The sequence below is a fragment of the Micropterus salmoides genome, unplaced genomic scaffold (assembly GCF_014851395.1).
Source record: "Micropterus salmoides isolate LMB-PRFRI ecotype aquatic unplaced genomic scaffold, ASM1485139v1 Ms_hic_scaffold_3, whole genome shotgun sequence".
NCBI lineage: Eukaryota > Metazoa > Chordata > Actinopteri > Centrarchiformes > Centrarchidae > Micropterus > Micropterus salmoides.
This window is the reverse complement of record NW_024042261.1, coordinates 22,126,909-22,248,007: the sequence shown is the minus strand read 5'-3', so window position 1 is coordinate 22,248,007 and position 121,099 is coordinate 22,126,909. Positions and strand designations below refer to the sequence as shown.

The 121,099-nt window shown below is 40.6% G+C and overlaps 3 protein-coding genes across 10 annotated transcripts; 2 read left to right on the top strand and 1 right to left on the bottom strand.

Moving 5' to 3' along the window:
- Nucleotides 1–1,166: 1,166 nt before the first annotated feature.
- Nucleotides 1,167–55,023, top strand: limk1a (LIM domain kinase 1a). Of its 4 annotated transcripts, XM_038693264.1 has the most exons (16): nucleotides 1,167–1,392; nucleotides 4,797–4,896; nucleotides 25,051–25,189; nucleotides 43,572–43,681; nucleotides 44,959–45,174; nucleotides 45,511–45,616; nucleotides 46,174–46,385; nucleotides 46,582–46,768; nucleotides 47,079–47,165; nucleotides 48,749–48,880; nucleotides 49,045–49,104; nucleotides 49,571–49,636; nucleotides 50,037–50,205; nucleotides 50,371–50,426; nucleotides 51,256–51,413; nucleotides 51,682–55,023. In XM_038693264.1, the coding sequence occupies exons 1-16, from the start codon at nucleotides 1,335–1,337 to the stop codon at nucleotides 51,848–51,850; spliced, it is 2,025 nt and encodes a 674-aa protein (XP_038549192.1). In that variant the 5' UTR covers nucleotides 1,167–1,334; the 3' UTR covers nucleotides 51,851–55,023. The 4 variants fall into 4 exon arrangements, with proteins under 4 accessions (XP_038549192.1, XP_038549193.1, XP_038549194.1 ...); XM_038693265.1 differs by lacking the exons at nucleotides 1,167–1,392; nucleotides 4,797–4,896 and adding an exon at nucleotides 12,765–12,924; XM_038693266.1 differs by lacking the exons at nucleotides 1,167–1,392; nucleotides 4,797–4,896 and adding an exon at nucleotides 23,712–24,032.
- A 2,704-nt stretch (nucleotides 55,024–57,727) lies between these two features.
- On the top strand, nucleotides 57,728–100,823 carry sept4b (septin 4b). 4 transcript variants are annotated; one of them, XM_038694049.1, is made up of 12 exons: nucleotides 57,728–57,944; nucleotides 62,149–62,156; nucleotides 93,319–93,415; nucleotides 93,539–93,625; nucleotides 93,744–93,867; nucleotides 94,042–94,176; nucleotides 95,010–95,127; nucleotides 95,319–95,420; nucleotides 96,376–96,472; nucleotides 96,589–96,751; nucleotides 97,267–97,366; nucleotides 99,089–100,823. In XM_038694049.1, the coding sequence occupies exons 1-12, from the start codon at nucleotides 57,893–57,895 to the stop codon at nucleotides 99,155–99,157; spliced, it is 1,152 nt and encodes a 383-aa protein (XP_038549977.1). In that variant the 5' UTR covers nucleotides 57,728–57,892; the 3' UTR covers nucleotides 99,158–100,823. The 4 variants fall into 4 exon arrangements, with proteins under 4 accessions (XP_038549977.1, XP_038549979.1, XP_038549978.1 ...); XM_038694052.1 differs by lacking the exons at nucleotides 57,728–57,944; nucleotides 62,149–62,156 and adding exons at nucleotides 88,769–90,589; nucleotides 92,665–92,979; XM_038694051.1 differs by lacking the exons at nucleotides 57,728–57,944; nucleotides 62,149–62,156 and adding an exon at nucleotides 76,948–76,970.
- Nucleotides 100,824–101,549: 726 nt separating this feature from the next.
- Nucleotides 101,550–120,822, bottom strand: mnta (MAX network transcriptional repressor a). 2 transcript variants are annotated; one of them, XM_038694045.1, is made up of 6 exons: nucleotides 120,264–120,814; nucleotides 113,304–113,877; nucleotides 112,967–113,008; nucleotides 112,531–112,642; nucleotides 104,792–104,984; nucleotides 101,550–104,596 (listed from the first exon to the last, which is right to left on the bottom strand). In XM_038694045.1, exons 1-6 carry the CDS (start codon nucleotides 120,334–120,336, stop codon nucleotides 103,788–103,790), a joined length of 1,803 nt encoding a protein of 600 aa, XP_038549973.1. In that variant the 5' UTR covers nucleotides 120,337–120,814; the 3' UTR covers nucleotides 101,550–103,787. The 2 variants fall into 2 exon arrangements, with proteins under 2 accessions (XP_038549973.1, XP_038549974.1); XM_038694046.1 differs by lacking the exon at nucleotides 112,967–113,008 and having other exon boundaries at nucleotides 120,264–120,822.
- Between the last annotated feature and the right edge of the window lie 277 nt (nucleotides 120,823–121,099).

The window sequence follows — 121,099 nt, the reverse complement described above, 5'->3', positions numbered from 1 at the left end:
TTACTGTCTCTCCCTCTGGGCAAAAGGGATAGTGTATTTTAAAATCTCATATGTCTGATTTGGCAGAGTTCTTTATTGTAATTACAACAAACCCCATATTAAGGGCAAACATTTTGTCTCAGTGGTGACTATAAACTGTTCTTGTTGTGCCAGCTGGAAATAATGAACTCCTGCTGCCGTTCTCTGAAGATCTCCTGGGAGAACCATTGACCCATGATCATGTAAAAGTAACTTATACACTGTTGTTCCATCACCTTTAGTCGTATAATGTTGCCCCACTTCATAAATACTACAGTGTGTCTATTGATCTGCAGTATACGTTTCTGTGCTGGTATGCATACAGTATATTTCAACAAAACTACAAACCCTTTTGGCTTCATCACTTAATATTTCAACTTATACCAAAGGAGATGTTTGTCATGTCCTCATAATTTCTTGAAGCTGCCACCATTATGTAACTGTAAATGTCACTGATTTCTTAAAGAACTGCTCAATTTAAACCCAAAGAAATATTTATCAATAACTTTTTACTTGGTCCTATTTGTTGTGCGCTTGCCCGTAGACTTTCAAAGGACTCACACTGAAAGATTCAACTACTTTCAGATTTTACAATTTCAATTGCTTCCACTTGCACCACTTCCACTTTAGCTGATTTCAATTTGTTTTACTGCTTACACAACACATCAACTGCTTTTATCTGTTACCCTTCAATTGACATTTCTATTGCTTTTATCCCTTACCCCTACTGAAACAGTTTCCAGCGCCTCCACTTTGTCATATTGCTTCAGCTGACACTTCAGCTCCTTTGTGCTTCAACTTCAGCTGTAATTTTCACACATTTCATAAATGTAAAACATGTTTACATTTTCAAAGACTCAGCCTTGTTAAACATTTTAATTTGTGAACGATTCAACCATTTTAAGCGCATTTATTTTCTTCAGAAAATTCAATTCAATTCAAGTTGAAATTGCAAAAGAAGCAAGGCTCAATTATCATATCATTATTTAGCAATTACTGAACCCTCCGTAGTGTTTACTGCACTGCCTTCCTCCTGACCCCTCCTCCCCGCCCTAATGCATTAATTAACCGGGGAGTGTTCCTGGTTGGCCGGCCCCTATCCCCTCTCCCGGGCTCAGCGGCTTCATTGGTCAGCAGCTCTCTTGAATGAAGCGCCGCAGAAACGTGCAGGCAGGAAGAAGCTGTGTGTGCCGCCGCAGGGAGCGACCGACGCACAGTAACACGACCGCCGGGCGGGCTGCGGTGGTGGTCGCACACCGGTTATCTGTCGACCAAAGGCGGCTGGCTCTCTCCCGGAGCTCGGTGTCGGTGAGTGAATGAGATTGATGCTGCTCTGCTGCACCTGGAAGGACGAACGCATGGGAGAGGAGGAAGGTAAGGAGTTGCTGGGTGCATGCGGCGGCGGGGCGGGAGATGCGGGGACAGCGGTGTGTTCTCTGCTGCTCAAAACACAGAGGATGCTCCACCGAAACTGGCAGTAAACATTCAGCTATGCACTGTCTTTTCTACCTGGGTTGTCGTTGTAGTGTCTGTCACACACAGACAACAGTGTTGCATTGGTGTATCTGCAGGGAGCGTCAGGCTGCACGTCCATATCGTGCTGCAATTGAAGCCATGTTTTCTCTCCGAGTTGATGCACCCGTCATGTTTGGGTGCAGTGTTCAACCTCAGGCCATGCACAGTATTCTTTTGCAAGCAATCTTCTAAGACAAGCAGCCAAATAGATTCTGCTTATTAATAAGTTGTTACATTAATAAATGTAAAATGAGGTGTAATCAATGCTGCAAAATTGCACAATTGTAAATGGTGCAGCTTGAAGTTATGGGCTTGCCTAATCTAAAGCTCTTACACAAAGTTGAACTGAAATTAAAAGCAAATTAGGGGCTATTTCCGGATGTGAAGCTAATACATCAACAGATAAAATCCTCCCAACTTTCCTCATCTATTTCCTTGTTTGTAACTGGCAAAACTTTAATAATGACAATCAGTAGGTGATAACAGCCTTTTTGCCTCATTCTAATTACATTCTAAGTAGTATTAATAGAGAAATCACTCTAGATCAACCTGGGACCACTACCACTGCCTGTAAAATGAATATTGAGAGGTTGTGAGATGATGAGGGAGGGAAACCGAATAGATTTTTATCTCCAATGTTTGCTGTTTGTTTTGCCGTGACACTGTACTGTGATAACCCTGCTTCTGATCTGTGGCAGTGAACTTTAACTGTCAGTCAGGTTCACTGACTCTTCATAATAGATCTTTTATGGGATTACTCACTTTGCATTAGAGTGAAAGCTCATTTGCAGGACAAACTGCAAGCACCAGGTCCCATACCCGCATAGGTTCTACACTGTGTGTGTGTGTGTTTGTGTGGCTTTACTGAGGTATCTGTGTCCTGTCTGAGACCTTCGCAGACAGCAGAGGTCAAGAGGGCGCAATTATCAGGGAGAGAACGCGCCATAATGAAGAGATGAGGTGAAAAAAATTTATTAGTAAAGAAGTGAGGTGAAGGGAGAGGAGAGAAAAGCCATTAGCAGGAACCAGACCTGCCTACGATCAATAAAACTACTACAGCACGGTGGCTCACTCAGACATTACAGTAATAAGCCGACCGCACAAAACCTCTGCCAACACAACTTTCGCGTTGAGGGATGGACGGATAATAAAAGCAGCAGCATTACCTTTTCTTTTGGTACAACTTTGATGCACTTTGATACCGATATCCAGATGCTGTGTTGCAGAGGCTGAGTTGTCTGAACTGATGTTTAAGTTTACAGCTGTTTTGCATTTGAGTGATGTTGCTGTCTCACTTGTTTTAGTTTGTTTTTGCCAGTAATAACGATCCCATCTTATTATGGGTAATGGGTTGACATAATTACATTATTTAGGATTCCCACACATGGCGACATCAAATCTCATGTTAGAAGTTTTAATGTAAAAAACTGTTTTCATGTTAAAGTAATATCTGCTTTTATGAAGAAAAGGTGACAACATGCACTTCCTGTTACACGTGACAAAGTGGCTTGTGGATGATGCAGGATCAGGATCGCATACTTGCCAACATTTCAGGGCTTCAGGAGTGAAAGAACAAGAACAAAACGCTAATGGTGCACAAAGTTACCATATTCTTCCTCTCAAGGATTATAGTTCTGCCAATATTAGACACGCACACACAGAGTATGCCCTGTGATGTGTTCTCAGGCAAATGAACTGCAGCAAAAATATTATTGTCTGTGTGTCCTGTCCCATGAACAGATTTGCATCAGCAGAAAACTCACACACACACACTGCTTCTCTCTCTCCAGTGCATTACAGAATTAGTTGTTCTAACTCTGTGAAATAGCTTTTTCCTGAAGCTCTAATCAGAATTAACATTTTCCTCATTACAGAGAGGGAGGATCATTTCATGGAAACATTTCTTATCAAACTTTTAAAAAACGTAAAAACCATATCTTTGTTTTTTAATGTCAGTTATTCTAATGTTTGTGTTGTTGGCACTTTTGAGCATAATTGTTGAAAGTGTGTATGCATGTTAAATTTACAGGTGTATAGCACATCACGCGTATCCCCTATCAGCTCTACACAGGCTTCTTCCCAAATCCTTTTATTTACCTTCAGGTAATTGCACAGATGCTACATCTAATTTCAGTGTGGTTCAGTCATGTAGTAGATAAAAAAACAACTATTACATGTTATTGTGACGAGAATATTCTGGATTAGTTTTAAACAGTTTGAATCGCTGGCTTAATAGCTGTTCTACTTAAATTATAATGTTTCCTTTCTTGATTTTGATTTAACTTGATTTGAGAATTATTTTAATTCAGTAGCAGTTAGACAAAACTTTATTACATAATACAGTAAATTCATTAAGTAAAGTGCAATAAGGTTTAATCTACCTGTTTTGGTAGCTCATAACCTAACCAAATCAGACTGCACCTGCATAGATCTGCACAAGGGCAAGATGTTAAAAGTAAATTTGATGCCTTCTAATGATGTGGCCTAAGAACTTTGCAGGAGTGTGATTATGCAAAAACCCTGGAATCTATTCCAAGTAGCTACATGCAGATCAATAACTAGACAAAACACCTACAGCCCCCAGGCTTCCCACAAAATACACACATCCCACAAAACACCAGTCCTCAACTAGGGTTGGGCCATGCGATGGTAGAAATTCTGTAATACCGGTTCCACCGCACAAGCTATCCCTTAGTTTCTCTGCTATATATTTTGGGGGCCGGCTATGTAGCTAATCAGAGTTGGATTGTGGATTCTTGCACAATATCGCAAATACAGCTGCTTCACAAGTCAACGTGATTTGGCCAGCAACTGTCCTCATCGGACAACAATAACATGTTTAAATGTTCAAAACTTTGAGGCAAAAAGTCTTTACTTCACTAAATATTATGATTTTAAACCAAACACTGAAGACTTCACATCAAACGGATCAATCGTTACACTGCTGCTGAGTAATACTCATTAAAATTGCCTGTCGGCCAACTGCAGACACCAACAAACACGGAGCGGTTCACTGCTGCTGATATTCATGTTGCCGGTCTGTCAGTAATGATGAAGGATTCTCAGATGTGTGTTTGATATCTCGAGCTTTAGTGAGGATCATTAACCAGTGCCGGTGATTTGCATTAAAGGCGATATAAGGACAGAGATAACAAGCAAACATCAGCAATTATTACATGTCGTTATTGATTTTATGCACAGTGAGCTGTAAAATGGTGGACATCAGAGCATCCTTTGACCTTGTGTGTTATTGTCTGTTACAGCTGGAGGAAGTTTGCCCGTCTGTGCGGGATGCAAACAGGGGATCTACGATGAACAGTACCTCCAGGCGCTAAACGCTGACTGGCACACAGTCTGCTTCAGGTACTTTCGACACAAACTCACTGCCCACCAGCCTCAACATGTTAACACAAGGGCAGTGATGGAGCGGCCGAATGAACGGATCGAGTGTAGAGTTGGAACAGTTGGTTGATGAATGGATTAGTCGTTTGTCCTTTGTTGCATTTCGTTCCCCTTCTCATCTCATCTTTCTACTGTCAGCTGTCCAATAAAGGCATAAAATCACCTTTCACTACTAATAAAAAAATAGAAATTGAATTTGAAACTATTTTAGTAATCTATGAGTCGTTCCAGTTGTTTTTCCAAGTAAAAAATACCAGCACACACAACATTTGCTAGTTTCAGCTTCTCAAATGTGAGGATTTGACACTTTCATTTGTCAGTAAAAGGAATAACTTGGTTTTGGTGTGTAGCCAGAACGATTAGTATATAACTCGAAGATTAATCAATAAAGAAAGTTAACAGGTTAATAGTGTTGTCTTAATGGACCTGGATATTGTTTCCGCTGCTGCATCCAGTCCTTTTATCTTTCTGCATGACATCAGGAAAGTTTGCACCTGCTAACTTGTCTGAGAGCGGAAGTGTTATCATATTTTACTCTGCTGGTAACACGAGAAGATGCTCTGCCACCATCTTTTCTTTTTTTTTAAATGAGAAAAGTTTTCTTTAGGCCTTATCGAGCATCAACTTTGATTTTGAAGAATCAGACCGCAGACTGTTTCATCACATCGGGCCTTTTCTCCTAATCAACTAATGCAAACTGTAGTTTATGTTGTTTCCCACTCTAGCTTTTGACCTGCAGCTGCCACCATGATTAACATTTCCACAGCAGTCGATGTGTGTGGTTTTACTTTCCATGGGTTTTGTTTGGGGAGAAGAATAGGCAGGTTTGTGTTTCAGTCTCATGCAGGTTTCTCTCTACATTGAAGTCTGGCTGCAGTCCGACTCGTTCAAACTGAAGACAATAGGTGGAAAGGCTTATTTCCAGAGTGACTGTGTGAATATGGAGACTGTGCACAAAATGTCTTCAGTTTCTTCTCAGTTTGATCTTTGATAAATTGTGCTGCGGCACGTTGTGTGTGTGTGTGTGTGGGCAGAGAGATTTCATGTGAGTCTCTGTGTGTGAAGGAAATCTATTTGCATTTTCATTCTTATTTTGACCAGTATTTGGATCTTTGAGATTGAGCACAAATCTGTTGAACTTGTCTGATCTTAGCGGACAAAAACACAGGAGTTCCCAACATTTTGGCGACTGAGGAGCCTCAAAAACCATAAATTAGATTTATTATTACTGAATAATTATTGAATTATTAGGCCATGCTATTGTACCACCCCGGCCCTTCAAGAATGAATTTTAGTTGAAAAAACAATCTCACCACAAGGTCCACTTAGTCACTCTTCCTAAACAGAATTGTAGATAATCATATTTCCACTTTAAGGACTTATCCATATCTAATATTGACTGAAGAGTAGAGCGAGCAGATTTGACTACATCTAAACCTGTCAAAAAACATGCTCCCACAGGTTCGGGCATTTAACCACACAGATTAAAATCTAGTTTATCCAGTTGCTTTACATTCTCTCTGTTAGCGTTGTATGAAGAGCCTTCCACGGAGCTCTTACCTTACTTGTATCTGTGACTGTTTGTGCTACATGTATGTTGTCTTGAATGGACTGGAAAGTTCAGGCGTCACTAAATGTTCAGATCAACACAGTCGCCTCAGGTCACCTCAGATCGTATAACACGGTGCATCCGAGCACGTGAATAAAAAAAGACACACAGATGGTCGAGACAAACTAATGGCCATCGATTCTTTCAGCACGCCAAACTGCAATCTGAGACTTCCGCCAACAGCTTGTGTGGAGCTGGAAGGAGCTCTTCATCGTTTGTCTTTATGACATTTTAGATTCATTGATTGTCTTTCGAAGTACAAAGAATCAAACAAACTGTTTTTATGGTGGAATTTCCCTTTATTAAATGACAACAAATATTTATTTTGACATTATGAAGCCTACCGAATAACGGAAATAACATTAAATAACCTGTCTTGTTTGTTTTTGATGCCTCTTCATCATCATGCTAGCACCTTTCAGTGTGTTGTTTTTCTGATGAAAGCATGACACTGCGGCAAAAACATTACCGAGCTCTTTGACTGATAATTCCCATTAGTGCTGATAATCTCATTATGTTGAGCCAGGAGAAGTTATTTACTTTGGAAGTGGGGCAGTTTTTACAAGGCTGCTCTATGTATTATTAATAGGACACAGTTGTTGTTGATGTTGCTGCAGATTTTGTTACTGAGGGTCTTATGTAATATCTCCACCTCTTTCTCTCTGCTCTCTCATCTTTCATCCAGCTAACCTTGTTTCTGACGAGCTCAAACAACGGGAAACATTTAGTTTGTAGTTGTTTTCCATTTCAACTCCTCACAGTATTCTGAAATCATCAATCAACCTGTCAGTAATATTTCGCTGGCATGTAAATGTTGCTGCTGCTCACAGCCTCTCTTCCCTCTGTAAACCTCAATGGCGTCAGACATGTCAAGCTGTCTTAAGAGTACTTTACAGTTTAGCTGGACTCTTAATGGACAGTTTTTTAAAAAAAGGCTCAAAATCGATGCAGCAGAACCACACACTTTTTCCTTGTCAAAGTCTGGCACCTACATTGCGCACAATGCAACTCAACTGCTGTGGTTAGGTCACAGATTCGGGAGTGCGCTACAGAGGTCCAGTTACTCACTTCTGTCTAACTCCACACCCCCAGACTTGTTTCATCCTCAGAGTTGTAGTAAGACTCAACCGACGCAATTTATCAGATTTCATGCAGCTCCCTCTGGAGCCACAAAAGGCTTTATGCAACTTTTGTCACATTCGCTGTGTTACTCCCCGAGACCTGTGAACAGGCTTTGATGCATCATCGGCCTCACTCCTCTCCAGTCGGCAGATTTGCCGTCACTGTATGGAAAACTCACCGCTTAGTGTGTCATCAATGATTTCCCCTGGCCGAATGTCTCAATGGGAAATCTGAGGAGGTGTATCTGGTCCACAATGGTTTTGTGGTGTCTGTGTGTGTGATGAGAGAGTACAAGTACAGAGTTACCTCAGTGGGGTGTCTTTTTTTTTTTTTTTTTTTTTTTTAGTGGTTGCATTTTTTCATTTCCCTCTTTTGAGTTTATTTATGTGTGTGAACTCATTTCACCTTTTGTTTGTTTGCATATTTATGCACTTTTGCTGAAAATAAAAGCCCTTTGCATTTCTTTGTAACTATGCGAGCATTAGCTGTGACGTCTGTGCAGCCGACAGTGTTAAGCCAGCTCCCTCACACTCCTTTTGAGGTGTCGGATATCGGCCTACAGCTTTAAGCCCTTCTGCCCACCATGTACTGACATGACACACACCAGAACTGCTGAATTAATAGGAGTGAAGCCATGTGAGCAAACTGTAAAAATAGTGTTGATTCGTCTTCGAAATTATCCTGCGTTTCCCAGTGTATCATAACATGTCTAGAAATTAGTGAGAATCTTTTTTTGACCCAGATCCAAATCCTCAGGGAGAGCATGATTGTCATAGAGAAGGAGGATTTAAAATGGCCTCGCTTTTCAATACAAAACATTTGTGGAAAATTGACTGGTGGGGCTGGAGCTTAAATACAAACAAAAAGAAAAAGTCCAGCTGCAGGGCCCAGTGCTGCGACAAAGCATTACTCCAGTGAAAGGGAAGTGGAAATGATAAGAGAAGAGGAGGATGCAAAATTAAAGTGCCCAGAGTGTTGTTTGAAGACAGCAGGAAGTCCCTTGGGTGCATAGAAAAAAAACATCTCAGAAAATAGCAACGGCCCGCTGTGTATATACTGTAGCCTTCGTGGGAAAATGCAGCCATGTTCTCACTGAGACTTCTGTTTGTCCCACAGCTCAATTGTACACACCGCAAAACACCAGAGACTGTGTTAACTTTATGAGGAAGAATCCACACCATTTATTGATTGCGAATACTTACTACTAAATGACCAGCTTGGCTTTTGATGAACTTTATGACTGTGGCAGTTACTTCACATCTTTCACCAGAAATTATTGATCTTTGCGATGTAGTTTAACAGTTTTGTGGTGTTTGTCTCAGAGAGATGTGTGAGAATGTGTAGTTTTTCTTTGACTGCAACAGTAGTTTCTTCATAATAAACAAGAAGAATAGAGCAGTAAACATGACCAGAAAATATACCACAGTGGTTCTGAGCTACTCTGTGAAGTGTAGTTAAAAACATCACACAAATTGGAGAAACACCACAGATGGTGGCAAAACATTGTAGCAAGAAAAAGCCAGAGAAAGGAGAATTACATTTGTTTACAGTTATTTTCGTAGGTCCTTGTTTTTATGATAACATTGATATATTGTAGTTGATTGTATGCTGTCTCCTGACATCTGGGACAAAAACATCAACAGTAAAAAACACTGGTTAGACAAACTTATCTGGAAGAAAACAAAGGCGAGCTGTAAAATTATCACCCAAACTGTCTGTCGTAAACATCCATCACAATTTACAGACCGACTTCCTACACCGTTTTCCTTTTAACTTTTGGTTTAACTTCCAAATACTGTGGTTTAGATAATCTGGCCAAACTGCTGAGTACGATGTAATCATAACCAATAAAAATGGGGGAAAAAAACAAAAAACTATGAAAACAATTTAAGTTATAATAAATAGTAATATAAAAATATTGTATAATTAGTCATTTCATTTTTACACTATAATAAAGTGTAATTATCTTTTAACACTTTAATCAACCTAATACAAATAGACTTTTTTCACAGCAGACAGGTGTTACTAACATTAATGTGACAGTGAACCAGCATGCAAAACACCAGGACCCTGAAACTGAATGAGCTAAATGGTATTCAGCCATTATTAGTTTTATTATAGTATATACCTGTGCCTTTCCTACTGTGACAGGTCAAAATATCTGCTGTGAAAAGGGCCAATCTTAATAAAAGCTGTTGGTAATTTCTGCTGTCCTGTTGCTTTTTGTAAGTGCAAAGCAACGCTCTGCTCAACTTACGCAAGTCTTCATTTGGATACAAGTCAATTTCATCACGTCCCCTCTTATTGTTTCTTCTTGACATTTCTGCAATATCACTAAAATGTGTGCTTCCTCTGTACACAGTGTTTCATTATTTTAAATCGTTTAATCATTCATTTCATTTCTGAAAATGCCTCGGACTAAAGGCTCTCAAGATGCTTCTCAGTATGTGTTGTATTTTCTTCACTGTGGATCTGAGGGGATTAAGTTAAAGTAGCTCTTGACATCTGTGAAAAGAAAGGACACCAGATGCAGAAGGTGTGTAGCATCGTTATGATATGACTCTTGGAGTCAGTCCCAACTTCTTGTTGCGTTGTGGGAATGAGGAACAAGAGGATTTGTAGTCTATTAGCGTCCTCTGTGATCCTTTCAGTTTCATGTTTTTTATTCACCATATGGAATTTGCATTTTATTTTCTTGCCCTGTCGATGTATGTAGTCTGAATCACCAGATTATTGCAAATGAATTTCTTCCCCTTTTCTGTAGCTACATGAATAAAACAGCTTTAGAAATGTGCATTAAACTTGGTAAAGCAGTCTTCATTTTATCAATATGTGTATATATGTTATTCCAGCTCTGAAAACTCGTCCGTGCTGCAGTCTCTCTGCAGTACAGTGCAGCACTGTCCTGCTCCCAATAAAACTATTTCTGCTCGACACTCACTGCCCCAGCACTCGTCCCAAAGGACTATAAAGGTTTGTGCTTTGTTAGCACTTCAGCTAACAACCTATTTTTGTTAGGTTCAGTGTGTATCTGCTGATAACGTGCAGACTGAAGAATTTGGTCACACAGTGTTTTTGTGTAACGTTGGTGATGGATTCACTTGGATACACTTATGTGCTCGCATATTCTGTAGTAACATCAACAAATGCACAGCTGTTATGAAACATTTAGTTACAATTGTTCAGTCAGTGCTGCCCTTTCTCAAGGACGAGCTGACACGAACCCTTAAGCTCCTCCACTGCCTCCCTCTGCTGCAGGACACGTTGAAACATTGAATGAGTGGAATACAGAAACAATGAGAAAAGACAAAAGATAGAAGCAAATGTGGAAGGTGATGATTTTTTAGCGAAATCTCATCTTCACCACGTCTTTCCTTCCAGCTCTGTGATACAGCAAAGTTTGGCTCAGAAAGAGACAACATAAAGGGCTGCAGTGACTCAGCTATTTCTTCCTGCAGATGAACTCTGCCTGGTGACAGAAGCTGCAGGACACGATGGATGATTCATTGTGTGTTGGACTGTTTACTGACTGCTGAGTCAGAAAACACATTTTAATGCAAAACCTCAACATTGAACTCTGACAGTGTTGATGGCTCAGTGACGTTAATGAAGCGAGACTGTTAAGTTATTATGAAGTTATTATGGATGCTAATTAGCACTGGGGTTTTTATAAATCACAACAAAGGAGCTTTGATAAACAAACAAAGCTGGGTAGTTTGAGTGATGTTTTACTCCTTTTTCAAGCAGTAACACCAAATATTCGCTGGTTCCAGCTTCTCAAAGGTGACGATTTAATGCTTTTCTTTGTCATATATGAAAATAAATTTTGACATCTTATAGGCATAGCTATTAATCGATTTAAAAAATCAGCTGAGTACTTGAAAGTGAAAATAATCATCATTTGCAGACCTAATGTTTAGTTTCATGTATCAAACATGACAATAAGAGTCACAGATATAAAATTGATATCAAATTATGTAACAGTGTTGAGTTTTAAAATGTTAACTTTAGCTCCTAAAGAAAAAACATTTTAACATAACAGAAATGTAAGCATGTTGAATGTTATTGCCTAAAGTTTGATTATCTCATCTTAACTGTGTCCAGGCACTGAGAGGGGAAACGCAAATATAATAGTTTTACAGATTTTACAGCAGCTGTGTCAGTTGACTGTGTTTGTGCAGGCTGATGCTACCTGTATATAATGATCTACTTTTACTATAGAGATTGTTGTTATGGTGACGCGCGGCTAAGACGTCCATCTGGGAATCAACCTACACTCTGTGACATTATTAGATTGTTAATAGGCAACATTTTACTGTCTTCACTTTACAGCCTGACTGATAAGATTTTAGGCGTCTAAATCGATAGTGATATTTGAGCAAAAAAAAAATTAATATATCAGTACATCGCCCGATATGTTTGTATTTAAACAAGTTACATCAAGAAAAAAAATGAATCAGGTTTTAATACGGAAAATATGTGATGGTGACACCTTACCTTTTATTTATTTGCAGACGCTTACAGCGATGGCGACATACTGTGTATAAGCAAAAAGCTAATATCGGCCTATATACTGTACTGGCTCTGCTAATTTATCAGCAAGGCTCTACTGTGTGTCTGGGCATAGAAGTCTGAGGATGTGTGGATCAATCCGAGCAGCCGGTTGATGACACCAGCAAACGTGTAGACCATATCTGACTCAGCTGGTTTGTCTGAGGCTGCTGGAACAGACTGTTTCTGAGACTTCTTTGGGTATCTGTGAGTGAGGTTACACTCAGAAAACAAAGCACCCCAGGGCTCCTATGAGGAGGCTGGTAAATCAAATGTGTTGTGAGGATGTGGATTTAATCAATGACGAATAATAGGAAATTTGATTTGCGCTACCAGAATCTTTAAATGTATTGAACAGTACAGGAAATGGGCAGTTCACGTTACAAGGGCAAAGTCTAAGTAGAGTTTTCATGAGGTTAAAAAGAAGAAAAAAGCAGCCACAAGGTGGGTGGGGCAGAGGACAGGAAATAGTTGATGAAGAAGCGTGACCCCTCTTTGCAGCTGTATGAGAGAGGAAGTAGAGGAAGGGAGAGACAGCGTACAGAGAGAGAGTCACTGATGGTTGTGACAGCGAGGCTGGTGGAGCTGTACGAGTTAAACATCAGAGCTGCTGACATGAGTCTGTCTTCTCACTGTCAAAACAAGAGCGTCGCTCCCCCGGGTGATGTGTCAGCAAACTACCAACCCAGCAAGAAGCAACACAGAAAGTAAGTGGACCAGAGAAATTATGTGGCTGGATGTTTGGCACATTAGAGTGAAACTTCTTAACAAATCAATCTTAATTTAAGGTCAGCCTGCTTGCTTCGCTCACATGGTCTTCCTCTGTAGACGGAGCCCGCTTGTCATGTAGTTATAGTTGTTCAAACTTTCCATTATTCTGAGCACTTTTAAAACTTTTTGTTCATTTGTTGTTTTAATTTATTCAACTTTTGATGTCTGCTAGAAAGGGCTGCAACTAACGATTACTTTCATTATCGCATAAATCTGCATGAATCTATTTTTTTGATTAATTGAGTAATCGTCCCCGCGACCCTGTGCGCAGGATAAGCGGTTGATGATGGATGGATGGATGGATGGATAGATGGATGGAGTAATCGTTTGGTCTGTAAAACATAAGAAAGCTGAAAAATGGCAGTCTCATCCTAGGGGCACAAGATGACGTCCCCAAATGTCTTGTGTTTCTGACTAGCGGAGAACTTGGAACCGTCAGTTGTTCTGTCTTTTTGCTTACATAATAACTTTGACAATGAATTGATGATTGAAATACTGTGACTTTTGATCAACTAACTGCAAAATCAACTAATAGTTGAATCTCGTCTGTTGAACTTAATACAGATGAAAGTTATTTTAATGTACATCATTTGTGTCAAATTGACGAAATAAAGCAACAACAGATTTTTTTATATAAACAAATTGAACTGAACTAGACAGTTTTAGGTATTTTCACTTGCAACAAATCATTACTTTCATTTTATTAATGAGTTAACAAACCATTTGGTCTATAAAATGTCAGAAACTTGTGAAAAATGGCCATCACAATTTTGAAGTTGACGTCTTCAAATAGCTTTTTATTTATTTTTGTCTGACCAACAACTCCAAAAAAAATTCAATATATAATCACACAAGACAAAGAAAAGCATTAAACCTTTACATTAGAGGAACTGGAACCAGGTTATGATTGTTTGCTGATATTGTTTCAGCCCATAGCCAAAGTTAATAGGTATGTTTCATTCCCCTCATATTTTCAAGCAGAAGCACCTTCATCATTCAGTTTTAATACTGCATTGATTACTCTCAACGTTTTCTTCAAATCTACACTATCTTCAGTATAAATAAACAGACTCTGAAATGTGTCACTCTGTGGGGTCTTTAAGTTGTCTCCCACTTCTGTAATGACACAGCACATACATCAGTCACACTTCTGTCTGTGGGTTACCGACTTCCCCCTATTTTTCAAAGTGAGACAATGAATCAAACCCTGCTGTCCTACATGTGACTGACACTGTCTGTGTGGTGTGGACTTATTATTACTATTAATATTGAATATTTCCACCCTGTTAATATTAGCCGACGTATACTTGCTCACATCATCAGCTTTAACAAAACGTGTTTTTATGAGTCAAAACAATGAAGGATGTGTGTGTGGAAAAGCAGATAAGCATGTTATCAAGCACAACCAGGCTGTTAAAGGGGAAAACACATTGTCAATTTAGCCTGCCCAGAAATTACATTGTACTTGTATTTATTTATAAAAGGGAAAAATATATATAAAGGAAATTTGGCCATGCATACTGACAGACTGCACACACATGTTGTTATGATTTTTTTTATTTACAGTGTGATCACTCAGTCATTGATCCAACTGAAGACAGATGATGCACATCATGTAAAACTGTGCAACAAAATATCCCTGTGTTAAACAGCTTTACAGTCTGTTTTTAGGCTCTGTTTGTCTGCAGTAAGGATCAAAAAGGTTTTGAAGAAGAATTTTATTTGGATTTTAGAGTACTAAATAGACTCATTTTTACAAACCTGAAACTCTCCTATTATACACACATCTATATTGTCCTATGAGGTATAATTATGATATTTCAGCAGGATCTGAAATAATTTGACACAAATATGTTGTTTTAGAGCTACATGAATAGAGAAGTGTCTTGTATTTTAATCAAATATACATACATTGAGTCAGTAAAGACCAAACTTAATGAGAGAAAGAGACTTTTATTGTTTTGCCACCTCAAGTCCATCACATACATTTTAAAATGATAAAAGATTTATCTCTTCTTTGGCATTTTTCCACTCTAATTCTCTTTTTTTAAGTGGTTACACTTTAGATTGAAGCTCGTCATTTTTATATTGATTAATATTCCTCTTTTACATTCACCCAGTGACACTTTGCTCTGTGTCTGCACCAGAAAGGCATCCTCCTCCTCGCCGTAACGTCCCAGGGTTAAAACCTGCTGATAACATTTGTAGAGAGGAGAAAGGAGTCGTCCTGTGTGTTGGGGTGCCTTTGATTAATCACCTGTTCCCAAGCTGCAACCTTTGGCTCTCACTATAATACTTTAATCACACTCTGAAAATTAAATTCTGTCGTGTTTGAGTTCCAGACTTAAACCCTGCATGTGATGAAAAGAAGAAGGATTACCGCCCTCATTGTTCTGAATTTTGTGAATCCTGTGACTTTTTTGACCTTGATCATTTCATAAAAAGACTACAGCATTCGGACACTTAAAATAAAATACTGTATCATACATACCTGCACTTCCATCCATCCATCGTTAACCGCTTATCCTGTGTATAGGGTTGTGGGGGGCTGGAGCCAATCCCAGCTGACATAGGGCGAAAGGCGGGGTACACAATGGACAGGTTGCCAGTCCATCGCCGGGCCACACATAGACAAACAACCATTCACACACACACACACACCGAAGGACAGTTTAGAGCCACCAAACAACCTAGTCCACATGTCTTTGGACAGTGGGAGGAAGCCGGAGCGCCAGAACCCACGCAGACACGTTGAGAACATGCAAACTCCATACCTGCACTCATTTTATTGAATATTAAATAACTAAAGTATGGAGGCTGATCTTGATCACTAACTTTTCATAATCAGGTGGCAGTTGGATGAGAATGACAAAGCTAGCTCTGAAAACGTATTGTGTGTTGACTTTATTTGTATCAAACCAGTGCATTTAAATTTCACATTATTGATTACTGATGTTGTCTTCTGTTCCACCTGCTAACCTGGTCAAACTGTAATTAGTTTGCCAAAGATCATGTGACATTCATATTGCACAAACTCAAGGTCCACTTACTCGCTGTAAGAATGTCAGAAACATACTAGCGCACAGCAAACATTGTATTACTACTGATGATCTCCACTGTAAACACTAGACATCTTTGTGTACAGTTGTGTTGAAGCATGTGTACTGTAGACTGAAGCACAGTACTTCCAAACTTCGTTTTCCGGAACTAATAAGCTTAATCAAAAAGCCTGTTTGTTTTGATTGTTATTATTTTTATTTAAATCTTTAGTTATTTAAGCCTCACAGGTTCTGCCACCTGAACTGACTCACTGGGCTGTTTTCAGTTTCACTTCCTGTATCAGTACCCTCTGTTTGTGTCTAAGCTGTTAGAGAAACAGACTTAAGTCTAAACTGGTTTGTAAAAGAGACCTAATAATGAACAGGAGGTCTGCTGTCTCTCCTCCAACTCATCATGGTTCCCAGAGCTCTCTGAACTCTTTTATCACTTCCCCGCAGTGGAACAAGTGAGACTATGCTGACAGTCAGTCAGTCAGTCAGGGCAGCTTAACACTCACAAAGGAAACTGCTTTTTGTGCACATCATTTACTCACAGTCTGCCAGAGCTCCCATTAAGCAGCTGAATAGACCACCAGGTCACAAATAAAAGAGATTGTCTCCCACAGTCTGAAACATTTCTTCAGCAGCCAGTGCATAGCCAAGGCTACAGAGGGCGCAATAATAGCTACTGTTTAAAATGCACCACCTGCTCTTCTCTGCTGTGTTTTAGTTCTTTAAAGTCTTGCTAAAAACACATTCTCAAAGGGTTAAAGTCAGTATAAATGCTGCTGAGCTTGTGTTTGTCAAAGTGAAGGGAGTTTAAAATGGCCCAATAGAGAGAGAAATGGACGGGGGGAGGTGATGAGCTAATGCCTCTTTCTTTATGGGAGGGTGACATCATCGCCATGGCATTCTGTGTTGCCATGGAGGGGGTAGGCGATGATAAAATAGGGGGAACAAAAAGGGTTGCGTGGGAATGGCATGAATGTGTCCTTGAACGTGTGTGTTAATGTATAAGCGTTAAATGTATCAAACCAAACTAGCTCAGCCAAATCTGTGTAATAGGTGAATGTGTCTGTTAGTGTCCTGAACGCTTGGTCCTGGCTCCCAGTCCTTTTAGTTTTAAGGAAAATGTCAGTGGTGGAAATCTTGGCACCGGACCAGGAATCTCTGTCTATTTATGTCTCCTCTGAGGGGGAAGAGAGAGGGGTCTCCCCCAGACATGTCTGCCATTTCCTCAGCTTGACTTTCACTCGTGTGTGTGTGTGTGTGTGTACTTCCCTCTAACCCACAACCCCCTCATGTCTCTCCCAGAGGTTGTATTTTCTCTTTGTCTGTGAGGATTTCTGCAGGTACAGTAACAACAGCTGAGCACCTTTTCATGCAGTTGACACATTTGTTTCAGACACAAGACATTTTGACGTTTTATTGTCTAATTTTCCTGATTTCACTTTAAGGCTTGGCAGAGCAGTGTATTGGAAAGAAAAGGGATGTCCTTTGTTGATACAAGATTTAATGAGGAGATGTACACATGTGCATCTGTGTGTGTGCTGGAGTTTGAGAGGTGTGGCTCCTCGCAAATCTTTCATCTATCTGTCAGTTAGTATTGAACCTGCTCACACCTCTACCAGAACACACACACCGTTTCCTTTTGACTGCTCCTGCTTCCTGTAACGGTGTCAGCCCATGCGTCATTTAATGACCTGTGACTACATGCACACACACACACACACACACACATACAACATGAAAATACTGACCATGGCCGGTTGGTCAGCGAGGTTTGTCTGGGTGTGGTTTTATTTCACTGTGAGGCATTCAAGGGCTCGTCTTAAAAGGAGTCACATAGAGATCAGATAATAAATAATATACGAGAGCTGCATGTTTGCAAAAAGGCTTTGTTCAGATTAATTGATTAGTGTATTAACAGAAAAATCAAAAATCAAGCGAAATAGTAAAAAATGTCAAATATTCTTCAGCTTGAAGTCCCCAAATGTGAGGATTTGCTGCTTTCTTTTGTCATAAATCATTTGAATTGAATATCTTGGGTTTTAGACAGTTGGTGAACAAAACCAGACATTTTAAGATGTCACTTTGGGATCTGGGCTGTTTTGCCATTTTATAGACAAACAATTTATCAATTAATCTGAAAAACAAAGATTATTTGATACTGAAAATAATGGTTTATTGCAGCCCTAGTTCAAATGAGTACTTTACTTTAGATGCATGTGGCAGAAAATAAAGATAAAGTGCATCATCTTAGTGTCATTTTTGCTGAGCAGCTGCAGGACAGATTCATATTGTTAAACCACAACGCTCTGCATGTCAGTTCAGCTTCAAGACAGCATGTCAAATAATGGCAACATTTAGTCAATTAGTCTATCTGCATGTATGCAATTTCTGTGTGTGTGTGTGTGTGTGTGTGTGTGTGTGTGTGTGTGTGTGTGTGTGTGTGTGTTTCTGTGCGACCTTAACCTCATTCATTTTGATTTTGCTTTTAGACTGTAACTAAAGATTATTTTTATTTTTAAATAATCTGCCGATTAATTTCTATTTTTATCTGTTAATCGTTTGGTCTATAAAACACTAGAGAATAGAGGAAATGCCTTTAAATGTTTCAAATGTTTTGTTTTGTCTGACCAAAAGTCCAAAACCCAAAGAGATTAGTTTTCTGGTTGATTGACTAATTGATCAATTGAATACTTGATTAAGTGACTAAAACTAAAACGCTAATAATAACAGTAGGAATACTACTGATATTATATCTTGTTGTTTTTATTTTACTTCCAATAAAAGTAAAATTGTATTGTGTAAACTTTGGAGTTTATCTTTTCAAATTTGAAGTAGGGTAACAACTAACAAGTATTTTCATTATTCCTATAACTTTCTAGCTTAATAGATTAATTGTTTAGTCTATGTCATAAGTAAGGAAAATGCTTTGAGCTATTGATATTGATATTTAATTCATTGTTATATAAGTATATAAATCCTCACATTGTAGAAGAAAGTGTTTGGCATGTTTGCTTTAAATATGACTAGAACTATGAATCGAGACTTTTTTCTCATTTGTTCAGGCACCTGTGAGTCATCATTTCTCATACAGTATATTTACATTTTCATCCTCTTCAGCAGTTCAGTCCCTCTGGGAATTTAATTCCATTCATTCATTCAGACCTGATGTTTTTCTCATTAGACTTCAGCTCATTCATATCAGCTGGGACAGATTAATCATGTTAGGTATTGACCCAGGTCAGACTGCCAGCATGATAAATAGGAAGCACAGTCATTCAAAAACATATTACATCATGAAACTGTCCAGTGAGATAATCTCACTGGGAATAATGAATATAAAACATGGCAGACTAATACAGGCAGCACATGGATAATTCATCTGGTGTACCATAATTTAAATAAATTATTTCAGTCCTTCATACACACTTACACATACATTTGTTTGTGCATATGTTCTAAAAATTTAAATATGTCATCATATTCTTTGGGGCTGCACGGTGGTGCAGTAGTTAGCACTGTCGCCTCACAGCAAGAAAGTCGTGGATTCAAACCCCAGATGCCCCGGCCTTTCTGTGTGGAGTTCGTTTATGTGTAGCCCTGCAATGGACTGGCAACCTGTCCAGGGTGTATTTGCCCGATATCAGCCCCCCATGACCCTGTATGCAGGATAAGCGGTTGATGATGGATCATGTTGTTTGGGAAATTTAAATTATTTATTTATTTATAATATATATTTATTTATTTATTTATTAGATAGATAAATAATAGATCCTATCACTTTTCATATAGCGCCATCATCACGTCAGAAGCATCATTTGTCCAATTCTTCCATTTACATTAGCCTTTATCAACTTTTGCTAAAATGTTAAGTGTTAATTGGTGCTGAACTTCTGCATGTTAGCATCGTCATTGTGAGCATGTTAGCATGCTGATGTTTGAGGTCATTTAGCTCAAAACACAGCCTCACAGAGTTGCTCGCATAGCTGTTGACTCTAATTTTTTTAGATTACCAAAGTATCAAAACTATCCTTTGCGGATGAGACATAGGGAAAAATTACTGTGACAGAACTCAGCTGGAGTCAAATGTTCATGAACACAGACAGAGGAAGGTGAGAGTCCAAGGAAAAGGCTGTCTCCCTTTGACCTCAAAAAAGAATTTATTACTCTCCCAGACACGTTTTTAGCTTATTCCATCAGGGATTTAAACAGGAGGGGGGACAATGGCAGATTTACTAACTCCACTCCATCGTTCTTGTCTTCTCTTTCATTGGTTGTTTCCTGACCCTCAGGGGATCCAGCTAGGTTTTTTGGTATCTGAAATTTGCTCTGCTTCCTCTCACTTCATGGGAGTTATTTATGTCTGAGCACATAGTGCAGCTTTTTCTTTGTCATTGACTTTTCACTAAGTCTACTGTTACTAATCTAACACCTATGTTATTTAGTCTACATTGTCTTTATGTCTGATATTAGCCTTCTCAAATACTCTTAAAGATTTTCTGAAACTCATGTCTTTCTCTCACCTTAAATCTCATTATTGATTGCATTGCTAAAGGGCATGTAATATTACGTTTGCCTGTATTTTTTTCTATTTTTGCACATCATAGCAGAGTGGGCAAAGACTCTCTTGGAGTCCTTCACACTGATAATCCTCTTACTCGTCCTTGCTGATGCACACACAAAGACAGTCACACAAAAACGCCCAAATGTGAGCACAAAAACCCACATTAAGACGCTTGCTTGTCTTGCACCACTGAGATAAGATTTTTGTCCTGAAGGCAGCAAATTCCATCTGGGAGTCACTAATGTATTCACTCATATCTTAAATACTCTGCTGCCACTCCCAGAACCAAGAGGTTGTACTAGGAAGGAATTGAACCTCAGAGCATTAAGATTACGCCTATGTGTATCCTCTCCAGGTATGACTTTGCTCCAGCAGGGGTTTGCAGGATGTGTGTGTGTGTGTGTGTGTGTGTGTGTGTGTGTGTATGTGTGTAGTGAAAGGCAGTTATTGAATGGCAGAGAGCTAAGACAGCTGAGTAGTTCCTGACTCGGTGCTGCGAACATCTTCTGAAAGCCTTGACCCACTTCCAAAGTCTCGTCCTCCCCCCGCGCACCCAAACACGCTGCATACCGAAGCAGCTCTGCCACAATCTGCTGAGCTGCAGTAGAGCACTGCATGCAAGATGCTGGAGAGAGGGTGTGTCTGTCTAATAAATAAATTGAATGTGTGTCTGCATGTGCTGCAGGGTTATGTGCATGTGTAGTTGTGTGTACGTACAGGCTTACAGTAGGTGCAAGACCTTGGGCAAAGACGTAGAGAGTTGCTGCTTCTGCTAAATATATTGAGTTGTTTATTAGTTGTTACTTTACCAAGCAGCCACAAACATGTTTAACAGCAAAGTGTCTTCTTGTCTTTGTGTGATAAAGAGCAGGAGGAAAGGAAGGGGAGGCAGATAACTGCACAGATTAGGGTCAGATTTAAGCCCTCGCAGAACAACTCTACTAGAGTGGTGTCTGTGAAGCTGCAACTAACAATTATTTCATTATTTCCTTGATTAATTGACCAAAATCAAAATTGGGTTATCCACACATTTTCAAGCTTCTTAGCAGGACAGCAAACTTCAGTGGGAAAAACAGACTTTTGACTGATGAAGACACAATACTGTCGAAACTTTAGTATGTTTGCACAGTTAAATGCTGCCAATCGTGAGTGTGCTATAGTCTCTTTCCCCTTGGAAGTTAATTGATCAATTGTTTAGTCCATTCAATGTCAGAAAATAGTGAAAAATGTGCTCACAATTCCCATAAGCCCAAGGCGACAACTCTAATGTCTTGTTTTGTCCGACCAGCAGACTGAAACCCAAAAATATTAATTTAGCGTCAAAGCTCAAACCAGAAAATGTTTGTCATTTTGCTTGAAAAGTAAACAATTAAATACTTGGTGTTTGTATAAAATGAATTAAAATAAAATAAATTTCGTATATTGACGAAGATGCTAACCTGATATCTTTGGTTTCTTCAGGAAGACAAACCCTCAAGACAGCATAGTAGGTTTTTGCCAGAAAATGCAGCCAGCAGTGCATTTATAATTGTCACATCATGGCCAAACACTAAGGACTCAACACACTTTCACTAAAATGAATTAATTTGAATCATATGTAAATTGGGATGAGACGAGGAACAAAGTGAATAATTCTGTGCCAGCCCTTGAAACCGTGCTCACTTTTTAATATTTTCAGAGCAAAGAGAACTGGTTTTAAGCCACCCTGAGCAGGGACGAGGCCAGACGGCTGGCTGATGGGAGGGAAGCTCCACTGGGAAGGAGTGCAGACACTCACTTAGTCATGGCCGTTAGACACAGAGATTTATACAGATTACAAACAAGCACATACAAGCCTGCAAGCACGCAGATGCAAGGGGCACTAATTCACATGTACAGAAATGCTTTTACCATGAGCAAAGGGATTAGCACACATTTTGATTTATGGCCCAATGCAGAGGAAATCTGCCTACTTGCCCACATCAACAAATACGTGAAAATATAATGTTAACAAACAAGTTACAATAAAAATACACAGCTAGTCACATTTTCTAATCTCTAGGCTGATCAGTAAGGTGCCACCTGGTGTGGACAGATGAGTAACATCAGATTGTTAACACCCTCATTCCTCTGAAATCAGTCTTCTCACCACTTACCAGGAAATAACCTTTACTCACCTGTTTATCCTTATTTTGAATTTCAAACCAGCATGTGCAGCAGTCCGGGTTTTGTTATTTGCATTATAGGTGAACTAAAAGTGTGTTTACACAAGCTCTTTGTCACCATGTTATCACTCTCTGTCTGTCTCCGACTCTTTATCATCCGCCCATCACTGTCAGCATCTGATGTCTGTCAGGCTGACGTCACTCTGGACTTTTAGAGCAGCTTGCTATTGAACTCATGGTGACAGATGGACAGACCAGGCAGAGCTTTACAGATGACAATGTCTGATGGTGCTCAGTAGCCTATCAGACTGTCTGTACAAAAAGTAGATTGACCTGGGTGATCAGCCAAGTCAGCACAATGTGGTATTGATAAATACAATCTGGAAAATCACAGAGTCAACAACACAAGTTAATTTCCAGAGAAGCAAAACACATCATGCTGCTCCTGGAAACATGTTTTCATTTCTTCCTTCTTCTTTTTTTTTTTTTTTTTTTTTTTACATCAATTCATTTTGCTGAAGCTTTTATCTACAGCGATTTAAAATTGATATATATGTCACTAGGGGTTAAGCGTCTTGCTCAGGGACACAATGGTGACTGTGTTACAGTGGGGAATTGAACCCAGGTCTCTCACCAAAGGCATACGTCTTATCCACTGCGCCATCACCACCCTACTTTTAAAGTTGAATTGAAAAATTTGAAAAAGGAGAAAACACACTTCTTGTGTAAGGAACCGTTACTGATACTGTGGATATGGTTTACATTGTTTTAAAAGTGATTAAAATAATTTTTCGAATACATTTGTGGAAACTATCGGGCCTGAGAAGGCGTTTCCCATGGCAACAACTGAGAGCCGTTGTTGTTAGGAGACGCGCTGTCAGCTGTGGTGGTGGCTGCTACCGTTGATAGAAGACGTGTTGATGTAGTATAATTAACGATTTAAGACGCCTGGCCCTTTACAACAATCAACATGTGATAGGACTCACCGTGCTGTTAAGTTTGTATTCCCAGCCTTAAAGTGACTAACAAGTTATGCTAACTATTCCTCATTCGGAAAGTAGAAGATAGATAGATAGCCTAGCTTGCTCGCGCGTATACCCACAAGCGATAACGTACTTGTTTGAATGATATTTCAGCTCCTGCTGAGTCGTTGGCAGCTTCTGCAGTCCTGTGTTTGTGCCACATTAATGAAAGGAGGTTGGCTAGCAAGGCTTAGCTTGCTGTCTCTGTTTCATGGGTTCAGTTGCGATAAAGGAAAATAACCAGACTGTCGAATCTCACAGCAACAGGTAACAAACTCAGCAGTTTATAACGCTGCGTTTCACTATGTCAGGTCAAATCAAAGTGAAACCAAACACCATGATTTCTTAGCTAAAATTACTTACATTAAGTTCAGCTTTAAAGTTTGATTCTGATTGATGTTGGTTGATGACATGTTTATATGTTTTGTATCCATGTGGTGAATAAGTGTTTATGCAGATGTTGTTGTAGTTGACTGCAATGCAATGACAATGTTTCTGTCTCTGTTTTCTACCCTTTAGTCATTACTATGTTTTTCTAAGGCCCAGTCATACAGTAGTTATGTGTTTTGGTGTGATCTCAGTGGTCTGTTGGGGTGGTGAGTGATAGATCCACAAAGGGACTTACTATCACCATGAAAACTATAATTTAGGGCCCTGCAGGGTGTCATTAGGAGGGTTACAGTACGATTCACAGAGAGGAGAACAACATAATGTTCTGTCAGCAACTTAATTTGGTGTGCACTTTCCTGTTTCTGGGGGTCTGACCTGCTGATTAATCTGCCAACTTAAATGTAGAAATATGTTACAAATGGTGCTGAACTAATTCTGGATTAATCAGTTGTCTTTATTGAAAGACAAATTATCAAGCAAAAATGCTAAATGTTTTCTGGTTCCAGCTTTTCAAATGTGAAGATGTGGAGATTGTTTAGATTATTGTGTTTGTCTTTGGGTTTTGTACTGGTAGTTGTGTAATTTAGATAACATTGGGCTGTGGGACCTTATGATAGGTTACTGTTCTTGACATTCAGAAGAATCAATGACTAATGGACTAATCAGAATATAATAATCAGTTAGAAACCTAATCAAAGTTACAATATGACGTGAGGATTGTGTCGTATCATGCATCATTTGCGTATTTCTGACTTTCTCTCTTGTTTCAGGTGGCATGTCTGGACTTGTTTATGTCCCTGATGTTCACTGTTGAACTAAAGAAGTAATGAATAGAAGTAATGTTAATTAATTGCTCAACTGCTCATGTATCACTTTCCGTCTCTACTTCTGTCAGGTGTTGTGAGTGCAGTGCGTCGCTGTCCCACTGGTATTATGAAAAAGATGGACGGCTCTTCTGCAAGAAGGACTACTGGGCCAAATTCGGGGAGCTGTGCCACGGCTGCAACGACCCAATCACCACCGGCCTCATCATGGTAAGAGGATCCATCCGCTGACTGTTATCTCTCCTCGCCTCCCTGGTTCTTTGTTTGCTGATTAACCTCGAGTTACAGCTTGGAGCTGTGTCACTCACAGCATACGCATACATGCAAGAAGACAAACACACACCTGAGTCCATACATTTACACCCTCACTGGTTGGTGTGTGCCAACATACGTACATGCACATAGGATCTGTGCCAGCTGCGAAACTGACCCTGATCCATTTGGCTGCTTTGTCAGATTGTTTTACAGGCCACCAGTGAAAGTCAGAGCTGTTGTTGTGACACAGGAGAGGATCATGTGCAGAATAGATGTGGTCACAGCACCGGAAAGTTGATAGACAATAGACTGAGCCTCTGCTGATAAATGCTGCTGCATTATAGAAAAGACAAGATACCAGCGTCAAAGGAGAGTTGTGTCTATTTGATGATTAGTGATGGAATCACACACATTCAAAGCTTGAAGAAACGGATTAATACTGGATGTCGGTGTAATAAAATATGTTGTCCTTTGTATCTCAGGGACCTATTTTCCTGCCTATGCAAAGCCTGTGGCTTTTATCCACCGTCTCTGCTTTTTGTAATGTAATAGATAACAACTCTCTGTGTGTTTTTCTACTGAATGCTGAAATGAGCCGCCAATTACCTGTTTGGTAATCTCCTGGTTCCAAATGAACTCACCTCTGCTGAGGTGCAGCTGAATCTGTGTTAATGTTGATTAGGCAGTGGAGTGATATTTTGGTGATTTTTTTTCGACACAAAAAATAGACGCAAGGCCATTTTTAGAATTTGCAATGGCTAGTAGCTATCCATACAACTTACAAGCTTGTCCTCCTCAGTTATTTCTGCTCTTCCTCCTGTGACCTCTGTCCTCTTCCTCTTCCAATACTGTAGGATGCTCATATGTGCCAATCTTGGCTACTTTTAAACTGTTTATGGACACGTAACAGGTTTTTAAGGCCAAGGATAGTCACAGATAGGGACAAACAAATGGTCCAGGAGTTTGTCCCTGGTCAGCCCACTCTGCAGACAAAGCATTTGTCAGAGCCTCTGGGTCTTTAAGAGACCTTTATTCCTGTATTCTTGAGAAAAGTACAGTACATAACTAGATGAGCCTTTAAAATATTAAAACCAGAAACACCTCTTTAACTCTCCTAAAGTAAAGAAATCAACTCAGCTCAGTCCTTGAATACAATAAATAAATAAATAATCCATATCATCATTAATCTTAACATAAACTGGTGCTTTGGACTCTGCGGGCTTTGACTTTGTTTTGCTATTGCCCTCATCTATTGCCCTATTGTTGCCTGTCTCATGTTCACCATGTCAGAGCTATTACTGGTGCCGCTGCACAGTGGCAGGTAGAGTACTCAAAATCTTTACTCAAGAAAAGTTAAAATTACTCTATCTACTATATATTTAATAATATATTTCATCTACTGTGCAACAGGTCATTTCTAGAGAATGCAATTTGCTTTGCTTGTTGATTATCTGTAATTTAGCTTTTTCTGTTTAAAATTATTTTCCTTTTTATATCTCCATGAATGTGTTGATCACTTTAAAATATCAACTTGCTGCCTAGCCACTATTTTTGCTTGTCTCTATTATTATGGACATGTAGCCTATACTAAACCACTTGTTTTGAAATAACACAGGCAGCCCATACAATCTGATTATTCCTAAAGCATCTATATAATCTTACAATGCAAAGAATCATTGACACTAACACGGGAGCAGCTCGTTGTTGAAGCAGGTAAACCTACATTCAGAGGTAGCTGTGCGTCATGCGTAAAGGCTAACAGGACTGTTTTATCCACCATATTTTCTCTCTCTCTCTCTGTGCATATCAAAAATTATTGTTTGGTGAATAAATAACATCTGGTAGTCAAAGCCAAGATTAGTTTTGTATTTTATGGACTCACCGTCAGACATCGCTATAAAACAAATAGTAACCAATGTCAAAGAACAAAAGAAAGTGATACTCTTTTCAACAACAGGATAGGCCTACTGTTAATATATCAGAGTCAATCCAGTGATCATCAGACTTAGATGTTACAGTGTGAAGTCTACATTTGCTCTGCAGAGCCAAAATACGCTTTTAACACGCCGTTAATGGAAAGTAAAAGTATTTACTTGCCGGTGTTAAAGAGCAACGCAGGCTGATTTCCAACAGGCCACCAGTGCCATGGTGTGCGCTCACTGCATTTCTGTTGTATTAGTAGAACAATAAAGCTTTAAACTGAAAAGATATTTGCCTGATTCTCCAAATGTTTGCATCTGCCCAACTCTGTGCTGTGAGAAGCGCCAGAGACCAGGGCTGATCTGCGTAACTGCGCACAGCCTTGATGACAGCTCATTTCGGTTAATGAAGAAAAATGCAGATTACAGATTGGTGAAGTTTTGAGGGTATGAATGAAATTGGTAGCAAAATTAAAAGTAGATTACTGGCCCAAAGAAAATACCAAGTAAAGAGTAAAAGTAGGCTACAGTTTTAAAAAGGAACGTGAAAAGGTGCCATTGACTTATTTTATATTATTTATTTAGCAAATTTGCGTTAGGCTACTTGTAACAAGTTACGACCCACCCTTGCTGCTGGCCTCCCCAGTGCTGTCTTCAAGTAGGGTATAAGTAACAGCAGCACAAAAGAAAAGTCTGTAGCCTAATATTGACGCACTTTGCTGCACCTGCCTGCAGCAAACTTTTTTTTCTCCCTTAACTTTTCAGCACCACATTTTTCTTCTGTCGTATGTTTTCTATAGGCCTATAGATTTTTGTCTGCGTTTCAACCGTTTATTTAGCCTATGTCTGATGCGGAGTGTGTGATTGATTGACTAGTCACTCATAGTAAACCGCCTCGGAGAAATGTGAGGGGGACAGAACAGAATTTGAAATGTGGGGGGGACATGTCCCATGTATAATGGCTCCTACGCGTATGCTGGAAATTAATTTTATATTATGTTGCAGTTGCTCAGGTATGTTGCAGCAGTGCCAAGAACAGACCCCCATATCACGTCACATGGTGTCACAGGCTGGATGACATTAATTCAAGTGACGAAGCTCTGAATAGTTTTAGTTACATTGACCTCCAAAGGTAAATGTCAGTCATCGCTGGTTGGTAACTGTTTTTTTTTTTTAATTAATTTAGAATTTAAAATAGATTAACATTTTCATCTCAACTTATTTTAAACAGTTGAATAATGTTAAATTGGTTAATGATTTAATGTTTGTGTTTCAACATTAGCTAGGATCAGTGGTTTCAGATGTGTTTGGTATTGTTGAGAAAGTTGGATAAGAATGAAGCGGAAGCCAGGGTCAAAACAATGAATGGGAGCCCAGCTGTTTGTGCATCAAACCCCGGCTATATACTGGTATGGCTAACAGCACCTCTGTTTACTTTGCTAGCATTATCTCTTTAAACGCAATGCTACTTTAAGATAAAATGGACAGTAACATTACATGAAACTTTTTAGCCGTAGCTAACAGCGAGTTGGGATTAGCTTCGTTAGTAGAGGGGCTAACATAATGATGTCATAAACTGATTTATACCACAGCTTGGTTTAATTTTCTATTATAACACGTTCTTTAGAACATCAAATAACATTTAATATTTGCAAGTGTTTGTTGTGACAGTGTTCCAATGGACGTACAGAGAGCAACATGTCTGAAATAGCAAGGACCACAGTAGGGCTGACCCCAAATAGTCGAAGATTCGATGCTTCAGTGGGCAGAACCTGATTCGACTTTCAATCTCACAGTCGAAGCTTTGCAGCGAAACAAGGATCATGCCATTTTGGCGATATGGGGGTGCTCAACATCTGATTTTACATAGAACTACCAGTTTTCTAATATAATAATATACAGCCTATTGTAAAATACATTTAAAAGTTTAATACTGTAAATAAACATGTAAAAAGAATAAAACTTTCAATAAATGTTTTTGAAGTGCGTGAATAAATCCAAAATTGAAACCCTAACCCTGGGTCGTCAGTGCGCATGTAAGCGTAACGCGAATCTGTGCAGCGGCGGAAGTGGAACACTTGCTGAAGAGACGTAGCTCCAGCTTCACCGGTGTTGTGCCGAGTTGCACCTCGCGGGACTTTTGGATAATTTTTCACCGTTGATGAACCACATAAAGAATATTTTATCGTTAATAGGGCCCCCCCCCTATGTAAATCCTTAGTCGGGAACAGTGATTTTAGAAAGCTAAGGTTCAACAGAATGCTGGGATTTGTCAGAAGGCAAAATTGTAGAACACAAAGGGCTTTCCAAAAGAACTATAAATTTATATAAACAATATAAAACATCAATTTGTCATAATTTCTACGCATGTAATAAATGATTTTCGTAGATAAGATATATTAGTGTATAACATGAGCCCTGTCTGCCACATCAGCTAGATTGTCACTGAAATTTCCTGGAAAATGATCTCTTGAAAAGAAACCTGGGAACCCTGTTGTGGTATAAATGTGGTCAGTTTTTAGGACAGTTTATCAATGATCAGCAACAGCAGGATATAGGAAGTAAATATTCCTTCCTGCTCATTCATCACTGATAAACTTTGCAGAGTTGGTTTTGGTAATCCTTATTATGTTCACGCAACCCAGCAAGACAGCCATGGCAGCAGACGATATGAAATCTTAGTCATATGTCTGTGGAAGTATGTGAGGCTCATGTTCTGGAAAACTACCGCCTGTCTGCTTAGCATAAAGCCTATATGACAGCAACTAATCATTTGCATTTTAGAAGGTGTCATTAGAAGCTGACAGTAAAAGTGCTTTTTGAAGTGGGATTTAGCTTAAATTATCCAAATTTGTCTTTGAAATGCACACTATTATGAGTATTTAAAAATATCAGTCTAATTTGAATATAGAAAAATGTAGTAGTTGTAGTTTAGTGTTGAGGTAATAAACTGCCTCTAAAGCCACCGCAAACCCAGAGTATTGACCAAATCAGTAATTCACTGACTGGTGGTGGTTCTTTGATAGGAGAAGCTGGTTAAACCCTTCTCTGACACGTTTGCCTCCTGGTAAGATAAAGTAGCCAGCAGATTCTGTCAGGTCATTTACACTGCCTCCAGACAGCTTGCCCTTTGCAGTGCAATCTCAGTAATGAAACATGTAGGAGACTCTAAAGTGAATTAAGTGGAGAGTGCACTGCACCAATTCTCCTCTTCTTTCCCCTTTCTCTGGTTTATTGCTCCTCTTACGGTGCAAAGAACCTGATTGACTGTCACTGCACTTACACTTTAGTAAATTTGAGTCAGCCAATCATGATTGACTTGCCAAGATGGCCAGACCAGTTGTGTTAACGTGTAGACATGCAGACCAAGGTCAGCTCCCCACGTCTGTGCCACACCCAGAAAGAAGTCTCCTCCAGTGCTGCACAGTCTGTCTGTGCAGATCAGCAGGAAAGCACAATCCTATTTTTAAAATTCACTGATGCCACTGCACCTGCTGTCACAGTCAGTGAAAACATTTTGAGCTTCATGATGCAGCGATGAGTCAGAGTCTGCAGCCAGAAAACTATACATCAGTAAGGAAAGTAAACTGTGTTTGAATTTCATGGGATTTCATCACTCCTACCACAGCGATGCCCACCATAGAAGGTGGGCCTTGCCTTATTCTTTTTTTTTAAATGTTTGGGAATTGTTTTCTAATTGTTTTCTGACAACTACACTTTTTTGTTTGATAGCTCATAGGATTTTAATTAAATCTGGTGAGATGTTAATGAGTAGGCCATGGAACAAGTGATTGGTGTGGTCCTGATTTTGAACATTACATTAAAACAAACATGATGCCATGATGGTCTGGTGGAAGATGCATCTACATACATGATCCACTAACTTTTGATTGTATCACACGCTAGCCTCCATCAGATTGCTTTTGCTTGGTTCTTACGAAAACTGTAGATGTTCAAGATTTCCATTATTCTGAGCACTTTTGGAACTTCTTGTCAGTGTTAGTTCAATTGTGGAGCCATTAAACGCTCCAGAACAAGAAAGTCAGTGGATCTTGAGTGTGTGTTGTTTTGCCGACTGCCGTTTCCAAGCTTAAGAATGAGCCGTTAAGCTCAAAATAACTTGAAAAAAAGTCTCTCTTTGAAAGTATGTTTTTATATATTTTACTTTGTTTTTGTCAGTGACCACAGCTGACCTGTGGATGGGGCCATTGTCCTAACTAAATATGAACTCTTAGACTATAATATTATATTGAGAGCCTTGTCTGTGCGAACATATGTGTGTCTGCAGTTTCATACTCCGCTTCTGCTCCTGTTAGCACCTTTAGCTCTAAGTAAAGTGGTTGTAATTCAGCCAGAGGATGTTACTCAGTAATTTACTACCCTTTCTGATACTGATTTATGTGCAGAATACTGTTACCTGATTAGCTTTTCCTCCCACCAGCCCTCCATCTGTCCATCACAACTGCTACTAACAGGTGAATGTGCAGTAATCCTAGCCAGCTCCACATTCACTGTAGAGTTATTCAGCTTTTCTGCAAACATCTCAGGGTTAAGCGAGCTGATGGGAGCGGGGCCAGACATCGACCTGCTAGATGTCCAGAGATTGGGAGAAGCTTCTGGTTTCACTGTTTCTCACCTTTATTGTGGTATCTTTGCCGCAACTGGGTGAGGCTGACCCAGTAAAGATTCAAAGTCCTGGTCTGAGCTACTGTGAAGTACTTTATTCCCTGTCATCAAAGTGGCCTCTGTCAGTCTTGAAGGCTGTGTTTGGTTCACTGGGAGGCTCCTATCCTGAGCCCTCTTCCATTGCCTGGTGCCCATTCTGGACTCAGTCAGCTAATAGGACCACTAAGTAAGCTGCACAGCTAACTAAGCTAACTAGCTAACGGCAGTTAGCAGCAGTTATGACCTAATATGTAAAATGCTTCCCCGTATTATTTTTGGAGTATGAATTTGACAGGTGGAGAGTCGTCTCAGTTATTACACATTGTATCTTTAAGGCCGTATATATAAAACACAGGCTATATAAAGATGGACAACATGATTGTTCCCAAAAAGTGAAGCCAAAATAGTTTGATTGCCCCCTGGTGGCTGGCTACAGTAAATGTCACAAACCCCTCCGTGTTAGGGGATCGGACAAGGGCCAAACAAAAGTACATGCCAAATACATTTTTCCCAAAGGTGGTTTCTGTAATTTTAACTACTTCTTAGCACGCTGATGTGTCTTCCAGTGTTTATTTTTTTATGTTTGGTTTTAATTAGATACTTGAAGCTATAGAAAGGTAGTTTCGTGTCATGATTGACAGCTGAGCCCTGTTCGTGAATGAGTCGGGTGAGTGGACAGAACCTCAGTACCGCGTCTCCAACCCCGATCACTCCTGCTCACACTTTGGCTCCAAATGACATCATTAGCGCAAGAAGGCAGCGTCCGGATCTGGGATATTTTGGCTTAATTTTTGCAAAGTGGGAGGAAATGGAGATGTGTCGTCCATCTTTATATACTGTCTATGGGATGCATCAATATGATCCATCTGTTTGATATTGCCACCAGTACTGTTCTTCTCAAGCAGACCGGGTGTTAGACATAGCGTGAGCAGTCCACATTAAATGCGGTTTCTTTGTCGATGTCATTATATAATTTTATGTCTCTGCTATCTGTTGTATTCATTCAGTCATTGTGGACCACCGACTTGATGGTCACAGCGAGCTGTGGCCTCATGTTACCTTACATGAAAATGATACCAATGAGTTTCAGATAGAGAAAGACTACTGGTTTGAGCTCAGTGCTCTGAATTGGCAGAGTTGAGATATCAGAAAGGGTATCGTGAGAAAGTCAATCAGTCTATCCTTACTTGCTAGCTGAAATAAGGCTATATTAGTATTGGTTGGATGTGAAAGTTACAACTTTGAATTGCAAAACAACTGAAAATGATGAATCAGTCTCGTACTGGATGTTTCATAGATTAGGGATTTTTTTTGTGAGGCTGTTTATGGTTTCACTTTTTCTTTCAGTGCCCAAAACCTCTGCTGTTAGTCCATCAGGTGCCATTTTTGTTGTGACATGACCAATCATACGTTTCCTTTTTTTATTGATTTCATCATGTCAGTGTTCACAGAAAAGCAGTAATCAGGTGGTTGTAATGTGGCCTTACTGGCATTATTTTAAAACCTTGGGACTTTCTGTGTTTGTTTTTTCTCTTCATTTGCTTCTGAGATTACCTGAAGTTCCAAAAGAATAACAACTGAAGGTGAAATCCAAGAAGTTTCCTTGAAATCATAAGTGCTTAAGATTCTTTAGGACTTTTTGGCATCATGTGAAATGATCAGATGTTGTGGTAGTTGCACCATTTGCTTTACCTCTCTCTTCTTAACATCTGTATACCAACTATTTAAATTTTTTTCTGTTTCAGTCTGATACACATTTGAATATTTTCTTTATACATACAAACAAGCTATTTTCTTAGAAATAATAAATGGAAAACATAAAGATAAGCAGTAAAGGACATAATAGGAGGTGTGTCATAAATAACAGATCTGACCTTGTATGAATTAATGCTTTAGCTAAATTCATAATTGAACCACAGCAGTCTAACAGTGAGAGACAGCAGATTTGGGTTAGTGCCTTCTTGTCATACTTGTATTCTGATTTCATTATAGTATACATATACTCTACATAATGCGTTTAATATTGAGAAATGGAGATATTTGGGGTTGTCCAACAAACCAATGGAAAGTCCCAGATCTGCAGTGTACTTAATCTACTCCCACTGGTGTGAGGGAATCTGCCAGTTCTTTCTGTAAACGCCTGATGATTGTTTTCCCTCTAAGTGAAGACAGACATGTGTAATAAGTGTTGCGAAAAGCGTATTGTTAAGATGATGTTGATGTTCAGGTTGTGACATTGTTTTCTGAGCAACAAGATCAACTGTTGATGATCTCATCAGTGATGTTGAACATAGCGTTCGATCTGGTCTGAACACAGCACTCTGTCACAGTGCAGAAACATGTTTTGCATACTTTGTAGGAGGAGAGTTTTCATTAAAACATATCAGGGAGGTCAGAGGTCAGGCCGAAACACAGAGGGGCTGCTGGGGCCTCATAACTTGCTTAGTGGCACTTCAACTTTATGGCTTCTTGCTGTGATGGAGGATTGAACTTGGAGGATTTCTGTTTATCTTCTGCTCATAGTGTGATGTTCTATAAAGTCACGATGTGTGTTTTTATATATAAATATTTTAAATATAATTCTAAATATTGCAATCCATATTTACACTTTCAGATTTAGAGACATAACCTGACCAGTGATCTCGTCTCCAAAGTGTGTTTTGAAACTTATTTAGCAATTCCTCTTTTCACAGTGAAAACTCTGACGAAAGCAGCAGCCCCTGTAGGCTGAAATCCCCCCTGTGGCACAGCTGTGGGCTGCTGGGTTTCACTTCTGAGCTGACTGCCAGCAGGACTGCCTAAACTCAACGGCACCTTATTGAACATGAAGTCCCTGATAAAACTTTCCCTGCTGGTACCAAAACATACTTTGAAGCTTTAAAGTAAGCCTATGGTACTTCTGCTAAACAGGCACCACTTTGCCCATAAGTGATGATTATGACATAATGTTAAAGCTACTATGAGAAATGTTTTTATATTAAAGGTGGGATATGCAGTTCTGGAGAAATCCAAAACCATGACAAATACCATGATATAGAGTGATCAACGACACAGGAACTAATGTATAAGTTGAGGGTTAGCATACTGTTGCTACAGTTGCTACTGCAAAGCTAACATTAAGACAGGAAATGACAGTTTCCCAGAGCCAGCACACCAGCTCCAGACAGTGATACTCGAAAACTCTCCTGCTACTATAGCATCAAAACAACAGCTTGTCTTGGCAAACAAGAAAGTAAGAAATTACATGTATTGGATTAGAAATATAATGTTACAGTAGTAAAAGTAGAAGAGAGTCATTAAGTCAACATGACTTAATGACTTGTTTTATAGAAACATCTACCTAAAGTTGGCAACATTAGCTGACAGTAGCCTCCATAAGATACTGGTAATGCCAAACCAAGTAAAACTGTAGCAGTAAAAAATAATAATAAAAGAGTGTAATAATTTGAGCAATAATTTGTTCCATTACTTATGAATTCACCTTTTGATTTCTAACTGCTTCAACTAGGCACTGACCACTGGCGGAGCTGTTCACAGCCATTCTAGCAATGCCTCCACCAGATTCACAACAGTGCGTTTCAGAAGCAGCTCTCTGCTCTGCTCCGTGGAGAATACATGACTGGTCTGTTTTTGACGTAAGCTGCATCAGCCTTCACAGAGCAGATGAATCGGGCAGGAAGTCAGACACAGAAACATTATAGAGCATCTGGTCAATTTTTAAAATAAGACACCGTGTGCAGACTCCTGATTGTATCTCAACAATAAAAGAAACCATTTAACTATGCAGCCTACTTAGTCATGGTTTAAGCACAAAATTAAAGAAAAATAATAAAATCGACTAAATCTGAGCAAGTCAACATACCAGGCAGGCAAAACACCTTGTAACATCATAGAGCTGGGCCCGGGGTAATCAAGGCATAAGAAGAATGTTGAAGAATGTCTTGTTTTTTCCCCCAAAAGTTACATAGTCATGCTTTCAAAGACATTTACTCTAATCTGATACTTGCAGACATACCATGATGATAAAAGTTGAATTCCTGGGTCTATTTTAATGCTTTGTGTTGTTTGTCATTCCTTCAGATCATAGGCCAGATGCAGATATCTGCAAGATATTTATAGCCGCATACTACTGTACAGGAGTGATGGGAGACAAATTATCAGCTGCCTAGTGACATTTTCAGAATTAAACGGGAGAAATGGATTGTCAGACTTGCTATTTTTAACCGTTGCCATCAATGATACAGAGAGAAAGCCCACTGTAGAAAAACATTACAAGAAACCAGTTGTGCCATCACAGGCACGTTAGTTCTGAGATAAAGGCACAATTATGTGAAAACTAGCCTACCCTTATACTGATTATTGTATACTGGTAAATTACTGAGCATCAGACAGATTATAAGTATAAAGTATGACGATGGTGTAATTGTTGTTGACGTGTAGGTCAATAATAAATACCAAAAGACTAACAAAGACTAAAAAGTCAATCTGTCAAAAGTCTGTTTTGCTTTAAGACTCTATATCATTGTATTAGACTGTAGAAGTGTCAACAATATTAAAAAACAAATACCTTGTGTTAAAGCCAATGTCCAGTTCTATTGTTTTAATTGCGTCTGTACAATCACAACTGACGGATAACCAACAGCAGTTACCAATCTGGTCATTCAACCTGAACTTAAACTCCACTGCAGTTGTATCTTCTGCTTGTTGACCTTTACTCCGGATGTTGCCGGCAGAGTGGATTTTTCTGGAGCAGTTTCTAATGCAGCTTCTGTAACTCCCACAGTAACTTAATCAGGTCTTCTGTACCAGCCCTCTGCAGTCTTTCTCCAAAGCTATAACATTAGAACCACCGGGCATCTGACAGTCTATTAATATCTGCCCACTCTCCGGCACTGGCCCTCCGGCACTAGCTTGTAGCTAAGGGAGGGATCGACTCTTGGCGTGCAGGACATTTTTAGGGACAGGAACAAACTGAGGCAACAAGGATAAATGAGACACAGAGCTAATGAGAGGAGGGTGGAAGAAAGAGTGATGCTGGGAATAGAGATTATATGAGGCAGGGGAGGAGAGAAAAGTAGCTGGAAGAAAAGTCAGCTGAATGCTATTATTAAAGATCACACAAGCATATCATATGTCTTAATTTATGCTCATTGCCATGAATGAAAATAACATTACACTCGTTCTACATGTGACTGAGAACTTTGTCTGTTGAAAGTGGAAAATTGTGGGCATTTTCTTAATTTCATTTTAATATGGTGAAATCCTACAGGTTGACTTCCAGTTAGTGTGAGACAAGAGAATGAATGTTTCCTTTTTTTAATCTATTGGCTGTTCATTTGAATATTAAATGAAGAAGTCTGCAAAATGTTAAACAAGGTTTAAAAGAAGTTAAAATGAGAAAGAACTTCAGTTTGTGATGATAATTGTTGTATCAGATACAACATATATGAACTAGATACAAGGTATCTAGTTCATATAATTCCCATTTCCTTTTTTCACCCTCTCATATTTAAAGATTTGCTGCATTCGTTCTCTGCTTGTTTCCCCGGTTTCATCATAGGAAGTTAAATATACTTGCTATGCGGTCAAATAAGGAACTTGAAGACCACACCACAGGCTCTGAGGAATGTTTAAATATTTTCTGCCATTTTTATTGACTTAATGATTATTTAGTTAATTGCAAAAATTATTGACAGACTAATCTGTAATCGATCGATTTCGCACCTCTAATGAAGACATGTGATCGGACCAACTGAATAAAAACCACATCCAGTATACTGTAAGTTAAGCTGTTTGCTACAGTATACAGCAATATATTATTTCACCATCTATACCTTGAAACAATCCCTTTGTCCCACTTAAACGTAACAAAATAAAGAATCAAAATTATTCCCTCTCATAATGTCCCTTTAATCAGGCCTTTAACTATCACTGCCAGTTTTCACTGGTTTTGAAATGGGATTGCAGGAATGGGTACAGCGTGTGAGAACAGTGAGGAATTTTCTGAAGATTCCAAGGGGTGGGAGGGTGGATGTTTGAAGCAGCCGGGTGGCGCGTGTGCAAGAGTGGGCGGGCCCAAACAGGAAACGATGAGGTCATAGCAAAAGTGAGATAGAAGAAGAAGGCAGGGTGGGAGGGGGGAGTGACATTGATTCAGAGATGAGCTCAGCTGTAAAGGCGTGTGCTGCTCTCTCTCTCTCTCTCTCTCTCCTCCCTCCCCCTTGCAGCTCTGTGTCTCCGGCCGGTTTGGCCGCTGCCAGTGTTTTGTTGTGACAGCGGGGAAATCGCCTGCCTCAGTAGAATGAACTAGAACAGCGGGGAGAGACGCCAGCTCTTGCTGACATGGTGGGAGATTTGTTTTTCTGGAGCTTCTGCTGTCTCAGGCTGTGGAAAAGGGATAAGAAGGTGAGGCTGTTGACTGCTTCTGCTCTGGGTTACCAGGTTGTCTAATGGGTGATGTACCGTCGTACGTGAGCCGGCGAGGAGGCATCCAGACAATCTCAAGTGGCTGATTGAGATGGTTTGCCGGTTACTTGTGCAGAGACTATTTCCATCTTTATCTTTAATTTTAAACCTGAAGCTAAAGCATGGTGCTGCACACTGCCGTGTTTTGCGTGTCATTTTTAAACTGGGTCACCGTATTGCATAGTAATTACAGATCTGTTCCTCTTTTCTGTACGGCGCTCCAGTTTATCTTTTTTCATTTCATGAAAAACTGATTATCCATGGCACAAGTGCTAATTCTTCCTTCCAAAAGTAGGATTGAGTGTGTGTGTGCATTGGGTCACACAGTCAGAGATGGACAACCGTTGTCATTTTTAATAACTGATATTTTTATTTACCACCTACATGCAGGCCACACTAAACCACAGGGGATGTGAGACTTACAGAGGAGGGAAGAAGCTGAATACATTAACAGCATTTCTAAAGCTGAGGCCTGTGTATGCTGTGTTACTGTACTGTTTGTAGCTAAAGGGGGTTTCCATTCAGAGAGCATCAATGTGGACAACTGTCTTCTCTCTCAGACCTTCAGTCTAATTGTATTTGTCTAAATGAATGTCTACTGTAGAGAGTCTAAAAGGATCAGGATCATGGCTGTCTTTGACTTTATTTCTGCTCCAAAAGCCTTGGTTGCAGCAGATATTGGGATTTTATCAATCTATTGGTGCTTTAGGAATTCCCTTTGACACATTTCTGGAATCCAGTTGTGGCTCCCCCTGTGGGGAGTATCAGGTGCCTAATGCAGTTGATGTTTTTAAGTATTTCTTCAAAACATTCAACATGAGGTCATTTTTTAAACACGTGTTGATTCTGGGAGCTCAGTCACATTTGGACTGTGTTTGTGAGTTTAGTCAATGAAGGAGGCTTTGGAGTAAAGTTCATTACACCAAGCATGAGGTTGAGCAGAGCCAGATCTCCCCTAATTTAGTGAGGCCGATCATAAGCACCTACGCCACTGTTGTTATGAGATCATCGTTCCACATTTAGCCAAAGTCAGAGTCTAACCGGTGTTTATGTGGGTCTTCTTGAGGTAAAGGGACCAGAAGGCATGTAGAGGTCCCTGATGAGGTCGTCCTGTGTATAAACACATGTACTGTAGATCAGGCCTGATTTATATTGTTCCCTGTCATTTCCAACCTCTGTGTGTTCAACAAGAGTCCACTGTTCCAGTTTGAAGTTAATTATTTGGTCTATAAAATGTCACAGAATTGTAAAAATAGTCCAAACATAACACATCATTGATCATATTGTGCTAAGAAAACCAGCAAATATTCACATTTGAGAGGCTGGAACCTGTGAATGTTTTGAATAATCTGAACGATTTATTAATAATCAAAATAGTTAATTTATTGTGTAATCGGTTAATCATCTTAGCTCAACTTAAAATTACTTTGTTACAGTGTTCCTAGAGTCCCAAAAACAACAAATGCTAAGTAACAGGCTAAGTAATGTATCCAGTTAAATGTATAACTGGATACATAAACAAATAATGTGAATAATTTAAATATTATAAAAGTTAAATGGGTTGTAAAAATATAAATATTATGTATTGAATGTTTAATTTAAAATTCGCCCCTGTCAACATTTACTCTTTTCCTCGCAGTTTTCTTTTTCCACGTTTCATTTGTGTGTTTAAAATACCTGGTCATTGACGTATTGGACACATCTGTAAACACAAATCATCTTCTTCAGTCTAGGGAAGGTGGGGAAACTCCTACATGTCGTGATTTTATGAAAGATCATTGCATGTATAGGCCTCCTTCACTTCATGCAATCAGAAGATCAGACAATCACTTTCTTATTTGTGATTGAACAGTTGGCATCTATAGCTGTTCTTCATCTTTGTATTTTCTTTGCCAAATATAATCAACAAGAAAAATGTGACATGTGGCGACGACATTTGAAAATGTCATGGGGGAAAATCCAAAATGTTAAAAAATAGGAATTTAATGAATTAGTTTGAAACCTGACAAAAAAACAACTAGCCTAAAATGCAGAAATAAGATGTTTTTATCAACTGGAAATTTTAATTATTTATTTCATGGCTGACTGAAAGGCCTGAAGGAGGTGTCAAGCATCCCTGACTTACTGCCAACATGTTTCTTAGCTGTTTAGTGTTGCTGAGAGCATTAAACAGTCATACATTTCTCCAAATGGCTTAAAAGGGTTTGTTCACATTCCACAGCTAACTTAAGGTCACACATGTAAATCATTAAAAACAAATAAAGCTTAAAGGCCCTGACACGACGGGCCAACAGTCTCTAAGGCGGACCATCGCCTGTGGTTTTTCTGTGTCCAGCAGCGATGGCTGTCTCATGTCTTCAGATGCAGCCTAGTTATAAAACAAGCTTTGTATGTTAGTGGAGATTTACTCAACATCAAATAAATGGGTCAAACAAACAAACAAATGGGTCACACCACAGAAACCAGTTCCTACGTAGAAATTAGTTGTTACTTACTTGCCAGGTGTAACTAATGTGTAGCTAGCCTGACTAGCTAACTGATAAAACTAACGTTAGCTTGCTAATTTGACCCATTTAGAGGGAAAAGCAAAAGAGGTCATATGAAATATTGACATGTCTGGCCTGACATTTGAATAATGAGAGTTATCTTTGGTTGAACTGTTTCCAACTCATAGACATACAAATAGTGGAATAGCAGACTTTGTATTAAGGGGTCACAAGCAAAAAAATGTTGGGAAATACTGGACTACGCGTTCTCTGTAGGTAGGTGAAAAAATCCAAGTATAATAACTTGAGCTACATTTCTATGACTGGCTCGTTCCTTTCACGATGACTGACATGTGCATACAGTTTGGTTTGTTGCCACTAGAAGAGGCCACGAGGCTCTATGACCAGCCAGTCACACCCTCACAAGCATGATGAGCTAATACCCAAATAATGAAATACCCTCTCCGAGACTTCAAGACACACACACACACAGCTTCTGTGCTGGGTGAAGATTAAAAGTGGAACCACTGGCGTGTTTAAACATGTGATGTTTCGTGAATCTGTTTTTTGAAAGCCATTTGTCAAGCAGTCACATGGTTTGATATCAGATAGAGTGACGATTTATTTCTCCCTATCTGTCTTTCTGGAGAGGAAGCATGTCCTTAATGTGAGGGCAGCAGCTGTCGCCTGGGGTTTTAGAAAGTGTGTGTGTGTGTGTGTGTGTGTGTGTGCGTGTCTTGCCTGCATGGCAAGCAAATGGCAGCCGCAGTGTTGTGCAGAGCCACACACCCTTTTCATCACTGTCCAGCTGTCCTCTTCTTCCTGTCTTTCCCATTTGTAGGGCTGCACCTAAGTGCCACACACAAAAAGAGAAAATTCACAGCTCTCCACAAACAAATCCGATGCTAAAAATCATAATAAAATTGATCCTTCTGTCCTGCTGTAATCTTACTTTAAGATCCTCCCTGCTCATCTCTCATTCGTCATTTTGTCTTTCTAATGTTGTGTTTAGACTCACTGCCGATGTCGGACAGTAATTGTTTATGTCTCCTTTTTATGAGGCTGCTTGGAGGACAAATAAAGAAATTAAGTCGGTCAATAAGCCCTACGGCAGCCTCGTTCCCTTGTCCATTACAGAGCCATTATGTCTCTGTTTTCTCATCTCGCTCTCACTCTGACTCTCTGCTGTGATGTTGTGGTGTCAGCGTGGCCATTAAACGTGCATAGTGAAAATGAGGAAAATCTTGTAAAATATGTAAGTTGACTATTTTTTGTCTTTTATTTGTTACAAGGTCAATCTTTATTGTTCTCACTCCAAAACAAGTAAACAGAGGATAGACTCACTCACTCTGAAAACACAGTAAAGTCGGGATGCTCTTTGTATCAAAGCCAAGTTGTGAGACGGTTGCTTGGTATTTAACTGGAAGGAGCTGCTCAGATTCATTACTTAAAAAACCGTTAACTACAGTGTCTTCCTCCCTGCAGCATGTGTTTATCTGTGCGCTCGTGGTTTCACCGCTGCTCTCCAAGGAGGGTGGGGCAGCAGACATATGGCCCTATGCAATGATTTTATTGATTCTTTGATCTTTACTTTTTCTTCATTTTTGTTTCCCTGTTTTGTAGAAGTAGCATTCCTGTCTTTGGGCGATTGGTTATTTCTGCTTTTAATCTTTCAGTTACTTTTAAGTCTGAATCTCAGAATTGTGGCAGCATCCACGTGTTCATATTTTGCTTTTCAGTGATGGTGGTTTGATATGCAAAAGCCTTTTTAACAAATAAAAATAAGTAGAACTGTAATGATCCAGACGTGATGATCTTCTAAATGTGGCCTTTTAAAGAAATGATATGCAAAAATCTGTTTTCTCTTTAAATTCTTAGACTGCACAAAACAAAATGTCTGGTCTTTCCTTTACATTTAATTGATTGTTCTTTGTTCAGCACTCCTCTATGCAATCAATGCCCCTCCTCACTCTTGGCATACTAAATTAGCATTGCAGATTGTTGCAGTTGAGAAGCGCTATCAGGGGACCCACTCTCTCCAAAATTTTCTGCCACTCAAAGCACAAAATGAAACCACAAGCACAGCCCCCTGGGGAGCGAACAGCTCTGGTGGACTCCACCTTTAGTGTTAAACATCGTAGCTCATGTTTAATCATAGAAGTCATTAGGTATTTGAGTGGTTGGGTCGTTTGCATCGATAGGCGCAAAATTACCTGAAGGAGTTAAAAGGGGTCGATGTTGATATGCGGAGATGTGGCCCACTTCGATTTTTCAGTCAATTGGAGTCACAACAAGCAAGGACAAGCATATTTAAGGAGCAGTGGTAAAAGTGGGAAGGTTGTTACTTGATAGAGATGATACACAGTTACATGTTTTTATGATTTATCTGACCACTTAAACAGTGTTTGGTTTTCTCCCATCGGTCTGAAGAACATCCAGAACTGAAACCTCCAGCGGCAGCATCATCCTCAGATCTGCCAGTGTGATTAATCTGCTCATTGCCTGCTCTGTTTTTTGGCCATAACTCAATTCCCTCTCTTGTTTGCAAAACTGCCCTAAGCTCTGGAGGGGGGATCTGGCAGCAGCAAATTCAATCTCCCAGCTCTCAGTATTACCCTCAGTGACCAGACCTCGCCCTACTTCTCCGATCTAATGTTGCCTCTTGCTCCGGTCAACACTGTTGCTGAATTTCTGCCCTTGAGTGTTTTGACAAGAAATCAGAAAACAATCACAGATCAAGTATTCTCGACACATAGAAGACAATGTTTTTTTTAACTGTGTCTTTTGGTTTTTCTCTAACAGGTTGCAGGGGAACAGAAATATCACCCAGAATGCTTCACCTGTCTGAACTGTAGGGCGTTCATCGGTGACGGAGACACGTACGCTTTGGTGGAGAGATCCAAACTCTACTGGTGAGCCTCAAGTCTCAAGTCTTTAATTGGCCAAATGTTTTAACACAGGCAAATCAAATCTTGTATAGTTTGTGGGATGGTAGCTCCGTACCCCCCTAATTTGCCAAACTATTGTTGTTGTTTTTTTTAAAAGGTAGTCTTCCTAATTCCCTCTTCTGCAGCAAACTAATCCACTTGAAATGTCTTTGAAGTGCAACCAAAGCCACAAAATATGTACAACAAGCCAAAGCAAGCAGTTGATTGACAAAATCTTAAATTCATGCACCTCATTTCTGGCTTCAAAAGACTTGTTGCAGCACCAACTGTGGTGCTAACTGACACAATGCATCACAGCAACCACGGTTTTACCACAGATGTTTGAGCTTATTATTGGAAATTTGCGTTTTTAGGGGGGGATTTTGTACACTGAAATTTTTCAGCCAGATAATCACAAGAAGCTACTCAAAGTACAGTTTTTAAGCTGGTGACAGAGCTGTACTGTCATAAGACATAGTACATTAAAAGAAGATCATTTGTAGCTCTAACAGTCTCAGTTGTTATGGCTCCTATAGTAAACCTGCTAATTACAATCAGGAACATTATGAAAACTGAGTCTTTTTCAGATTCTGTATGTTCTTGTCTTGTGTGGCTCCAGTGTTGTGTTCTTGTGGCGGTCATAAAAACAAGAGCGTTCAATGTGACACAAGCTGCACTCCACAGACATACATACAGACAGAACAGCCTTTGTCCTCTTCTCTGAGTGGAAGTGGGTGGTTGACTCCATGATGTGATTGTCTCAGATCATCACATTAATTGAGAGATTTACCAGATTGGGTCGATTCAGGTGACAGCTAGAAAAAAAAAACAAAAGCTATTAAATTGCTTGTCTGATAGAGGTGAAGCATAAATATGAGAGTAAAATTTGCAGTGTGGAAGAAAAAAAAAAAAAAGCAAAAACGTGTGTTTGTTTTGAATCATTTCATAGCTATTTCATGGACTGTCCTCACATTCTCAGCATTCTTTATGTTTTGGGGAAAAATAGTCTTCTTTGTAAGCCAAACTTATGAAACTGATTTGGATTTATCAGAGGTAACTCTGATCCTCAAATCTGAACAATGACAGCACAGTGTTTTCCACCCTGGCTATAAAAACTGTTATAATGAGAACTTGACGTTCCCCTTGTGATTGCATGGACTCTTGTAAAGCCAGAAACCTCACTTTACTTCCTCTTTCTTATAATGTCCCTGCTCCTTTCCATCTATCCCTGCTTCCCACATCCTTTTATCCTCTCCTCTCAGCGGTCACTGTTACTACCAGACCATCGTCACCCCGGTGTCGCTGCCGGACTCTCCATGCTCGCGAATCCCTCACACCGTCACACTCGTGTCCATCCCAGCCTCCGCCGAAGACAACAAGGGACGCAGAGGGCGAGGTTTCTCTGTGTGCATCGACCAGCCACTCAGTCCAACCAATGGCTACAGCCCTGAGCACGGACACACCGTCAGAGTCTCCCAGTGAGTCTGTCTGTCCGTGTTTCTGCATGTGTGTGTGTGTGGATGTTTGTGTTACTAGTTTGTGGTCATTGTGTGAAGAGGAGAGGCTACACTAACACTAGGAGAGAGAGTATTGTTGAGGACACAGGATGAAGGAGGGTAGACTAAAAATGGAGGACAGTGTGATAGATGAAATTCATTTAAAATGTATAATAGAGCGATAGAGCGGAAGGAAAAGGAAATTAACAGAGATCTAAGTCACTGTTATTCAAACAAGCTGAGACTTTATCAAATATCAGGTCGGTGTTAGAACGAAGTTCCTTTATGATTTTTTTCTTATTGTCCTTCTTTACTCAGGGTGGACACAGACTGCATCAGTCCAGGTGTGAAGAACTCCATTCATGTTGGAGACAGGATCCTTGAAATCAATGGGACGCCCATACACAATGTCCCTCTTGATGAGGTATTCGCCTCACTGTCCCTGGCACATTGTTACTGAAATATGTTACCTTGCTGTGAATTTGCAAAAGAAAATCTGGATGTTTTGATTTGTCTCGTGGTTGAGGAGGGACAATTCCCCACATTTATCTTATAGCTATCCTAAAAATACTTTACATGTAACTTAATTGTTACTACCAACCAAGTGAACAAGAACAGGCCAAATTAAACCTTTTGACAGTTCATTTGGACAAGGTAGAACTAGTAGTTGATGGTAAATGCGTTAACTTTGCTTTCCTTCTCTGTGGCCTGTTTAGTTTATATACTTACCGATGATTTATTGCTTAGTAGACTGCTAAATGCTCAATATTTACTATTCATTAAAGGGACTAAACTCCTCATCCCTCCTAGACACCTTTAACTTTTAGGTCATGGGAGGGGAAGGTTGATTCTCATTCTTTAATCATTTCAGAAACTGCAAAGCATTTAGACAAACTTCATCTGTTACAGCATTTGTTTTAGCTATAACAGCGATCTCTGCTGTCTGACCAACACATGTGATCTCCCTCTTCCTCTCTCCAGATCGACCTGCTGATCCAGGAGACGAGCCGGCTGCTGCAGCTCACCATCGAACACGACCCTCACAGTCAGGGGCACGAGGCAGGCTCCTCCGAGGGCGATGAGCAAGTGGACGGCCCCCTGTCCACCCCTCTGTCGGAGGGTCCCAGCCCCATCCTGCCCATCACCCAGCCCCCTAACTCCGACATAAGCACCCTGAGATCCCGCATCATCACGTAAGGAACTTACTTAAGTGACAGTATCTGCCCTTACTAAAGATTATTGAATGAAGTAATATTTCTTTTTGCAGCAGCAAATTGTAATAAAGTACTGTGTTCCTCTCTTCTTCATCCCTTCCATTACTGTATCCTCTCTTCATCTCTCTTTTTCCCTTCCTCTCTTTCTTTTCTTCTCCCTCTTCTCACCGTTCAGGAGGAGTTACAGTATTGATAAGTCACCAGGCTCCAGCAATGCAGCGTCGCCCATCTCCCAGAGGAAGGACATCAATCGATCAGAGTCGCTCCGTGTCGTGTCCAATCAGACGCACCGCATCTTCCGCCCATCTGACCTCATCCATGGAGAGGTGCTGGGGAAAGGCTGCTTTGGACAAGCCATCAAGGTGGGCAGAGACACTGCTAGCATACTTTTTTACACCAGCCTGTATGTAAAGTGCATGAGCAGCGTGCATCAACACTATGTTGTCGTACTTACGTTGTCCAGAGGATTGCAGCACTGAGATAAATAAGAGTGTGGAGAGGCAGGAGGTTAAATGTTTGTGGTTGTAACACATCCTGGAGTTTTCTCTTTCTCATGCTGACGTAAAGAAGGTGGAAAATCACACATGCTTTATGAAATTGCATCAGAATGATGTCTCCCAGCTTGTTGCTGAGCTTGCTGAGCATTTGTTGCGCTATTGTGTCTTGTCATAGGTGACCCACAAGGAGACAGGGGAGGTGATGGTGATGAAGGAGTTGATTCGCTTTGATGACGAGACACAGAGAACATTCCTGAAAGAGGTGAGTGGAGGTGGTCGATCCCAGATGTTACATCATTAGTGTTAACATTTACTTAGTTTTCTATTCAGAGGCTGATTTAACAGTTTGTCCTAAACAGAAGTCTGAAATCGATAAGTGTTGACCTCAGATCTTAAACAGTCAGTATGTTCATAAATCATTTCCTTGAGTGCAAACAAAGTCAGATGTTAGTGATGTTTCAGTTTTAGTCTGCATGCTAAAATGAGTATAGCCAGAACCCTAAAGTTAGTGAAGCAATTTTTTTGTTTAGGAAAGTTGCAGGTTTGAATTTCTGTGCCTGAGGAAGTAAAAGAAAATAGTTTTTTTGTACATGACCAGATGCTGAATATTGTAGTTAAAATTAGCAGCAGCTCTGTGTGAATGTAGGGCATGACTGAATAGAAAGGAAAAGTTCTCTCGCCTGAGTAAATGAAAGTAAAATACATAAAATTACCTCAGAAATAGACAAAAGGGAGTGTTAGCACGTTCCTTTCTCCCAAAAATGATAGATCAGAGCAGAACTTATTTTACCTCCCACACAAAGCTTCATCTCTCTCCTGTTCTTCCATTAATGTGAAAAGATAACAAAGAATGACTCATACTCAGAAGGATAGACTTCTGTTGGACTTAACTGCATTATTTTTGCCCATGAAGTGATCTGAATTACTCCTGATGCTCCTGTTTGATGTTTGGTATCTTAGACTCCCCCTTTAACTTAACAACCTTCTAATTTCAAGTTGAGGAAAATTGTTCCCGTGTGGTTGAGAGTATGTATGTGTGGGGTGATTTATTATTAGGTTACGATAATACTGAGCCTTTGCTTTGTTATTGGTGTAGACGCCAACAGAGTAGAAAGAGCGGCTATAAAACAAACCCCTGACCATAATGAAGCACGAAGACTTATTACTCCCACTGGCTGTTTGTTTGTAGGTGGCCCAAGTCTGACATTACTGAGTCTCTCGTGATCTTGTTTGTTGCTCCACAGCCTCTCGGGTGATGGTTAGGAATGAGTTCACCAAACATTTCAAAGACAGAGACATGAAGAGTTATATTTCAGGTTTATGTGTGTGTAAAATTGACTTTTCCTCCTCCTCCTTCACAGCCTAACCCTCAGGGAGGGAAATGTTTTATGAGGTGTCGTACTGTAGAAGTGCTGTGAACAATTCTTGTAACCTCTTACGCCACACTTCCTGGGTAGCTACTCAACTTTAATTTTAAAGAAAAATCTCAGTTAGATGTAAAAAATTGAGTGATATCTATCTTCTCATCTATCACCAAGAAAGCAAATAATCATATTTCCCAAAAATATCAGACTATTCCTTTAAGTTTTATTTTACCCTGAGCTAATCAGTTTTGTAGTATCAACTTGTCCAAAGTTAATAGGCAACCCTGACTGTCCATTTTTGCAGTTTAGGAGAATGGTTAGAATTAGGTCAATGGCATAACTCAGCTGATAGTGAGATACTAACTTTAGCATTTAACTGCCCAAGGAAAGTTGAACCTTCCTAACAAATGAGCAAAGCAGCCAAGATCCCAGAGCAGCGTTCATGAGTGTGTAAAAAAAATGTCTGACGTTGTTTCATCAGGTGAAGGTCATGCGTTGCCTGGATCATCCCAACGTGCTCAAGTTCATTGGAGTTCTCTACAAGGACAAGAGACTCAACTTCATCGCAGAGTACATAAAGGGAGGCACCTTGAGGGAAATCATCAAGAAAATGGTGAGCCTGCAGACGTACGAGTGTGGGCTAGACTTACTAGTAATTGAGGAAAGGGTTTGGTCTGGCATTGCCAGTTGTAGTTAGCAGGTGATAGGTAATTATGTCACAATTCAGCAGCAGCAGCTAAAGCTGAAGATACTGACATTTGTGGTTTTTGCTCACAGGACAGCAGCTATCCCTGGAACCAGCGGGTCAGTTTTGCCAAGGACATAGCTGCTGGGATGGTGAGTTCAAAGACCGAAAAGTGCATGTGATTGTAATAGTTTCTTTTATCAAAAACAGTGCACATGGTAAGCCTCCTCAGTAAGATCCCTTCATACGCAGCGGTCAAGGAAGGTTCTGTGTTTCCGGTTACCTTCACTGCTGTCTCCCTCTAGTGGTCGTGTTAGTGAGCTACAACCCTTCAGCTGATCAAATGCACAATCTTTTCAATCCCCCTCAAAGGAAATCACAGCATGACTTCTTGCAGGATTAGACCACTGGTTCTATATGTTTACCCTTGATATGATTACAATGATGAATGGCGTGCGTGACTGGATTATTGTATTTATAACACCAGCTACTTGGGATGAAACAAGGCAGAATTGTTCCTCTTGGCATGGGTTTTAGATTACCACTCAAGGCTTATATTTGTTTCTGTTTATATTTTAATCTTGCTGCCTTTCTGTCCTCCATCTGTCTGCCATTTAGACATATCTACATTCCATGAACATAATCCACCGGGACCTGAACTCACACAACTGTCTAGTCCGAGAGGTAAGAACTTGTGTATTCCTGTACATACAGTATGTTTTCTTTGAGGATTTAACATACCTGTCATTTTCTGGGCCACTCCAGATATAAAAACAAAGGAGGGCTTTGTTAGCTGTAACAGGTTAAGTCTTCCTAAAACACGCTTTACACAAGTAACTTGCAACAGAAACCTCCAGCTTACACTACTCAGAGTAAATACCATTGTACATGTGTCACATGAAAACAAAAGGTTTGTATTATAGAGCTCACATCTGAATTGATCCACTCAAATTAAAAATTAAAGTAGGAGTTTTCAATCTTTGACCAAACCTTGAAGTTTTTATCTCTTTTTATCACTCTTCCGAATGCTTGCACAACAATTAAAAATAATAATTTTAGAACATGTTTAATTTTCTTTGTATAGAACAACACAGTGGTGGTGGCGGACTTCGGGCTGTCTCGGCTCATGGTGGACGACAAGCACGAGGAGAAGTTGTCGCAGGGTAAACTACCCGGCCTGAAGAGGCCCGACCGCAGAAAGAGGTACACCGTGGTGGGAAACCCCTACTGGATGGCTCCTGAAATGATCCACGGTATGATCTGTACTGATATACTGATTTATTCATTTAAACCCATTCACAGCTTCCTAAGATACTTGAAGAACATTACAGACAAAGCAGTGCTAAAGGCATTCCTCCTAATTATTGATTACATTTTATTATTAACTCATTAATTTTTTTGTCCTTTTTCCTTCCCAGGGAAAAGCTACGATGAGAGAGTAGACATCTTTTCCTTTGGTATCATGCTCTGCGAGGTGAGTGACCTTCCACTCTCAGTACTCAGTACCAAGACAGATAACTAGGTTTTCAGAGAGATTATTGTTTGATTAGCAGAACTAAAATGAAAATAAATTTAAAAATGTATTAATTTATTTAAAAATAAATTTACAAAAGCTTGAAATGATCCTTACCTATCATTCACCCAAGTTGCTTTCCTTTAACATTGAATCCTTTAAACACTTTCAAACCATCTGGACTCTGAGATCATTTAGCAAGTTCAGCTACAAGATTATGATTTTCAGTCGTGCACAACGATCTTCACTTCTTTGTCTAGCTAACCCTGCATTTTGAAAAGTTTTCTGTAAAATTTCGTTATCTGCCAACTCAATAATCTCAATAATTCTAAAACATAATTTTCAACATTAAATTTCATGAGGAAAGGTCTTTCTTCTCCAATGTCCCATTTTTTGAGGGGGCCTTTCCAGAGCCCCCCAAAAAATCAAAGTTACTCGCTTTCTGAAGGAAAACCCAGCCCCAAAGTGTGGTAAGCTTTGGGCCTGACCACACACCATCCACATGATACAGGCTCAACAGTTTAGTTCAGTCACTCAGAAGCCCCAGAGTATGACTTCCCCAGATGGACACCATTAGCCAGAGAGCAGTGCAAAGATTAGAGAGAGCAGAAACGCAACGTCGTCTTCATGTGGCTTCTGACAGGCAGACAAATGGTAGTTGTGGTCTGTTGGGAACGTTGGATGGTTTACTGGCTTTCAGCAGATCGGCACAGGAGGATTCCCTTTGCTGTGACAGTGATATCTTTAACTCTTTCTCTTTCTCCGTTCGTTTTTCTTGATTCCATTCCAGATAATTGGCAGGGTGAATGCAGACCCCGATTACCTCCCCAGGGCAATGGACTTCGGACTGAACGTGTCTGGCTTCCTGGAGCACTACTGTCCCCGAAATTGTCCCCCCGCCTTCTTCCCCATGGCTGCTGTGTGCTGTGACCTTGATGCAGACAAACGGTCAGACATCTGCAATAGATTCACATTGAAATGTTACCTAAAGGGACAGTTCACCCAACATAAAAACTTTTTTTCCCTCTCCCTCCAAGTTTCAGGGTAATTTGCGCAGTTTTGCATCTGCTATATATCCATGGCACTCACATTCACACAAAACTATCTGGATGGATAGATAGAATTCTGATTAAAAGGACAAAGTGTTATTGTGTGAATATAAATAAATCAAAAATCATTATAAACTGAGATCCCTATCTGCTTTCTGAATATTCAGGCCTGCTTTCTCCAAACTGGAGGAGTGGCTGGAGAACCTGAAGATGCACTTGGACATCGGTCTACCCCTGGTGTCTGAAGTGGACCAGCTGCACAAGGCCTTCTGGGAGAACCATGGCATCACTCGCCTTGAAAACGGCCTGCACACTCACCCTGAACAGCCGGAGTAGGGCTGGAGGGGGTGGGAAATTAGAGTTAACCCCACAAGGGCAGCGATGGCCTGCCTCGGGCATTCAGTGGCTGGAGGAGTCACTTAAAAACTCCTCCATGTTTAAAGCACATGCTGCTGTGTAGGCCGGCTCAGGCTTAACGAGTAGACTCAGGGGGAAAACGTGGATCTGAAAAGCCACCTGTGCGAGATGCACAACCACACACACATTCATAATCAAATCAAGAGACATTAGCTATGATAGCTTGAATCTGCTGCGCCCGAAGCTAAAGTGGAACATGTCATATGCAATCAGACCCAGCTTTCAAATCATGACTCGACTCTTGAATCATAGATTTAACATTAGTGATCATTCCCTTCAAGAATACTTACTGTACTTACTGTAGTGTGTATATTCATGTGGATAAAGTAGTCCAAAAAAAACAAAGCATGAGGCAAAAACCTTCAGCCTCCTCACTTTGGGCCTCTACAGAGTACATTGTGCGGTACTGTGTTTCTGTGTGAGTTTGGTTAAATTTTTTGCTTTTGGTTTGGATATCAAAACTGAACCAGTAAAAAATGCAAAGGAGATGAGTGCGTCTGTAGAACACAAAGGATTAGCTAAACTTGCTGTCCACTTGTACAAGTCAAACAAAACCTTTCAAGCTTTAAAATAGCTCACTGAAGAGTGCATGACTGTAAATAATGCTGTCAGGTCACATCCTGGTTCATCGTGTCCCTCTGACCTCGTTTGGTCATAAACTGCACGACCTGTGTGTGTCTGTGGTGCCGCCCCCCCTCTCCCTCATGTATTGTGTAGCACCGTTGAGGTACACATCTTTTACATACATTTGGTACGAAATGTCCCGATTTCAAGAGCTGTTAGCGTATCCCATTCATATTGACGTGGCATCTTATACATTCAAACGCGTACCAGTGTACATTGTAAATGTTTTAAATATTGTAAATCTACAGACATATTTTCTATACGTATGCTACATTGCCATATTTTTATTGGCCGACCAGTCGAAATTAAGGAGAGTTGAAGTTTGACTGCAGTTAACAGGGCACAGCCGAAAGCTTTATTGTTGGAGTTTTTTTCTACGTTGTCACCACTGTGACAGCTGCTGAGGGGCTTTTAGCATTTAAATAAGAGGAATCATATCGCCACAAAATATCTTACCTACCCTCAGTTCAAGCTCAGTAATTGTTACATTCCCTCCATCCAAAAAATATTTGACAGGTCATCTTGGCGTTTTCATGAAGTCAACTTTATTGTAATACTGGAGTGTCCAATCACATCAAACTTGCTAAACAAAATCTTCATATTATGATCAACTCTCAACTGTGTTTTGAGAATTTTGAGGGATCTCAATCAGTCTCATGTACTGTACAGTGGTTCAGGCGTGGGAATAATATCACCAGGTACTGCCTCATCACGTCAGCTGTCTGTCCACATATTTGTCTCTCCTCTGGTGGATGACCAACTGTTTGTTTACATGTAAAATGCTAGCTGTAAATATCACTGTATGTATGCGACTGTCCTTACTCCTGTCTTTGCATAAATATGCGCACTCCTCAGAAATAATCTCTTCCATTGTCAAATTCCTCTCTTGCACCTTCTAACATAAAATTTCTGTCTCTTGTCCACACATCTTTTTTTATTTCCTGCTGCTGTTTTCACAAGCTGCATGACGTACTAGTTAGGTCTGTCCCGGCTTCTGAATCTATCTGATTTTCTCTCCAAATTCTGTCATTTTAAATAAGAAAAACAAAGAGTGAAAGACAAAAAAAAGTCAACAGAGAAAGCCAGGCTAAAATATAAAGGACAAAAAAACACAGCATCTGTTTTTTTTATATATAACCACTGAAATCTTTTTGTATAGACTTAAGTACTTTTATTTGCACTATATTACCAAATGGCTGGTTGAGGCCACATTTGTTAATTTCCTCTCTTGGGCTAACTTGTGATAAGGAAATAAATTATGTCGGTTCAGGTTGATTATATGAATGCAAGACACTGATAGAGCCTTTCAACTTTAAAAATGGGACCTGGGAAACTCATCCTCTTGATAGTAAACTGGACCTGCGTGAGGATTAGTGACATTTCTGATTATTTAGATGCATTTTATGTGCACAGTGTCACTTTTAAACAGTTTTCGGCAGGAGTCTGTTTGATCCCTTTGTGATCTTATTGTAAGTAAAGTCATACATCTGTAGACATAATGGCTATATTTTCATTTTCAAGCCTTCAAAATGTCATAAAGTACCATTATGTCCACTTTGAAAGTTTTCTGGTGTTTGCTACCAGGAGGATGTGCTGACCCAGCTCTGCCTGCTGCCTACAGACTGGTCCTTTGTGAATGATGTTCTGTGTTGTTTCTGACTGCTTGGTTTCGTATGTGATGCCCACAGAGGCTGCAGCCACTGCAGGTCTTTCTGATAATAGACTTAAACACTTAAACTGGCCTGTCTCACCTCTCAACCTCCTCCATCATACTCTTTTGGCTCAGGGCCGCAATTTTCTGGTGCTTTTCTTCACAATTCAGTTAATTCAGCAGCTTGATAGCAAAGCAGCATTCAACAGTAACAGTGAGACTCACAGAGCATGTAATCTTCTGTCCATGTATAGGCTGAAAACACAAAATCTGCTTCTGCAAAACAAGTCCCCTCCTGGTTGATGTGTTCGTCCGTGGGCATGCACTAGACATGAGTGGCTTTGCCGCTGTTTCCTGTGTGAGCCGTGTTGAGCATGTTGGGTGTGTCTGTGAGGGCGTGTTGATGATCAGCGAGAATGTTGCCGCAGCACTTCTTTGCAAAGGATCGTTACCTCTGAACAATGCTGTGCCTTTGTTGTAAGCTAGCCTTGCCAACGACTCGAAAACGTGAACTGATCTCCTTTTTTTATGTATCATAAGTGCAAGCCTGATTCAAGTGGATTGAAAATCATTGCTGATACTATGTTGTATGAGATTCCATCTTGTTCTGTATTATATTTATATTTTCCAGATCTGCCATTGTCAGTTTTTATATTTTAATATTTCTTTTTTTGTTGTTGTCTTATTTAATTTTTTACACAAGCTGTGAAAACAATTCTGCACTTTAATCCTGAACATGAACATTTAGACTCTGAGGAGGCGACTGTTTTTCCCCCCTTTTGTCACAGCTAAAAATAAAATTTGCTTCTAAAACAAACTGAAAGTGTTTGTTCATTAATGACGACGTCTTTCTCACTACTGCATGTCAGTGACAAGAAGAGCCACAGAAACGCTACAGTTTTATCACTATTCTTCAATATTTGTACAAAGCACACACAAGTACGACAGCTCTAATGATATGTGCAAAATCTGCTTCTCTCACTAGAAGAGCTGCTTTATCAGCAGAGAAAATGTGTGGGTTGCATTAAAGTGGTAAAAAAAAATGGTGCTTGCATTGGAAAAGAAAAGGTGAATTCATTAGACATGTTAACACATTGACCACTGGATGTCACTCTCTATCTCTGCAGGTCATTTCTATGGTGAGATTGAAAGGGTAAGAATCTCTGTATAATCAAAACACTACATACAGCAGCTCATCTCTCAACCTTGTGGACAATATGTATATACGCTAATGTCACTCATTCTACTACTACAAATACTGCATCATACCTGTAGTGGAAAAAGTATTTCAATCCTTTATTCAATTAAAAGGCATAATACCAAAATTTTAAAATACTCAAAATGTACAGCGGTTTTATCAGCTAAATGAACTTAAAGTTTTAAATATAAAATACTTAAAACGCCCAAAAATGTATCATATTATAAACCTATTGTGTGTTTTGTATGTAAAATCGTGATTTCAAAATAAAGTAGTGAACTGTTGTAAAATGAAGTACCTCAAGAATATGGTACAATCTTGTATTCGAGTAAGTGCAATACTTACATTCAGTACGTGCTTATTATAAGATTTGCATATTTTCTTTTATATATTTTGTACATGTCAACTTTTTATTATTTCTATTTCTTTAATTACCTTTGTTTGCAAAGTAAGCTACTGTAACAACTATTTCTCCTGGGGATCAATATTTGTATTTTGTATTTCTGATTCTGACTTGAGTAAATGTGTGTTCCATTGCACTACTGACTTTACTGCTAGTATTAATAGTACTAGCCTACTAATCATTTTAAAAACATGTATAGGGGATAATATTTTAGCATATCAGGTTACCTGCCACATTTTGAAAAGTTTCAATCTGGTTTCAGGAAGTATTCAAATTAAAGTCACCAATGACCTTTTAATGTCTGCTAATGAAGGCATGTGCTCAGTCCTTGTACTCCTGGACCTTAGCGCTGCTTTAGACACCATTGATCACAACATCATGTTAGACAGACTGAGGCACTGGGTGGGGATCTCTGGTACTGTTTTCATCCTACCTGTCTTGTTTTGCGTGTCTGTAAACAACTATGTCTCTTCGTTCTGTCCAGTTAAATATGGTGTGCCTCAGGGGTCGGTCTTAGGACCCATTTTGTTTTCCTTGTATCTGCTTCCCCTTGGACATATTATCCATAAACATGGCATTTCTTTTCATATTTATGCTGATGACACACAAATATACTTGCCCGTCAGATCCACAGACCCTGGAGTGCTGAGTTCACTTAACAACTGCCTTTGTGAAGTTAAAAAATGGATGTCAAATAATTTCCTCCAGCTGAACTCAGACAAAACAGAAATCCTGGTCATCGGGTCTCAGCAGATGGCAAAACAAATACTGCCATCTGCTGGTTCCCTAGTAAATCACATTAAGCCTGTTGCAAAGAACCTTTGTTAGTTTGATAGTAATTTAAATTTCGAGCAGCACATCACAAAGCTTGTTCAATCATGTTTTTATCAACTTATAAATATAGCAAAAATTCGATCTATGTTAACTTTTAAGGACACCGAGACCATTTTACACGCCTTCATCCCATCACGCCTGGATTATTGCAACAGCCTTTTCACCTGTTTAACCCAAAAATCTACTGATCGACTCCAGACTGCCCAGAACTCAGCTGCCAGGCTTTTAACCAGAACAAAAAAATTTGACCACATTACTCCTATTTTAGCTTCACTACACTGGCTCCCAGTATGTTTTAGAATTGACTTTAAAATTCTATTGATTACTTTTAAAGCTCTTCGTGGCCTCTCGCCTTGTTATATTTTTGAACTTTTAGTCCCATACGCACCAGCACGTACCTTGAGATCCTGGGGCAGAGGTCTGTTGTCTGTTCCAGAGTCTCGACTGAAAACTAAAGGGGACAAAGCGTTTGCTGTCAGGGCCCCGAGGCTCTGGAACAGCCTGCCCGAGGAAATCAGGTCAGCTGAGTCAGTGAACTCTTAAGTCCCTTCTTAAAACATACTTTTATAGGAGAGCCTTTCCCGATCTTATTTGACTTTATTTTATCCCTTTTATTTTATTCATATTCATATATTCATATGACTATTTTGGGGGGGTATTTTATTATATTATTATTATTATTATTATTATTATTATTATTAATGCATTAGAGTTTTTTTATACCTGTAGCCTTTATGATAACTAATATCCCAACAATAACCCTGTAAACACTGTTTAGTTGAGTTAAAACTGTGTTCAGTGATTATTCATGTAACATTCAAATACACTCAGTTTGTATATGTGTGTGCTCTCCCTCTAAATGCTGACATATACCGGACTTGTTAATTTCCTCGAGGAATGGCGCATTTTTATTTAGGCTATTTTTCTCCTCTTGCAGGTGCACGTGACCTGTTTCCCATCGCATCCACGTGCGATTGTTTTCATTCCGACGCTGCTGCAACTGCTGGTGTCTCGTGACGTCACCGGCATGGCAGGCTGGCTCGTCGATTTTGAATGGCTGCGCGCACACAGACACACACACACACACACACAGACGGGGGGGGACGGGTTTGTCCGGTCAAACACAACACACCGACTGTCATTTCACCGCAGTTGTGTTCAGATCGAGAGAGGATATTACGGAAATACCGAAGACGAAAGAAGGAGAAGGAGGAGGTCGCAGCTGTTTGCGCTTATTTAAACTTGGAAAAGATGGAAAATTCGTCCAGCAACAACCGGTTTCGGTCCGCAATGTTCAACCACGGTGAGTTTATTCTCACGTCTGTGGGACACTGCATGTGGGATATTTTATTTCTCCGGTGATGCTCGCCGAGTGTCCCTAGAATTCCACCTTCCCTTTAAACCGCATTTTTATTAATTTAGTATATCTATAGAAAACAAAAAAATACCAACACGGCACTGTCCTGATATCGGCCCTGTTTTGCTACAGGTCCAAATGTATCCTGGTATGTTAGCCGATGATAAGAGTACAGTTTTTGTAATATATTTTATAAATTACACTCTCACCGGATAGAGGGTACACTCTGTTCAGCTAAGCGCAAATCCCTAAAAAGCCTGGTAGTTATGCCAGAGCTCCGCACGGGACACAGCAGCACACTGCAGTTCTCCAATTATGCAAGACTCGCCACACACAAAACTATTTCTGATCCACGATGAAATAGCGTTGGCTGGACTGCACCGATGAACTACAGCTCTTGCTGCATGAAAGACTCGCCCCATCACATTGTTTGCATATTTACTCTTCAACAGTCGTAAAACAAGCAGTTCTGGCTCCGTTTGTTGTGTCAAGACTAAGAGGCTTTACACTTTTCTGCCTCACTCCCACACTAGAGCTGGAACAATACTGGATTTATGAATCAGTCACGCTGATTTGGAAGAAGTAGGCTACTCATTTTGTACTTGAGTAAAAGTAGCAATACCACAGTGTAGAAAAACAAAACTCATTACAAGTAATAGTACTGGCATCAAAGTATAGCTTAGGGTACTTAGAGTACCCAAAGAAATTTACTCCATAATTCATGGGTTGATTACATTTTGTATTATTAGTCTGAATCTGCAAAGTGTCTAGTAACTAACACTGCCAGATAAATGTAGTTGAGTAAAAATTAGTATTTATAAAGTATTTGCCTCTGAAATGTAGTGGAGTAGAAAAAGTACTTGGAAATACTCAAGCAAAGCACCACAAAATTGTACTTAAAAACCCTACAGTACTTGAGTAAATGTGCTTATTAATTTCCACCATTGCAGATAGTGCATAAGATGTGTTTTTTCACAGACTTGTGACCATGCTATTCACTTAAAGGGGCATTTACAGGTGAAAAATAAACATCTGGGCGACAAACTGTGTAAATGAAGCACTGTTTCTTACATAACATTTTTTGGCTTTTCTGCGTGGACATTTCTTACTTATCAGCCAATATAAAACACTGATATGTTGAATTTGCAATAAGCTAAAATCAGCTGATGTGTAGTCCTAGCTCTGCTCCATACTCAGTCCAGAGCATCTGTCTCTGGCATCAAAGAGATTTAGTTTCCTGTTTCAAACGGTATAAAACACAGATCACCACTTCCTTATCATGTCTGAAAACTGTATTAGCTAAATAAATTAAAGTAAAGGAGTTTATTTTTCAGGCACTTCAGTCTCATGATATGGAGCACTGGAAACATCTGGCCTGTTGAAACAGTTGCCCTGTGGTGTATATACAGTATGTAGAGTGGGGGTGTGTTGGAGACAAAGATGGAGAGGAAATAGTGGGAGGTGACGACAGCTGTCATGCAGATAGCATACAGAGATAGCAGTGTGGGCAACTAGTACCTGCTGGTAAGATATGAACGTGGCTGGTAGATAGACACAAAATAATTATTTACTATTGAGTGGCCAATGAGTTTAAACATTTATCTGTTACTGGCTGGTAGATGTTCGCATTTAAAAAACTTAATTTCCCACTCTGTGCTGAATCTCCATGTGGTCTCATGCTGCATTTCAAGTTTTATGATTAGATTTGATAACAAACATACCCCAAAGTTGAAAGGGCACTTGAATGCTCACAAATGTGTACACCTTTAATTCGTCAATTTCTGTGCACAATTGCTCCTTTTTACTCACTCAGTAGTGCTGTATCCATAGATGTATGACTAAACTACTCAAATAGATCTAAATATAACATATTACTGCATTACTTTTACCAGAAACCACAAAAGTACCTCTTAACAGACAATGAGAAACATGCCTATTTTAAATCCATATTACATTTCAGAGTTTATTTTTAGTCATGTTATCTGTCCTTCACCAGTCAATGAAACTGTACACTTAGAAGATTCACCTTTAGCTTCTCTGTCAGTTGGCGTTTTTGTGGCGCCACTACAGATTTTACATCTTAGTGAAAAGTTCAAATGTTAGTTTTTCCATGTTTGACAGTGGTGTGTGCTACTGATGACTGTTTCACCTCACCGGGAAATCATAATCTTTATTTCTTTAGTGATATTTCTTTGCAGAACAGTTGACAACGTATCAGTCAGGGAATTGAAAACCCTGCAAGCAAAACATTATAACATTTTACATTAAATATCTCAGTTATCCTCCATTTTTAGCTGATCTGACCTGCCAGCTGTAGGTGGAACCAAAATCTAGGCCTGCTTTATTAAGAGCCCATAACCCATTTGACAAATAAAGCAACACATTACTTTTCCAACAGCACCTGACATCAGCGCATAGTCACTTAAAAACAAACTGAAAAAGGCTCCCAGTAGCAAAGTGAGCGGTGTGGATGGGTGGCACAGTCAGCAGTGGCTGACATTCCTCAGGGAAAGCCTTGTGGAGAGATGCTACCATCCTCGCCGCTGCCTGTGGCTGCGCTGACAGCATCGCTGGTGGAGGACCTCAGCATGTAGGTCAAGAGATGAACCGCAAGAAAAATTAACATGTCAAGCAAGTAGCCATTATACTACAGCACAGGAATTTAACATTGATCACATGTTCTGCATCTCTGTAATAAGATGTTTTCAGCTCTAAATTTGCAGACATTTTTGGAGAACTGTGGTGTGGATGTTTTATTTATCTGTTCCTTTGTTTGCTATGTCAACAGTCCACAGGAGTCTTATTTGCATGTCGTCCTGCCACAGTAATTTCACCCCAAGTGCATCCGGACTGATGCACGCTGATGCCAGTTCTGTTTTAAAGAGCAGCAGCAGTGTGCAGCTCATCCATTATATATTGTCCATATGCAGGCACTAGTAAACCACTGCCTCTCAGCTGTAACATTTCTACTCTTCCTGAACTTGTTGTAAATGGTGGCAGAGGCTGTAATGATATTTCAGTCCCCTGACCTGCATCTCAGCACAGTCTGCTCTGTGAGTGTACAGGCAGTGATGGTCCTGAGTTTAAAGTAGAAGAATCAATATTTGTAACACTGCCAGTAAATTTTTTGGCAGCTTGCAGTAAAGAAATTAGTTTTTCACTTTTAAAAACTAAAAGGGGAAAACATCATGAATAATTTGGACCGGCGTCTACTCTTGACTAATTACTGGAGGGGCCAGCTGGGTGTTTTCTCCATGTGGAAATAGTAGTTTTCCAAATGTATTGTCCAGTAATAATTAATGTCCTGTATTTTTGCAACCCATTCTCCAAAAAAAGTATTCCTGGAGAAGTATCCAATGCTGTAATCACCCACTGTATATCAGAAATCCTACCACGGGCCCCGGCTCCAATTTATTTGGGGAACACAAACATGCTCAGCCTTTGAACACTAAATTTCATGGAATCCTTAAAGCATGCATACTTTGATACTTTTGCAACATCATCACTCAAGCTTTATCACAGACATATGTGCACACACAGAACTGACATCTCTAGATTTTCTATTAAAAATGTTTCTCATCATATGTTGTACATATGGATGAAGTATGAATAAAAACTGACACATTTAATTGAAACTTTTTGTGATGACACAGCTTTGAAAAAAAAGTATCAGTATTAAGCCAGCCATCGGCCGAGAGATGTGCATTTTTAAAAAACAACTTTTGGTAAGGTGTCTGATTGGAAAGACATATCTAAATAAGTCTGCACCACCAGTTAGTGTAAAAATAAGTGCCTTTTTGCATCATATATGTTACTAATTAAGCCCAGGGAGAAATGTAAAAATTCAACCGGTCCATGATGCAGGACTTGTTTTATGTGACTATTTTTATGTCCATAAGTTGTATAGGTTCTACCTTCAGTGATCAATTATGGGTCAGATGCTATCCCAAATGTAATCTCAGCATGTCCACATCAATCAGTTGTTTATTACCAGCATTTTATTTACATAATAAATGTGCAGCTAACTTATTTTCAGTTGATTCCCATTGATATATTTTCGTACTATCTTGACAAGAATGTGTTTCTGCTCCTCTCCTATGTGTCTGACCTCCACTGGATCATTCCTCCGGCTGATCAATCATCTGACCAGACGATGAGGTAAGAAACCAGAGTTTTCCCTTAATCCTGCTGCGGGTGGCGAAGTAGGTCATTGGTGAAGGGAGATTTGGCCTCGATTATCTCATCAGAAGGAGGGCACTATGGTTTGTTGATGTCAGCCCATTTCACCCCTTCATAGTGACTGCAAGTGGGGTGTTGTGCAGTTTGTGTCCATTTGAAAGGAGTTCATGTATTAGTTTCAAGTAGGTGGAGTAAGTGTTTCAAACTCTGCTGAAATCACAGGCCTGTTATTAAGTCTTAATGTGAACGTGTGACAAATATATTTTTTTTTTATGTGTTCAAACTGAGCGTGTGATTTTTGCAGAGAATATTCTGAGCTTGTGTGACTTTCTCTGTGCTTCAGGGTTCTGCTTGACACCAGAACAGGCGTGTTCTCAGAGCACAAATTTTCTTGTTTCATGTCTCGCACAGTGACAACTGAGAATCTGCTGTGTGTGTGTGTCAGCTTTGTTTGTGTACCTGCCGCTTTCGTCTGACTTTCAGTCTTTATATTCTAGTGGTTATAATTGCAATTTCTCTTAGCCGACAGCTTGACCATCCTTCAGCAAAGTCAGCAGCTCTCCCGAAGCGTTTCGTAGTTTTAACATAACTGTGCTCATCTGTTATCGTTTTTTCCAGTAGCCAGCAGCCTGCCACCTCAGTGTCAAAACTGCCCCCCTCCCATTCTCCTTTTTACTCCTCTCCTCCATGTCACTGTCTATATCCAACCCCCCCCCCCCCCCGGGGGCTGAGTGCGGATGAATGGGGGGGGTGTTTGTTTTCAAGTCCAAACAGTTCACAGACGGGTGGACAAGAGTGGATCCGTATGGGTGTGTCAAACCCTGGTTCCTTCCTCAGCAGCATTCCAAGCCTATGTGACAAAGCTGCAGTGTATGCTGACAAAGGGAACACCTTGTGAGGAAACTTTCAACATCTGTCCAAGGCACTGAGGTGGCGTCGGCGACTGCTGCTGCTGCTGCTGCTGCTGCTGCTGCTGCTGCTGCTGCTGCTGCTGGCTGGGTGATGGCATTCACTGGTTACTCTCATAAGGGTTTGGCACATCTCTCGCTGCTGGGTATGTGATTAAATAAGCAGATGCCCAAGTATATAAAAATGTAGTTCCTGCTCTTCAAACCACACCCATTGTGTTATTCTCATTAAACACAATGTATCTCTCCTCTGAACGCAGTCATTCACTCCAGGTTAACACATCTGAAGTGCCCTTCCCCCCTGCGCCCACACCCCGTGGCTGTAAACCACACAGGGCTCTGGGGTGTGGTGAAGCAAGAGGGTGGCTGTGGCTTCCTTTTGTTAGCCTTAAAATGCCACATAACCTCACTCACACACACACACACACACACACACACACATACACACAGAATGACGTCACTGTTCATGGGCAATGCCAGATGTGGATAGAGAAGAAGAGGAGGGGACGGTTGTCTTTCTTGAGACGGTTGTCTCTCACACACACATTCACCATGGTGCATTCCTCTGTGGCTTTTACTCAACTAGCCATTAGCTTCATGTGCCTTCAATTGCTGCTTGCCACTGCAGCCAAAGAGTAGTCAGTCTATACTTGGCATTTATTAGCCCATTAGCTTGCTAGCTACTGCAGTGGATGCCGTTTTTCCCCCTTTCCTCTGTTTCCCCTGTAGCTGTCTGTTTTTCTCATTTGCTGTCACTCCCATTGTGTGCGCACCCATTGCATTCATTTGCAAACTGGATTGGCAGTATCTGGAGATATGCTGCTCCACACCCATCCGTTCACATTTTATTGGTGAAGAAACACAGACATATGATTGTAAGCATAACATGACAAGTTATTAAGCCGACGGGAGCATCAAATGATGGGTGTGAGACATGATCTGATGACATGCTCACTCCATGGTTCAAAACATACTTAATTCCAAGTTCTCTCTCTTCCTTTACATAGATCTCGTCATATTTGTTCATCATCATGTGAATCTTAACCATCGTGTCAAATGTTGACATTATACTGCTGCCTGTGCAGTCATTCTATCATCTTCTACACCATCTGACTGAATCCACACACCGACAATAGTGCCACTCTACTCTGTGAGCCCTTCAGTGAGACCGGGTGGTGTGTCTCTCATCAGAGAAACCTGACCCATCATTTTGTAAAACTCTCCACTGGGTGAAGTGTGTGGTCTTTATTCTCAGAGCTTGTAGTGAGATTCACTGTGTGATGGCACACTGTGGTGATGCAGACACAGAGGCTGCAGTGGCAGGGTTTTGACCTACGGCTTTGGCTTTGACAGGCGGCCCTCTGGGCATTTTCAGTTTGATGTAAGGGCAAACAATCGGGTTAGGGAGCAGGCACACAACACTTCACTGAGTACGAGGCCGGTGAAAGATGGGTGCTTAGAGAGGGATTTGTTGTGAACATTAGACACTGTCATATGTTTCTTTTGGAAGAGCCAGTTTTTCCACAGAAAGGAGAAGCTGTATTGTAAGGCAAATATACCTTTCAGTCATTATGAAGTACTGTACGTAGGGTTAAAGTGGGGCATTTACAACACATCATTACAGCTGGAAATACAGTGCATGCTTTTGATTTGTTTTTGGTTTCTTTTGGGGGGAGGATGGCTGCAGTTACTAGTTTGTAATATTTTGTTGTCCTCATTTACTATACAAGGGTGCAAAGTTGTTAGAAAGACCATTGTATAGTCAATATAATTCAAACCTACGGGCGCTTCTCACGGAAGACATTTTGATGCGTCACAACAGGAAAAACACAGGTGTAAATAATCAAATGAATGATGGCTGAATTCCATTTAGCTATTGTGCATGCTGACTCATAGCTCACTGGGACACTCATTAATGTTAGTAACACCTGTGCTTTTCCCACTGTGACCCACAGCATCAACACCAACAGCCTTGAAACTAGTATAGCGAGGATGCTTAGTTACACAACAAGTACTTAACAGCATTTGATAAAGTATTTTGGTATTAATAATTAATCTTCACATGTATGTCTTATAATTGTAGAGTTGCTACAGAAAATCTGAGATCTTTGGTCCCCTCTCCTTGTATGCATACAAACCTCTCTGGAATATCAACATGAAGATGCCTGTTGAACGTAATAGTCTTTGTCTCACTCTTAAATTGCTAGCATTAAAATGGCTTGTTGAATTGCCCTATTTGGTCCTCTGCTGACATTCTGACTTCCTATGCTCACCGCTTCCTTCCTGTCCCTGCATGGTCTGCTCACCAGACCCTTGAACTAATTGGCTCGTGTCTTCATCTTTGCAGATGTCCCACGTCAGCCTGAGCTAGCCTTATAACCTCCAGCCTCAGCACTCTGCAGAACTTTTGGTCAGAGAGCGACCTTAGACATTCCTCCAAAGCCTCATAGATGTGGCCCCTGCCAAGCCCCTATAAATAATCTCAGCCCAGTTCCCATGGCCCCCACCGAGGACCCGGCACTCAGCTAGCAATGCATGAAATGCTATGGCGACCCTGTTCTACCAACCCAAAGATGATTAGCTTTCTGGTAGGAAGTGGGGCAGGTGTTTAGGTCGTGGCAGCAGTTATTAAAGCTGTCTGATCTCCATGATTAAAGGGAATAAAGGATTCTTTCTGCATACAGATCATTTTGTGCTCCAGCTGTTCTTTGTTTGAGAGACTTGCATTGTCCATCTAAGGACTGCATGTCCTCTCCAGTGCTGACAATGATGTGGCTGTGGAGCTGACAGCACAGTTTTTCATCACACTTAAATTTACATCTCTAGTGTGGCTGTTTTCATTTATTTGGCATACTCTGGTTCCATCTTCATATTGCGCAATTAGAGTATTTGCAGCATCCATTCCCAACCTCTAACGCCCGTGGGACAACTCTCAAATTCCTCCAGCTTTTCAATCTGTGGTTTGGAGTGCAGTCATGTCTAATCCTTCTGGGATCAGCCTATTGAAAGTGTGCCTTTAGTTTAACTTGTGTGTGTCTAGTTCATGTAGTCAAAATTCACCCTAACGCATTCAAGCTTAGCTAAAATATTAGCACAAATGCTAGCATTTTTCATTTCATCATTTGATCTTTTATTATTCTTTATCGCGTACATTTGTGGTAAGACATTGAAGAAGTAATACATTGTTTTCATTGCAGCTAAAGGAAAAAGCTTTATAAAACGTCAGAAGTAAAGAACCATGTTTTTTTCTGTTCCACCAGCAGCAGCCCAAGTAGCTCAAGACATGATGCATGTCTAATAGAGGACAGAGACGTTTTCTCCAAATTTACTGTCATGCTGTTTTTTGCAGTTAACGCTATTTCTGACATGTAAAAGCTGCAGTGTCATGAAACAGATATAGTCCTACTGTCTGTAAGTGTTTTTGAAAGGTCTAAATGTCTAACTCTGAACTGCAGTAGGCTATACCTTGTGAAGTTTTCTCTTGCTGCCACTTTCCATGTTTAGTATGTTGCAGTGAACGCTCATACAGCACAGGCAGTGTATTAACCAGACTGATGTTCGTTAGAATGGACAGTAGCCTGGGCCGAGAGCCAAGATGCCTTGATCTAATCTTGTGACAGTATCAAAAAAGATTGTGAATGATTTTTAATGTAGTGTAGGAATTTATTTCTAAGTAAACATTATGTGCAAGCCTCACATAACGTTTTTCAGGTCACATTTGGAGCCCCCAAGGCAGTCATTTATATATTTTTTCAAATGCCAGCTAATATAATTATTCAACATCATACCCAACACGTGTTAACCCATCAGCAGTTGCAGATCACTGACATTGCCTTCAGCCTTTAAGTTATTTTTGTTGCCTAAGATTTAAATATTACACGGTTTGACATCTTCTTTTGGTAGCAATGGGTGCTGAAGTTTGCGGATGTGCTAATGCATAGTGATGACAGTTCTGCGTGTCCAGAACCAGCATGGTCCTCAGCTGCAGCACCCTCCGCTCCCCTTATGAAAACACTCTCAGATGCTCACTGTGCTGCAGGACAGTGAGAGGAAATGCCAGGCCAAGTCAAAAGGAAGAGCAAGAGAGATGGAGGAGATCTTCTTCAGGACGGGGGGGATGGGGGGGAGTCACTCTGCCAGTGGAAATGAGCCCCTTATCTTCAGGATCTGGAGTTTGAATATAAAAAGAGCATGCACATTGGAAAACTGGATATAATGTGGAGGAAAAGGGAAGATACTGAAGGGTTTGTAGATCACCCTAAACAACTATATGGCATGAAAGTTGACTATAAAAACTTAAATGAACAGGTAAGAGAGTGATGCAGTCAGGGACAGCGTCTTACCGTGTTCTACCACAATTTGGCAATAAAGCAGTCTTAACTGGAAATTCACGACTATTTTGTGACTGGACTCATCACTTCAGTAGTGGTGGTGATTTCCTGAACCCAAGTATTGTGAGAAGCCACCGTCAGCTCATCTCTTTTTTTCATACTGGATCTCATTTTGCTTAAGAAGTAGTTCCACAGACCCACTGGTATAGAAAATACATACAAAACCAGTTTGATAGCTCAACCAACTGTATTGTTCCACACCATCGGCAACAACCAGCAGGCACACACACACACAGACAAAACAGATACTTATACAGATCGCGGTATCAGATTTAAGCACTTGTGTAAGTCAGTAAAACATGGAATGCGTTAGCATGCTCTGACATGACGATAGATGGAGGTAGGAGGCTGGGAGTTTAAGACATAACCACAGTGTTTAGAGAATGGCACTGTAAGAGAGGAAATCAATCGGTAAGTTATTTAATCAGTTGTGGCCATTGGCTTGAGTGGCGAATCGGCTGTTCCCTTAACATCACAGGACCTCATGGCCAAGATAAGCAGGAGACCCTAACTGCAGCAGATAGATAGGCACTACACAAGCAAACACACGCAGAGCTGCTGCTCACCCAGTGTGAGTTAACAGTGTCAGACATGTAATAGAGGTAGGCAGAGACCAGGTGCACTTTTATTGACCATCGGTACAGTGTGTGACTTTTCCTTCCTCTACATATTACACCGGACTCAGAGCCGTGTGTGTGTGTGTATGTATGTGTGTGTGTGTGTGAGAGAGCACATGTGTGTGACCTAATCCGTATCACTCCACAGCCAGCCCTTTTGAATCCAGACACTGAAATAACCAAGCACTGGCACACCACCGTTCAGTAAATATTTACTTTTTTACCTTTTTTGATAGTCTCTGGAAGTCAAAATTGACTGCTGTTTTAAGGAAACAGATTTAGTGTATTTGCTGCTGCAGATGATTTAGGATTGTAGATGATTGTCCTGTGAATTTAGTGTTTTGTACAAACAAGTAACTGATAAAATCCAAATGATACTGAGAATCAGTTGTGATCTGATCTGCTCCTTTTGCATAGTGATGTTACTACATGCTCTAAAATGTCTTTCATCTTTTTTGGCACGTCAGTCTGTTTTCTTTTTAAAACATCTGCACAGCTATGCTCGAAATCTCACAGATTTTTCGATTGAGACTTTTTCCTTTTTGAAAATTTTGCTGGAAAGAAATACAAGCTATTTAAGACAGTCCCATTTAAGCATGTGTCAACTACTTCTACTTATACAACTACAGTATATGGCCAGTATTGATGAGAATCATTGTATGTTTGGATAATCTCATGGCATGTTTGGGTACTAGTCTGGGCATTGATTGGTTTCATGTTGCTCTGTGACATTACAACGGTGATCACAGTGCTTTTTTTTGAGTCAAGAGACTGTAAGGGAGTCTCACTGCCTCTTCTGTAGCGTGGTAAATGCTTTGAAATATGAAGTGTTTTGGGAATCAGCGACTGAAAACGGTAGTGTTGAGTGTGCTGGGATTTGGGTCGGAAGTGTCAGAAGTGTGCTTCTGCGAGAACTTGGATCATACAAACTGGGTGAGAGCCACAACATGTGCGTCTCATTGAAGGATCAAAGAGGAGACATGTGGCTCCTGCCTCCTTCGACCCCTAGAGCCTGCTCCCCTTTTCCCCCTTCACCTCTCTCCCCTTTTATGTGCTCCCCTATTTTTTTCCCCTCCTCCTTGTCTTTTGGTGTGCGAAGGAGCTCCCCCATCTGTCTAAAATAGTCAATCTCACTTACAGGATTCATTCCCTCTGGCTTTCAGGCTTTCTCTCCTCAACCTCCTCATAAACACACTCACATATCTGTGGCATGTTGACCTACCTATTATCCAGGAGCTCAAACCACAGCATCCCTCTATACAGTTTACCCATCTCTCTCTATATGTGTCTCCACCCTCACTGCCAAGGAGCACGTTTATGAACTTAAAATAAATACTTAGAAATAGGTATGCGCGTTTTTAAAATTTTTATTTTCCAGGAAAGAGCTGCTTTAAGGTCTTCATAGCAGTATGATAATATTTTACAGTAACACCCATTAGGTATTATCAGAATTATACTGAAAGTCACAATGCTTAAAGACAATCTGTCTGAAGAGTAATGTTAGTTTTTTTCTGTCACAAACCTCCCATGATCACGATTCTGTCCTTGTATCTGTTTAATTGTTTGTTCTGTTGGACCTGTCTTAAATTAGGGACCCTTAATTACTGCTTTCAATGGTGAGTGCACAGGAAATGCCAGCTAATTAAGTGTGTGCTGTGTTAAAAACACTTAAATACAACTACACAACGTTTTTACGAGAGCTGCTTAAAAGATTAATCAACTGTTTCCAATTATATCACAAGTCACAAAGACTTCTTACATCCTTTATACCTGTTCTGCTATTTATATTTCTTAATTTAGGGGCACTAACAATAAATCTATAATGATATTGCTTGAGATTTAACCAAAATTACTAAAATACAGTGTTCAAAAACCTCTGACTGGCAGGAAACCACATACTCATTTGCTGTTGCTCTGGGTGAGGTGGTTTTAATTACAGGTGTCTATCTTATAGTGTGTGTGTGTGTGTGTATGTGTGTGTGTGCGCGCGTGCACATGTGATCTTCAAAGGTTAAGAGGACACAGAGCGTGGATGCCCATTACTGACTGCTTTATGGAGCTGGCCTTAGTGTTTAAGCACCATAAGCAGCTAATGATTTCCTTATTTTTACCGTTTTCCTTTTTTTTCTCTTTTTAGACTCTTGGTCATTGAAAGACCAGAAAAACATCCGGTATTTTTCGTAGACTAACAGGTTGCCACGGGCAACTCTTTTATGGGGTGATACACATTGGTAGTGCTCATTCAGGCCTTTCTCTGAGTATCCTTAGTATTTGTTTTTACAGGGTTTTTTTAATGAAGTATTTTGACAAAGACACAGGAAAGAAGGTTTTTACAGCAGGTGGATCCCAGTTGTCATAGCTTTCTATAAAATGTCTGCACAAAAGAATGGGGTCACACTCACCTCTGGGGATATTTTTAAGAATCATTTGTGTAAAAAAAGAGACACTGAAGGCCGGGGAGAGAGAGACAAAAACATTTTATTTGTCTTAAAATAACTATTACGTAAGAGTATGTTGTTGAGGGTGACCTCATTACAGTGTTTCCAGCTAAATTGATCATATCAATTTCCCATAAAATCTTGAGCACTCCAAGGTCAAAATAATGTTTCCCTGTGGAAGTGAACTGCAGCTACAGCCAAGCTCCCAAATTGCTCACATACTGTCGACTACTGTGCATGCGCACCTGTTGGACTTGACCCAGGTTCGACTTCGTCCAGCTGTAAGCAAATCTAACTCATTGTCAACGGCTCACTGAACAAAGTCCTTAAGTGACCTCATTAGTCTGTAAATTAGTGCAGATTCATACAGAAAGGCTGTTGTGTTATTGCTGTGGTCTCTATCTCATTATCACGGGTTCCTTCCTGCAGGGGTAACTTTAAAAACCTATGCTGAATTAGAAGATAGAGATTATATCTATGTGTGTATGTGCACATGTACTCCTTTAAAAGAGTTTCTTTAACCAGAAGATAAGTTGACCTGGAACTGTCTCTTTGCTTGAGATGCCACAACAGAAACCAAACTCGCTTCTTGCTGGCAGAGAAGCTGGGGGAGATTGGCACACTTTAGCTTCTGATTAGCTATTGAACAGATAGTGGATAATTTTTCAACTACTGGAAGTCCCTTCCCTGCTTCACTGATGCAGTGTCAGCTTTTTGGTTCCTTTGCAACGGGCTAGTAAACTAAAAATACCTGGAAAGAATGATTTATACTTACTGGCCCGAATATTATTGTATTATTACAGTTTGTTGTGCCAGCCTTTTGTATTGATTTTGTATTGATGTTTATCACCGAAGGTTGCTGAGTAAGTTGTCTTGGTTTCACTTCCATCCACAGTTAAAGTCATGTCAAAAAACTTACCAGAATTTAAAGAGTTTGAAAGACCCCTCCTATAGTGTCCCACCACAGAGCTGACCACTGGGCAGTAATTTACACCCTCAGTGTCCCTGCCCTTCCACTCCACCTGTTAAACACTGCCACAGCAGACTGCCAGTCGCCCTCGTGTGCCGCCTGTTTGTGATATTTATGATTGTGAGGAATGTGACATATTTTAGGAGCACCCTGAGGGAGGTGGAATGACCTTTGACAATATGTTGGATCAAATTACAAAATAGGGACATTTATAAATTGGTGTTTAAAATGTGACCTGGTAACCGGCCACAGTGTAACTTCTCATTTAAGCAGTTAAAATGGGTTCTTGATATTGTAACTGTTTATGACATAAGTGTATATTTCAGGCATTGTCAAAGTTGAGGTTATTCTTCTTGTCATTATGATTGTAAGACAACAGGGAGAAACTTCGTAGGTGGACAGAAAGATGTAGCTATGAGACCATGTTTATCTTGAATGACACTTGTGGCCATCTCCACTCAGCCACTTTCGTTGTGACGTTGTTTTCAGTGGGAAAACTACAGCTCGAGTGGTCCGGGAATAAGATATTGTGGCGCTGCATAACATCCCAAGACAATGAATGCCAATCCCCCGATGCTTTAAAGAAAGCAAACCTCCCACAAACATATCAGTAGGAATTCCTGTGTGACAAGAAGAAGCTTGAATGGTTCATTTCTGTCACCATAAAACACAGAGCGGCGTAGTTAATAGCATGACAGGAGTTTGGCTCGTCTAAAAGTGTATCTCACAAGCTGTTAATCTCTTGCTGGATTTAGGCGAGTTTTCTACTGATTTACAGCTAGCTCTTGTTAGTGTTGGAGCTGTAGGACACCAATATTCTCTAAATACTTTCTGTTTTTCAGAGTTTGTGGAGACAAAAGCCCAGTTTTCCCACTCTGAATGAGTAGTCTGGTTATAACATAGCAGTGTTTCTCTCGCATTGCTGCCCAGATTCCCTGGGACTCGTGCCAAAAGGGGTGCCCCCTTCTCTGCGGTGTTAGCAGCATTATGCTTTTCATGTTGCAAGCATACCATTCTGCTTAAAAAGACACAGGTTTCATCTCAGTGCAGTTGCAGATGTTGATCTTTTAGGAAGTACATGGTAGGCGTTTACTGAAATTTAAGATATTTGCCATGTTTGTACTTTATTTTAGCTGCGTTAACTTTGGGAAGTGACTAACTTGATTGAGTTGAGAAGGCGATTCAGGAGGTTTGTTTTTCTATCTAATCAACAGCCCGGTCCATCGAGAGCCAGACTAAAGCGGGGCCTGGCGTGCAAGCTCAGGCTGCTGACTTAGGAGTCTTGCGCTTGCTGGTGTCTGGGCTATTAATAGAGCTAGCCTGAGAATTCAGACTAAGGTCAGCAATCAGATTCCTGCTCCCAACTACAAGAAGGGAACAAGAAGGAAAAATCACTCCCAGAAATTATGCATTTTTCACATTTCTATTCATGTATGTCAACTTCCACTCATGCAGGATGTCTCTACTGTGAGATAGGGGGATCCACTCCTGCTGCTGCTCCAGAAAGTGCCAACTGATGTGTCCTGCTGCCTATATTAAGAGTTTAATATGATTCACACAGTGGACAGTACTTTTACCCATGGGATGTGTCCTCAGCATCTTAACTGTTTTTTAAAAAACATTTTTATGCTCTGACTGTGCTTTACTGTAGCTAGTACAGAGGCTTCACTATGAGTGGACATACACAGAAAATGTCCTTAATTGCTTTAGCATGAGTTCATGTTCAAGAAATAAGGTAATGAAAAGCGACAGATGTCTATATTTTGGTTCTGCGTGATGTGGGTGCAGTCCATTAGCTCTGTCAGCCTGTCAGTGAGATAATGGATTTACAGTAGTGGCTTAGGTGAGTGCGTCTGTGTTTATGGTAAATTAAATACCACCATTAGTGCTAGTCATTAATTAAGTGACTAGCACTTCCTACTAAACAAAAAATGTTGGTTCAGCCCTGCCTGCACCAGTGCTGTCAGATATCATTCCCACAAGTCAGCATTTGGCCTGATCTACAGAACTGTACATTTTGGAGCTTCATGTTTGCTCCTCTGTTCATTTTTGTAAGCTGATGCAAAGCTTTATATCTTTCCTGTCATTATATTTGTGTGTCTTTGCCTCAGACTAGACATTTGAAATTCATATCAATGCCGGCTCCATGAAGCACTTAGTAAATAATGCACATTTGATTAGGCTATTTATTTGTATTTTTATTATATGCAGCAAGTTTTTAGTTTTTATCAAATTTTTATTACATTATATGCAGTTATTACATTTTCTACATTGTGTAAAAAGGCTGTGAACATTTACCTATTGAAAAATTACATCTGGTAAATGTCCAATCCCTTCAATAAAAGATGGCTTTGCCTTAATATTCCACTGGCCACTTGTGACATTAGTGGTTTGATGGCATTTCATTTATTTCTCCTCCTAAAATAGCTGTGGTTTTCATCTTGACATTACAGATGTGGCTGACTGGATTGTTGTTATTAAGCAAAGCACAGCTGCTGGCTAGACGATGGCAGCTTTTATCGGCAATCTGTCCGCTCACATAGATAGATAAATAGACACACAAGCGTCAGAGAACGTAAACACATCTGGAGTTTACAGCTTAACACACTATCACACACTAATTTAAACAAAAATCAACACAGGGCCGCTTATTCCTCAACCACAGATGGTCTGCATGAACTCAATATAGCCCCCCACCAGATTAATGTCACCGACTGTCCACCCAGTTTGTACATCATGACCCCCACACAAATTACAATCCACTTGAAATCTACTCAGTCGAATGGTTAAAAAGTGCACGGGTGTCAGTTTGACAATAGTTCGCCATCTTTGACACCATTATCTGTGTGTGACTATACTTCTGTTCATTCTTGAGCGTGGGCTTCGGTTGCTTTGTGTAACATAAATCTGCTCTTTTTGTTTTTTTGTAGATTATAATATGAACATCTGGTGGAATGACTTTTTGAGTGCCACAGTAACTGCTTCTGCAATGGATGCAGTAACAGAAAGCTTTTTAAAGTGCTGGAAGCCTTTTGCTATGCACAGTTAACCCATTTTTATGGTTATCATAGCCATATTTAACTTTTTTCTAATTGTGCAGAGTTGAATGAAATAGAGGAATGTGATCTTTATGACTGCACTTCATAGGCAGGCTGATCATTTTTGTCCTTTTGGGGTCATGCCTGCGAGAGAACGAAGCAAAAGACAGAAAAAAACAACCCTCATGGATAGTTATGAGATGTTATTCTGGTTCTGGGCCTCTGATCTCTGGATCTCTGTGCATCAGTCTCTGCATTGCTCAAAGCTTTTTCACTGCTATATTCCTGCCACTGTTGTAAATTCCTCCGAACTTGCCCGTCACCCGCTTCCTTCTCTTCGCATCACTGTCACGTTGTGTCATGGTGGCTCAGTCCCTGCTGTTCCCAGCAGCCAATGGAGACAAGGCTGTTTAAAACAGTGGAGTTCATCGCTCTGCTCAGCTTGACTTACAGAACAGATTGTTTCTGACTGACGCTCCTTTTAAAGAGGCTTCTTACAGTCCCAGATGAGTTGAAAATATGTCTCCTGGAGATACTCTGTATCATTTATCATTGTCTATATGCCAGCTGAAATGTCACTTGTCAGCCAGGTAAAAATATTTCATCGTTATAGGAAGAAATTTATTTCAATGTCAACACTCTGCACATTCACCATTTACCATCCATACTGACAAATTTCCTACCTTTACTACACTTAATACTGGATGTGCTCGACCATACACAGGACCTATCTGATGTGCTATGACTCACTTTAAGAATGAGGGCAACTTTAAGACTGTTTTCTGCTTTTGACTGTTTCTACAGAGACATGGCATAGACGGTTATTAACTTACCGTTGGCAGGCAGGAGGCATATATATATAAAAAAAAAAGACTGTCTGACATTTATTGCTCAAGTGTTTTCACATCTGCAAAATTCCCAGTATAACACAGCCTCTTAGTAAATTTACCTCAGGTCAAATCAAAATGTTGATGTTGAAACACAGTATTTCCAAATTAAAAGTTGGCAACTTTAATGGGCTGTCCCGTTGAGCAACTACTTAAACTTTAATCTTTGTTTTAGCAAAGTACTGACAGAAATTAACTCTATATTTATCATGAGAAGCTTATAATTTAATTCCATTAGTCGCCCTGGGTTCTGGGTTTGAACATCACTCTGTGTGAGACCCTGCAGGATGCCGGGTGTCTCACTGAGTCTGTGCCATTTCCTTTTTGACGCTCTTTTGACACCTCGTTCACTTGAGGTGTGAGTGCCGGTGACGCACACCATGTGCTATACATAATGTCACACTCCTTCATCTGGAGTCAAGCATCATGCACCTCCCTCCAGAAATCTGCAGAACTGCTCTTCTCGTAACTCAGTGTGCACTTGTACCTCTTTTCCTTTGGTTCATAGGTAATTGAACAGTAAAGCTCAGTGAAAATAGTGACGGTGAATATTTTAGCACAGCCGTACACGTATTTGGCAAGCGCCAAAAAAAAAGGTTCTAACCCACTCATCACTTTGTTTTACCTACAAGTTGAGTGACAAATTTGAACTTAAACGCACAGAAGTGCTAACTTTAGCACCATCAAAGGTTGTCAAACTCACCCTTAGCTACTGCTCTGTTCATGTGTAAGCGAGGGAGTAGGCTATGCAGAGCCTAAATAAATATTATCATGCCCCACTGAATGTACCCAAACACACTCTAGCCAGGGCAGGAGTTACCTAAACAAACCAGAGGTGACAGCCCTCTCCACAGCTTTTAAACCACAGCAGTTAAGTTCAACTTGCCACCACGGCAAACTTTATTATTTGTTTTCAATAAACCATAAAAATGTGTACTGTGGTTCTGAGACCAGTTTCTTGATCAATTAGAAAATAAATTTTGGGTTTAAATTGTGTTTATAAGTCTCATAAAATTAGGAAAAGTCGTGAAATATCAAGGTGATAACAAAATTTATGTTTTCTGAGTTGTAAAAGAGGGCCCAGGGTTTCCAGGACCAACAAACACAACATTAGGGTTTATCCCAAACAATTACATGTAAGAACATGTTTTGTGTTGCCTTCTGTTTGTTTGTTTTTTGATACTTTAATATTAAGATCATTAGAGTCCAGTTTGTTTGATATCCCAGCTGCCACCTGTTTTCTTCCTGAGGTCTGTCACTACGTCTGATCTACTACACAGAGCTTTTCCTTCCCTCTTCTGTCTCTCTCTCTCTCAAGCAAGTCTTTTCCACTATCACTGCTCCTTTGCAGTAGCAACAGACAGGCAAGCCTGGGATGCAGCATGTGTCTGTATGCAGCACTACGTTATTAATGTCTGGCTGTAACACTGTGTAGCTCAGCTGGAGCTGGAGGCACAAAAAGGTTTGTCCGTACAGACCTGGAGTAGCTTGCGGTCGGTCGCTGTCCTCTACTGGGTCGTGTTTGTGTGTATCTCTGCAGAATGGTAAGTGTAGCGCGTCATCTGCATTGTGATGAGAAGTGAGATAAGCTCGGCTACAAGGCACAAGCCTTCTGTCACAAACAACCTCTCCTGGTTTATAATGTGAAGAGGCTGACACGCCGGTCATGTTTTCATCAATCTGCCTTTTGTTTTTGACAATGATATTGACAGTCTGATGCTCTGACCAATTATTAATCCTTGTTTCTCCCAGCCAGCTGTCCTCCAAACCAGTCAGGGGTCTTTAATGTGCAACTGTTCTTTTTGTAATGTGCAAATGACTGTCTGTCTGTCTTTATCAACCCTACCTGCAATATGCATGTCTTGAGATTGATATTTTCTTAGTGGTAGTGATACTGAGGTCAAAACGATGTAGAGTAGTGAGTGCTTGGTCTTTCTCATCTGTATGGGACTGCTCCTGGCATGCAGATGTTCATATAGTTTTATTCCAGCTGTACATTATATAAGGTGCCCGTAAACCAGAGAGGTTAATCAAATATGTGGCACAGGAGTGAGAATCCCACATGAAGGGGTTGCATGGTGATGGCACAGTATTTAGCGCAACGTATGTTTGAACTAAAGTCACTGGCATCGCAGATGAGTCAGTTGGCAAGGCATCCCATTTGTGGGTGTGGTATACTTGTGTTGGTGTTTCCAAGCTTTTTTTTATGTTTTGTGGCTCTTGGTGTGTTTGGGCATCAAGATTAGAGAAACGGATTACATCCGGGAGGAGGAGAACAGATGGAAAGAGAAGGAGGAAGGGAACAATTATGTGTATTTCGTGTTGGAGCCCTGGCCAGTCAGGCACCACCCCAGACGTCACCAACGCCATCTGTTGAGGGTACAAGTCACAGGCTTATGCATATCTTTTAATCATTTACTATTATTCTGTGTTTGTCATGTCAAAGAGTGATCTAAATGTAAATGGCAACTTTTTTAACACAATAATCAGGCTGACCTGGCATAAGAACAGACCCACTGCTTAGCTACATATGTATGACTGTTGAGGCCACATTGTGGGAAATCAGGCTCAAGGTGGCTCATTCACAGGTGTAAGAGACATGTTCCTCGAGCCTTTATAACAGCCTTTATCCCCAATGTGTGTGGAAAGATTTTTGAACTGCTAACCTGGTAATTTTGCTAACAGCTTCATAATCCTGAGCACACACGGATTCCTTCAGGTGGTGTCTGGAGTGTCAATCACAGGTTCTAGTAGGCTCAATTTGGGGGCTGCCACTTGTCAATCAATGATGCTGTTAGGAGCATAACAATCTGTTGATGTTCAAGATAAACAGAGCGATCACCAGTGAGATGATCCCAGGCGGCCCAGGAGGGTTGGCAGGGAAACCAAAGCAGCTTTGCATTTGACAAATATTGGATCCAAATGAAACATCACAATCTTGTTTATTTGGGGTAGAAATGTTAACCTGTTGCATATTTATCTCTTTAGTCACCCCAAACCTTATTTATGGAAGTCTGCTGACCAAAACGTCTCTATGTAGGAGATTTCTAAAATGGTACAGAGGAATATTCCCTCGCACACACAGGTATTTAAGAATTTAAAACTTTCTAATGTTTGACTTGTTCTAATTTGAAGTTAAACTTTTTGTTGTGTGGTGTCGGTGAGAATAGTTGTGTAATGGCTGTTCTAAGAGTGTGTGTGTGTGTGTGTGTGTTACATTCTGCTCAAATATACATTAATGTTTAACACACAACAGAATTATTATTATGTAACATGTTACGTTTTTTGTCAGTATATTACCTGAGAAACATCTGGCACCAGACATGTAAAGTACAGTAATCTGACATTGTAAATTCTTCCCCCCAGAATTGAATTTTACAGCTGGTCCAACAATTAATTTGTGACACCTTTGACTGAAAGGTCAAAGGTCACTATGACCTCAAAATGGCCTTGACAGACACTTTTTTGGCCCTGATTCAAGAGTTGATAAATAAACAACAACTAGCACAGTAAGGGCTTTCCTCCATCTTGTCCATTCCGCAGACAGACAGACATGGACGTAAACTGCAACAGGTTTGCGGAGAAAGACAACCGCGTGGAGGTAATTCTAGATAAGCCTACCGTCTCCCATCTTTCAGAAGATAGAATTACATACAGATTACATTACCACAGTGCAACTGACCTGTGATCCTTACATGTTGTTGATGTTTCATTTCCAAAGACTACTCTCTCTCCTACTGATCTCTGAGATTATCAGAGATCTTGTTGTTTAGCTAAATCCAACTAGATTTGAACAGAAAAATGTCATTCCAGGTCTATCTTGTAGTATGTTGCATTTAAAAACAGTGGCTGTCCACACTACGCTCAATTGACACTTGTTAATCAAACACTTGTGTTAATGGAATGGCCTGCGGAATTGAAGGACACAGTATAAGTTTATTGTTTTATCTATAGACACTGTGCAGTTTCTCATCTACACATGAGAAATCTTAAACCTGCATGTATAAAGCTCTTTACAATTTGCTTAATTCACACACATTGATGGCAGCGAGCTAAAGTGCAAGACACTGGCCTAACCATCGGGAGCAACTTGGGGTTCAATGTCTTGCTCAAGGACACTTTTCCATGCGGACAGTAGAAGTTGGGCATTGAACCGCCACTACTGTGATTAGCGGACAGTCTTCCTGCTGTCACCTTACTTTACAGGTTACATAGATACTGCGAAACAACAAAACAAAAGTGCGCGCATAGCTGCTGGTTTGGGTTGCACATTAAATCCTGCTTAAACTGTTACATGGCTCTAAGATTCATTTGGGGTAAAATTCTGTCAACAAAAGAACATGTTTCCTTTTTAAGACATTCAACAAAGCTTTGGGAGGTCAAGCCAAAGTCGGACCGATAATGTTAGTGTAGTGGTAAAGCTGCAAGTTGTTAAACTTCACAGATTATCTCCCAGGCATGTGTTTTGCCTGTAGTGCAAACTTACTCTTTATTCAAACTGTTTTTATGCATATTTCACATGATGTAATGAACAGTCAACCTCCAGCAGTGCCTGCCCTGGGGACTCCCGACTCCGGTTTCTTAATCTACTGTTGCAAAAGTAATGAATCTCAGAATAGTTTAGCTACTTTGTGGTTGTTTCCCCTAGATTGGCACCTTTGGCAAGACAGGAAACCCAGTCCAGACGCTGATGTAATTTCTCTTATTGAATCGGTTCAAGACACAATGCCAGCACTGTTTCAGCATATCTTTGGCTCAGACTTCACCCTCTTCAGTAGCATTGTGATAAGGCCCAGCAGGAGCCAACAATCACACAAGGTGGTTTTGTGTTCATGTAATGTGGGAGCCTGGAATTCAGTGCAGAAGCGAGGCCACACAGCAACCCACTGACTTCCTTTGACCAGGGCAAACAGAGTTCACCTAGCAGATGCCGATTTTGTTTGGTCTGCTGTCGCCTTTTGTCTCACAGGTGTTGTAGGGTTTTCTCCGCTCTGTTTGGGCACCAGTTTAAGTACATTTTAATGCCACCTTTCTAGACTGGATCCAAGTCGTGCAGTTTGTTCTGTGGGCTCTTTGTGATTCAGCAGCAGTTTGTTCAGCTATCTGGAATTCAGTGGAAATCAATAGACAATAATAATTCCTGGTTCTTGTTTTGAATAATGGCTCAGACTAAACCGTACAATTCGTTAAAATGTCCATGTCTCTGCCAAAAGTGGTGGAACAAAATTCAACACCGGAATTCAAGGGAAACCAGACCCTTTGTTGTGGCTGCTGCAGTGTAATTTCAGCACCTTGTGTGTGAGTGCATGCGTGAAGCTGATTTCGATAAGCCCTAAATCTGCTTGATGTTTTAAACATTTCTTTCTTAATTTACCCAGGTCAGCTTATACCAGCTGTACTTCTGCTAATGATGCAGTTCAGACTTCTCAAACTGAAAAGATTACAAACAGAACCGTGCAAACATCCCAAAATTAGAATATGGCCATAATTGCCTTATTTTCTGCTATTTTCCCTCTGATTCTTTCTGCATTTGTTACTGTCATCAGTAACCAGTAAAACAAAACAAAAAAATAGCTAAAACTATAAAAACTGCTGGAGATTTTGGGCCAGCTGGAAATCATACTCTCTGCAGGCAGAGCTGGGCCAGGTGGGTCAGTGGACATTAAGGCTGGACAAGCCACAGGTGACGGCGTCTGAATCACCCAACACATAAATCTGGCTTCCCATGAACACGCTGTTGTTACCAGCTACATCCCTCCCAAACTCTAACCTTTAGGGTGAGTGTTGACTGTAATATGCGGTTTGAATAAAATTTAAAATGAACAAAGGAATTCCTTGCTTTTAATCCGGAAAAGGCACTCCCTTTATTTGAGTTGTCCAGAGGAAACCCCCCCCCCCTTCCCCAGAGCCACATGAGCCTTTGTTGTACCACGGCACCTTTTTCAGGGGAGGGAAAAAACAAAGTGAGAAAATGCTTTAGCTGCTTTCCAACAGGAATCTCTCTGTGTCAGATAAAGAGCCTTAATTGAATGGAGGAGGAAGTGTAGGAAGTGTAAGTTCAGCAGATCCAGCATCTCCTCGTTCCTCACTATTGTGGAACAATATTTATGTTCCCGTAGAGGTGCTGGATATCTGTTTCAGAGGGCATCAGCATCTACTGTATGCTACTGTGCAGTTAAGAGGTTTCATCCAGTTTCTCAGACATCTATGGAGAAAATACAAATCCAATTCATAATTTCTGTATATTTCCTGTCTGCCTCTAAGTACACAGGTTTTCATTCTTTCCTGGATTTTCCTCTCGAGTGTTCACTAAACACCCAGCTGTAGACAAAGTCACATGACTGTTTGTGCTTGGGGTAAAAGTCCTCCTCGTGAGAGCCGGTGTGTACTGTATGCATCTGCCTGTAGTACAAAACCAGTAAGTACAGTATTTGCCTGAGAGCCATGTAATGATGCTCTGTCAGAGATAACAACTTGCAGAATATGCTGGAAATGGAACTTCAGTCCAGGGTTTTGTTTATGTTTTAACGGCACAGTATTTGTTACATAAAACATCAATTAGATAATTTTAAATTTGATTTAGCCTATTTATGATATGCTACAAATACTGTTATTCTTAACCTAATGTCAGCCATATCACCCAGTCTTTTTTTGTGTTATACCATTTCATCTCTGTGATCAACTAGAGCTTTGGTGACTGTATGTTAAGATCATAAATAATCTGCCTTTTCATAGCAGACATTTTGACTTGTCACTGTGGGAAAAGCACAGGGGTAAATTGTAAAATTAATGATGGCTACATTCCTTCAGTTGTTTAAGTGTCAGGGCCCTGGCTTTCTCCATATTGTATCACAGTCATTGTTACTGGGACACTTAAATTACAGAGCTATTATTAATGTCTGTACGTTTCTGATACTAAAAGTCAATATATATGCTGTGAAGGAGGCCTTTGACACATGCACATACAGTACTATGCATTACACCCAAATACTTTTATGCTGATCTAAAGCAAAGTCAAGCTGTTTCCAGTCATGGGCAGCAGGTGGCACTGCCCTCCCTCCACTGTCTGTTCCCATGGGGGCAGGGTGCCAATGCTGCATCCTCTGCATTAAGTAAATGTCATTTTGTACTTATACAGCTCCATATAATACAGGCAATCGTGCTCTGTGCAGTTGCAATTAGTAAATCAGACTCCTCTCCGGTTTGTTTCCTAGACATTTTTGAATACTAGTGTATGTTGGCTGCTGATGCTGGTCTGTGTGCAGTGGCTTTTATAAAGGAACTCATTCCAGGCCTGCTGGACCCGAGCCAGACAACCTCGCAGTGTAAACAAGGGACAAAGAGACATTTTAATTACGACCGGCAATGTGATCCTCATATCTGTGTGTGTCTCACCCGTGTGCGTGCAGGTAAACATATAAGTTGTGTGTGTGTGTGTGTGTGTGTGTGTGTGTGTGTGTGTGTGTGTGTGTGTGTGTGTGTGTGTGTGTGTGTGTGTGTGTGTGTGTGTGTGTGTGTGTGTGTGTGTGTGCTTGCAGCTTGAGATTGTATATCTAAAGCCATCCATCCCTTAGGCACAGTCAGCCCTTTCAGACAGTCCATGATAATCACCCTCATGATGAGGGCCAGCCAGAGAGGATTAAGCAGACCTGAAGTCATCTCCCCAGACACAGTCTTTCCTTACAGGAAGTAACATCTCCTGTCTGTTTGTTTACGTTATGCTCTGCACCATTGCTCATCCAGGATAAATTCTGTACTTGTGTCACATTAAGAGCGGGTTTAAGTGAGATTTGCCTACTGTGTGGTTTGTTAGACTGGCGTGTCTATTGACGTGATACTATTTATGTGACTCTCTGTCTAGTACTTATGGTAGTTATTACTGTTGTATAAGTTGGCACACTTGCAGTGAGAGCTATTAAGATTGGGATCATGTTACGTTTAGTTCTTCCCATAGGCAGAAAATGAATTCTCAGCTGAATTCTGCCTCTGTTGTTGCTCCTCCCTGCTTTCTCATGTTAAACTGAAATACTGAAGATTAGATCCCGGCCCACACACAAGCTCAGCTTTTCAAACTAGATCTGTCTTTGTGGTTTGTGTATCGGGCTATAGTAAGTCACTGTGACTGTCACAGTGTCTCAAATGTCATAGTGCTTTTTTTCCACTCCTGCTTGGCTTTTTACGCGTTGACTTTCCCTTTCACTTCTGTACAAAACCCCAAAGCAATAACTTAATAACAAATAATTCCTTAAGAATGAGTGAGTATTATAAGACTTGCAAAGCACAGAGATCCGTTGAGATTACTGGAAAAGCTTTGTTCTGTGGCCCACTTAAGAGTGTGTGTGTGTGTGTGTGTGTGTGTGTGTGTGTGTGTGTGTGTGTGTGTGTGTGTGTGTGTGTGTGTGAGAGATTGAGAGAGAGAGAGAGAGAGAGAGAGAGAGCGAACAGAGAAAGTGTGTATTAGATAAAAAGATTATTTGTAGCATGTAGGCCACAAGTCACCTCTCCTCCCCACCATTACCACACACACACACACCCCAGATTCCTCTTGTGCCACTCTGGCCCAGGCACTGCCATCTGGGAGGTCTGGGATGGATGTGACGGCCATTGTTAAAAGTTATACGCATGCTGCTGTTGTCCTCGTCTGATGCTCAGACCCCACATTGACCTTTTGACCTGATCTGATAGATTCATGTTACTCCACCTTTGTTAATTTCAGTCATTTTTGAATCATCTGAGACACACCTACACTCTTTATTCATGCACATGCGTGTTAGTGAAAAAGATTTTGTTAGTGTGTGCGCGATCATTTATGCGTAGAGATCTCCCATGGGTGGCTTTAAGAATGAGGACATGACAGGCTCGTAAGCAAGGTGACAGGGCAGATGTTGTTGAGCTCCCTACAGAGCATCATCTCTTGTCTGAAGTGAGGACGGGGCACTTCAGACACGAGCTGCCGACAATTCAGCTGCAGCTCATCTGCATATCAGCTGCAGATTGGCCAGAGCTCCAGAGCAGGGTGGAGCTGTTGAAATGCTCCAAATGCAGAGTTGCAGGGATCGAAGGTGTACCTTTTTTAAAGAAGTCGTTTCCAGTCCAAGTTTGGGGTAAGGGGGGGTTGGAAACGAAATCTGGATGCCACCTGATTGGTGAGGCAGGGAAAATAGGTGTGCTTGTGTAACGTGGGGTGCCCTGAAACTAAAGAAGTGACAGTCAGTCTGAGGAGCTTTTCAAGGCCCTTTAACTGGTTTCTGTCGCTGGCGAAACTAAAGGAATACCGCTGGTGCTGAAGGGATAATATGGCAGCAAATTCAGAAACGATCAGTGACACGGAGGTACGTGTGTGTTGCTTTCCTTCTTACTGACCCTGCAATTAAGTGTATCTCTCCATGTGTGATTTGCTCTGTGGCTGCAGGTTTCCCCTTTGTCCGTGTACATTGTACATGTGTCAGAGTATAGATTAGCTACAGCAGCTGGACCATTCACATGAATGCCTGTGACCAGGCTTTGTGCTCAATTATTTTCTTCTAAGCTACCGAGAGGAGTTGGAATATCTGTTTTCCACATGGTTGCTGAACCAAGTGGAGTTGATTACCTTCTAAAGCTTTTCCCTGCTCTAAGATGATAAAACACACACACATTGATCAGGAGTGACAGCTGATTGCATTGCACATGTGGGAAGTGTTGTAGCCTCTGTTGGTGGAAGACATCGTTGCTCAGTAGTTTACACTGACAAGAATTTTTTTGGAGTACAGTACTGGCATCTTCTTTTCAGCTTCCTTTTAACTGCAGGATGTACACTGGCAAAGAAAAGAGTCTTAATTGTGTTTTGAGTTGCACTGAGTATGTGGAGTGTTGGTCACGTGGAAATCTGCATCAGCTCTATAGCTGTGGGAGTATGTGGTGTGAGGGGACTATTTCTGTCTCTCCCTCTCTTTCTCTCTCTCTGTACTGAGCCAGCTTCACACAGAGCCCTGCTATAACTATCCAAACAACCCCAGCATTCACACAGAGCGCACATGGCTCGTTTCACCACCTGCTACTGGCCTCGCCACAAGGGGAAACCTCACTGGTATTCAGCCCGTGCAATCCACAACATTCGTTAAAGAGGAATAAACATGTTGTTTCAGTGCTTCAGAATATTACTGCTTTTTCTTGACAAACTGTCTAAAATTCAAGAGGAGCATAAGAACACATTGTATATAAGTTTGTATCTGGAACCCCACTGTATGCATCATCTCCCACACTTCACCAGGATACAGTTAAGTAAGCATTCCTGCCAACGGGGGCGAAACCTGCCAAGCAAAAATGATTTAGCATTCATTGAATAATAGCGTAGTAATTATTTTAGCTGGATTATAAATGACGCATTTCATCACAACAACAACATGCTGTATAATTTCTTTATGACTTCTGGCAGCTGCTGATTGCATTCCCCCATGTAATACAGGGAGAATTTGAAGTGGGCTTTCCCCTGAGAGCTGTGTTTCATGCAACAAATCATCACCCATCAACACTGGGGCAGCCAAACCCACTGCCACGATCCAACAGTAACAAGGCAGCGTAGTCAACCATAAAAACTTGTTTATGCTGAATTGGGTTTCATGTCCTTCAATTGTTTTTCTCAGGGACTGCTTTGGCTAGCCACATAGGTTTTCGTCCCATCGGGCAATATGCCCACATCAATGACAGCGTATTGGGCCATTGTAGGTTAAAAAAAATAAACAAATTATGGACCCAGAGGAGAGGTAATAGCAGAGAGGAGAATTTCCAAGATTAAAGTTGCACATTTATGAGAAAAAAAACTCTGTACTGTTTTAAGCAGGGTATGCACTAAACTCCACCTCTTCTCTTATGTCTGCACTGTATCTTGTATCACTAATGAAAAAAACTTCCCCCCTTTCCCCCACCTCTGTAATTATTTTTTTTAACCTACAATTGCCCTAATAAGATGAACTTCTCTCTGACATACTCAAGAGGTTACTTTTCTTACAATGGTCTCCTCGATAAGCTTTGACCCAAAAAGGGTATCATTTGTTCCTGTAATTGTGCAGTAACCTGCCATGTGCCCCGCAGAATGCTTATTAAATTTCATTAAAATTATTGGATCCCTTAGTCTGTACTGTATATGCAACAAAGTTCTCTGTGGTCATATTGTTGCTTTAGCCCCACTTAACCCAATTCCCATGAAAAACAGGACGTTCTATGTCGGCATCTCCTCTGGAGTGGAGATCTTAGATTGAGTTCAGCATGTGAGTCTGTTCAGAGGCAACAACACAAGTGCAAGTGCAAGTTTATCAGTGTTGCAGGAAATGGCAAAACAGCAGCTGTTGACAAAGTAAGATATGTTGTCATTACCAAAGGCTTAATGTTCCTGAATGTCCTTAATGTCCACATACCTTTTGATTCATCTCCCGTCTTATTTATTAGGCTTTCTAGAAAATGTGAATGTGTTGTTTTTTGAGTAATGTGAGGAAGTATTCAAAGCCAAGTGGAGCTGGGTTGTCCATCTGCATGTAAAGGCTTACTTGTCACATAGTAGTTCTTAAAGCTTTGTGTTTTTTGCTTATCTGAGCCATGTGTCTCACTCCAGGGCCTCGCCTGCTTTATGCCACTTTGAACCTGAACCAGCCACACTGGTTTCACCTGGTCTGAGGCTTATTCATCACTGACAAACCGTGCGTGGCATCCAATAATGATAAAGGTTACTTATTGGTCACATTGAACCCAACCCTCAAGAGGAACTGAAATGCCATTTCGGCCAGTTATGGAAATTGTAATTGGTTCAGGTCTCAGCTGGGACTCGTTCCAGTGGGAGACTCGTGTGTGGCAGCCCAACAAAAATGTGTGAAATTGATGTCAGAGCCCATTAGGTTTTATTCTAGTTATAAAAATATATTTCACACCATGTAATATTACACACAATAAGGATGAGGTCAGGGTCTAGACACTGAGTGGCTTGTTTGTTGGTTCTCTTTCTGAACTTTTAAGCAACTAACCTGCAGGTTTTTGTTCTTTTGATCTGCTTCACACATGATAGCCTGACTTTGGTTTTCTATTGGCTGTGGTCAGTTTGATCTAGCTGACTTGTAAGAGGGTGTGTTTGCTAATCTCAAGCACACAGTTGTTCTGAGACAGTACTTTTTGATGACATTAAAACATTACCTAGGCAAAATCATTTTAGCATTATACGTTACGTCAGTTTTTGTGTCGTTTTTGGAAGATTCTCACCTGGATTGCAGTTCATCGGTGGAAAACTGGAGTTCATTGAGTGACGCAAAAAGAGCAATTCAGCGGTATTAAATTCAACAAAAGGATAAAGTGCTGTTGCTTCACTGTGACAGGAGAAACTTGAGTTGCTTAATAAAGTTAGGTAATAAAAGTGCACACAGTAAAATTTACAAACATCAAACCCTGAGGCTTCCCTATACTTCACACAGCTGTGTGCCAGGAACACCAAGCAGCTCTGATTGGATGGTCTGTCCTGTTGGAAAGCATAATGTCATTGATAAAAAAAAATATTTGTTGATAATTGTTCTTGAACTGTGTTCATCTTTGAGCATCTACACACTTCCATTACATCTTCTTTCTTCTTTTGTCTTCCAGCTGACTGTCAAAAAAATTGTAAATATAAATAAATTGATGTATGTTTTTGGCCTCCAGATCAGCCATGCATGGATATATAAAAAGAAAGATCCCATTTGCAATAAGAGTCCTTTGCTTCTCGAATGCATTACATCCTCATTAGCTGTAACTGTGTTTTTTCCAAAGACAAATATATCAAGACAAATCACATCGTGGACTTATTGCCTAGCAGCTTCAGTGGGAGAGGAAAAAGTCTGTTATAGAAAGCTTTGGAGTGCTTAGAGGAGGGTGAATCTACTACCTGCCTCATCGCTTTGATTAGTGTAACCAGATAGCATGTGTGGCCGAGAAGAAGAAGAAGCTTAAAAGGTGGGGTCAGCATTCAGGAATGCCACTGAAGGAAAGTTGATTTGAATTTAATCAAAGGTCTAGACACACTTGTCAAGAAGGTAACATACATGTAAATGTACGTTTGTAGGGTTATAATGTGCACGCAAAAAAATGAGTTATTATATCTGGTGAGCATTTATTATAAACTATGTTTTGTCATCATGGTGGTGTTTGTGTGTCGACATTTTGAAACAACCTGCTGCGTTCATTTGCATATGAATGAGGGAGTCTCCTTAATGCTTAATGCGGTATGCGAAGACAAGTGTGTTGGCGTATAAATAGAATATAATTAATTCATTTATTAGCTTAATTAGTGAACTCATTAGCATAGCAGGTTATGGTTATTATAAATAATTTGCGATTATAATGAGATATTCTCCCACAATGTGCTGGATACACAGGATTTGTTTTGCTGGAGTTGAACTATCATTGTTAAAGTATGTGTCTGATGCAATCACGGCTGATAGACCTATTAGATGGAGAATCAAATGTGAATGGTGTTAATTGTCTACGTATGTTGTGTCATGTCTGATAAAGAGCTCTACTACTACAACTTGTGCTAAGATAACATCGCAACAGAGTAAATTCAGCTTTTGTGTGTGAGTTGGTGTGTGGCCTGTGAACACTCGTCAATGCTGCTGATCAGTTCCCCGCGGCGCTGAGTGGCTCGATGGGGCTGAAGGGCGCTGTGTCCTCTGTGATGGAGGCGTATAAATGCGGGAGCCTCCGGTCTCTGCTGCCTGCTGCCTGCTGGAGTGGGGATGAAGAGCAGCTTACGCAGAAGCAAGAAGGAGAGGCTTTGTACGCTGATTAAAGGTACCACAGGTGAGGCCCTGAAAGAGAGGAGGTTGAGGCCCTTTGTAGACGGAGGGTCCTGGTGGTGTGTGTTTGTGATGCAACTTTTGTGTTCCACTTTTCTAAAGGCAAGACTGGGTTTTGTGTTGTTGCAATGGCAAATGCTGTTTCTCTACACGCTGCAGTTGTGATTTTAGCAAGACATTACGTCTGATTTTGTTGAAGCCTCGGTTCTCTCAGTCAGCTCGGTCTAACAAGCTTTTTGACACCAAAACCAAGCAAAAAGGAAGAAATTGGATGATGACCTTGTTAGCATTCCTGCTCCATAGTTGTCAAAGCGTTACAGTCGACCATCTCTCCTATGTAGGTCACAGTATCCACCATGTTGGACATTGATCTCCGTGCTTTGGTTGTCACACAGGAAAGCAGGTCACCGATTTCCTAAACTGCGAAACTATCAATTTCTCCTATGCCCTAAAGCTCTAAATCCCAGAAATATTAAAACTGTAGGCCATGGCATGAGAAGCTTTTTTTAAAACTTTTGATTGAACAGTGATGGAGGGATATCAAAACATTAAATAGGAAAAGATTTGTCAAAAATTTGTGTCAGTACTTTCCAGTGGGTATATTAACGTGAAAGGGAATAAAGCAAATCCGCAGTGGCTCTTAAACATGAATGAGTGTCTTAGTGTGTGTTTTACTTTGGTGTTTGTTTGGTGAATGTTCATCAAACTTTCAATGACTCTCTGCATTATGTAACTGCAGCTGGCACAGATACTCTTATCTGCTGGCACTGACATCGGCTGGACATTTTTGATGGTGCCTGAAACACTGAATAGAGCGATATCAGAGGAACAAGGCGGTGCTGGAATATATTATATTGGGACACTGTGGAAACAACTGCCCTCAAAATGCCATTATGCATCGCTCAATCATGTCTCTGGTTACTCAACCAAACAGTCACCTTATGTGCCCTGCATTCATACCATTTACCGCAGGAAATGGTATGTTGTTGTTTCATTTGTCCTTACTTTTACCTTTTTTAATTATTATTTATTATTTAATTCTCATCTTCTTTCTTGTCTTCATTTGTCTTGCCTGAACACATTCCCTCCTCTTGTCGTACCGCTCCCGGCTCTTGCACCACTTGCACCTCATTTCCTCATGGTGGACTCTCTGGGGTCCTGCTTCTTCCTCTCCTGACATGAACCCACCCGCCTGTTCTTTATCCCGATTAAACCCCTCCATGTGTGCTCCCTTCTGGTTGGAGATTGCAGAGTGTACTATAGCCCCAGTTGCAATGGAGGACAGTGACCACGAGGCTCACTCTTCATCAGACGAGCAGGACTCCTGCCCTGACTCCCCTAATCAAAGCAGGGACCATGATGCTGAACAGGTACCATTGACACTTCCAAAAACTCCTAAATTATTTATTTAATTCCCCTTCTATTCAGAGTTTGTGACTGATTTGACCACAGCAAATCTAGAAGACAAAAGAGAAGACAATTGAGATGTGGGGTGTTTGACAAAAAGATGAATCATGGTCTTTTAGTCAAATACCCCACATCTCAATTTAACCTTACGTTGAGCGTCAACAAAAAGCAGTATACATCAGTTATTTTTCAGTCAGACCAAAGCTTGTATCCCGGTGCTTCACGTGCCCTGCCACAACAACCAGCTCTAATTGAACCCCTCAGCTAATGTATAGTGCATATACATAACATGAGTCACACCGTGGGCCAGCAGCTGAATTTAAATGGCCTCTTGCTTTCTGAGGAGCCACTGCATTATTTATCTTTGTGCTCGACTTACAGGGAGACTTTGGTCTGTGGGACTGGGAGAGCTAACTGGTAACTGGAGTCCAGAATATGCACAGCAGCTTACACTTCAGCTGTGTATCCTCTTACAGGAAAAGCACCACTTTGTTATTTTTTATTTTAGCTCTGTGACAGCTTAGTGTGTATTACTCCTTGAAATCCAGCAATAAAGAATAAACTGTGTGCCTAACACCTAAAATAGGCCTTTTTTGCCTCACATTAGCGCTGCAAAATTCATAAAGTGGTCAGGAGATTTATAATCCATGAGGCAGGAAAAACTCTCAGCCTCAAGGAATGTACAGTTAAATGTGTTAGCTCATTCAGTATTAGTTTCATAGTAATGAAATAACACACAAATCCACTGAGATAGATGCCTGGTGTTGTTGTTCACCTTTAACGTGATCCGTCTTGATTAAAGGTACCTGGTGCACAATAGAGGATTTTCAAATCTTAAACCGATTTTAAAAATGTGGTCTACCACAGACATAACATATTTAACAGATTTTTAATATTTGAATCATAAAAATGCACACCTGACGCTTTCCAGTCAGCTCACTCTTAATGGCTAATTAAGATGGCTAATGTCTTGCATCCAGTCCGCGACTTTAAGTTTATGTTTGTAAATCCCTCACACTACAGGATCATTTGGGCCAATAATCTGTTCCGACCAGCCTTGAATCGAAAATGCCCCCGTGACTGTCAGAAATCCAATTCCATGACAAATACCATGATATTGAGCGAACAACAACGACACAGCAAGTATTGTAACTAACATTAGCTAAGTTGTTGGTTAGCAAACTGTCACTACAGTTGCTGCTTCGAAGCTAACATGCAGAGAGGACAAGAAAGCCCCAGAGCCAGCACACCAGCTCCAAACAGCGATACTCACAACTCTCCTGCTACTATAGCTAACATCATAGCAACACCATGTCTTGGCAAACTAGAAAGTAAGCTGAATTTGTGTGGGCAAGTCATTTAGCGTTACCTGACACACAAATCAGGGCTGGAACGGCTGGAATAGTGTTGTGTGGCTCGGACCACTTCACTTTTTTTCCCCCATTGACTGAATACAAACACCAAACAGCTAGCAGCCCCTAAGGAGATACTCGTTGAAATTGACTTTGAATTTGATTAAATGATGATAGAAAGTTGATGATTACATGTTGCCTATGTCTCATTCGTCAGTGTTTAGTGGCAACTGCAGTTTAAAGGCTCATCAGCAACAATTATAATCAGTTAAATTTAATTGTTATTTAATGATTCATTTTATATGTTTATTTGTTGGGCTGATGAATCAGAATATGAAAGATGTATCTGCTTCAGTTCAATACTGTCTGAGATCAAATTTAGGTATTTAGACTTTTACAGCTTTCTTCTTGTCTGACTTCTGCAATGTATATTCAACATTGTATACTTTATCTCAGTAAGATGCTTCCATCTCTTCGTTACTCTGTAGAATTTAAAGCCATGCACTATTTTCCCGTCACCATAAAATATTAGGACCGTTTCTAAAGTGCATTTTCCACATACTGGATCAATATCCCTTCCCTTCCACACTGACACTTGACCTTTCCTCTAACTTTCTGTCTTTCTTCTACCTCCACTCCTCTGTTTGTTACCTCATCCATCCCCTTCGACCGTGGCGTCTCTCTAGCATTCAAGCCATTCAGACGACTCAGAGGTGGAGAACATTATGCAAGACCCTCACCACCAAGGAGGGCACCATGACCACAAGCACCACCACCACCATGGCGTTGAGCCTCACGATGCAGACAGGGAAGATGAGGGCGAAGACCGCCCCCACACCCCGTCGTATTTGCGCCCTCCTGTGGCGGGTAGGGCGCAGTCGGATTCAGGTTCAGAGCCCAGTTTACTGCAGAGCAGATGCGTGGAGTTTGACTTGTCCCCTATCAGCCCCACCAGGCCCAAGAGTCCCTGGGGTCGATTTGACCCATACAACAATAATGAGGTAACACAAGGAGAACCAGCCAATAATCCCAGAGAGGAGAAACAAGAGCTGAGTGGTTTAGTTCTGCATTCAAGGCAATTTCATTTTGAGTGCTGTAATGTGTTGAACTGAATGTGCAGCTCATAGGATGGGATAGAGGGCTCTGTGACAGTAGCGCTGCTTTTTGATTTTGTTGTGTTGTCGGCTTTATTTTGGTCTAAAGCTGTTTGTGGGAAAATTAACATACTGACTTTTTTGAGCGGTTGATAACAGTGTTGAAAAAGCATTTTAACACAGTCATATACATGGTAATGTGTGGTTCCCTATTTGTATTATTTCATCTTTGTGTGCAATCTTCAGGACCAGGACAAGGAGTACGTGGGTTTTGCGACGCTGCCAAACCAGGTACACCGCAAGTCAGTGAAGAAGGGATTTGACTTCACGCTCATGGTGGCAGGTAAATCCTCATTCGCACATTAGCAGACATTTGATCTTAAGCCTGCCTTTTACTTCGAAGAGACTGCTGATCAGAAAGTCTTAAACCCAGCTCTTTTTCCTCTTTGTTGTTCTTTGTTTGAAGGGGAGTCCGGCCTGGGAAAGTCCACCCTGGTCAACAGCCTGTTTCTCACAGATCTTTACAAAGATAGGAAGCTGCTCAATGCTGAAGGTGAGGAATTAGCCACATCTTTTGATGTATGTTTTCTCGTGGGTTTAAATAAATATTTACCCTACAATATGTCATGGCTGATATTAAAAACAGCAGCCTGTTTGTGTCCTCTCCCTAGAGCGAATCACACAAACAGTAGAAATCACCAAACACACAGTGGATATAGAAGAGAAAGGCGTCAAACTGAAGCTCACCATCGTGGACACCCCTGGGTTTGGGGATGCCGTGAACAACACCGAATGGTACGTGTAAAACAATTAATGAAATTAAAACAATGAAACAATGAACAGAGTTCAGCTGGATAACCTCATTTTAACTCTGCTGCTGTGTTTAAAAAGTCATGCGCTGGAGCTTGGTTGCTCCACTGTCTGCATTGCCTCAGAGACTGAACTTCCCTGTATGTGTTCTGCTCTTAGCTGGAAGTCAGTGGCTGACTACATCGACCAGCAGTTTGAGCAGTACTTCAGGGACGAGAGTGGCCTCAACCGCAAGAACATTCAGGACAACCGCGTACACTGCTGCCTCTATTTCATCTCACCCTTCGGTCATGGGTATGACAAAGCCGCAGTGCTCTCGTAGAGATTAGTTAGCCTTCTTTTATCACTCCTGATAAAATGGGGGAACATTAACCCATTTCTGCTGCAATATGTAAAGTCTGAGCTGGCACTGACTACTTTTACTTCCCATAAATTAATTAACATATCACAGCATCTTGCACACAGCTTTTTCCTGCACACATGCAGCCACCTCAGTTACTGAGATTTATTGTAAATATCTAGCGCACCAGTATTTACTTGCAGTGCGTTCAGCTCCATAAATTGTTAATGCAGTTGGCTCCTGCCAAGAGTTAAAACAGTTCTCAGCTGCCTTCAGGTGAATTTACATCTGGTGCAGTGCTTTCTGGCTCTAATCAATTGTTTGTGCTGAGTGCTGATGTTGTACTTTCCACCGCATTTGTGCACATGCACTGTTCCACATTGCCGTGCTCATTAAGGAGCAAATATACCATAAACCTCATGCAATGCTGCAGTGCATTTTTAAAGTCATACTGATGGAAAAACTGCTCCCTCTGTTGATGCACTTCAGTCATTACTCCACACCAAGAGGTCACAACATACAACAACTGTCGGGCTAAAAACAAACAACTCGCATTAGGAATTTATCACAGAGATAAATTACTTGTCCCATGATCACAACAACTGTCGTTTATGGAAATATGTTTCTATGTTTTTAAGATATCTTACTGTCAGACATATATTAACGGTTCACCTTTGTCTGTAATAGTGATAAAAAATGAATTTCACGCATGTTTAAACACTCCAGGTGTTACTTTGAGGGTATCATCGTACTTCCCACGTCTGTATGTTCCAAATTTCTCTTCCAGCCTCCGGCCTTTGGATGTGGAGTTTATGAAAGCTCTGCATGAGAAGGTTAACATCGTCCCCATCTTGGCCAAAGCAGACACACTCACCCCCAGTGAGGTCAAGAAAAAGAAAATCAAGGCAAGGCTGATCTCAGTCAACAAACTGTTGATCTCTATACACCTGTTTCATCCCTTAAATGAACCTGTAGATACAGAACCCACTTATCCGTTTCTTGATGAACAAACAAACTCAGTATTGCGTCATCAATGATCAAATTATTGACACTACAGAACAAAATACATGTATATACTATGTACTTTCCTCTGTAGATCCGAGAGGAGATTGAGCAGTATGGGATCAAGATATACCAGTTCCCTGACTGTGACTCTGACGAGGATGAGGACTTTAAGCAGCAGGACACTGAGCTGAAGGTGAGGCTCTTTATGTGTCCCTGAGCACCCTGACACCCCTAGTTGCTCCAGAAGCGTGCAACCTCTGACATATATAGCAATTGTAAGTCGCTTAGGATAAAGGAGTAATTGGAAATGTCTTTCTTTCTAGAGTCTTTTCTACAGTTTGGGGTTTGCAGGCTGTTGAAGTCAGTTTTTGACATGTGCATGACTAAAGATTAATTTACCACACCAGAGTTCTTGCATCTAAACCTTTGCAGTGTAGGAAACACACTGCAATGTCAGCTGATTGCACCTGAAAACAAGAACAGACATGACACTAACAGCAAGTATTATCATCAAATATATTTATATTTTATTTTGCAGGATTTAAATTTTCAGACACAAAACTCTTTTGTTGTTCTGATCGCATCAATGAGGATCACCCTTTTAGTGATGTTAAAATGAATGTATAATACCGTATAAGACCTTGTCAGTCATCCCATTACTGACTGCAGAGTCTTGATGTGTCAGATGTTCTTTGCTCTCCTGGCATCACAAAGCTGGCAGCGAGGACACAGTCAGTGTGCCAGTGTGTCTCTGTTTGCCTCTGTCCTTGAGTAACCTCTGATAAGAACACTGTGTTAACTGCAGCAGAGAACTGAAAAATGGGAATAAAAGATGGAGGAATTAAAAAAAATAATGAGAAGGGCTAAAATTGAGGATGTTATTTAAGATTAGAAATGGGTATATAGATTATAGATTCAAACAAAACAAAATGAGCAGATATGAGGAAGAAGGGAAAGAGGAGGCAAGTGTGTGTGTATATATATATATATGTGTGTGTGTGTGTGTGTGTGTGTATACATATACATACATATACATATATATATATATATATATATATATATATATATATATATATATATATATATATATATATATATATATATATATTTCATTTTAATTTTATGATCCGTTTTGTTCTCCCAAAAAGGAAAGCATTCCCTTTGCAGTGATTGGCAGCAACACAGTGGTGGAGGCCAAGGGGAAGAGGGTGCGAGGCCGTCTCTACCCCTGGGGCATTGTAGAGGGTAGGCCCGATCTCCTCATACAGTTACTCATTTGTTGCCTTTAAAGATGCTGCACACATTTTTAACTGTTGTAGATATATATAGTATATATTGATCTTAACACTGTGGCTTTGCAGTGGAGAACTCGGCACACTGTGATTTCGTGAAGCTTAGGAACATGCTCGTCCGCACTCACATGCAAGATCTGAAGGACGTGACCCGGGAGACTCACTACGAGAACTACAGGGCCCACTGCATCCAGAGCATGACCCGCATGGTTGTGAAGGAACGCAACCGCAAGTATGCATACACTGACGCTAGGGGCAAGCACACATACTGCAATGAAGTGTAGTAGAAATATCAGGCATTTATCAATTTCAAGAGATAAGAAATATAGGCATTTAAAGACTAATATTTTTGAAGAGAACATGTGTTTTTTTTCTTCTTTATTCAATTTATAGATATTCAGATTTATTTTTTTCAGTTTATTTAATGAGGTTTTTTTAGTCCTCACAGGCAAGTGCAGATGAATTAATCTACACCCTGATTCTCCTATTTGGTATTTTTGCTGTAAAATGTTACAGCCTACAGTCGACAGAGTAGAGTAACTAACAATAGAGTGTCCCTTTACGTGTTGTGCTTTTTCTATATTCACTGTCTTTTACTGCAGTCAGATGCCACAGTCAACTATGATTAGCCAATCACATGTCAGATCTGGATCCACCTAGCCTTTTAGCCAAAACAGTGAACTCAACATTAAAGATTCTGATCATTTTATGTCATTGAACGTCTCTACAACGTGTCTCTCTCTGCAGTAAACTAACCAGGGAGAGCGGCACAGACTTCCCCATCCCCGTGGTGCCAACAGTGGCAGACAACGAGACAGAAAAACTCATCCGAGAGAAAGACGAGGAGGTACGGCACGCCGACCACGAGCCAGACTCGCACTGCCAACGTGATCACAAGCACGACTCTGAGTACAGTTCTGACCACCACGAGCACTCAGATCCTCAGCCCAACCCAGAGACACATTTACGTCAGATGGCTGATGAAGCCCTCTGAGATTTTGTTTTTCTATCACTGTTCTTTAAAAGCACACTCAGGTCATGTTTTCTGGGGTTAACAATGAGTAGCCTCACAAAACATGAATTGGTGTAATTATACATTCAAACCCCTTTTCCCCTGTCCTAGCAAGTCCTTTGGACCTTCAAACCCCTTTTCCCCTGTCCTCACGTCCTTTGGACCTTTGAACTGTTGGTAGGAAAAGAGGTTGCCAGATAAAAATAATGCACGATTAGTTCTATGTGGGACATGCACATAGACCTAGAGTTAGATCAAGGTAATGATATTCCAATTGGTATATGATGAATATGTTGCTTCATACTCGTGGTGTCATCAGAAAATCCCCCTAGCAGCAGGAGCCAGATGACGTTTAAGTCCTTGAAGTCATCATGTGTAAAAAATGTTCAGCTTTTGTCCTGTTTTTCACAACCCCAAGTTGAACTGGGGTTAGTGAAACTTGGCAGGTTCAACTCTGCCCGTGAGCTGCAAGGTATTAATATTGTTAGAATTCCACAATAATTTTCAAATCCCTATCAATTATATCAGGGCTAAATTATGATGAGATATGATATAAGTAGGTTTTTTTTGTTTGAATATTCAACGAAAATAATAAAAAATATTATTCGAGGAAATACCATTAGATTAAATATTATTCCTTTTTGTTTTGTAAGATTTTAATTCTTCACATACAGTGTAAGACCAGTCAATGTTAACTTCCCAGTTAAGGTAACTGAAGATGAACTGAGCTGACATAATAGATAACTGTTACATAGTGTTAGTTAATAATCAAATACAGCTGATGATGCATCTGTTCATGGTGAATTACTACCCTCCTCCCCAATAAATCTATTTATTTTATCAAATAAAGAGATACTTTCTCCTCAGTTGTTTTTATTTTTTGTGTAACCAACATGACAATAGAGGTTACCTGTGAATCATTTCAGTCAAAAATGCAAAATATTACATAGTTCCAACTTCTCAAATGTGTTGCTTTTTCTTGTCTCAAATTACATTTATAAATTAATATTGCTGGGGTTTTGGACAGTTGTTCAGACAAACTAAGACATTTGATTATGATGGGCTGCAAGGAAATCAGTGATGAAGACCAAATGAGCAATCAATTAATTGAAAAAAAAAAAGGCAAATTCATCAATAATGAAAATAAATTTAAATAATCTTAACTATGACACAGTGCTATTTCACTATGTTTTGAGAAAGTGAAAAATGTTATATATTCGACACTTACTGCCCGACAATCACAGCAGAGGCAGCACAACACAAATGATTGTGCTCCTAATATTTCCAACAAATGTTAGAATAAATCTAAAAGAGCAAATATTTGAGTCTTTTGACTGCTGCTTTTGTAAAATTAGATACTGTGTAGTGAAGGTGAAGAGGCAAGTAGAGGTGCCAGTGGTACGCTACATTCGTTCAGCACAGATCACGTGATCTAGAAATACCAGACTGATCTCCCGAGTCTTATTGATTTGTTGTCTGTGCAGTCCTGTGGAAATAATTAGCTTGCATTAAAAGGCTGGTACTAACTAACGCTGGTCTCATCCTCTCTCCTCACAGTTGCGGCGGATGCAGGAAATGCTGCAGAGGATCCAAGACCAGATGCACACTCAGAAAGACGCCTATTAACGCAGGACAGCGATCACACTGTGTACATGTCTCTCTTGCTAACTGGGATAAAAGAAAAAAACAAAACACACCCAGGAAGCCTTTATTCCTCTCTAGAACACTGACGTCCCCCACGTGTCCACCCAACCACCTCTCCACCTCATCAACAGCAGCATGTTACACTTGGATCAGGGACCAGCGAGGAGGTGGTAAGATGTTCTGACATTTGCGCCCTTTATTCCTCTGACGTTATGACACCACTGCGGCAAAACACTCGACCCTCCACTCTACTGTTTTCTGTTCTGTCAAGTTTAAAATGATTAAAAAAGCATTGTTGTTTGTTTGAATAAATCGTCTCTAGTTTGAGGGTTTGTTTAGTCGATGAGTGATTTTTAAATATCTGAACTTTGTTCAGTGACATGCTCCCCAGGATGTGTAATTTTATTTTTACATACGGTAAAAATATGAGGTTTACATGTGGTGACCTGCTCAGATTTTTTTAAAACACATTTTTCTGTTGCAAGTGTTTATTTTTATTATCTCTATAGGTCAACATGCATATATACTGTAATAATTTAATTTTTATATATCCCACTCATAAACATTTGTTCTGCTTATTTTCATCTTTTATGTGCTCCTGGTTTTATTTAACTACTCTGCTTGACATTGTGTATGGATGGCTGTGTCATGTTGATTTCCCTTTAGATGAGGTTGGTTCATTTGATTTCATCTTTGTGTGAGGATTCATTTAAATGTGCATGTTCATCATAGTTGCCACCTCTGCTGCCTGACAGCATGGATGTTAGTGGCTTTGCTCACTTACTGATTGCCAAATATCAACATTTAAAATAATCTACTTTTTACATGACAAAGAAGTCCGTTATTGTTTGGAGAATTCCCCAAAACAGAGTTGTTTCAGAATCTCGTGAAAACTGATCAAGACAGAACCATCAACAGTTCACTTGTGAGAGCTGATGTGAGAATGCCTGTTAGTCCTGACGAAGACTTTGATTAGACAAGACCCTTCATTTGCATGAGTGTCCAAGGGGAGGGTCACATCAAAGGCTGTGCAGTGTATTTATTTTTGCATGTGTTTTGTAAAGGTTACTCAGATTGCAGATCAATGACGTGGTCAAAAGGTTATTTATGGGCAATGAAAATATATTAAGAAGTGGTTTTTTAAATTTTTATTTGGGCAGGTTATCATGATTTCCTCATTTTAAGGGAAGTTGGATGTGTGCTAACCTTAATGTTTATAACCAAAGCCAACAATGACAAACTTAACTGTCCTAAATTTTGAGTTTTCCTTTTCTGAAAGTGTGAATTTTGTTTTGTGTTGACATGAAAAAAGTGTCACAGCTAAGAGTAATGATCAAAAATATCTGAATGAACTTTCATTTTCTTGCTAATGGTTTCTATGTTACAAGTAGACATCCATGGAAGTTAAATGACTGCCATGTTGTGTACCTTTATGTAAAAAAAAGAAAAAAAGGAAAAATTACATTCCTCCAGCTTCTGTCCCAAAATCAGGTGTTACTTTGTTTCTGAATTTGTTTTATATTAAATGTGTCTTTTGTTTATTCTACTTTTTGAAGTATATTTATGTAATAAATTTATAAATGAAATGCAGATGGATAGGACAATATGTAAAAATTCTAACATTGTAATAAAATATGAATATAATTCATGCGTCCATCAGGCATTGGGTTTGCTTTATGTTTTGAAAATGTAAGCACAATTGACTCCTATGGCTTGATTTTAAATTATGAGTTTATAACTTTTTAATTGAATTAAATTACTTGTTAATTAATTATTTGAAATAATTTTATTTAAATAGTTTAGTTCAATTTATTTACTTTTGTTTATATAAATAACTGAATATAACATTACTTTATTGAATTGTAATTTAGTTAAATTAATGTAATTTATTTTATTTATGAATGCTTTAATTGAATTAATACGTTATTGATTTAATGTACCTAATTTTATTAATTTACTGTGATTCAACTGAATTAATTTATTGCAATTAAATAATAATAATAATAAATAATTAAATTCAAAAAATGTATTTATTAAATGAATTTAATGTTAATACATTCAATTCAGTTAGATATTATAGATTTAAATTTGTTTAATTTAATATAGTTCAATTAAATCAAAGTAATTTCATCAGAGTATAATTCAATTGCTTTATGGTAATTAAATCTATGACCAAATTAAACCACTTTTTCATTAATAAGTAAGGCGAATAATGTTAGCATAATTTCTATGGTGTTTTAGGTAGCTTGCTTGCAAGCTTGTTAGACACGGTTAGATAGTACTGTGAAGTACTGGAACTTAACTTTTGTCGAGGATTGCCTTCATCAGTCCACAGATTTTTAATTGGAATCAAAAAGACAAAAACACAGCTTTAGACATTTGTAAACATAATACAATTTATTAAGTATCTTTTTTATAAATGTTTAATTGTACATATTTTCCCCAGCTTTTTACATAATACAGTTAGATCTAAATGCAGCCCAACATTTACAGGCTATATACAACTTAAACTTTCTCCATAGGGAAAATACACAAGTATATCGTTGCTTCTCAAGTATCTGAAACCCTGTTGATTTTTACACATTTTGTTTTGCTACAATATGATTTCAAAATGCATTTGTTCAGGATCACTTGCATAAAATCTGAAGGTGAAAAGGGGGCTTCATCTGTGACAATAAAACCTGAAGTCCCTGCTCTAATCATATTGCATCATAACAAAATACAACAAACGAAGGGGTGAATACTTTCCAAAGTGGCCGAATGCGATATCAACGTTGGAGGTCTATGTAGTTGTCACCCCCTGATATACAGCACTGTACATGGTCCCAGAAAAAAACAACTATATTATCAAATTTACACTGAACAGAAGAAGATATTCTCCAAGTGAAATCTTAAAATACAAAATCCAATTTTAAATGTTACACTTTACATACACAAGGTACTTTAATAAAGTAATTGCATTTTTCTTTTTAAAAAAAGAAAGGGCTTATCTTCTGATGAGTGCACTACTCCACGTCCTTTCACAGGTCAGTACATTCAGATTAAATTAGGAGAGCATGACACGTTGCTGTTCTAGCAGGTGCTATGCTAAGCTGCACGTTTGCTGCTCACTGAGACTAAATTTCACAGTGCTAGCTTTGGAAAAAGTTAGTCTTGGGGGAAAAAACAACACATACGTCAGCGGCTGAAATCACTTTATAGCAATCCCAACCCAAACTTATGAATGACAGAGCTTTAACTCTGTGCCAATAAATCTTAAATGCCTACTGCAACTTGCTGAAGACAGTCCTCGCTTTCAACATAATCTCTAAAATTACAGTCATGAAATGCATTCAAAGCATGCAAACACATCCTACTACCATTTGCCCTGCAAAACAGCATAGAAACACGCTTTATTTTATGGACTTTATGTATTCACATTCTACAACTCCCTCCTGTAGCATCTGACTGACATGAGTTTGTATCGCAGGCGTTTAGTATTTAACAACACACCGCTGTATGTGGCATTTACATTTAACGGGACAAATCAATTCTATTTGGCAAAACTGTTTTAAAATATATTAACAGCTGTGACAACCCCCCCCTTGATCCTAAAACACTCATTTGCACTTGTCGCCCATATGTTTGAAGGACAAATACCAGAGGTTGGAAACTATAAGTGTCCTCCAGTATGAAAAACCAAACCCTGACAAAACGGTGTATTATTTTACCTTAAGTGGCCGTAGTTTGAATGACATCCACCAGAATTATATTTATCTGGAAGATTTTTTAATTGTCACAGGGATTTTCAATCACTCCTTTCCTATACTTTTGACTCCTGAGCTGCTGAACAAGTGAATTGAAAAAAAAAGTGTCCTTTATCACATTGAACACAATCAGCCAGTGGAGGGAGCTATTGGTGTAAGCACCATCACTGAGGACTGCATCTACAGTTCAGGAGCTTGAGTTCAGTCCATGATTTTGCTCCAGCCCTGCAGCATGTGCCTCTGCTGGAGAGGAGGAGCTCCTCTAAATCACATTCCCAATGTGCTGCTGGTTATGGCGGGTCCAGCACTCCCATCCTACACTGTCACAACCCTCAAAACCCAATGCAGCCTCTTGAGTACATATCTGCTAATGGTTTATCCCCAGCTGTCATAGTGAGTCAGACGTGAACACTGTAACCGGGTGCTGTTATGTTACTGGCAATGTAACATTTCCCTATATGAAGCTGTTTTCCGTAAAGCTCATGTAAAAATGACTACTGCTCCATTACCTGCAACAATGGATGACCGGCGAAACATCTGCCCACTGTACCACACACACTCAACATGATGAACCACATGTAGACCTGGCATATCCTAAATCCAGGATCTAAGATTTCAGGACACTGTGGCAGTGGAGTATTGAAAGTTTTTTAAAATTTTGTCTTGGAAATGTTCCTGGCTTTATATCAGCTGTAATGCTTCTGAATGATAGTGAGACTGTGGATCAGCGAGTCGTCCAGCAGCTCTCCTCCCTCATTGTGTGGGGCTCGTCGGTGGCCTGTTCTGTTGCCTGGTCTGTGGCCTATGGTTTGCCCCCATTGAGGGATGTCACCGTCTTCCAGCCTGGTGGTCCTGTATGGAGGTGTTCAGGCCAGCTTCAGAGTGCTGATGGGGAAGGAGGGCATAGTCACCATTGTCACAGGGTTGAGCACTGTCTGACCCACTAGCTGCGGGTGGTGGGTCACCATTTGGGTGCTCACTGCTGTCTGCTTGCCAACGATGGTGGCAGCTGGTTGGCTAGGAACAGTGCCGTTCACCTGAGGGTGGGCGTGGTTTAGGGTGTGGGTGATGTGACCGACCATGGCTGGCTGCGTGACAGCCACCTGCTGGGGATACAGGGTGGGTAGATGCTGGCTCAGGTGAGCCACTGGGTGCACAGTGATGTGGCCGATGGGTTGGTGGCCAGGGGCTAACTGGACAGAGCTGGTGGTGGTGGCGGGAGCCAGGTGGGCAATGTGTTTGGGACCCTGGATGACATGGTTGACTGCTTGGATGACCGAGGGATGGGACACTGAAGCGTGGGCAATAACTGTGGGGTGTAGGTTGGGCATGGTCACCATCTGTGTCTGGGTGGGGATCAGGGGCTGACTGGGGGTGATGGGAGTGCTGGATGTAGCGGTGAGTGTAGGTGGGGCTGCAGGCTTGGACACTGGCAGTGAAAGAGTCACTGGCAGCGGCTGGAGCTGAGGCTGGTGCAGGGTGGCTTTGTGCTGGATGGAGATGTGCTGGGTGATGAAGGAGTTAGTGGTGGTGGTGGGTGCCAGGGTTGGGGTCTGGGTGGGTGTTGTAGTCTTGTGCAGCTCAGGTTTCATGGTGTGAGGCACGGTGGGTAAGGCAGTCTGTGCTCGCGCCGCAGTCTCATCTTCTAGGTCATCATCCATAATGTCTTCACCTTCTGCCAGAGATGAGAAAATTAACTCAGTGTTATTTGAGTCAATGTCATTTTTGCAGGATTTAATTTGACTAACACCTACATTTAAAAAAGGTTTGGTACCGTAGTCTATGGGATGTTTTACAAATTCATATAAGACTATTTATACAGGGAAAGTCTTATAGGCCTCCAGTAATTCCACCCTGACTGTCAGCCTACCTGAAGCAGTGGAGGTGGATGCCTGGTCCTCCTCTGGCTGTACCGTCTGCCGGAGGACTCGGTCGATCTCGATCACATCCATCCACTGGCTCAGCTCGTTCTTTAGCTCTGATAATCGCTGCTGCGTGGCAATCTTCTCTCGGGCCAGTCGCTCCATGTCATGCTCATACTCCTTCTCTTTCCGCTTCAGCGTCTGACAGGAGCAGTATAAGAGTTTTATTAGTGTGTAAAATCACTGAACTGAGTGACTCCATGATAGTGTGAGCTGCCACCACTAAACCTGCACCTTGTTATCAGTTCATTAGGTTCACATGTACAGTGTAACTCAATAATCCAATACAACAGCTCCACAGTAAATCGTGTTTTTGTCAGAGAGGTTTTGATTCAACTTTATTATAACCTTTGAGGCCTTAGTTGGTGAAATATTGATTTATGGTTCCCTCGTGTAGATAATAAGGTTTGATAATTGCACCTAGACTAAAACAAATAGGTTGGTTTTTCTTTGCAACAAGAGCCTGTGTGCAGGGAGCAAAATGACAGAGATACAGAAGCACGAGGGAAGAAGGAGGGGTGGTATGGAAAGTAGGAGGTGCTTCCAGGCAGTGGCTCTCTGTGACCCAGTTTCCCTTAACCTGTCAGCTGACACAAGGCAAAACCAAACAAACTGAGCTGGACTTCCTGTTCCCGGCAACAACACGTATAAACACTATAACAAACAAATGACAACACACTGAGTAAGACGACATTTTGTTCAATATATTATCTATTAAGAACTTATTCCCAAATAAATAACTGCTGGCTAAGGCAATACAGACAGGATGGAGTTAGGCTGTTAGGGATTAGTGTTTTGAAATCGATAATTTATTACATGTGAAGTTTAGCTTGCTCAAACTGTCAAACACAGACTCCAGGAAATTACACTGTGTGAAATCTGCTACCAGCAACCTGATGACTTAGGATCATGAAGCCATTTCCCTAAAGGGTGGACTTCCTGTTAGTGTTCATACCAGCGTGTGTGTGTGTGGATAGTACAATATCTACATGTACATAAATAGCAAAGGGACACAAAAGGCGGGCCTTGTGTAATTCGGCACCTGTCTTTAGTCCTTATCCAGGATTAGAAATGCACGGGCCAAGCGGCCTCCCACTACGGGTGTTTCAGTCACTCACACACACAAATTCAGAGGAAGTTTATATATTGGTATGGCGGTGCTTTTGAATCATGGAAATCTAATATTGTGGTCTAAATTTTAGAGCTTGATAAGCAGGACAAATCATATACTCCAGATCTGTGTCTGGACACAAGTCTTTGTCCAGATGTTCACAAGTGCATGGCACATCTGGAAACAGACATGTGACTCATCTACAGCCACTCTGTCAACTAGAAGAGCCGAAGTCTGAACATGCTAACAGTACCCTTCGTCTCAACACATGATGCACTGAAATATCCCCTTCTTTGGTTGTCATAGAAACAGCTAAGAACCTTTTTAAGAGTTCCACGACCCCGAAAGACCACGCACACCTTCATGTGCCAGAGGTGCTATTTAGTTTTCCCTGATAGTGTTTCAACATGTAAAGATTTCTTTTCAAACTCAACCCATGTGTAATTGTGAAAATGATTCACTTGCATGGAGAATAAATAGAGACACACACTAAGCGCCGATCTCTAAAGGACTGCCAGCAGAGCAGAATGAAATGGTATTTAAGAACAAAATATGTGACACGTGGACCAAAAAAGGGCTGCTTCCCTTTTGCCCTCATGTGTTGGCAGGCAGCCTTATGAGAGCGGCGCCACAACTGTGCATGCCACAAATTATGACTCATGGAGAGACAAAACGCTCCACAAACGGCGAGACCCACTGAACTCTCCCTGTTGCTGCGCTGATGGTGGACAGAGCAAACACTGTGCTCGTCTCTTTACTAACAGCTAGTCCAGAGATTAACTATGTAAACCCGAGAACCGAGTCTGTCGCAGATGGATCCCACATGACTTCATTGCCCTGTTAATCATGTCACCAGGTTGGTAGGACACAAGGTGCCAAGTGCCTTTTTGTTTCTTTGCACATGGCTGCACCCGCTGAGCCTCTTCCCTCCAGAGAGACAAGGCCCCACCTCGGCTTCGCTTGCGTGTGAAAATCTAGTTCAGTACAAGGATAGGCTGCATTGTGTGTTTGTGTGTGTGTGTGTGTGTGTGTGTGGTGGGGGGAGGTAAACACTGCTCAAGTGCTGTCACAAGCAATGCGAGTGCCGAGCACATGGCCCCACAGAGAACGGGAGAGGGAGGGTGGCAGATAGCGAGGGATTGAAAGAGAGAAATACAAGCTGTACTCTCTGACTCACTTTTGCTGCAGACAGCACAAGGCTGGGCTTTCTTAAAGGGCCAGGAGCATAGGAGGCCACGTTGCAGACATGCTGCTCAGCCTGGCTGACCGATCAGGCTTCTGCACAGAGGTCTTATGACAGTGTGGTAACCATAAACCCTTGTCTTTCTGTGCCTTCGAGCTGGAACAGAAAACTTCACATGGTGCCTGACTTCAACAATAAAGAGCTTGTCCGGGGAAGAAATACTTACTTTTACACACAGCTCCTTGAGTGCAAGCTTGTGCTGGTCATAGCTGACTTGATTACCTCATTGGGCTTAGGACTGGTCGATAGTCCAGACCCTGCTTCAGTACATGCACTCCACTTTTAGCTGTGTTGTGGTACTCCGTCAAATAGCGGCTCTTTTTGCATAAAACAACCCTGTGGATCAAGATGTTTTTCGTCTTTCCAGAAAACCCAGAAATCACATAATGTAACAGTTATTGAGTTTGACTGTAGTTTTTCACAAAGACCATGCTAAGACCTTGAAATATTAAAGAGCAGTGACCTCGACTGCCAAGAAAGACTCATTATCTTTAACGTTCATGGCTGAATGAATAAGAAAATGTCAGAGCAATCAACTGCGTTATTAAGGCGAGGTTTCTAAGGAAATATTCCATTATGTGCACAGTGAAATGTCATTTCCTTTACAATGCTAAAAATATATAAACACATATCCATCTTCCTCCACCTGTATACTCAAGATTTTCCCCACCAGATGGCACAACACGTTTCAGACTGGCATTCGAGGCACAAGCAGTGGAGGAACAAGTTCAGTCAGCTATGAGGAGGGAAATGAAGCGCGGGCAGAGTAAACCGAGCCATGTTTTTACCGCTCTATGTTCTCTCTCTGCTGGCAGCTAAGCCTGGTGGTACGGCGAGCCCTGCCTGTTGCAGTGCTGGGTGGGGCGGGGGGGTATTGGGGGGGTGACGTCACGCGGCTCAGGCTAGCCATGTGCTTGCTGCTCATGTGGCCTTAAAAGCTCAGAGAGGCAGGGATAGTGGGAGGGAGGGGGGAGGAGAGAGGAGGAGCTCTAATGCATCGAAGCTTATTTTACAGCTTCGGCTTTTGCAGCATCACTACAGGCTCAGGAACAAGATGTAACACATTTAAAGTAAAAAAAAATCAAACCTAGTATAGCTCTGTTAAAACACTGACACAAAAGCTAAAATAATATAATCTATATTTGCTGAGTCATTTGAACTTCTGGCTGTGGGCCAAACCAGTGACTTTCTGTGGAAAACTGATAAAATTTCCAAATTCCTCATTTCCAAATTGACACTTGAGATGAACAAGCGAGATAAATCAAATGCAAATATGATGTTGAGCCTAAAGCCTCTTATTTGAACCTGTTTTTGTTGTTGTGTGCAGACGGCATTTTTGCTGCCAGCCCAGAGGAGAGCAAGGACACGGGCGGGCAGGGAGGTGTATGCAGCCAGGACACGCGTCTGTACCACCAATGTCGAGACGACAGCGTGTTTTTTTTCATCACCTTAAGTTCCCTTCTTTTACTCCACCCCCTTCAAAACAAAACACCACCAGCCAGGCCAATGAAAACAGACACCTCATGACAAAGAGGCAGCTAAACTGTTCTGACCTAGAATAGATAAACTGTTGCGTATATATATATATATATATATATATATATATATATATATATATATATATATATATATATATTTATGTGTAAAACAAAATGCTCACTGAAGTTGTACAGTTGCCATTTTTTTGCAAAAGTGGGACCAGTTGTGATTTCTCCTCTCGTCTATTTGCCTTAAATATATCTCCTGTCCCGCTCAGCGGCTGATAGGAGTAAAAGGGAGGCAGGTCAGTCTGCCACTCGAACGCAACACACTGAATGTCGTGTTGCCTAACACACAGAGAGGGAGGGCAGAGGGAGATTGGGTGACGAGCTCTGCACCCACGCTGTCCTAGTTTCCCTCCCTCCACACGCAGAGAGGAATAACCAAACTGCTGCTACTCAGAGCGTCAAATCAGCAGCACGCTGTCCTCTGCAAAATGTACATTAGTCCCTGCAGCACACTTGTATAATAAGGGATGTGAATAACTACAGGGTTGGTTCTTTCATAAAGGCATTAAGAGGTCATAACCAAAAAGGGCTATCAGCGTGCACACCAAATATCAGTTATTGTGTAGGCCTGACATCAAACTCCAGTATAACTAGACATACAGTGCCTTGCGAAAGTATTCGGCCCCCTTGAACTTTTCAACCTTTTGCCACATTGCAGGCTTCAAACATAGATATAAAACTGTAATTTTTTGTGAAGAACCAACAACAAGTGGGACACAATCATGAAGTGGAACGAAATTTATTGGATATTTCAAACTTTTTTAACAAATAAAAAAAATGAAAAATTGGGCGTGCAAAATTATTCAGCCCCTTTACTTTCAGTGCAGCAAATTCTCTCCAGAAGTTCAGTGAGGATCTCTGAATGATCCAATGTTGACCTAAATGACTAATGATGATAAATAGAATCCACCTGTGTGAAATCAAGTCTCTGTATAAATGCACCTGCTCTGTGATAGTCTCAGAGGTCCGTTTAAAGCGCAGAGAGCATCATGAAGAACAAGGAACACACCAGGCAGGTCCGAGATACTGTGGAGAAGTTTAAAGCCGGATTTGGATACAAAAAGATTTCCCAAGCTTTAAACATCCCAAGGAGCACTGTGCAAGCGATAATATTGAAATGGAAGGAGTATCAGACCACTGCAAATCTACGAAGACCCGGCCGTCCCTCTGAACTTTCAGCTCATACAAGGAGAAGACTGATCAGAGATGCAGCCAAGAGGCCCATGATCACTCTGGATGAACTGCAGAGATCTACAGCTGAGGTGGGAGACTCTGTCCATAGGACAACAATCAGTCGTATACTGCACAAATCTGGCCTTTATGGAAGAGTGGCAAGAAGAAAGCCATTTCTTAAAGATATCCATAAAAAGTCTCGTTTAAAGTTTGCCACAAGCCACCTGGGAGACACACCAAACATGTGGAAGAAGGTGCTCTGGTCAGATGAAACCAAAATCAAACTTTTTGGCAACAATGCAAAACGTTATGTTTGGCGTAAAGGCAACACAGCTCATCACCCTGAACACACCATCCCCACTGTCAAACATGGTGGTGGCAGCATCATGGTTTGGGCCTGCTTTTCTTCAGCAGGGACAGGGAAGATGGTTAAAATTGAAGGGAAGATGGCTGGAGCCAAATACAGGACCATTCTGGAAGAAAACCTGATGGAGTCTGCAAAAGACCTGAGACTGGGACGGAGATTTGTCTTCCAACAAGACAATGATCCAAAACATAAAGCAAAATCTACACTGGAATGGTTCACAAATAAACATATCCAGGTGTTAGAATGGCCAAGTCAAAGTCCAGACCTGAATCCAATCGAGAATCTGTGGAAAGAACTGAAAACTGCTGTTCACAAACGCTCTCCATCCAACCTCACTGAGCTCGAGCTGTTTTGCAAGGAGGAATGGGCAAAAATTTCAGTCTCTTGATGTGCAAAACTGATAGAGACGTACCCCAAGCGACTTACAGCTGTAATCGCAGCAAAAGGTGGCGCTACAAAGTATTAACTTAAGGGGGCTGAATAATTTTGCATGCCCAATTTTTCAGTTTTTTATTTGTTAAAAAAGTTTGAAATATCCAATAAATTTCGTTCCACTTCATGATTGTGTCCCACTTGTTGTTGGTTCTTCACAAAAAATTACAGTTATATCTTTATGATTGAAGCCTGCAATGTGGCAAAAGGTCAAAAAGTTCAAGGGGGCCGAATACTTTCGCAAGGCACTGTATGTAAATACAATAAAAATGTTTTTACTAGCTTAAATGCACTTATAATAAGCACTGTACATCAGTATAAAAATTACAGTCCGAATACACACAAAAATACAGCAGCTGTTCTCAAATTGCAACACCTGATTCTAGTGTGGGCCAATGGGTGAACTCTCAGATTTCAAACTGCCACCCTACAAGATCTATCTATGATGGGATGGGGGGGGGGGGGGGGGGGGGGGGGGACCCACAGTAAACACTGTGACACGCTCAGCGGCACAGTTACAGTCCAAGCCCGTGGCGGACCTTTGCACCAGCTGTTTACAACCAGGGCTCTCACACAGTGAGCACCCAACTCAAACACATGGTGAGTCAGTTGTGGACATGGCACACATTCCTAATATTAAACACAGAGTCACTCCACAGTGTAGACGGGTCTAAACACAGAGACACAAAAGGCAGGAAAAAACTAAAATCAATATGAGTGACAGGAAATGATTTTGTGGAAAGAAAGGTTTTCAACAGGTCTCAAGCTTTGTCTGATTGTTGGTAGTAAATAGTTATCAGGGACAAACAATGATAAGTCAAACCAGCATCCACTTATCTTGTACTTTGTGTTATTTCAAATCAATTTCAGCGCTGAAACACCACGGCACCCTTTTCTACTACAATGGTGAATGTTTTTTAGGAAAGCAGCATTACATAATGTAAACAACCTGGCTTGGTGGAAAACAAAACCACAGCCACACATCGCCATCTCTCCAAATTCAAAACTGATTATGCAAATCCTGATAATTACAACTGTAATCACACTTCTACTATATGGAGGCACCATTGTTCAGTAGTAAGTATGAGTGCCAATGAACCTGTACAAACATGTCTTTCACAAACATCTGGAGGAATGCAGTAAACAATGATTTTAAGATTTTATTGCTGTACAGACATCTAACTGACTTGTCCCGTATGAGCCTGTACGTAACCTGTGATCCTCAGTTGTCGGTTCATAAGTCCTGCCTCGTTGCAAAAGGTGATCAGGTTTTTAAGATACGGGCCCTTCTGACTCCCTACCTGATGATGTCAGGCTAGCAACTTCAGTGTCTTCCTTTAAATCCTGTCTCAAAACATATATCTATATAAAAGCCTTCTTATACTTGACATTCTATCTAATTTGTTTTCTATATTATTTATTACTGTTACACTAGTTTTTGCTTCTACCAGTGTTTGAGTCCCCTATTGTTCAATAAATGCTTGTAGTGTTTTAACTGTACTCCTTTGTAAAGCACTTTTTAACTCTGTTTTGAAAGGTGCTATATAAATATCAAATGTAATGTGAATGCCAATAAAGCTAATTTGAATTTAAATAAAGTTATTAATTTTATAATTGCAAGAATATTTTGTTTAACCATAGATACAATAAACTAAACACCAATGTTTCTGGCATAGAGTTTAGCTATATGTCGTGTAATAGCAGACTACCCTTTGCTCAAAGAGTTTTCACCAACATTAAGCTGGTCATCATCTCTCTAATCATCTTTCCGGGCTAAAGACTGTCTAAAGATGATGATAAAACCAGCAGCTCACCTGAATGTATCTTAGCGCACTTCTTAGCACACTCAGATTGGAGGTCTTCTTCTCGTCTATGTTGGGGATGTTCTTCTTCAGCGTCTCAAAGCACTCCTTCAAGTGTGCTCGTCTGACGGACACAAGACACGAGAGAGGGGAAATGAGACAGCGGAAATGGTAGAGCCACACTTTGCTTTATTTCAATACAACAGCATTTTCAGTTGGTGGATTGGTGGTTCAATTCTTGACAAAAATAAACAAAAAAAAGATCAAGCTTAGCGTTAAAATTAAACAGTGACATATACAAAAAAGGCATCAGTCAGTTTTAGACAAAAGTCACTGGGGGAAAAAACACACTATGTAACTAGTACACTATTACTCAAGTGTAACAAAACATTTAACCTGAGCTCTCTCTCGCGTTAAGGAGGCCCTATGGTAGACAGGTCGAACCCACCTGTTTTTCTCAAGCTTGTTATGCACCTCTCTTGTGCCTGCCCTGTAAGAGCACAAATGAGAGCACAGTAAGAATTTGGTTTCCAAAAGGGCAATGTGACAAGAATAATCAAAATCAACCAAAGGGGAGTTTTTCTTGCTTTGTTGCTAGCAGATAGTTTAGTGACAATATTCTCTCACGCTTGTCCAATTTAAAGTTTGAGGGGTTTTAGAAGGCTACAGCTCAAAAGTGCTTAAGGACATTTTATAGACTTACGTACTGATTGACAAATAACATCAATTAAAACGAATATACTGTTTCAATAATAATAATGTGAACTTAATAGGTTAAGACTTACCCTCCAGGCCTCTTCTTGCTGTCTAGGTGGCGGCCGTCATCAGGGGGACTACCCCGGCTGATGGGGCCATTTTGTAGAGGAGTCTGCTGGAGCACGGGGCCCGACTGGGGGAGTAAGACGTGTTGCTGTGGGGGTGAGACGATAGAACCGGGGTAGCGCTGAACCAGCTGCTGTAGTTTAGCATCATTAGTTTGGGCGATAAGCTGTGGGTGGTTATGGTGGTTCTGTATCAGCTGCTTGTGGTTGGTGCTCAACACAGAGGTCGGGTGGTCGGGTGTGGGTTGTGGAGAGCGTGGTAAAGCGGCGGCGGGCAGAGCCGCAGCTGGAGAGGAGAGCGTGGTGACAGGCAGGGTGGGTGAGCCTGTCGGGTTGGGAGTGACCACGGGGATGGGGATGACGGTGATGGGCATGGAGGGGGGAGGCAGAGAGGGTTGTATGGGCGCCGGACGGCACTCAGTGTGGCGCTCCTCTGCTTTTGAAACATTGTTGATGTGGATTGTTGAGTTATAGTTTACATCAGAGTGCCTCTGCTCTGCCACCTGCTCCAGACGCTGCTTTTCCTTCAGTTCATCCTCTGTGGAAGAAACGATGCATGTTAGCAGAACAAATATTTCCTCCTGTACACATTTAAAGTACTATAAAAGTACCACAATACAAAATATGAATACACTTTGTTAAATTATTGAGAAACAATCTATTACAGAACCGTGACTTTGATTAAGATATTTTCGGAGAGTATGTCAGGGAGGAAAAAAAACAATTTTCATCATGCACTGAATATAAACCAACAACTGACAAACTATTTGAGAAACACATGGTAATACAACCAAACACACACACAAACCAAGGCCTACTACCTGCAACATTCATCCTGATTGTCCTAGTTAAAGTAAACTGTAAAAGATTTAAAGCTATGGGTTTCTGTAAATGTTAAACTTCATTACCGAAAACTCACGATGTCAGTAGCAGGTTTCTCAACTCAGCAGTAATGCCAAACATGCTCTATCATTAGAGGATAGTCTGTGACTCCCTGTTAACTTCCACGTAATCACTTTCTGTGTGTCAGCGGGAGTGAAAGCGCTTCCCTTTTTCTGCGCTTCTTTGTAACAAGCTTAAAAGTATGTGTGTTTTTACATTTACAAAATCCTGCCAAGCTTCCTGCCATCTCTAAAAAGAAGGCGATTGCTCTAATGGAGGCAACTCGCACTGCAATGTCATCCTAGTCACAATCCACCGGGCCAAGTTGTGTTTGCAAGTCTGTCTACTAACAAAGCCACACACTGAGGGAACCCTTGGCACCAACACGTGTGTCTGGCAATTACTTTGGTAAAAAAGGTATCTGAAAGCATGTTAGCTAAGTCAAGGACATAACACGCTGCTTGTTGTGAAAACTGTGCATGTCGCAATGTAAAGGTTTTGCACATAAAGAGAAAAGTCCAACGGCTGATACCGATTAAAATTGGGACTTGCCTGGACACAATTCAGAACAAGCTTGACAAAACGTGGAATAAAAACTAGTTGGAATCAAAGAGCTTCATCAGCCTTGCCGTACAATGCAAGACGCCCCCTCCATAATGTATGGATGCCAGAGAGATGGAGACAGGGGCTGTCTAGTTGCTATGGCAGCTGTGGTGTTCAGTGTTAGAGACGTCAGACACAAGGTGTTGTCATTAACATCATTATGAAGCGGACCACGGTCACTGCAGCGCTATTGGCCAGCCCCTTCACTGCAGAGCTAAAGATTCAGCAGCAGACTAGACTTATTTACATCTCGGGTCATTTATTACAAGCCACTGTGGACACGATAACGTCACCTTTAAGGACTAATAGAAACGTGCAAACTAGAAACACTGTGTTCTGTGAAAACAAGACTCCATGTACAATATCACGACTGTATATATATATATATATAAATAAAAATGACACAGGATCTGTATCATCATTTCAGAAGACACACTCAGTTACCAATTTATCAGATACAGACAGCCAACCCTCGCAGATACACATGGGGTGGACAAAATAGCAGAAACGTCTGTCAGTATAACAGCACCACAAACTACATCCTCCAAAATGATCATGAAGTTGATTCAACACCTCTCTAAAACAGTTTCATCAAAAACCCAACGCTATAACCTTCATGGCGGCGGGATTTACTGCATGACTGTTGTATTAGGCTGCATTAGTTTTAACTTGGTGATCATAATAAACTGAGTGTACAATACAATAGAGGCACATGTCTGCCTCTTTAATACATTATTTAGATTTAACACAGGTTTAATATTCACTGATATTTTGGCCTTTAAAAATGTTTACATAAACTTCTCTATGTGATAGATACAACTTTCAATATTTGAAATACTTTAGCATATGTATAGCAATCACAGATTAATACCTCCCTATACTGTATTTGTTCAAAGAGTTCAAAGCTAAAGCCCTGCTTTTAAGACACACAAATAAAGGCATGGCCCAACTATTACAAAAGAAAAGGCAAATCAGATGTTACATGAAGCAGATATATTCTTTTTTGTTCATAATATCTGTAAATTTCTGAACAAAATCATTCAAAAGAGGGAGACATTTCCAGCTATAAATAGCTCTGGAGACCAATTTAATATTATCCTAATTAACAGTCAAGTGTGTCACTTTGTGCTGAGTATATTTGTTATGTTACACAAAATTTTGTCTTCAAAGTCAAAAGAACAAGATGTTCTGGTTATGGTGAGAGCCAGCTTTCATATGATGTTGAATGCCCTGTTTAGTGTTGTGGGGCCGACAAACACCAGACGGAGGATTGTGTCTTTTCTGAGAGAAAACCAATGAAATGCTTGTAAAAACAAGAGGGTTTTCTATAGACATTATATAACTGCAGCAGCACAGTGGAAACACTGGCCTACTTTTCTCCACACAGTGACCTGCTCTACAGTAGCAGAGAGAGGGAGGAGGTGGGAGGGGGTCTGCTCTCTCAATGCAGCATGGTGGGAGGAGCAGGGAGAGGGAAGGAACGAGAGGGAAGGAGCAGGAGCTCTCACTCTGAGCCTTTTTGAATTCCACAAAATGTCTCCATAAAGAGAGAACTCCAGTCCTTTTCAGAATCAGTAACACTGCTGGGTTCAGCCATTTGACAAAGTAAAGTCATACATAACTTATGTATTGACTGTTTAAATGTGACAAGACCTGTACAGATTAAGAAATGTGCCTGAATATTTGTCACTTGGCATGCAAGCCAACACAACACAGGACTCACCGACTGCAATTTTCTTGGACGTGCCTGATTTCCTTTCTGAGAACTTTAATTCACTGCATACACAAACATTGTTGTAACTTTTCCAGAAAATTCTTTTTATTCATTAGCATCCCAATTAGCATTAGCATAGAATATGTTGCCGTATTTCTAGTAGGTTATTTCTTATCTCACCATTTTAATTCCACTTAATTCTCCAAGCGTGTGTTGTGAATTCTATTAATATGGTTCATCAAATAAATAAAATAAAAACAATAAAAGTGTGTGTGTGCCAATAAAGCTGAATTGAATTGAGAGGGGTAAAGAGCAAGAGAGAGATTGACAGAGAGGGAGGGAGAGCGTATCTCTCTATATCTGTCTGCTCTGTTGACTTTATTCGCAGGTGGAAGAGGCTTGTTGTTAACAATGAAGCCTTGCTTGTAAAATATCCACCGTGTCCGTGTCTTCAAACATAATACCAAATAAAGTCGCTCTCTCTCTCTCTCTCTCTGTGTTTCACTGCAAAATGCTCACGGTCGGCCAAATATAGCCTAATAAGGCGACCGTTAATACCTGGGTGGCTCGACCAAGTAAAGTCTGTGTGCGGGGAAAGACGGCTTACTTTGGCCTTACAGGTATTACAAATTGTGAGCGTTATGTTTTCCACACTCAAAGCGATAAACTTCCATGGTGACAACATGTTTTAGCTTGTGTATGTGACAATAGTCGGTTACTGTCTGTGCTGCTATGCCCATGATGTAAACCATCATGTGGTGCAGCATGTATGTACATATGACCGGCACAGAATTGGATGTGTGAGGATGATCAGCACAGCCCCCGGTCATGGCCGATCAAGCTGAACATATGTTTGTCGAGTCTAGGGCTGCAACGATTGGTCGAAGTAATCGACGATGTTAACGATAAAAATTAGCCGACTTGAAATTTCATTGTTGATGCATCGTTACACAGAGGCTGTTTAAGGGAGAGATAGCAATCTTCTTATTAAGAACATTTCTGGTTGTTTATTTCTAACTGCAATGCACTACAGGAAGTGCTGGGGGCAGTATCGCTTCCACTTGCTGCCATGACTACTTGACTGTACTACTCACAAAGAAAAAGCATTCACACAAGAAGCAGAAACTAACTGAGAAATAGCAGAACGTTTTTTTTTTGTTTTTACAAGTTTTGTACGCTATTTCATCACTAAACATACTTGAGCGGTTTTGAGGCGAGAAATCAACTGTGTAGAATTTGAATATTGGCAGTTTTACCAAAGTTGATGGCGAATCGAAAATTTGCTCGAACGTTTTCGGGGTTGAGAAGTTCCACATGCGCCCGCGAGGTTAAGCCCTGGAATTACTTGCTTTTGCTTTTTAACAATGCGTAGGCGTAGACAGGCGTCGGCCACACAAACGGCATTGTTCACATACTTGCCTGCGTACTTTGCGTACCTGGAGGATTAAACCTGAATCCACTAGGGGGCAGACCAGGACCGGTGTTCTGACGATCTATGTTGCCTTGTTGAAAAATGCTACCGTAGCGCAAATCGATAGCACAGTCTATCGAGTCGCTCTGCCCTATCGAAAAGTGCTACCTTATGTGTTCCCTTTTCTAATCCCATAAAGGTATAACTCACTAAATATTATGACGTCTTTTTTTTTATTATATTATAACATCATTTCAGGGGTAGCATATTCTGATAGACTGATATCCCCCATCAAATAATGCACCCACTACAGAAATTGTACCACTATACTCACTACATGTGTACTGTAAGGAGATGGGGAGCATGTTGAAATACTATATTATGACATCTTTCTTTAAGATATCAGGGGTAGCATATTCTGATGGACTAATAATGATTTTATTTTTTTGATATTGCTGACGATCAGCCACTGTCTCGACGGCATGCCCAACAGCAAGGTTGCACAGATTTATGGGCGTGGAATCAGACCACGCTTGAGGGTCATACGCTTGCGCAGAACTGCAAAGTAGCACATCTCACCGGATCAACCGGATTATCTTCATTGACAACTTCCGAATTTGCACATCATAAACAAACCAAACATGGCGACACTTGAGCAGGATGTAATTTTTATGAGACATCATAACGATCTCGGTAATTGCGGACTAGCTCCAGGAGTTTTCTGTAAACATCCCGCCATAAATCTCCCTTTTTGAAGACAGCTGTTGACCTTCTTTTGCGTTTATTGGTGGTTGGTTTGCCAACCTGCGGTGTGTGGAACAGTAGATTGCTGCTGACCTGCCGACACACTGCCCCCAAGTTCATGTGCAGAACTGCATCTCGGGGACGTGTAGGGTTAATTCCTGGAGACATGCACAACCTGTGCTCCAAAGAAATGCAGGATATGCGTAGCAGCCATCCTTCGTACGTGAATGTGTAGTAAAAAGCAAGTATATCCAGGGCTTTAGCAGTGCCAGCAATTTAAACACAAACCAATAAGACTTTTAAAAGTCAGTGCCTCATTTTTTAAATACTAAGATAATAGTTACACATATTTTGGAGGGTGTGAAACAGCCACAGAATACAGTAAGAAAACAAAAAGGTGTTCAAACTTTGGGAAAACACTTGGCTATCTCTTTGTGAAAATTAATCAGCAGAGACAGGTTAACATGCATGTCTTTGTTTTAGCGACTGAGCTACACCATGTTTGTCTTGTTGGCGAAATGCACTGTAAATTCGGTTTTCAGAAAAGCAGCACAAAGTTGCTTTTTTAAATATTTTTGTACACAGTGACTCATCTTCTTCATAAACAATCTTTGGGAGGGGTTGCCCAGCACGCACGTGGTGAAAGGGGCGGGGCCTCCTACCAACCCTGCTGTTAACATATGGAGGCGTGGTTGTCTGGTACACGTCATCGACAGACAGTCAAAGCGCCCCACGAGCGCACGAAAGGCTAGGGACTTTGTGTTTTTTTGGGTTTTTTTTTTTGCAAGACACAAACAAGCAGGCTGAATATATACATGGGTAAACGGTGTTATAAGCACGAGCACACTTCACATGTTTAGACAGCATGGATGATTAAAGAACACAGATGCATGTAACGGTAGGGGAAGCCTGAAAGCCAGTCACTTGATCCCCCGGCGGGCGATGTCAGGTCATTATGTAAAGCGAGCTTGGCATTCCCTGCGCCACCGCCCTTTATGTACCCGTGTTTTTTATAAATATTTCGTAGCAGTGCATACAGTCAATCGTAAATCTACTGACAAGCAAAAGCATAAATGGATCCGAGAACTTTACAGTGATGCTATGCAGCCCACCTCTGTAATAACCCTGTGTATGTAGCAGTTTTCAATGCAGTAATTAACCCGGTACTGCAGCAGAACCGTGTATGTTTATTTACTATTTTGGCCAGCTATGATTTAACTAAGGTGACGACAAACTGATAAATGAACCAAAGCAGGAATTATTAAAATTCTGATACGCCTCTGCACTTAAAAACGAATATGAAAGTAAAACTAAAATGTCACAGACTGACCGAAACGCATTCCTCTCAGTAGCTGGTCACATTTTAATTTAAAAGCATAACGTATGTGCTTAACATACTGTAATTGGTTCATGAACGGCGCTGATAAATCAACGACAAACAGAAAATAGAAAATGCATCTTTCAGAGACACGTTTGACTGAGTTGTCGAGTATTTTACAGTTAATATTTCACAGTTCTCAATGTTGGGAAAAAAAACATAAATTATATTTCTAATAAAATATCAACTTACCACGTGCTTTCTGTTGTTGCTGGGCTTGCAATTCCAAAAACTTGGCCGCTTCCAGAAGTGTTTCGATGCTCATTTCTGTCAATTTGAAAAGGCTGTGGCTTAATTTGCCAATAGAAAGGCGATAAAGCAAATGCAAATAAGCGCCCGAGCACTACAGGGAGAGGTTTCCCAGGCTAACGCTGGAAAAAAAAGAGGGTAATCGGATACCCCCTCAGCAGAAACTATACCACTTGCGTAGAGGAGTTACAAACAAGATGGCGCTCAGAGTAGTGGGAACTGGGAACAAATAAGGTTTGTGAATCACGCACCGTTTGTAACCGCCCACGGACAGACACTCCCTCCCGTGCACATCAGAGAGAAACTGAGAAAACACGGAGGGACATGTGGATGAGATTAACAACGGTGTAATATATGGTTGAGTCACGTCCGCCACAGAAACACTCTTACTGTCATTTTTTAAACATGTAACAAAACGTTGCGCCAACGGTCAGTAAGGTTAGTAGCTGTTGTCAACCGCTTTAGCTCAACAAGGGAGCAGTGTTCAATAATAAAAGGTAGGACAGAAACTATAAGGATTTGTAATGACTGAGGGCTTTCTAGATACATTTTCTACTCACACTCTCCGTGTGTCACGTTTGTTAAATTTGTTATGAGACGTTGCCAACCGTCTCTCCGCAATTTACACGTAAGCGTGACTGCAGTACATTTACATCTCGATGGTGTATTGATTGTTCAACCGCCAATCACCGTGAAGAACAACAAGGTATGGCGTCCGCACACATGGATACGAGCGTTGCAGTGTGGTGAATCTCTCCCGCGTCAAAGCTTTTAGAGGC

Bases quoted from the DNA above. Each gene is read 5' to 3' on its own strand.
- mnta (XM_038694045.1), bottom strand. From the start codon at position 120,336: ATGAGCATCGAAACACTTCTGGAAGCGGCCAAGTTTTTGGAATTGCAA. The intron at 113,009-113,303 runs GTAAGTCTTAAC...GTGCTCTTACAG, and splicing joins AGCAAGAAGAGGCCTGGAGG to GGCAGGCACAAGAGAGGTGC. The intron at 104,985-112,530 runs GTGAGCTGCTGG...TGCTCCTGTCAG, and splicing joins GTGCGCTAAGATACATTCAG to ACGCTGAAGCGGAAAGAGAA.
- sept4b (XM_038694052.1), top strand. From the start codon at position 90,398: ATGAACCCACCCGCCTGTTCTTTATCCCGATTAAACCCCTCCATGTGT. The intron at 93,626-93,743 runs GTGAGGAATTAG...TCCTCTCCCTAG, and splicing joins GAAGCTGCTCAATGCTGAAG to AGCGAATCACACAAACAGTA. The intron at 94,177-95,009 runs GTATGACAAAGC...TTTCTCTTCCAG, and splicing joins ATCTCACCCTTCGGTCATGG to CCTCCGGCCTTTGGATGTGG.
- limk1a (XM_038693264.1), top strand. From the start codon at position 1,335: ATGAGATTGATGCTGCTCTGCTGCACCTGGAAGGACGAACGCATGGGA. The intron at 1,393-4,796 runs GTAAGGAGTTGC...TGTCTGTTACAG, and splicing joins ACGCATGGGAGAGGAGGAAG to CTGGAGGAAGTTTGCCCGTC. The intron at 48,881-49,044 runs GTGAGCCTGCAG...TTTTGCTCACAG, and splicing joins GGGAAATCATCAAGAAAATG to GACAGCAGCTATCCCTGGAA.